This window comes from Akebia trifoliata, chromosome 8 (genome assembly GCF_017979445.1).
Source record: "Akebia trifoliata isolate Shusen 1 chromosome 8, ASM1797944v1, whole genome shotgun sequence".
Classification (NCBI taxonomy): domain Eukaryota; kingdom Viridiplantae; phylum Streptophyta; class Magnoliopsida; order Ranunculales; family Lardizabalaceae; genus Akebia; species Akebia trifoliata.
Window position 1 is genome coordinate 5,963,533 of NC_141382.1, and position 143,451 is coordinate 6,106,983.

Consider the following 143,451-nt stretch of genomic DNA (forward strand, 5'->3'; position numbering starts at 1 on the left):
TTCATTATATTCATAATGAATGGACCCATTTGATTAAACATTGTATCCCCTATTTTTCAAAATGATATTATTTTTTCCATTAATTACATTCTCTCCATTGTTTCGTTTTTTGGTTTTGCCTACTTACACCAACATCTTGAGATATAGAGCACTCTGAAGTTCTAAAACAAGACTAAAACATTATCAAATTCTTTGATTTCTCTTTACTTTTGCAATTTCTTTTGGGTTTGTTACTTTATCATTGAACGCTATATGAAATTGAGATTTGTAGAGGTTCATCATTAGCTCCTTATCGCTAGAAGTTAATGTTAATGAGATAACTAGATGATTATGTCGGACCTTGATTTTTCACCATGTCTATTTCAGAATTTACGACCAGAAATCCCAAGATGTTGTCCAAACTCGTTGGCAAACATCATGCGAAAATGTTGGGATGCAAATGTAGAAAAACGACCAGACATGGAGGAGGTGGTGAGGTTGTTAGAGGCAATTGATACAAGCAAGGGAGGAGGCATGATACCTGATGACCAAGCTTATGGGTGCTTTTGTTTCAGCAAGGCCCGTGGTCCATGATTTTTCATTTCGTATCTTCCTTTTTCTGTGTGTTGGTGAAATGGATTTATTAAGCCATAAGGTTTGTAGATTTCGGGGTGGGGGGTAGTCTTTCTTTGTATACTGCACGTTTCTTCTGTAGCACATAGTAAACGAGTGATGATGATGAAAAGAAGTTTTGAACAAATCTGTAATGACATTCAAAAGCTTGTTCATTTTGATAATAAGATTGTTAGTGTGTTTGTTACTAAATAATGTTTCCATTCTTATGTTTAACGTTTTTGCGATTTACTGATTTAGTGTCAAATCGTATAATCCCCCTCCCCATATAGAAGGATCTCAGTTATATTTTTTTCCCCTAAAACCCTCCCTATTCCGAACTCTACCTCTCCATCTACCGTCTTCTTTATCATTTTAAGGTTTATAGGTTTTCTTTGCAAAGTTAATTTTTCCCTGAAAATTCTGTCTTCAATGTTCAATGTTCATAAAATAAGATTCTTGAATATATATATATATTTTCCTTTCTAAAGGTCAAACTTTTTCCCCTTCATACTCAAGCTTCTATCTTCTTCTACCTTCAAATCTCAAGAGGAAGATTGGGTTTTTAGGGAAGTTGAAGATCAGTTTTTGGAAGAAATCCAAAAACATCATTTATATAGTCCCTGGAATTTTCTTGAATTATTTTTCAAATGTTTTCTAGATTTATCTGAAATAAATCCGACTGAACCCCAACGAATATTTGCTGAAACCGAACTTGATTTCTATAGGATGAACAAAAGCTATAATAGGACATCAAGAACTGACCACAGCTGACGCTGTAGGGAATTATGGAAAGAATAAAGCTTCGAGAGAGTGGAAAAAGAAAAGAGAGGATGAGAATGGATATTAGGTGGAATGATTTTGTTTTCTAGGTTTAGTGGAAGGATCTTACCACTTTAAGAAGGAATAACAGTTAAAAAAGAATTTAAAAAAAAATAAATTGTATTCAACCTGAACAAGTAAATGAGAAATCAGTATTTGTCGAGGTAATTTAATAGAAAATTTTCTCAATAGTGCTAAAAGGCAAATTCTATGTTGTGGTTGAAGATCAAATTTGTTGGAATCCACTATTTACAAATTCCTTTTGAATCCAATTTAGGTATTAGATTTGATTCTTTTGACACTAAAGCATCAAATGTGGAGGGTGGGATGCACATACATGGAAATATGTTCTGTTCTAAAAAGAGTATCAAACAAAGTGGGTTTCTGACTACCTTCCCTATTGTTGGGTGGATCAGATCAAATATAGATAAAGAGGTGAGAATCTACTTAGACTCCCATTACACCTAAAGCATATCCTCAACAGGAAGCTTATGTGCTTAGCAATCAAGTGACACTGATATCATCAACATGTGGCCATGGAATATCCAATAAAACCACACCTCGAATATGCCTGAATATGCCACGCTGTTGTTGTTGTTTTTTTTCTTATCAAGGGTGAGACTATTCCCACTGTCACACACACTGCCCTCTCAGAAAGTCCTATGTGCAACTGGTTGAGTTGGGGTCAACCAAACCCTAGAGGGTGGCCCCAAGGAATTCATGGCTTCGTGGGATTTCGAAAACTTGACCTACCCTTCTTGAGGAGCTTATCAAGGCTCGACTTTCCATATGCCACATGGAATGGGAAGACTTATTTACGAGTTGGTCAGGTGACGTACTTATTTTGACAACCATTCTCTAACCCCATCAAAATCAGTTTACAAGTTATTGATAAATATTGATGGTTCATGATTCTTCAACTTGTAAATCACTTTTACTTATATATCCAGAGGTTTCTGAATCCAAAACTATCTTTTCTTTTTGATCATCCAATAACCAACTCATTTTCTCATATTAATCTTGATTAGACCTGCGGCCCTGGATCTTGATGAAGAATGACTAAAATCACCCATCAAGCTAGTTGTAGATACTTTTACGTATCCTTCTTATATATAACTAGAAGGTGGCATGTGTTATAACTTATAAGGTTTCTTGTTAGGAGTTTTTGAAGATAACACAAAAACGGAAATAATTTTGTAATTTAAAAATTAGAGCCGTTCTCGACTAACATTGAAATTGACATTGTTTCATACATTGGTATGCACATAACCATATATACTTCTCACTCATATCTCGATGAAAAGCATCTATGGTTCTATACACACATTCACATCAATAATGTGTGAAACCATGTCAAATTCAATGTTAATTCAACAATTTCCTAAAAATTATTGTGATTATATGATTAAGGATTGTAATTTTATTGATTTTTGACGAAAATGACCTTAATTATATTAAACTAAAATGAAAAAAATAAAGGCATCTGTGGGATCCCCAATTTTGTTGTCGAACCACTTCTACAAGGTTAGTTTACTATAAGTAACATTTAAGATTTAATAAATTTAAAATTTTAAAATTTATTTGTGGGAATGAACATGGATGTTATGAAGGTCCGATTCCCACGGAACAATTAAAACTAGGAGAAAGATTAGGATTTTCTGTTTAGGTGAGTGGACCCCACTGAACACAGACCATTTCCACGACCAGGTTCAATCCCAAAAAAATTCTTTCCAAAACGTTTACACGTGCAAGTTAATGAGAAAATTATTGAGAGGTCCTTGGGGTCCTAAATTTTTTGAAGTACCCCTCCTAAGTATCCCTTGCCCCTCTAGTTTTGGTGGACAAATATGATAACCGCATACCCTTGACCTCGATCTCTACTTATAAATGAATGAAAATGAGATAAATACCCTAACTTCAACCTTTAGACAAACACCTTTGCTTCTTTTTCTTAAAATTTTATATGTTTCAACCTCCAAATCTCAAAAACAAGACTTAATTTTTATTTTAATATATATATATATATATATATATATATGACAAATTTTAAACGAAAAAAAATTAAGAATTTTTGAAAAGGGATTTAAGTGAGATTGAAATAATAAATTAAAGACAAAGTTACATATATGAAAAATAAGAGACGAGCTGAAGTAACATTGAAATTGACATCGTTTCATACATTGGTGTGGACAGAATAATAAATGCTTCTCACTCATATCTTGATGAAAACATTTATGGTTTTATACACACATCCCCGTCAGGCATCAGTAATGTATGAAATGATGTCAAAATTTTCAATGTTAATTGAGCATTTTTCTAAAAATAACTTACCATTGAAGTTGAAGAGTTTGAAGATCATATATTGTTTAGAGAAAATCAGGGATGCAATGAAAATGAGGGCATTTAGATAAATGTAATATACGGGTCTCTCAAATATTCACCAAAATATGGAGGGGTAGATCAAAATTATCCATATATAAATAAACTAATTATTTAGGGAGCATTCCACAAATTTCATAAAACTTGGAGGGTTAACTTATTATTAAAACTCTTCTCTCGCACTATAAGTAGTTTATCGAGCGTTTCAGCTTCTCGTTCTTCCTTTGTTCCAGAGATTGTGACAGAGAGAGCGACTCATTACGATTTGTGGACTTTTCTCATAAAAAACCTCCAAACTCACTGGAATCGCTCAAAACTTACCAACTTGACTCGTTTAATGGGGTTCGGAACCGTTGAAACGTCTTCGTTAATCTCAGATTTCCTCCAACAGTCCGGCGGATACGCCGTGATCGATGGTGGACTCGCGACGGAGCTCGAACGATATGGAGCGGATCTCCATGATTCTCTCTGGAGCGCCAAATGTCTCATCAGTTCTCCTCATCTCATCAGAAGGGTAATCTAATTGTTTTTCTTAATTATTCGTATTTTATTTTTAATTTTCAATTCTTTTACACTTAATTTGATCCTAAATCAATATATTTCTCTGGTTTTGTTCTCTTTGATCTACCAATGATCTTTGATTTGGATGAGTTCTAGGGTTTTTTTTTTTTGTTCGCATTTTGAAAGATTTTAAATTTCTGGATTCATTGTGATTTAAAGGTGGGATTTTTACTAGACATGGAAATGACCAAAATAGTAAATAAAAACTGTGATATTTCCGTTTCAGCGATCTTTTACTGTTTTAAAATACTAAAATACCCCTTAGTATTTCTAATTAAAGTATTAAACTACACTTTTCAAAAGGGTATTTTTGTAATATTACTTAGATTATCTTATTTGTTAAATCTGATGGGATATTGTAAATAAATGCTGATGAAAATGATTCCACCTGTCCCAGATCTCACTTTTAATAGATCCACGTGGCATACTCCCTTTGGTCAATCTGGACACTAAGCCTGATGTCGTGGCTTGGATCTCGTGGGCCTGTCCATGAAGTCCATGGTGAAATAAGCCAAACCCAGTTCACCTAACTTTCATGAGTAGGCAGGCCCATTGAGTCTATATTGTGGAAGTCTTTGGCCGATCAACAAGTCCTCTGGGTTTTGGTGAATTTAGAGATACCCCTTGGCTTTTCAAACTATACCCTCAGACTTTAGTCTTCCATGTGTGATTGACATAAAATTACCAAAATATCCTCATTCGTCCTCTTACCAAGATACCCCCACCATGTAACAAGGACAGACAAGTGTGTCGGTGTCCAACATGGGTGTGAGTGTATGAAGTATGAACCCATGCCTTTGGGAAGTCCGAAATGCTGACAACTCTGTAATAAATATATTGTAGTATAATAGTTCAACAGAACAATATTTAACTTAAATATTATTTTAAATAAAAATAATGAGACAAATAAATTTATGAAAGTAAATAAAGAGAGACTCTATTGGTACACCAACTTTTACTTACAGCACATCAATCCTTTTGAAACTTTGGTGTGTTAATAGATATTGAAGCTCTTTAAATAAAACACTTCTAAACGCCATTACCTAATAATAGAAGTAGGTATCTGATATCAATCCGATTGTGTTTAACAACTTAATAAATTACTGTATGGCTGATAATTACATCACCCTATTTTAGAAATCATTAAAATAAGTGAAATGATTTTCCGACGCCCCCTTTGACAACACGCCCCATCACAGAATCGTAGATTATTTGCCTTAGGGATACGCATAATCATAAATCTTTTTATTGTGTATCCCGAGGCAACTGATCTACGGTTCTGTGATGGGGCGTGTGTTAGAGGGGGGCGTCATATTATCACGACTCTTAAAATAAAGGGTCACACTTCCTTACGTGTTAATTGAGTTTGGGATATATTTTAATGTTTCGATAAGTGTCCAACATGGGCAAGAATCTTTAATTTCCTTGTCCTTGTTACATGGATAGTTGTAATAAATCAAGTTATTAAAGGAATTAGGGTCTTGTTGACATGTGTCCTAAGGGCACGCGTTAAAATGCATTAAATACACCTTGGGAACAAGCACCTGTGGGTAATTTTTGGTCAAAAATAATATTTTGATGGCAGTTTCGGTACAAAAATCAGATCTCAAGGTGTATTTAATGCACTTTAACGTGTGCCCTTAGAACACAAGTTAACAAAATCCAAGGAATTATAATAGTAAATTCACAACTAGAAATAATAACAACAGAGCTCAGTTGAATGACTACAAAGAGAGTTTTATTATGGATCTATTTTTTTTACAAACAAACTGAATTATGAACTTATAAAACATTTTTTGTTTGAAAAATCTGATCGATTTTTTTTTTTTTTAAAAGGAGAAAATATAAGAAACTTCCTTTAGTAATCTTTTTGGAGAGAGGAGGTTAACTTAGTTTTGTTTTAGAGTGCATTGCCAAAAAAAAAACATAAATATCCTTTAATCCCTAAGGAGAAGGGTGCTTATAATATTACAGTATTATTGTCTTTTTCTGTGTGGAAAAAATGCTCCTATGTCCCTAAGCATGCCACTTCCTTTTTGAGTACTAAATATTGTTCTAATTATATAATTTGATATTTATTTTAGTTTAAAATTCGTATGTTACCATCTAAGAGTTAATGGATCAGGTACACCTTGATTACCTTGAAGCAGGTGCAGATATTCTAATCACAGCATCCTATCAGGTACTTGGGCTATCTTTCCTTTTTATCAGTATTTAACTGATAGACATCTAAAGAGAATTTTTGAATTTGAATCAACGTTTTTTTGTTGTTGTGGTATGAGTTAGGCTACAATTCAAGGTTTTGAGGCTGAGGGATGGTCTAGAGAAGAAAGTGAAGCATTGCTGCAGAGAAGTGTTGAAATTGCACGTGAGGCACGTGATCTATATTATGAGCAATGTGCAGAATATTTGTGTGATGACATTGGAAATGAAAAGATTCTCAAACAACGGCCAATCTTAGTTGCAGCCTCTGTAGGAAGCTACGGAGCGTATTTGGCAGATGGGTCAGAATATAAGTGGGTTCACTTGGTCATCTTTTAGAGTAGTTGCCAAGTTTCAGTTTTCTTTGGTTTTCGTACAAGTTTAAATTTATTATTTATTAGTTCAAAGCACGACCAAGTGAAACATTTGCTTGATGTGTTGATTTAGTTGGTTATTTTCTTACAGTGGGAACTATGGTGACTCTGTAACACTAGAAACCTTGAAAGACTTCCACAGGAGAAGAGTTCAGGTTCTAGCAGAATCAGGTGCTGACCTGATTGCCTTTGAAACAATTCCAAATAAACTAGAAGCTCAGGTATCTGTTAAACAAGTTGAAAATATTTTGTAGCTTTTAATTTTTTTCATCCTGTTTTACTCTTCAAGTTAAAAGCAAATATATCAAGGGGATGTTGTTCATTATCATCATCAATGAACTTCTATTTCTATACCGACATGGCCTACAAATTTCTCTATTTGAACTTTTGGACTAAGGCCTAACTCTTGTATGAGGCAGAGCCAATGATAAGTGGGCCACTTACATGGCAAGATAGTTGAGTTGTCTAAATTATGTACCGGCCTTATGCCATGAATTTTGTTGGTGCATATGCAGGCCTATGCCGAGCTTCTTGAAGAAGATGACATAAACATTCCTGCATGGTTTTCTTTTAATTCCAAGGATGGTGTCAACGTGGTTAGTGGAGATTCTTTACTCGAGTGTGCCTCAATTGCTAATTCATGCAAGAAGGTTCTTGCTGTTGGAATCAATTGCACCCCACCTAGATTTATTAGTGGATTAATTCTATCCATTAAGAAGGTGAGTATGGTATACCTATATGTCATTTTGCTAGTTAGTTGGTTGTTGAATCACTTAAAGTTTCTCTGATAATTTTTTGAATATAAATGTTTCTTGGGCTAATCGATTGTGCAGGTGACAACCAAGCCAATACTTATATATCCAAACAGTGGTGAGACATATGACCCTGTTCGGAAGGAATGGGTAATGAGTTCATGCCCTAATTCTTTTTTATTACATTCAATATATGAGTTGCTTTCTTCTGCCTGACTTCAGAATTCACATATTAGGGTTCTTTTCTAAGTTACATGAAGATATTGGTATCATATTTAGGATGATTTTGGAAACCTTGCAAGTTGACGTCTGATTTGACTAGCAAGTCAAGTCAATTTTTATAAGATTTCAAGTCAAAATTTCTGCCAACTCTATAAGGTTATGTAGACTACTTTTGTCAAAGTTTTATTGGTCTGATAACTTGACTGGGTAACCCCAAGGGGTTGGCCTAGTGGCAAGCCGAGCCTTGACAAGCTCCTCAGGAAGGGTAGGTCAAGTGTTTGAAACCCCATGAAGCAATGAATTCCTTGGGGCCACCCTCCAGGGTCTGTTGACCCTTGACTCAACCAGTTGCACGTAGGACTTTTTGAGGGAGCGGTGCATATGACCGTGGGATTTCTCACCCGAAGGGTGGGGATACCCACGATAAGCACACACACACACACAGAAAAAGATAACTAGCCCGGGTCACTAGTAACTTGACCAAGACATTCTATTTTTATAGAAGGAAATAATGGTTGGTGCTTCATCCTGAACTATGTAACAGTGTCACTGACACGTGTCAGTCCAACACAGGTACAAGGTTTCTGACACGGAACTCAAGGAGCAGGTCATATATTATTGTACGAATCTCGAGGAGTGGGAGATCCGAAAGATCTCCTACATCATTTATTTTAATTAGATGAGCTATTCCATGCTGTCTCAATTTCTCTGTCATTAGCATTGGTCATGACTTAAGAAAACTAATCTAACGAAAATCATTTATAGTTTAAGCCAAGTCCTGATCTTCGTATTGTACTCATACCATGCGAGAGTGATTCATTATTTTATCTTGGTTCTGCTACCTTTCTTATTCTCAAGCTTAGCTAACACACTGCCTTGTCTTTTCCCTCTTATATGTTGCAGAAGTCCACTGGGACCTCTGGTGAAGATTTTGTTTCACACGTAAACAAATGGCGTGAGGTTGGGGCTTCATTCATTGGAGGCTGCTGCAGGACGACTCCTAATACCATCAGAGCTATATTTAAGGCCCTCTCTAAGGGATCTTCTGCTGCTCTATCAGAGTCGTAGCTGCCCATTCGGATCAAGAGGAGAGTAGACTAAATTGTAAACGTCAACCCAGATTATGTAGAGTCAGAATTCGGAAATTTTCTTTAGTATGTATTTTGTCCCAATAATTATGAACTCCTCAGTTGCTTTTGTATGTCACAAATGAAGGGATCCAACAACACTGCTTATGTGCTCTCTGTGTATCATGCATATTGCACACATCTGTATTACTAGTTTGTCACTGTGGTTTGGGTTTTCTGACCATAATTTTGGGAATGTTTGTTAACTATGTTCGAGCTATGCAGGCCAAGACTATACACCTGTATGGGTGCAGCACCTAGCAAAGATAAGACTATATCTCTGGGTGTATCAGCTAGAAAAGATCGGAGGATGTAATTATCTGCAGTATGGTTATCAGAAGGTTGTCTGATAATCCGGACAGACTCTGCTCTCTAGTCCATCATTGAGGACCATGGTTTTAAAACTTGGTTTCACGTCTTGTCTCATCCGTGCCAGATACCGAGTCGTCTCAGATGATTTTTCCAATACGTTTGAGACATTCGTCCGATAAATTGACTTGTCCATTAGTCTCGTCCATGCCTGATACTGAGATGACTTGGTGATACGTCTCAGTCTCAGACAAGTTTTGAAACCATGTTGAGGACCCAATTAAATATTAGCACATTGTGCAGATCATGTACTCCTGGGAGTCGGGTAGCTACCTGGCACGAGCTTTGCTTTCTGTGCCACGTATTCAGATCCAGTGGCACATCAAAGTTTAGGTGATTTCTAGCTATGGGTTTGCCTAGCTTTCATTGTTTGGTGAACCTTAAAGAGTGCCCCGTACGGTGCACAAGATATGTCAAGTTGGTTACATAGTCTCAATTCATGATTGTATTCATAGTAAGGAAAAAAAATTTATATAGTAATACTGCCTCTCTAGTTTGGAATTTGGATCCAAAATATATGAACTCGATTAAGAATTTGAATAAAAATGAAGAACAAAAGTACAATATTGGGAATAGTCCAAGTACAATCTGATTCACATTAAAACTATATATTTGAACAAGAAAAAAAATGGAAAATCAAATTCAAGATAGAACACCATAGCATCTCAAACTCTTCTACCAAATGAATGCTGGAAAATCAAATTTGGTTAAGAATCAAGCTAAAAAAATCAACCTCGGAATAATAATTCTTTAAACACCATGAACAATTCTCCCTTTACGTTTCATCTCAAATGAAACTTCGTTTTTTTGGAGAAAGCTATATAGGCTGATTGATACATAACTTTGAAGGATTGATACATGGTTCATCACCACCATTCTCAATTGATGATGGATGATGAACCCACAATACATGGATCTACAACCATGTCTGGAACATAGAAATCACCCTAAATTATCGCAAACTTAATTCTCTGAAAGAAAAAACAATAGAAGCAAGAAAATAACCATTTATTCCTTCCAAAACCTACAATACATGGATCTACAACCATGTCTGGAAATGTTACAGATCACCTTGAAAACCAAGTGCAAGCATGTTTTGTACAATGGGTTTCATATCTGCGGGAAAATGGGATCAACAAAAGCATGATGCATAGGGTCCACAAGCCAGAGTTTAGCTAGATAGTCATGAGACGACGTAATTCTGTGGACTTCTTCCATGAACCAGATAGTGGCCTCAGCTTTACAAGGGTGGATGATGGTATCCAATGGTTGATGTTCATCATCAGTGCCGATCCTTGATTGATCCCACTGTTTTAGGAGGACATTTGTGAGGTAATGTAGGGGTTGCCCATATAACTGTTTGATGGATTTGGCTAGTCCCTGCCATGTAGTGAATGGAATCACAGACCCATGAAGAGAAGGGATCGGAATCTGTTTCATGTATTCCTGATACATTTCAGCTCGTCTGATGACTGTACCTGCACAATAGAGCACGATTATACTTGAGGAGAATTTTATAATATAGAAACTAAGTAGAAATATATATATAAATATATATATATAGGGTGGCGTTCGGCTCACAACCTTATTCTCACAAAAGTCTCACAGCATGTTTTGTCCTATGTGGCTTAAAAGTTTCGGATTTTTTTTTTTTTTTGAAAGTATAATATATTAAAAAGAGGGAAAAGTACAAGGAGGCCGAGAAAGCCTCACAAAAAGCAAAAGTTTCGGATTGTGCTGATATTTTGTGAGGATGATCTCTATCTCCTCACCAAAAATCAACCGAATCTGAAACTTCTAAGTCCATCAAAAGTGGTTTACCAATTTTTGGTAAACAATTGACAGTTCCCAATTCTAAAACCACTTTTGACGTACTTAGAAGTTTCATTCAGCTGATTTTTGGTGAGGATGGTCTCCTCACCATAGAGACCAACCTCACAAAAAATCAGCCCAATCCGAAACTTTTAAGCCACATAGGACAAACGTGCTGTGAGACTTTTGTGAGAACAAGATTGTGAGCCGAACGCCCCCCATATATACATATATATGCAGCTTTGAGCATACTTAAGGGAGCTGAGGGTCAACCAACATGACATGTTCCTATGTATGATATAAGCTTAAAATCAAATCTGAAAATTATAGGGAATTTAGTGGGAGATACAATTTTTACACATAAGTGGCAACAATCTAAGAAGCCATACTTTTTGGTAATTGTTATAACAAAAGTATCAATCGGCAAAGAAATCATTCACAGAGCACTAGCAACATTAGCAAAAATTTCTACTAAGTTGGAGATATCTTCTAAGCTTGCCAATAATCACTATTAAGAAAGTGGTATCTTGTATCTATGTCAAGAATCAGGAATGCATGTTTTCCCCTTCATTCAAGCCTTCAAGGTGCTTTTTTTTCTTCTTTCAAATTTTAACCTCTAGAGATCAAATGCATTATTCTTCTTCTTTACCTCTCCCTCACTAGGTTCTACACCTTTCTCTCTTATAAGTGACCTTTTTAAGGACTTATATCTAACTAAATTTCTTGATTTTTCCAAACTTAATCCTGGGATTTCTCCAAGTCAAACTTCCCAGATCTTTCTCTTATTTTTCTAATCTTTTAATTAGTTCATCATACAAGTACTCTCAGATTTACAAGAAAAAACCTCTTTATTTAGTCTTCTCAATCCTTAGCCAAATAAGTACACTATTTACCTTCACAATTCCGAAATATGAACTGCTCCATTTGAAATGGATATAAACAAAAATATAGACCAAAGATTTTGTGAACGATGCTAACGGGGTCAATGTGAAGCTATGCACGTTTTTACAGTTAAAAACAAAATATTGAAGAAACTCGACGTATTACAGTATTACACAAATAAATAAATGGGGGGCGAGAAAGATGCAAGGTCAGTGAGAATGGTGAGATGGTCTCATGCACATTAGCCAGTCACAGAATTTGATGTCGTGGAGTCTGAGAGACGGCACGGTTTGGACCCATTGCTCAATTAGTTGACATACTAGAATGCAACTTTGAGGTTGTGGGTTCAACCCCATGAAGCAATGAATTCCTTGGTGCCACCCTCCAGAGCCCGGTTGACCCTCAACTCAAACAGTTGCACGTAGAACTTTCCAAAGGGGTTTTTTTTTTTTTTTTTTTTTTTGGGGGGGGGGGGGGGGGGGGGGGGTGAGGGTGTGTGTGACCGCAGGATTAGTCTCATTGGAAGAGTGTGGTTACCCACAATAAGAAAAAAAGAGGTCTCAACTGAGGAAACAAGTATTGGGAGAGGCCTCCCATGCATCAAGTACACTCATATCATGAAATCTATTAATTTTCTCTTCAGACACGACAACACATTGTATCGAATCTAAATGGGTACCTATTTCCCAACCTTTGAAATGGTTTGCTTTACGATAACGTCAATTCAGAACAAAAAATTCAACAACTAGTACAAGAAGAGAGCACCAACACATTTACCTTCAATAGTAATTTCTTTGGCTGGCGTAGTTACCAGAGTTTTATTACTTGGCTCTGTTCCACCCATCTTATCTTTATTTTCACAATCTGATTCCGATGACGAAGATTCATCGGATGATAAAACTACCTCATTACTCCATGGCATTGTCCTCTTCATGGTATATGGGAAAAACAAAACCTTGATGCAAAATTATAACAAATTGGTGATTCAGAATTCAGACAACCAAATTGCATTAAAAAAAAATTCTTCTTTTTTTGGTTGGGAAGCAATAGGGCTGTCATTGGATTGGGTTCGGCTCGGATCAGGGTCAATATGGTACCAATCCAATAAGGATTGGATCCGACCCGGAGCTGATCTGATAAGCAAACTCCTACCAGATCTCCATATTAGGATCCAAACCCAATCCAATAATAATTAGATCGGATCCGTATTGGACCACAACCGATTTGATATACAACACTTAATCCTTCATATATTTGAAAAATATACAATATAATTGTTTACTTTGGCGACATTTTATTGGATTAAGACATGGTTTACCAGAACCAATCCGACAATACATCGGATTGGATCCTTTTTGAAATCCAAATGCTCGATCCAGACCCAACTTATCATTTGGAATGGATTTGATATCGGGTCTTATAGATCCATTGATAGCCCTAGGTTAGGAAGCTTTCAACTTTAGAAGACTCATTTCCCAAAATCAGAGTAATGTACAGTTCTCCCATTAGGGTTTCTGAATGTGCACATAACCCATATGAAATTGGGGGAAAAAAAAAGATTTATTTATTTATTATTAATCTACTCTCTTAGATCTTTAGCAGTAAAATCAACAACGAAACAAAATTCTTATATATAATTTGGGGAAAAAAACAACAATTGCATGAGTTTGATTTCCACCAAAAGAGATGGAATCAAAGAACTAGGGTTTCTCAAGGGATTCCACAAAGTAGAGATTAAGAGATAATCATCAAACAAGAAAGAAAGGAGAAGACTTACTTGACGGAGAGAGAAAGAGAAAGAGAGATCTCTTTGACCAACAAAGAATGGTTCTACATACTTTAGAGCTTAAAGCCTTAACAGAGTTTGCATTTATTCTCCAACTGCAAATCATTAACCGTGTTAGGGTGTCAGTTGGTTTGTTACTTTAATTGGACTAGAATTTTTTTTTTACTAAAACAGTCATCTATGAGGCCATAATTACCGGTCCAGCCATATTGTCTAGACTCGTGCTGGGGTGGCATTGGATGTACTGCGGTTTTTTACATTTCTGACGTGGAGGTGCGCACGTAACCGTAGATTCTGTTTCCTCGCATCCCAAAACTGCATATATTTATGGGGATGTGCAATTTTGTATCTTGAGGAAAATTATCAGTGATTCGAGTATATGTCAACGGGATGTAAGTAAATCATGACTCTCATCAAAAAAGTGGAATACCCGTTTTGGTATTTATTTATTGAATAATGATGAATGCGCACGATTTTGTTTTTTGTGCACAGTTAAGTAGACGCCTGACGTGGTAAGGACACAAAACCACACACCTTTTTTTGGAGTATCCCAACGAAAAAGATCTATGATTCTGTGCCCTTATCACATACAAAACCGCGTGCATTCATCATGGTTGTTATTTATTTGTTATCAAAATGAGATGGGACTTGGGAGTGGGGCTGAGGTGGATAAGGGCATGTGGATCATTTTCTATCAGTCTCCCATAAGATATGGGTCGATGTGAATGCCATCAATTTGAATGCAGGGCTAGGGAATGCCTATAACTTAAGATTCAATCGATGATTAAGAATTTGATGAGGATCTAATTCGATTTTCAACATTTTTTCAATGATATAGATACCCAAACCAAATGTTGATATCCAACCCCAAATGATTGGCGAGATGCTTGCTCTGAAAATTACCGTCTTGGGAAGTGTAGGTTTTGAGTTTGAATCACCCCTTAAAGGCCATCCTCAAAGATTTATCTCATAAATTATCTGGTGTGTATGATAGAAGAGGCGTACACATGCCCAAAGATTAGATGAGTGCTCTAAGAAGTCTAAACACGTCGGTTAAAACAAAATGTTGAGATCCAATAATGATCCAGTTCAATAGGATTAAGAGTCGTGATATTCTAAATCAAATTTTTTTCACTCGGTGATCCTTTTCTTCGAGTAAACCGAGTATGGTCTGAGTGAAAATTTTCAAGTCAGAAAACCATTAGTCTAGGATTAAATGTGATTCTATTTATATGAAATCATTCCAAATCGATCGTGATCAAATATGTTTTCTATTAATATATAGCACTAGAAATATGAACTTGAAAAGATTCCCAAAAGAAGAATTAGAGATCGATCTATGAATTCTAACATGTAGAAGAAAAACAAGATGTTGTTAAATAATTGGGACCAAGACCAAGAACTTGATTGATGGTAACCAATAATAATAATAATAAATTAAATATAAAAATAAATTTTACTTTCCAAAAAAAAGGTGGATATGGTTGTACTATAATATCTTTATGTTTGTGTGTTTCGATATCTATGACAGGGGAGAGGTGGCTTTGAATAAATGAGAATTATCTATCAGTCGATATAAATGGGTGAAGATGAACCATTCATGAATCAACTATGATTAACAATGACATGATAGCAACACTTGGGCAATGTTTGATTGCACATAGAAAATGAATTTTCTTGGAAAATACAATTTTTTGGTGTATGTAGTTTTTTTTTTTTTTTAAATTCATTTTTTTTGTATGCCTAAAGTGATTTTCCACCCTTGGAAGGAAAATCGATCCCCATCCCACTCCTGGTAATGATTTTATAATCTTTGATGATTACCCTCACCACCAAAATTAAACCATAGTTTTAAAAGTCAAAAACTCGACTCCAATGTCCATCAAGTCGAACCAAATTGATAACTTGTGAGTTGATTTGGCCAAGTTTAAACATTTTTCTAAGTGCAATCAAATAGTGGTATTCATTTACTCAAAGAACTTGTATTCCTCTGAAAAAGAAATTTTCTGAAATATAATCAATAGAGTCCCTAAGTTTACTTGGGAGTCACATCACTTGAATTCTTGATAATTTTCCAATGTTCTGAATCTAATAAGCTGATAAGTTTGGATGCCCAAAAAAATTTGGGATACAAAACTTAAATATGGTTTTTATTTAAAAAGATGTTTAAAATTTTGTGAAAAATAAAGATAAAAAACGAACAATTAGTCATATTTTTATTTATTTTTCTGATAACGTGAGTGTCTGGACTTATGTTCAATTAGCAGGATCGAATGAGCCAGGACCCAGAACCAAGGCATATGGGACCCTCCCCTAGGACAGTGCGACGCCCGCACATCACACACACCAAGTAAGTGAGGCAACGCCTTTGCGGGTGACCCCGAAGAAATATTGCTCATATTGGGTATCGAACACAAACTTATGGACTTTCATCACTTATTGGATTTGAAATTGCTATTGAGCTACTCCTCGGGTTTAAAAAATTGCACATTATCATCGAAGTCTTATTCTAAAATTTTAGGTGTTCGGTGACCAAATTGTGTTCATACATTCAGCTCTATATAAAATTATTTTGTGTTGATTCTAATATGTTGCTATCGTCAAGTTTGTCGGTGGTCCTATAATTCTTATTATAAGAAAATTTCTATTGGTACACCGTACACCTAAAATTTATAACAAATCAATTGATATTATTCTAGAATAGACATTAAATAAGATTAACAGACTCTAAAGTCATCTTCAGATGTTAATGAATTTAATTTTAAAAACTCTATCTGAAATTCTATATCTCGAAAAACTATTTTTTCCAAAAAAAAGGGAAAAGAAAAAAAATAGATGGTCCCGTAAAAAATTATGGATTTTAAAATTTCTCTTTAGCTGAAACGCTCCAAAAAAAATAAAAATAAAAATGATCATTCATTTATTTCTTTTTCTCTCTTTGAAGAGAGCTTTTGCATGATAAGAAATGGGTTCGGTGTCTCTCTCCCTCTCTCTCTTCTTAGATTAAAAAATAGAGCTCCTATTACCACACCAATTCCTATATAAATCACGAAAGAATTGTGCATGATTGATAGTTGGTATGGCGTTACTAAAAATTAGTGTGGCAATAAAAAGTATCTTAAAAAGATTCTTTGAATTATTATCAATCTCTCTCCTTGAAGGGAGTATTTGGAAGAGAAGCTCTCTCTCTCTCTCTCTCACACACACACACACAATGGAAGAAAAGAAAAAAAAAATGGGTTGGCAAGGTGATGTGCTATAAGTGAAAGTTGGTGTGTTAATAGAAGTCTCCATATTAATTATTAGCATTTTATTGTTGTGGTTGACAGGTGGACTATAACTATAAGGAAGTTGACATATTAAAATAATTAATCTAAACATGTAATCAAAGGCCCAAAATGAAAGAAGACTCTCAAAAATAGTTAGAAAGGACACTAAGATGTTGAAACACAGATAAAGCCATTATGATTTGATAGGCAACATGAAAGGCGATGAATGCAAGAAAAATGGACCATAGACAAGCCCTTTAGCAAGTTTAATCAAAGTGGGCTGATCTCTCTTTGGGGCCCACTCACTTACCCATGAATGTTTCACCTCACAAAAAATCATTCTGATCGGTGATTTTCAACTATTCAATTTTACCATTTTTTCTTCATTATCATCTAAATACTCAAAATAAAAAAATTGTTAGAGGAAAATCTTAGGTTTCTATGATAACATGAGAAAATGTGGTGCGAAAATGGTTTTCGTAGTAAAACGTAATTTATGGGTATCTGATTATGCATTTTCTTAGGAAAATATTTTCTTTATGTTGTTGAAATTTTTTTGTTTCCACCGAATTCACAAAGAAAATGAATTTTTTATTGTCGAATGTTGTTCACTCATGAATCATGATTAACCCCACCCTCAGAACAAAAAACAAACTCCCTTCTTGAAAATTTTCTTAGTACAATCAAATCTTGGAATTCATTTTTCTGAGGAATTCATTTTCCCACCTCCTAATGTCATTCTCTCATAATTACTCACTCCCAAAATTAAAAAAGCAACTCTTTTTGACATTTTCCTAAGTGCAATCAAATAGTGAAATTCATTTTTCCATGAAATTCATCTTCCATTGAAAATATTTTTCTTAAAATCATATAAGACCAATAGAAATTTAAATTAAGAAAAAAACAAGAATAGTGAAAAAGCAAAGCAAGATGGTTTAACAAGAGGTTTCAAAGCTAGAAAAAGCAAAAGAGAGAGAACCCCAAGATAGATACTTTTTCCAAGAGAAAATCAAAGATTGTTCTTTGACTGCCTCGTGATTTGATGAGGAAGGTAGTTTTAAGAGCATAACTTATTATTTATTAATTAATAAAGTAAAAGATCTTCTTCTATTTCTTCTATGAATATTTCTCCTTCTTTTTGTCTTTTGTTTGTTAATTCTACAATTGGTCTGGTCTTCAAGTCTTAAATGGGTCCCATCTAGAGAATCAAATTTGTCAAAAATCAACTTGATCATCCAATCTTATAGACTTCTTTTGGAACCCAATCAAGAAAATCTGTTTGATAAATGAAATTCATTGGATTCAATGGTTGTGATTTCATCATGATTTCAAAACTCGGTTTGACGTCATCTCATGCCAAACAATCCATATATATATATATTAGAAAATGTTTAGTGATTAAATCATATTTTACTTATATAATAGATATTTAAATTCTAAAATAAAAATAAAATTATTTTAATCAAAATCTATAAAATTCCGGTTGACTCGGCCAAGTTTTATTGACTTAGTCTAGATTTTCAAAATATTGTTCAAGACATCTCGTTTATCTTACGAGATGATGTGAATGTTGAGATACTGTGTAAATCCATATTTTTATAAAACGAGACCGAGATGACTCAGGGCAAGTCATCTCAGTCTCGGACGAGATTTAAAACCATGGATTTCATTTAAATAATCAAATGACTTTAACATGATCTACATGTCATCTTGTACATGATAAGGTAGAAATTTTGTGAGATATGTTAGAATCATAAACTCATGATGTTTTTATTGAATCCAAGACTGTGGTATCTCTTTAGATCCAATTTCTTTGGTTCAAAAACCTCTCAAGAGAAGGATTGGAAGTGTAGGGCCTCCACTTCTTTCCCTTGAATACAACATTTCACTTTTACATACTTGTGGTGTATTATTTCAAGAAAGTTTTATTGATGGGAAAGTACTTAGGAAGTCGGTTATGTTTCCTCCATGTATTCTATTGGAATGATTTTATATGTATGATTTTGTTACTTTTGTCCCAAGGGCAATTTTGCCTACATATAAGTTAGTTAATTTATGATTTCAATTTAGGATTTCCATAGGGAAGATTTTCAGTTTTCTGGAAAGGAAATGAACGATTGCAACCTTATTTCTATGAAAATTTTAAAAGGGTCTCATCATTTTCAAGGGTCGTAAGCAATTTTTATTATTATTTGATATTTCTGTTTTAAATGAGTTAAGTAACTCTGTGTTGGCAGGATTCGAACATAGGTCTATAGTATCATTACCCATAGATTTTACCAACTAAGCTAACTAGCACCTATGGGTTGTAAGCAATCTTGCCAAATCAAGTAAATTATGTTAAATATTCTTTTTATTTTCAGTTCATTTTTTTATTGTTATCGTTATTAGGGGTGGAGCCAGGATTTTGCCCATGTGGGGGCAATTAAAAGTAGAAAAAAAAAATAATTGGGCAAATAAGAGTGGAATTTTTTTTTTTTTTTGTGAGGGCAACAACAATAGATTTTTTTATCCGCCACTAATGTATGTTGCAATAGCTCAATAGACTTAGAAAATTATTGTGGGGCAAGTGCCCCCATAGCCTCCACTGTAAATCCAACCCTGATCATTATATCTCGTGTCGATTTTTTATAAAATCAATTTCTTGATAAAATGTGATTTGCCAATTATTTCACATTATTTGCTTTTGGGTTTCAAACCATTTTTCACTTTATTCCAATTTCCCATTTGGAGATCAAATGTCCAAAAGCTATTTTATAAGAAAATTATTGACTCGACAGAATGATTTCCAGAGATAAAAAAAAAAGCTTCCCAACAATCAAACACATCCAAGGTTCACTTTTTTATAAAACTTTGAAACAATTCCTAAGACCCACACACTAAGAAACACCCAAGGACATATCTTCTTCTCGATTTCATACATAAAGCACATCACCTAACCACACCATAAGGCTTGTTAGGACAATATTATTTTGGTTGGACAATTAGGATGACCAAAGACAAGTCTTAATCACCTCTAATTGGGACCCATTTGACTATAAATATAGTGGAAGGTTCACTAATGAAGTGGGGGGATTTTTGGGGTTCTTAAGGGATTGCCATTTGGGGGGATGGGATAAGGTTTATGGGGACCACCTATCGAATTTCTCCGCCGTCAACCGAATAAAATAGGGGATTAATGCTTGATGGGAAAGCTTAAATAGAATACTTAAGCTTATAAACTAATACACTACTTGATTGAAATTTGAAACTTAAGATTGAACAAAGGGAGCCAGACACAGTCTTCCATGTGAGACATATGGGTTAAGATCAGCACACCAAGAATTTTTAAACATGAAGAGCTTAATCCAAGACCTTACTTTGTTATAGGTAGGTAAGGGAAACAAGTTTGATGTGAACCATTCATATAAAATGATTATGAAGCATAAATTTGATGTTTCCTTAACATAAAATGTTTGATGTCACCCCCCTTGAAAATGCCCTTGGGGATAGTAGTTTTGGCCCACCAACCGTACGAATATTCAGATTATTTCTTGGTGGACCTATACACAAAGTTATAAATAACAAAAATGATCAAACTGGTGGCTAGAAATTAGTAATAAAAAAATGCTCAAATCTAATTACTAGAAGTCATTGATCAAGCTGATTGTTTGAGCATTGATCTATTGAAAGATCTTTTAAAGGATCAGTGGGTCAAAAAGAAAACATTCTATTACACATTGAAGACGGTGACATTATTTTAATGTTGGAAAAAAGGAGAGGTCTATAGAGAAATCGATCACAAAACAATGAAAAAAAAAGTAAAGTAAGATGCAATCACATACAAAATATAGAGATTTTACGTGATTCCCTTAAGATTGAGGTACGTCTATGGATATACTGATTCCTATATGTTAAATGATGAACAATATTCCTTCATCGGGCTTCACAAATCATAACCTAGTCTTGAGTTCAAGCCTTGTCTCTAGCCATCTACAATGATTTATCCCGCCTTACTTGGTATATATATAGTTGGTGGGGTATTGCATGTACTTAGTAGATTTAGACAAGATATGGTGCTTTTAAGAGGTCAGTACCACCCTAGTTAGTAAGGCTTATGGGTATGAACACCCCCTTCATAGAAAAAAAAAGGGAAAAGAAAGATAGAGAAATATATTATTTAATAGAGTCGTGATAATTTGACTTACTCACGTGGCATACTCAATCGACACCTCTAACGTGACATGTTCGAGAACTATAGATCTGCACTCTTTGGAATGCAGAACTACGCTTCCCCATAAAGTACAATTCTATATCCCAAGGAATACAAATCTATGGTTCCTGAACATGCCACATTAGAGTGTGGATTGTGCATGTCACGTGGGTAAGTCAGATTATCACGATTCTATTCAATAATCAAGGAACAAAAATTCCATGGTTTAGAGATGTCGTGGAGGTGGAGAATTTACACATCCTGTGGGAATGAGCATTGCTCATGGGTGGGTCAGAGACAACTACCCCCCAAAACAAGTCTAAATAACTGCCTTATTGAGCCAATCAAAATTGCTTAGAAATTCTTTGAATCCGTGCAATCCCACCTCTAGCATGGATAGGCAATAATTAACAAACCCATTGTTCAAAAAAAAAAAAAGTTGCACCTGAGGCATCTAAGGAGATACACCACCAAAGTTGTGTCAAAGAAATCATAAATATCCTCAAAATCTTCTAAAACCCACGTTGGGGAATCCTAAAATAGCTTGAAATGACAAAAATTCTCTTGAAATTCCCTATAAACACTTCCAAATACCCTAAGCAAGTAAGCAGTCCAATTGGGAAAAAAATTCAAGATTTTTGGTGGACTAAAAATCAAATAGACACTTGAACACACAAGCAGAAACTATTGTTTGTATGTGTTTCATTTAAAATGAAAAGAAGCAAAAAAAAAAAAAAAAAGAAACAAAGAACAAACAGAGGACACACTCACTTTATCTTTTTTTTGGGGTTCTTTAACTGCTTTTTCTTTGTCTTAGGGAAGACCAAACGGGAGTAAGAGTACAGAATGTTGGGTATTGGAGGAAACTTTGCTGCCCGCGGTCAGGGGTGGTGCAGAGAAGTATAGCCGTGCAGCTGCCCGGGAACAGCCATTGCTGCCCCAATATTGGGTTGGCCTTGATTTGGGGTTAAAGCTTCCCAATAACAGGACCTCTCCCTCTCTTCACTTTATTCTCTTCAAATTCCACTATACTTTGTTTTTCTAAGAAGAAGGTTTTTGAGGAGAGAAACCTCTCTCTCTCTCTCTCTTTGTGTGCCACATTGTTTTGTTACACCTTCAAAATCTCATCTTCTCACTTACATACAGTAGAGTTCTCTCTCTCTCTCTCTCTCCATAATTGAAGAGGAGGAGAGAAGAAAAAAGTAGAATTCCAAGTTCCAACAACCCATTTTTGTTAGAGATTTGAAGTGGATGTCTTTAGTTAGAAAAATCCAGAAACCGTAACACTTGAAAGCTTGACTTTTCTTCATTAATTCGTTGTTTTTCAGTGTTAAACTTCGAAAACAGAGGAACAGTAGAATACCCATTTGTTACTCAAGTCTCTTTTGAGCTCTATTTTCGAAATCAGAATCGAAGTAACAGAGAACTAAAGTTTCCTCTTTTTGTCCATCTGATCTTCCAGAGAAAACAAAACCATTAATTAAGGAAGAAGAATCCCTCTTTTTTTTTTCTCTTCCTTCTTGTTGTTTATCTTTATTTATCCTCTTATAAGTAAAACTTTGAAACCCAGACAACCTGGAGAGCTTTATGAAGAAATACTGAAACAATGAGAGATGGGAACACAAAGAAATCCAAGGTTTTGAAACTAAAGTAGTTTTTTTTTCCTTTAATAATTTCTTTTGTTTATTTTTTGAAATTGCTGATCCCCTCTCGTCTCTGTCTGTCTGTCTGTGAGAGAAGCTCTCATGGTCCAAGAACCTGGTAAGGAAATGGTTCAATATCAAGAGCAAAACAGAGGACTTTCATGCAGATGAAGTTGTTTATGGAGGTGGGTATGGCTTTTTTTGTGGGGGGCGTTCTTGTTTTCTAAGATTTGGTTTATTTCTTTATTTGTTTATTTTTAAATAAATTTGGGTTTTGGGGAAAAATGGGTTTTGGCTCTTCATTTGATTCCACTTTCCTGCAGATGAAGTTGTCTATGGAGGTGGGTTTTTTTTTTTTTTTTTTGTGGTTTGGTTTATTTCTTTATTTGTTTCTTTTTATATAAATTTGGGTTTTGGGGAAAAATGGGTTTTGGCTCTTCATTTGATTCCTTGCTGTATTTCTTCAAGTCAGGGCACTTGTCCTTGTTTCTTTTCCTTAATCCTAATGAAAGTTCAAATTTTTTTTCTTCTTTTTTATTGTTTCTGATTTGAAGATGTATGTTGATGCATTAGTAGTGATCAATCACAGCTTTTTAAAACTTTACATATTTGCTTTTTCAGGTGGTGATGGAGAATGGAGGAACAGCTTCTCCGAGAGGGATGCTTGCACCATCAAGAAAAGCAAAACAGGTTCAGAATCATACTCTAATACCATTATAGCTTTGAAGTTTGGACCACACCTCTCTCTATCCCACCAAAAAATGTTTCAGAGATTCTTTATATTTTACTCTCTTTTGATTGTTTTTTTACCTCCCTTTTTCCCCCTCTTGGGTGCACAGAGAGATTGGACAAGAGGTATTCTGATCGGGCCCACCGAGGAAAGATCGATCTTGAACCCGATCAAGTTATAGATGTGCAGAATTGCAGGTATGTTTGTCTCTCATAGAGTTTCTTTGATCTTGTTTGGTTAATTTTGTTGAGTGTATATTTTCCTCCTCTCCAAAAGTTCGGTCTTTTGGAGTAGTTGGTTGGTTAACATGGTATGAGAGCACTAGATTTGTACAGGTCGTGGGTTCGATTCTTTTCACCCTTATGGGTGGGAGGGAGTGTTGAGTGTATATTTTCATAGTTCTCTCCCTCCCCAATAGATCGGTCTTTTGGAGTAGTTGGTTAGTTAATAAATTTATATGTGAGTTTTTAATTTCTTTTTCATTGATTTCTCATTGTTTCCCCTTCTTTGATGGAGAGTAGGATCTTTGTAGCTACATGGAATGTGGGAGGAAAATCTCCACCAAGTAATTTGAGTCTTGAAGATTGGCTCCACACCTCTCCTCCTGCTGATATTTATGTTCTTGGGTACATTCACCTTCTAATAATTTTAATTTTTTTCTTCTTATTATGCAATTTTGTTAGTCTTTCATGATTGGCTAATCGTATACGATCCCTTATTGACCAGGTTTCAAGAAATCGTTCCTTTGAACGCTGGAAATGTATTGGGTGCAGAAGACAATGGCCCCGCAAAGAAATGGTTGGCACTCATCCGAAGGACACTAAACAACATCCCCGGCACAAGTGGGAGTGGGGGTTGCCACACGCCTTCCCCTATCCCAAACCCAATCGCAGAATTGGACGCTGATTTTGAGGGATCAACGCGGCAGAAGACCTCATCGTTCTTCCACCGCCGATCATTTCAGTCCTTAAATCATAGCATGAGAATGGACAATGACATGTCAATTCCACAACCAAGACTTGATCGTCGATTTAGTGTCTGTGATCGGGTTATTTACGGTCACAGGCCGAGCGATTATGACCCAAATTTCAGATGGGGTTTCGGTCATAGGCCAAGTGATTATGACCCAAACTTCAAATGGGGTTCTTCTGATGATGAGAATCAGAACTGGGATTCGCCTAGTACATTCTCACCAATGTCTTATAGTGGGTCGGCCCCTGTAGAAGATAGAGAGAGACCCATGGTGCACTCGAGGTACTGCTTAGTAGCTAGTAAGCAAATGGTTGGGATATTTCTCACAGTTTGGGTGCGGAGTGAGCTAAGGGACGATGTTCGGAACATGAAAGTCTCTTGTGTTGGCAGAGGATTGATGGGTTATCTCGGAAATAAGGTACAATGTTTAGGTGATTCAAGGTAATTTTGTTTGAATATTTTTTTTATATAAATTATTGAGAACCAACTGTGAAGTTCTTAGCAACGGAGGCACTATTACAATTGTGTTTTTCAGGGCTCGATCTCAATCAGCATGTCTTTGTACCAAACTAGCTTTTGCTTCGTCTGTAGTCATTTAACCTCCGGTCAAAAGGAGGGAGACGAGCTAAGAAGAAACTCTGACGTGATGGAGATTCTTAGAAAGACGAGATTTCCACGGGTTCATGGGATTGGGGAAGAGAAGTCTCCCGGAACGATCCTTGAGCATGAGTATGAACCTTGTGTGTTTGTGTGTGTGTTTGTGATAATCTAATTTGTTTTTAGCTCTGATAATCTAATTTGTGTTCCTCTTCATCTAGTCGAATTATATGGCTTGGAGATTTAAATTACCGGATTGCCCTCTCTTATCGTTCCGCAAAGGCACTTGTCGAGATGCACAATTGGAGGGCATTGCTAGAAAATGATCAGGCAAGATACCCTATGCAATGCATTACTTTTTATTTTTTATTTTTACAAGAAGTGTTTTTGTGTCCAATTCAAGTTTTTCTTAAGATTTTAGAGAATTTGTGATTCCTCATGGATTCTTATTCATCTTCTATAGTGAAAACTTGTTAATATGAGTCTTTGGCTTTTTTTTTTTAAATCTTTATCAGCTTCGTATAGAACAGAACCGTGGTCGTGTCTTTGAGGGATGGAATGAAGGGACGATATATTTCCCACCCACATACAAATACTCTAATAATTCAGATCGATACACAGGCGATCTGCATCCCAAAGAGAAGCGACGAACCCCCGCATGGTAAAAATCTTGCTCTATAACTTATCATAGATTCTATTTTTCCACACCAACTTTTGCTAATGCCACCCCAATTCATATGTAAATCACCAAAGAATTCGCAGAAATCTTGGGGTGGCATTAGTAAAAGTTGGTGTGGCAATAGAAGCTCTCTAATTTATTTATTTTTTAAAGGAGATTATTTGGACATCTTATCCTCTTTTATGGTTGACTATACCATATGGAAATCATTAGCTATTTGTTTACGTGAAGGTGTGATCGTATATTATGGTACGGAAGAGGCCTCCATCAATTATCTTATGTTCGTGGCGAATCTAGGTTGTCAGATCATAGACCGGTTTATTGCATTTTTTCGGCCGAAGTTGAATCGATTAACCATAGCCGAATTAAGAGAAGCATGAGTTACACCAGTTCTCAAATCGAAGTGGAAGGACTATTTCCTGACCCATATGGATACACTGAGCTTAATTTCTTTTGAAGGGTGAGGGAGAACCTACGTAGATCCCAAACTTCGATGAATTAAAGGAGAGTAACGTCAATGTTGGCTTTAAGCGAACTTCGGGTTTACAAACTCGGACAAACTTCGATGAATTAAAGCCGCCAATCCTACACTTGTTCATAAGGTGAAGTACCAAAATAAGAATAAAGATTTGAATGAAAGTTTTCCTCCCTATTACATTAAGTTGTGGTTTCCCTTATAATTGATGTGGTTCTTATGGATTTTGTATAACCAGGCATTCCTTCAATTCTCATTCTCAAAGCCCATATATCTCAAACAGGTGATCACCTTATTAACTTATTTTTGTTAAATCTATCAAATTGGGTCTCTACCAGAATTTTTGCTTGGAATATTATCTTAAAGTAATGTTGTAAATCATATTTGCTTTCTATAAAAATTCTCCCGAATGTCTTTCTTCGCTCGTCCCCTATTCTTATCGATTAATTGTACCTCATTACAGGAAAAACTTATCTCAAAGGGTGACAAAGGATCGTACTAATGCTGCACGTCTTTGATTTGCAATATTTTCAACAGCAAGTCCTCCTTAAGCAGCTTGTTATGTTGATACCACACTTGCCTAACACACTTACTTCTCTCTTAAAAGAAAGTTCTAATAAGCTTATAATTAGTCTGTCTAATTTCCTATTTTGATTTCCCACATAGCAAATTCTGAGTTCTTGGAGCCTTTCTAAAGTCAAAACGATCGGTGCCCTCGACCCTTATGATCAGGTAAGAGAAGTTGGTGAATTACCCGTTGTTTAATATTCCACAATAGTCACTTTACAAATAATTTTTTTTATCTCTTTTTTCAGGATGAACTAAGGCCAATTCGAATTTGCCAATTGGGTATTTTGTTGTCTATTATATTCTTTTTTTTTTGGATTATTTTTTGTAGAAAAACAAATTCTTAGAGGAATTGTTGTTTCAAATTGAAGAAAGATTATCAAAATGATAATTTGAATATTTTTGTTTTGTTTTGATTATTACAAAGAAGATTGGTGATGTGATGCATACCTGACACTAAAGTGGTCAAAAAAGAAATGGAAGTTATGATTGATCGGATCCTCTTGGCTCTCATTCTCTCTATCTTCTTATAGCTTTTACTCAAAATAGATAGTTTTGATTGATTCTCTCCAGAGCCAAAGTGGAAGAATAACAAAATAGCACCATACATCATATATATCATAAATCATTGGGAAAGTCAATTATGAAGGGCTTCAAAACAAAAAAAAGAAGGGTAATTTAGACATTCCGGTCCAATGTTAGGTGAAATATTTGAGATACCCATGTCTTCAAACTGATAACATATCCCTTGACCGTAGTCTTTTGTGATAGACTAACAAAATTACGGGAAGTGTAGCAGATTTTATTCTCTCATGCTCGAAGATCAGACAATATGCTATGACACAAATGCCAGAGGAGGGGCACTTGGGTTGAGCTAAGTCTAGCACTTGATCAGTTGAACTTCCATGTTGAGTCTAAAGCTATGTTTGGATTGAGAGAAGTGGAGAAAAGAGAAACTCAATTTCTCTCCACCATCTTCGGATTGTCCGGAGAGAACTTGGTACAACTTTGGAATTTTACAATATCTTAAAAGAAATTTAGGGGTAGAGTTGGAATTACAAAATACTTTAAAGGGTTTTTTTCTCGAATTCTTTTCTATTCTCTCCCTACTTAATAATCCAAACAACAGGTATGGAGAGAAACTCATTTATTTTCTCTTCTCTCCATTTCTCTCAATCCAAATACAGTGTAAATCCCTTTCATCAAGAGGGGGTCGACAGATCAATTGAAAATGTTGAATCCATTCCCCTTTTGATATAAATAGAAACTTCTCTATCAATGTAACCAACCACAAACCAAGATCCTTCTCTTCAGTGCTCTCCCCTGTCACTCGAATTTGTTGGGAGGGAAGGAATCCTTTCTTTGAAAAAAAAAACAATTTAAAATATCAAAATATATCAGTCGATATTTATTGTTATCAGTCAAGATCGATATGACATTGACTTCGAAACATTGAATATTTCGAGAATGTATTAGTGTGTATAGAATGTATCAGAGATTTTTTCATTAATCGAAATACTCAATTAATATAATATTTAAAACCTTGCCCTTATTTTTCATTATTAGTCAAAACATTTTTTTTTTCTTAGAAACTCTTCAATCTTCACCCTTTGGTTTAGTGATGGGATCTCTCCACTCATGGTTCAAATATCAGTATGAATCGGTCAACAACTATCGTATCAGTTGAGGTCTATATACGAAACATTAACTTCGTGTCCGAAATATTGAATATTTCGGGCATGTATCGGATAATATACATCTCAGTCATCCAGAGAAATTTGTAGTTGTCATCATTTAGCGGTTGTGGATGAAGTACAGTAAAAATTCCACTTATTAAGATTAAATTCCACTAATAGAAAGGACAAAAGTGAGATTCAATTCTTTTTGACTTCTTTTGAACGGTTATTTGGAGTCAAACATTTCATGTCGAATCAATCAATCTTCAAAATCCAAATACCTCGCTTTCGCCAAAAACATAATAGAGGAGGTAAAAAGACAAAATTGCCCATCTTGATTCTTTAAAGCTCCCATCGTTCTTCACTCACTGAGCCGTGACCACTAATTTACAAGGAAAAATGCTGGACTGCCTTAGTTGGACACTGTTAAAAATCATTGATTTTTTTAACTTGTATCTCAAGAAAATAAATCTATGATTATCCGTGCACTGCCACATCAGCACAAGGCAGGCAGTGTAAAACAACTCAAATTACAGAAAATTATTTTGATAAGTATTTCAGAAAATTAAATTCCCATTAAATATTGTAATCAAGTATAGTTTTTTATCAGTCAAAAAATGTTCTCTCAATTTTTCCATTCTTAGAATTTTCGGAACGAATTAAATCGATAAATCAACAAACTAATCAATGATATATCAATTAATAATTTGTAACAATTTTGCCCATCAACCTCAAAATTTTATCCCCTTAACCTTCAAATCTCAAGAATAAGAAGAGGGTTTTCAGGGAAGTTGAAGATGATAAATTTTGATTTTGAAAAGAAACCCAAAATCATCTTTTTATATAATTCCCAACAAATTTCCATTTTTTTTACAAAACCGTCCCAAATTTAACCCAATAATTGGCAAATTTAACTTGGTTATTATTGTTTTTACCATGTGTAAAATTACCAAGAAGGGTAAAGGTATAACCATAAAAGTAAGAAATTGAAGTGTCCTTGTGTGTTGGGATATGGGAAGGTGTTTGTGAACGTAAAAGCTGTGTGGGCTGTACGTCTCAGGAGGAAGTCTTCTTTATGTCCAGAACTTGAGTAGTCCTTTTTGAGATTCTCTTCTCACAAAGCTATGCATGGTTTGATGGACTCTGCCTATCAACCACAACCACAACACTTAGTTTTGTGCATTGTTGGAAGATGGGGAGTGAGAAATGAATTTTCGAGCTCAGTAGCATAAGTCACCATCGATGATTCTATCAAAGACCGAGAGCAATCCCAATGCTTCGGAGAGATCGCTAGAGCAATGGGTTTTGAATGGATGAACAGGATTCGTTAAACCAAACCATTTCAGCACTAGTTCTTACATTAGACCGGGACAGATAAATTCCTGCAGCCAAACACCCACTTCGGCATCTTTTTTAATAATAAGCATACGCTCAACCCAACCATGGCTGACTAAACGACTTTTACAACTAGAATGGACTATAACTCCGTCTAGATTCCAGATTCTTTCCAAATTTTAGCGATAAATACAATAACATTTAATAGAGAAACAAAGATGGAAACAAGTGATTGGGAAGATAAGGGAGTCTTACCTATCAACATGACAAAGTTAGCTGAAAAATTCCCTTCCATCTACAACCTTGCGAACCTCTCAGAATATGGAAGAATTCTAGAGCTTCTTGAAGGCTCAACATATGGACTCAACTCTCCACGCCTTACTCTTGTCAACAACACAAGACAGACCTTGAACCCAAAATTAAGTAACATTGAGACACAAAGCAATACTCAGTAATAAGTGTCCCAATTCTCTCCAACTTGATAAAGAATCACTTTACAAATTGGCCTTGATCCCACATCAAACCACCAATCCAAAACAACATTGAGAGAGTCGTACAGTGCTCACCAATGAGAGATTCATTCTATGTGCCCGTCATCTTTTCAATCCTATAAAGCATGAAATTCATGAATTTAGTTGGTATAGCTAGATTAGAAGATGACATATTTAACAGTCCAACTCATTAATCTGGACCATTTAATAAGTGGCCAACTCTTGGTTGGGCATGGTTAACCTTCCAAAGATTTGGGGTGGGCTGAATCTTATTCCTCCATTAAATTCCAAACCTTTCCTCTACCCCAATTCAATCCTTCTTAAATACAAGTCTTGATTCAAATGGCCAATGAATCTATGTAGAAGACATACCATTTCTGCGAATGTTGCAGCTTCGAATCCCATTCGAATTTAGTGCACCAGGAACTCCATCAAAGTAAACCAACCCATTTCTTAAAAGTCAAAGCCGCTTCTCTCCTCTTGATCTGGGCTTCTGTTTGGAACTTGGGAGACTTTTTCTTATAAAGAGTTTTGTGGTATTTCAAGAAGAGGTTCCTGTACTTGTACTTGTCGATAAACATGTCCCCAGCTTCCATCATCTCCACCACCTCATTAGCTCTCAAGAAAAACCCGCCTCTCACAAAGGTGTACAGTAAGGAGTCCAATAGCTCTTGGTCAAACTTCATGGACCTAGAAAATGCAAGCCCCTTCATCTCCCCCCAAAGCTCCGTTACCTCCGTATACTTTCCCCCAATAGCGGCGTACCCTGTGACCAAAGAATGAAAAGTCTGTGCATTCGGGTTGTGCCCCAAAGCCCTCATCTTCTTCAAAGCCTTCTCTGCATCTTGCATCAATCTTTTCTTGCTAAAAAAATGTATCACATTGTTCCAATCATGGACCCCACAATCGTCCCTCTGCCCTTGCTTGATTTCCTCCAAAAGCTTTGCCATCAAACCCGCTTCTCCACTCTCCGCACATCCCTTCAATAACATCTCAAATTCCTGATTCTTGGCTTTTGGAATCTTGGTCTCTTTCATCTCTTTGAATAGATGGAGAGCACCTTGAGTGTCCTTCTGAAGTACCCGAGATTGGATCAATGCCTCATAGCAACTTGAATCGAGTTGGATACCAGCTTTACGAGCATCTCTCAGAAGAGAAGAGATCTCGACCGATCGCTTTGCTTCACAATATGCTTTGAGGAGAGAGGAGTAGACAGTGGAACCCGTTCTCACCGCCGCAAACCGCATCTCGTCAATTAGATCGTGTGCTTGGTCTAACCACCCAAGTGAGATGCAAGCATTGATCACATGGACCACAGCAGAATTGTCAATAGATACCGGAGTATCTTCTCTAGACGCTTTGATCAGAAACTCAGCCAAATCCTTGACCTTGCCCGCTTCAAGGTAGGCTTTAACCATTTTGGCGTAAATTCTCTCAGTTGGTTGGAGAATACCACGTTCCGATGTAACCAATTCGACACGCATCTCCAACTTACCCAACAACACATTAAGCATTTCTTTTGCCTCAGCCTCTAGTCTTACAAAATGCCGATCTCTACTAAACTCTTCATAAGATAGTCCTAGAGTTCCAACCGATCTACGATTGTCGAGGCTTGAAGTTTGTTCAGAATTCTGAGTGGAAGAGGAGAATTTACCCGTCCCAACATCTTCAAGTACAACTGTTGCTGCAGCAAGAGAGTTGCGTGCTTCGTTCGCCTTCCGGAGCATTTCTAAGATCATCTGTGATGCAGAATCCAAGTCCCCAAAGTTCAAATGGCATGTGAGCAAACAATTGTAGAATTGCTGAAACTGTTTATCGCCTAGGGTACAAGCTTCATCTATGTGTCTCTTAAGCTTCTTGAGTTCTTCTCTATGTCCATTTCTTTCATATATATGCGCCATTATGATCAATAAAGTCGAGTCAGCTTTGACACCAACTCGAGGCATCATTTCAAGAAGCTGTTCAGCTTTCCTGGTAGTCCCGAAAAACAGACACCCAGCCAAAGCAATATTGAAGACAGTAGTGTTAGGCTTCATAGAAAGTAGAGGTCTGTTACTCTTCTTCCGTGGGTCTACCCTATTATCCTGGAATAAGTATCCGATCTCGAGAATCAACTCGGCGGCAAGATATGCCCCGGGGGCTGTCTGTGACATGTGGGCCACGACTGCTGACCATGCCGTTACCGGGATATATTCCTCCATTTCTACCAATTTTCTCAGAATAGTCGATGAAGGAATGGGCAACGCACACTTAGCAAGAATTAAAGAGAGGAATATCAAAGTCTCCTTCTCTAACAGCAAATGTTTACCCTCCTTAAAAACCAATTCAACCAAACTGTGAGCTTTCTCAAGCAAGTGAAGGTCATGGGTTTCTGCAAAACTGGCTAGAAGTTTATTAAAAATGGATTTTCTAGGAAACCCTTCCATCTGCTTGTATTGTTCGTAAAATTTCCATGCATCATCAAATCTGTGTTGGTCGATGGCATTTTCTATTTCCATGCTTAGTCGAGATGGATCCCGAGCCCGGACCAAGATTGTTTCCGCCATAGTTGAGATCGAGAGGTGGGATGCTTTGATAAACCCAATGTGGAAATCTGTGACAACATTTTGTGTGTCTAAGCTGTGGCTTAAATATGCCAAGAATCGGCAACCAGATACCATGGTGCTTCTGTGGTGTCTACCATTTAATAAGTAAAATAAAGCAGAAGATGAAATTGGAGCGAACCGATGTCCAAGCTTCCTAATAAATATCATTTTTTCCATCACAGTTTAAATACCCAAATATTGGTGTGGTAGTGAAATGGATTGATCTTAGAGAAATGAACAGCAACGTTTAGATTGATCATGAACACCGTGACTGCAGCACAAGAAACATGAAATAAGATTACCAGAAGCCAAACATTTCAGCACAGAAAAAACCTATATAGAAAAATCCTGTCAACAAATCTGCTCAAATGTTACAGAATTTGGGTTCATCTGATCAGTGTTTCAAGCCATCACAAAAGAATCTGTGCAGCTAAACAACAAAATCTCATAAATGGTTGGAGTATTTTCTATGGTTTTGCATGCAAAGAATTTTAATTTTCTTATGATGGGTAAGCTGAGAAGAAACCCAAAACTTCAAGGTAGTGGAAAGAAGTGCTGCTTTTCCATCAGTGGTACCAGGGGGTTGAGACAGGGCGATCCGTTATCTCTGTTTTTATTTCTTATTGTGACTGAGGCCTTGGGTAAAATGTTTAGAAGGGGGGTCGAGATAGGGAGGTTATCTGGTTTTAGAGTGTCTACTGAAGGTCCGTTGATTTCGCATTTGCAATTCGCAGATGACACCTTAGTGTTTTTAGATCCGTCTAGAGATCAAGTGAGAACTCTTCGGGTGTTATTAGGTTGTTTTGAAGCTATTTCAGGTTTACACGTTAATCTGCAGAAAAGCAAGTTGTTTGGTGTGGGTGAGGTGCCGAATCTTTCAGTTTTAGCAACTACTATGGGGTGCAGGAGTGATACGCTTCCCTCGTCCTACTTAGGTTTACCTTTAGGGGCTCCGTATTGCAGCAAAAACATTTGGGAGGGTGTCATCGAGAAAATGGAAAAGAAATTGAGTACTTGGAAGGCTAAATACCTCTCAAAGGGGGGTAAGGTTACATTGATTAAAAGTACTTTAACGAGTATTCCGATTTACTTCTTATCCTTGTTTACGCTGCCCCAATCAGTGGAAGTTAAGATTGAAAGACTTATGAAGAATTTTTTGTGGAATAATAATATTGGTGGTAGAAAGTATCATTTGGTGAATTGGAAGTTGGTTTGCACTCCAAAGAAGAAGGGAGGTTTGGGGATCCGAGGGTTGAGAATTTCTAATAAAGCCCTCTTGGGGAAGTGGCTGTGGAGATTCGGGGAAGAGAGAGATAACTTATGGAGGAAAGTAGTTAAGGCAAAATACGGAGAGAAGAGATTTGGCTGGTATAGTGGAGAGGCTATTGGGACCTACGGGTGTAGTGTGTGGAGAGGTATTCTGAAGGGTGTTGATAAGTTCGATAAGGAGATTAGATTCAAAGTGGGTAAGGGGGACAAGGTTAGATTTTGGGAGGACCTATGGTGTGGAAATTTATCTCTGTCTACTCAATTTCCATCCTTGTACACTTGCTCTTTGAAAAAAAATAACTCTGTTAGGCAATGTTTGATTCGGTACGAGAATACAGACTCTTGGGATCTGGGATTTAGGAGGAATTTCAATGATTGGGAATTGACAGAAGTTACATCTCTTCTAGATCTCCTGAATTCGATCCAAATCAGAGAAAATGAGCAGGACAGAAGGGAGTGGGTCAAGGCTAAGGATAAGAAGTTCTCTGTTAAGTCTTTCTATAATTGTTTGTTGCCGTCGGGTGTAGTCTCGTCCTTATCATCTGTCGTTTGGTCCGTTCATGTTCCTTCTAAGGTTTCGTTCTTTATGTGGCTTGCCTCGTTGGGCAGAATCCTTACTTTGGATAATTTGATAAAACGAGGGTGGATTACTCCAAACTTTTGCTTTCTTTGTTATAGGGATGGGGAGTCTGTTAATCATATTCTAAGTCATTGTCCTTTTTCCCGAGTTATTTGGATGTTCTTCTTAGCTCGCTTCCATGTGGATTGGGTTTTTCCCTTATCTTTTTCTGAACTTCTGGAGGGGTGGAGTTTCAATATCTTCTATTCAAGAAAGAGGTTTCTCTGGGCTATCCTGCCTTTTGCCATTGCTTGGGGTCTTTGGAGAGAGCGCAATAACAGGGTCTTCCATTGCAAAGAGAACTCGTCTCATACAGTGATCTTAGAGATTTTGGGGTTTCTATTCATGTGGTCAAAGATGAGCAAAGACTTTGAGGGAGTGCGGTTCCAAGATTTTGTTTTTAACTGGGGTATCTTTGGTGTTAGTTAGCTCCTCGCGGGGCGTGTATTTTTTATTTCTTTTTGCTTTTCCCTTGTTGCTTTTCTATTCTTGTTGTTTGGGGGCTACCTCAGCCTCCCCTTCCTTTTATTTATACAATTTATATTTATCAAAAAAAAGACTCAAGTTTCAAGCATCCCATGTGTATTGGTAATAAGAAATGCAGCTTCTCACAGACTGAGTACAAAGCATAGACATGAACTTTTGAAACACTATTTAAGCATTACTTAAAACTTCCAACACTACTCCCTTGCATTATACAATTGTAAGAAATGTAATCTCCCAAAGATGGATCACAGAGCATCGAACAGGTCTGGTTGCATGATTTTGTATTCGGTCGAAGCACATATGATACAACAAGCTGTTGCCATTGAAACGTTCCATCTTTTATGGTCTCTAAAACAATGACTCATTCAAAGGTTCCTTCATCCCAATTGGACCTTTTTTTGTCATTATTGTTGATAGTTAACCGAGTGAAGGCAGGGTTTTGACAGATATTATCAACTCATCAAGTTAACATCTTCCCAATTGGATGATCAACATGTAGGACAAACAAAAACAATAATGGGAGTATGATAGAAAAATATCGATTTATCGCATTGTTAAAATCATTCAAGCCTCACTTAATCAGATGGCCTTGATTAGTTAAAATTTTCATCAAGTGAACCATAGAGAGTCCCATCTCATTAAAATTAAGAACACGTATATCAAAATCACCCGCTCGTCAAAATACTATCTATCTACTTTAAATGAGAAAAAAACAAAAGACAAATTGCAATAAAAGAACTCTAGGTGATTTGTATATGAGGGTTCTTCATTTCTACCTTAGGAGGGGAAACTAAGAAAAGGGTTTCGAGCTAGGATCGAAGATATCTATCATGGCGTCTGCAACCAAAACAAGCTTGAGATATTCTAAATTCTTTATATAAAAAAATATAAAAAATAAAAAGACAACCCATAGTTTCATTTAGTCAAAATTTCAAGCTAAGAGAGATAATTTATTTAATTTACAGATAAACAGAGAAAATTCCAATATATGAGGAAAACCCAAGATCAAAGAGGGGAAATTTCAAGCTCTTCTACAACCATGTACAATCAAAATTTTCATTAAAATGAGAAATATGGGTTCTGTTCTTCTAATAGACATTTTATCAAACATGGAGACAGCACGAAATTTCATTTCGACATAATATTAAAGAAGCTAGACAAATTACTTCTTTCCATCTCATAAGTAACACTTACTACAGTTATAGATGAAACCAGAGAAAGCTCTAAGAAAAATTACAATAAAAAAAAAAAAAAAATACAAAAACAAAAACTAGTTATATATGTGAGAGAGAGAGAGAGAGAGAGAGAGAGACCTGATGAAGGAGACGGGAAGCGTAACGATCCAACACTTTCTTCTCTGATTAAAGAGTCACTCCGAATTCAGAAAAAGTTTCGAGGGACCGAAGGAAAACTGAAAAGAGACGAAGCATTTGTACGGTCGTAAACGAAAAAGGATTTTGTCAAGAAAATTGATTTGCTTGTCATGCAATTTTGTGGGAAGTTATTTTCTAGCCCAAAACAATTTCTCACATTGGGCATCAAGATGCTTTTCTAAGAGAAATTTGTATGCGACAATTACTCGACAGGATTTCAATTTCAATTGATTTGGAAAAGCTGGGAAATTTCTTCGAAAAAGGAAAATTGGAAAATTTTCAGGGATTATACAAACGATGTTATTGGATTATTTTCCCCAAACCCTATCACCTATAACCTCCCTAAAAATCCTATCTTGTATTTGAGATTTTGAAGGTTGATGAATATAGAATTTTGCCGTTAAAGGATAGTAATTTTACCCTATTTTGTGATAAATTGATAAAATATTGATCAATTCCTCGATTTAATTGATTGATCTTTTTATCAATCAATGATTAAAATTTTCCAAATTTTCTAAGAATTTTATGATTATGCCCCCACATCACTGTGAAAATGATTTCCCACTAATGATATTTTAGGATGATTGCTCCACTCAGAAGTAAAATCCAGCTCTCTTTTTGACATTTTTCCGAATTGTTATGAAAAAAAATTCAATTTTTCATGAATATTTTCTTGAGATATGCAAATTCTTGAAAATGTGTGTTGAAGATAATTGACATTCATATTACTTAGGAGTACACACTAGATCGAGTAAATTCGACAACCGAACCAATCCGAAGCCTTTTGGATTGGATTGGCTCGGATTGAGTATGGTTTGGTTTGGGATTAGGGGTATAATAGAATCAAACCAATTTATATATATATATATATATATATATATTAAAAGACAAAAGGTAAAAACATTCAAACAATCATCAAAGTCTCAAATCCCTTTCTTAGTTTCTTTCATCTATTCTCTCTTCTTCAAGTTCTTTGAAGAAAATCTAGTCGTTCGTCTCCCTCACCTCACCACCTCATCGAAAAACGAAGGGGTAACCCATCTCTCTCTCTCTCAACTCTTTAATGTGTTGTGGCGTCCCGTCGAACACTAACACAAATCCCCATGTCAGATCTCGAGGTACTAGGTGGCACCTCGAAATTTCGGCATGGTCTCCTCTGTTTATGTTAGCATTCCAAGGCGTTCAACCTGCACCTGATAAACGACATACAATCCTGCATATAACAAACAAAATATAATACTAGCAGAAGCCTATATACGTTTAATAACGTACAAAAGATCAGAGCGTGGAAGAAGAAATTATAATACAGGATTATACGAAAATTTCTCACTCTAACATAAGTCCTATCGCTCAGAACAAAATCTATAATACTTTTTGGATAAATCTACACCACTAGGGGTAATAACCCCAATACTTACCAAGTGACGAACTCTGACTGTCTATCTGACCCACCAGATGATTCTCACTCGTGTTCTATACCTACCTCGCCAAGCTTCGAATCTGAAACTAAAAAATGGAGAAGGAAAGGGTGAGTAACAATGGTTACCCAGTAAGGAATAACACAATTTCTGCCAATAACCTCTTCTAACATGAACGAATAAGCATACTAAATCATTTTAAAATATACAAAATTTTACAGAAGAAACTACGATTAACTGGTACATATAGCCAGGGATGAACAACTAAATATTTTAAAACTCACATTACATCGATCAGTAGTACTCACTATAACATTATCTTTTTATACAAATCTAATTGATCAAATGGAAACAATAAACATGGATTTCATTTTATATATCAAAATAAGCAACATATACATAATACACAATGGTGGAGTATTAGAATTAGAGAGTTGGGATTCACGACTGGATCGCTCCCAGTCGGGACATGATGTTACAATTTTTCTCTGGCTTTTAGTTCCTGATTTTGTGGCCAGTCGTTGCACTTATCACGTTTGGTTGACCATTTATCCGGCTCAGGCTGGCCGTTTGACGTGACCGTAAGCAATGGGTCTCTTTTCGATGTGTCAGAACGTTCGACTACTATAGATTGTTAGTGATCACTAACCAATCATCTTCGTCTATGCCTATCAGGCGTGCATGTGATTCCCAAATATACAAACCATTTGTATACGACCACCTTTACATTACAAGTTCACTAGTAAAGATAGAGAGGAATATCTCGGATTCCAGTTGTGACTCCACTCTCATACGTGTCCCATACCACGTATGAGCTTGGTGGTCCCTACCGTACATCCCAGGATAGTACACCACTCCGGATGATATGATGTACTATCCCTTCAGGCATTCACAGACTCTTTAACAGCTCACAAAATAGTTACATATATATATATATATATATATATATATATATATATATATATATATATATATATATATATATATATATATTATTTTCATTTGAAAATAAAAGAGAAATTAACAATACAAGGTTGAGAATAGATATCCAGTTTCCTACCATGCAAGTGTGGCCACCTGGCCTAAAATAAATAACATAACGGAAACGTAAACAGCGCCTCGCGCTAACAAAAAGTAAATAAACATGCAACCAGTAATATTATCCTTGAATATCTGTTTACCAACCTACACACAACACAACAATGTAAAATGCTGACATCACCCCTCGGGTCTGACTCTGACATTTTACCGTTTCATACCCTTTTTCCCTTTTTTTCAATTTTTACAATTTTCAATCTCTTCAATAAAATATCCATTTTATGATATTCATCAACTCAATATGAGTTTATTGAATATTAAATCACATTTTCCCAACTATAGAATTTATTTTTATCAATAATATTGAAAAAAAATACAAATTTTATATCAAAACGGGGTCCGAGCAGTGCACAAGACCCAATTTCTGGAAATAACCCGTTAAAATACCCTACCCACGTATAATTTATTAAAAACACAATTAAACATATCAAACATGCAATTTCTGGCGTGAATTTTTGAAATAACAAAAGAATTCTATATTTTAGAAATACATCCAAATTTTTTTCGATAAAATTATAAGTGCAATTTTAACAATCTACGATTATTAATAGAAATTGAGAGTTCCTTACTATCTCTAGGCGAAAGGATCGAAGCACGTGCGCGAAAATTGAGGCGATCGACACGGAAATCGAGGCGGAGAACTTCGAAGTGGCTGATTTTTGAATATGGCCTGGTGATTTTGAAGATTTCGACGTCGTCGTCTTTTCTCCCTTCTACGACGGAGGACGGTTTGACCCCAAAACCGATGAAATTCGAGGTCGAAGTTTTCAAAATTCACGTATATACGTACGGTTGATTTTTGACGATACGGGTTGAAAAAGACGAGAAAACGGAAGGAATTTGGTTGGGTTATGTAGAGAATGAGGCTGTAGACGTTTCTCCCTTCTGTGTCGAAAGACGATTTGACCCCGAAACAGACGAAATCCGAGGTTAGAGTTTCGAAATTCCCGTATATAAATACGATTGATTTTTGACGATATTGGATGAAAAAGAAAGTGAAATGGAAAGAGGTTGGGTAGATGTCGAGGCTGCAGATCTTTTTCTCTTCTGCGACGATCATCGAAAGTACACCGTTTGTCGTAGATCTACGATTGAAATTCGAAGAAAAATGAATTTTTTCGTTTTTATTTTCGTTGGCTGTTGGACGGGTTGGAGAAGACGAGTTTAAAAAAAAAAATTAAAATTTTATTTATAAAAAATTTGGGACGAATTCGATATTTTTTCAATTGTTTTGATCGACGATAACTTGACCATTCGGACTCCAAAAATGATGAATGAATACTCTATTTCACCTAATTTTTTGTTCCGGATCTAATGGTACAGTCAATTTCTACAAATTATGTCTCTATCAAAAATTTACATTTTTTGTCTGAGGTGACCCCTAAACTTGATGTCGTTTTCGTTTCTAACGATAATTCGACTTTCTGGTCTCCAAAAATGACAAATAAATAGTCCATGTTGAATAATTTTTCGTTATGAACCCAATGGTATAATCGAATTTTAAAAATTATTGCTCTAACAAAAAGTCACTGTTTTAGTCGGGTCCTATCCGGTAATCGAGGATTTTTGCAACTTTAATATTCGGACTCGCATTTGAGCGTGCTTACAGGCTAAAGTATATTTTTCGATCATTTTGAATCTAATGGTGAGGTCAGATTCCATTAAAAGTGATCAGAAACATTCTAAAATTTTACTCCTAAGTCCCACTTTCAAGATTTTCTTAAAATTCCACTACTTATTTTTTTCCCTCGAGATATGAATTAAAAATTCAGGATTTTACATGTGTTATGCGTGATGTTTTATTTATGTTGAAATAATAAGCATGTTGATGCTTTGTTTATGTGTGTTATGTGTTATGCGTTATGCGTGATCCTTTGTTTAATATTTATTTTGCTTAGTTTTAAGTTTTAACTATTTTAATTTTATTATCGAAAATAATAAGTTTGAGAATCAAGAATCGATCTGAATCAAGGTTAGTTTTGATTGGTTCGGTTCTATAGGGTAATTAGATTGGTTCGGTTCGAAATTTGTAAAATCAATCATGTTTGGTTTGATTATGATTTTGCCACCAATTCGAACCATGTGCACCCTTAATTTTTCTTAATATTGCAGGGGTCCCCCCCCCCCCCCCCCCCCACACACACACACACTTTTTTTTATATAGACTAATCCTTATGATACACACCCCAACTTCACGGAAGTTTTTTAAAAAGTAACTCACGAGAGGTCACCAAACTTTGAGCAAACGGTAAAGAGAACAAACTCACGTCACTAGTTTAACTATTGAACCAACCCCTTGGAGATCATTAGTTAATTTATGCTCCAATCTATGATTTGGGTTTCAAAAGAAACATAAACGATTGGGAGATTGACCTAATTGCTTGATTATTTGCATTCATCAATGATTTTTCACGAACATTTTTGAATGATGACAAGTTTTATAATTTGATCGAAAATTAAATTATTGGTGAATGGAACAAAGCTTTTTTATTGTGTGGTTGAACCATATGCACCCATGGACTTATCCATGAAGTTCGTGATCATAAGCTTAAATCATAAGGATAGAAATCATCAATGAAGTTGATTTCAAAATTTTGATGTTGCCCCATCCCAAAACAAGCAAAACTCGTCACAAATTTTGACTTCAAAACGTATAAAGCATTAGGGCAGCCTCTTTCACGTTGGTGGGGAAATTTTTAGTTATTAAAAGGAGAAATATTATTGCCACGCCTACTTTTACTAATGCCACGCCAATTTCCTATACAAAGCAGAGTTCTACATATTGATGTGGTGTAAGCAAAAGTTGGTGTGGCAATAGTAACACTGTAAGGAGTTGGCGTGGTGTTAGTAGAAGTTAGTGTGGCAATAGTAACTCTAAAAAGGAAAGAGAAACGTCGCCTGAGAGATTCGAACTCTCGCGGGGAAACCCCATGTACTTAGCAGGCACACGCCTTAACCACTCGGCCAAAGCGACGCTCATTGCACATTAAGTTATTTAACTAATATAAAATAACATTATGCATTTCACTACAGAAAATAGAGAGGCAGCTGAGAAAAATCAATCAATAACTCTTAATTAACTGAACGAAAACCAAAACAATAGGACTCAATCTCCCCAAAATAAAAAAACAAAAAAAAACAAGGTACATGGACAAATCACGAAATAATTAGATTACAAGAGAAAATATATGAAAATAACAAAAGAATACTTAATTAAAGACCATGATCCCTAAACTAAATAGTAGGATAGAAGGTAAAGAAATGTGGGAAATCTTAGCAGCTGAATTTGGTGTTTCAACTGGTCGAAGCCCTGGAGTTGAGGTCGGATTTTCTGAGTTCACCGGTGGTGATGAAGTTGGAGTTGATGTTGACGTTTTGTCTGGTACTGGTGCTGGAACAGGTTCAGGGACGGACGAAGCTGCTCAAAAAATTAAACGATTAACACATTTAAGCATTGTTTCAATACATAGTGCATAAAATTATTAAACATTATTGGGGTATAAGGATCATAAGTTGCCAGATGGAGGATTATGATTCGTTTAGTAGACTCCAAATCTTTAAGATAAAATTTTTGTTGTCATGGAGAAGAATAAGTTAAGTGTAGAAAGAGTTTTATTTATCTTCATGGAAGAATCTATAATTGATACGTCTATGTGAAGTCGGATCATGTAGAACTTTACATCAAAATATGGAGTGGGTTTGTTATAGGGAATTTGACTCGACAAAGGATTAAGGTCGTCTTCATCTAATCCGCCTCATTGGATTTATCAGATTCGTATCATTTTAGGATTTCGTAATACATGATCCATACCAATAAATAAATAAAAACGAAAAATTGAAAATTAAAAACTAAAAGAAGATTACTTGTTGGAGAAGGAGTTGACCCAAATGAGGCGGGACCTGCCAATGATCACATAGTCTATGTTATTAAATATACAACTTAGAGAAAAATCAATCGTAATCAATTATTTAAACAAAATAGAAAGATGAATTTAATAAATAAATATAATTTTTTTGTTCATGGTGATATGGGGAATAAGCATCGACTAACTCTATATGTTACCTGGAGCTGGAAGTGGAGCGACAGACGCTGCAAATAAAGAAAACTCACGATCAATAATTTAATATAATACGGCCGAACTTTTCTTAATGTGAAGTGTAAGAGAATATATCACATATCTCTAAGACAAAACTCATGACCCCAATCATGTAAACACGAAATCCAACGATTGAGATTTATCCTTGAAATAAGTATCCTCGAGATATATGATATAAAAAATTGCATAAATCTCAATTGTTGGATTTCGTGTTTACTTGTCTGGGATCATGATAATAAAGAATCTAGTGTGACAATATGCGATCTCTTAAAACATATTAATGCCCAAATAAAGGTACCTTTGCATTGGAGGGGCACACCACCCATCTTACAAGCGCGAGGAAGCGAGATGGCTAAGGTTCGATTAATGGGTATTTGAAAGGGCACCTTTCCAGTAATTAAAAGACAAGCACAGTCCATACTAGAGCTTGTAAGGGACTTAAGAGAACTACAACAATCTGAAGTTGGTGATGAACCATTTCCACTACTTTGAGCTATAAAATTCAAACATGGGGTGAAGCTAGTGATCATTGAGGCTGTGCAAGGTGTTCTTATCTGCCCATAAACAGAAACAGACACCACAAACACCCATACAACAATTATGTGCCCAAAATACTTGAATCCCTCCATCTTGACTTTTATTTTTGGGGGTCTTTAGTCTCTTTTAAGAATTTTTAAAAGTGTGAGTTGGAAATGGAGAATGTGAGAGGACATTTATAGATAGATGTGTTGTTGTTGTTTGGGGTGGAGAGGAGGAAAAAGTGGTAGATTTGTAGTGGGTTTTGAAGTTCAACAACTTTAACTAACTTTTGTTTTCTAGGACTATTTTATTTCATTTGTTGAGAGGAGAACTTGTGCTCCTAGATTTCACAATCAGATTCTTAGGACACGAACCCATGAATGTTGGACCCACTTTTGCAAATCTAGATCATAGTTTTGATATTGGATGAGTCAAGTCGGTTCGATTGGATTTTGAGGTGACTCATCTCGAAACTTGATGGAATCAACTTGAGCATTATTAAAGAAGCAACTTCCAATGATCATCACTAATAATAAGATCAATGTGATGATGCATCCCACTATGTTGCTTCTGAGGTACATTTGGATGACTGACCAACCAATAATTTATCATAGAGTCAGTGATTTTTTGACGCCCCCTTTGACATACGCTCCCTGATGTGGTATGGATTAAAATCATAAATCTTTTTCCCCGGGATACACAACTGTACATCCTCATAAATATGTGAAGTTGTGTATCCCAAGAAAAAAGATCTATAATTCTAATCCATGCTACGTCAAAGGCGCAAGGCCCATGTCAGAAGGGGGGCATAGAAAATCATTATTCTTTATCATATGAGCCCAAATATCCGACCTTAGATCATTGTGTGCACTTTTTTCCAATCCACAAATTAAGGTGTCCCCACCCATCAAACTAGGTTCACTGATAATCACCAAATAAGACACGTGTACAATACAGAGAATAGGGAGCACCATATCACTTAACGCACCCTAAATAATCTTTTATTTTCCTAAAGAAGAGCCTTCTTTTCCTTACCAAGGAAGACATGTAGCAGAATCTTTAAAGAGAACAACATTCAAAGATCTAAAAATTCAACCAAAAAAAAACGTTGTTCATTTCTTAGGTGACACGTTATGCAGATAACACATCTTGAATATTTTTTCAAAGTCTTATATTTGAACTTCGTGTACTTGGGTGGTTAACCAAGAAGAACCTGTTAAAGAGTAGGAGAAGTTGGTCACCCACATAATTAACATATATCTCTCTTCTTCACTGATCCTCCCCTTTATAAACCAAACCACTTCTCTGCTCTCTCCATCCCAAAATCGATCAAAAGTTCATAAATCTCACTATCTGTTCATCTCTTGACCCTTCGAACATCTCCCTCAACTTCGTGAATCTAAAATATCAAATGGCTTTTAAAGGAATGGAGATAGGTCTGGTCGTAATCATCATGTCGATACTATGGGCAGGAGTTTCTGCTCAATCTAGTTGCACAAATGTGATCATTAGTATGTCTCCATGCCTTAACTACATTACGGGGAATTCGTCAACTCCGTCTTCTTCGTGTTGCTCACAACTTGCAAATGTGGTTAAATCTCAACCAAAATGCCTATGTGAGGTCCTTAATGGCGGTGGTTCGTCTACGGGGCTCAACATCAATCGGACTCAAGCCTTGGCACTCCCAGATGCTTGTAGTGTCCAGACTCCACCTATTAGCAAGTGCAATGGTAAGATCAATGTTGCCCCAAAGGTGTGTCACTTGGCATTTCTTGGTAAAATTTCTAATCTCGATGTATATTTGTAATTGAGCAGCCGCTTCTCCACCGGCCTCTCCTGCGGGAACACCGAATTCTCCTACTACATCAGTGCCAGGTAGACGATGTTTCATGATTTACTCACATTTTCCTTAAATTCAGAAGTTTATAAAAACAGCTGATCAGTTAGTCGAAAGTGTAATATTTCTTGACACCAAATTTTTTATGGCAGACACAATCCTTGCTAGTTGAAAATAGAATCCCGACCAAAACTTAAAGAAAACATAGTTGAACATAAAGACCAACTATCTCAACTTTAACATAGATTTGAACAGAGATATGTAACTTGGAGATGTACACTGGCATTCTTCTATGAAATCTATTAGACATTTAGCAATGCAGAGAGATATCTTATATTTCGTAACTTAATTCTGTGTCAAACAAAAAACACCTCAACAAACACGAATAAATTGAAACCATATGATTGGTAAACAACATTTTCGTACATAGTTTTGCTCCACTAGTCATGTTCAATGAGTGCTTTACAGACAAGTCAAGTGGAACAATTTCGACTGTTCTCGTAAAATAAAGTTTTTATCCCAAAATTCAACCCATATTGTACTAATTAACTATTAAAAGTGTGATTTTGTTTCTAAAATTCTCATGTCAATAATTTGGATAAATGCAGGAAATGGATCTAAGACAACCCCATCAACAGATGGAGATGCATCGGCCGGAACTTCTACTAAATTGCCATTTTCTCTGCTCTTCGTCCTTCTCTTTGTTGCATCGTATACTTCAAACTTAAGCAGCTTCTGAGTTGCTTTTTCCAGATGGATTTCTCTTCGTTGTATCTTTTTATTTTTTATTTTTTTAGTTGAGTGCCTTTGTATTTGTATCATTTATTTATTGGGGGACCTCTTGTGGGGTTGTTAGTAGTTTGTTATATAGATGAGTGAAGGGACTTGTCATCCTCTCTCCTTTTAATAAATACAGTAATACCAAAATGAACTTAATTTGTTCCCTACCAAGTTTTTTACCCTAATGATGGTGATCATTGAAGTTGGAAACCACTATTTAGAACCGAAGGTCATGGATACGTAAAACCGAGTGTACACAACGACAGATAGAATAAAGAGAGTGATTTCGTTAGTTTGCTTCAGTAGGCAATTGGTTGATGTCTTAGAACACCAATCTACATTATATCACTAAACAACGAATGAGAACAGCTTATAATAAGCTGGCACCCCTTCTGAGGACAAGGAAGCTGGACACTCGGTGATGGGCAATGCTATCAAATAGCATATGCGACCAGCATATGATGTGCGCATATTGCACAAAATATTTTTTATTTCTTATAACGTCATATCGAACCCTGGGTACAACAAGCCACTATTATTCAACGACAGAGAAGGTGAACACTTAGTTCGACCCTCCAACCCTATAGAGAATGATAAATAATGAATAAATTCCCTTTGAACTATATTTACCCTTACCTGCTTGACTCACTCCTCTTAGAATCAATTAAATTGGGTATATCAATGGTCATCTGTTAGAAATCCTCTTTACCACCATGACCATTTCACCTTGATCATGATTCCAATTATATAAATGTCCTTCCAAGCCCAAACAAAATCGCAATGGTATACATCACTAAACCAAAGCCAACTTCTCTACCTTAAACAAACTTGATGTAAATGAGTTTCTTATACGTTAAAATAACTTTTATTGGTAGCAAAGGTTAGTGCTCATTAGAAGAATATTGGACTTGAACCCATGCATAAGATATGATCAACACCTAACCCCAAGGGGTTGGCCTAGTGGCAAGCCGAGCCTTAATAAGCTCCTCAGGAAGGGTAGGTCAAGTGTTCAAAATCCCGCGAAGCAATGAATTCCTTGGGGCCACCCTCCTGGGTCCGGTCGACCCTCGACTCAGCCAATTGTACTTAGGACTTTCCAAGGGGGTGGTGCGTGTGACCGTGGGAGTAGTCTCACAGAAGAGTGAGAATACCCACGATAAGCGAAAAAAAAGAAAAAAAATGATCAACACGCATGAACTGGCATCTTCAAATGTTTAAATAAATAACTTTGAAGCTATTGGGGTTTCACCAGCGTGCTTACTTGTCTAGTTTAATAAAGTTTAGAAGCCTATAGTAGGTCCCCATTAAATTAAACAGTGATTGGTCAAGTCCAACAAATAAAAAATGAATACTAATAAGAACAATGAGCATTTGCACCTAACTTCATATAATATCTGCAAATTGATTAAAACTAGAAGAAATACAACATGCAATGTTATATTGCTCTGAAGTTGGCTATTCAAACAATGTTCTTAAATTATCAAAAAGTTGTACAAATCCGAAAGCTGAGAAACCACAACTGTTTGAGATTAAAAAAAATTACTTTATGGATTATTATTAAAGGTTTGATTTAGATTCATGATTTTAAAATCGTCTGAGATCAAGATTACTCGGGTGAATCATCTTGCTATGTCAATGTGAATTATCCTTCACATTGACTCATCCAAGATCCGATATGACTTGTCTGATATTTTAAAAATATAATAGGCCGAGTCAACTATTTTTTTTTTATATGGAAAATTACCAAAACAACGTTGATTTTGTCATTTATTACCTTTTTTTCCCCATAAAATTACCAAAAGCAATTTAAAGCCCAATATTTTCTGAAATTGCGGGACCATCCAATGTTTTAAATTGCTTTTGATAATTTTTGAAAAATTACAATTCTTTAGGTAATAAACAATATTATCAAACTTTTATTTTGTTGCAATTTCCCGTTTTGATAAAAAAAAAAATAATTAATGATTTAAATCTTTATTTTATCTAAATAAAATATGATCTTGTGAGTTGTGATTGAGCATCTACTAAATACCAATGTAATTAAGGGCAAAAGGCATAAGGCCTCCTAGTGCCTGAGGCGCACGCCCAAGTAAAGTAAGGCACAATCAAATTATAAAATTATAAAATTAAATAGTGAAAGGTGAGTTCTAGATATTTTACAATTATAACATATATAAATGCGAGTTTTTACAAACGAGTTAAAGTATTCAACACTTCAAGAAGAAGAACGATCAATAGTAAAAGAAAAAAGTTGAGAGGAATAAGGAGAAGAAAAATAAGAGAAAAAAGAAATAAAAGTAGAAATAGAAGTAAAAATAAGCCAACAACATGTTCATGCTACTACAGCAGAACAACAACTATGGCTATCAATGGGTGGGCACTAACCAGGCCCTAAAAAAGGCAGGCTCAACCTTAGACTAGCCCGATACCTTTATCGGGCCTAAGTCAACCAAGTCCTAATGGGTTTGGGCTCAGTAAAAAATCACCAAATGTAAAATTAAATATTTTTAATCGCAAAAAATTAAACTTTCCAAATAAATTTTATTTTATATGTAAATAGCATATAATCAAATATGAAACTAGTGATTTAAGTGAGGTGCACCCTGGTGCGCCTTGTGCCTTGATTGAGGCATAGTCAAGGTGTGTGCCTTGGTGCATCTCACTTAAATTGCCTTGCCTCACATGTATTAAGGTGCCTTTGGTCCGCCTGCCTTGAGGCACGCCTAAGGCTCACTAAGGCGCTCGCCTTGACTACATTGTTAAATACTAATTTTTTTGAATATAAATATATATTAATAACTAATTATAATCTGAATTAAACAATTTATCCCGTACGAGACAAAATGACTAAGCGAGCCAACCCGGCATGTAGATTACTAGGTTTTAAAACCATGTTTAGATTAAATTTGGATTTTGATGAATTTGATTTTAAATTAGGATTATTAAAATTCTCTTCAAATATCCATTGCAATAACAATTTTTTTATTAAAAAAAAAAAACAATGAAAAATCAAAACAAATTGCATGAAAATTCTTCATTTTTTATTAATGTTTCATGTGATTTTCATTCGTTAAGAATGTAGGGTTACAGATAGGATCTTTTGTGTGAGCATTCTGTAGATACTCTGTGTGCTTGGTGTGGTGGTTCTTTTCGTAATAAACTAGAATTTCAAGGGTATAAAAGTTACCTTGCTTGGATCGGTTCACAGGCTTTGTCATCTATAACTCGTCACTGACTCGGACGATTTTGTCTAACTCGCTTCGCACAGTGAAGTCTCGGAGAGTTAAGAGAGGGAAAAAAGATGGGAATTTTAAGCAGGAGGCCTACCCTTCAAGACTAAAATTACTAAACCACCATTAGATTTTCTTTAAAAAGAAAAAAAATTAAAATACTTTCGTTTAATTCATCCTTTAAGGTATGTTATTACTTATTAATTACTAGAAGGTGGCATTTGCTAACGCACATGTTTCTGAAGGGCTTATTTGTAATTTAAAATATTAATTGATGAGTAATTTTAAACATAACATAGTACAAAGGATATTTTTATAATTTTGAAAACTAATCAAAGCGATTGCAATTTTTCTGATTTTTTTTAATACCAAAATGACCTTAATTATAGTAAAATGGGAGCATTTTTGAATCCAAATTTTGGTGTTGAATCATTTTGGGAAATTTACTTAAAAGACCTTGGTGGAGGGATTTCTTTGTAAGTAATCTTTATGTTTTGGCCGATAACTTGATATAGTCCATTTAGTAATCTTTTTATTTTTTAATGATCACTAATTTTTGGTGAACTCACCATTTTGTATTTATCATCAAACTCACCACTCAATATAAAAAGTGGTGAACTCAACACTTGTAAAACTCATTAATTTTTTATTTTCAAATTTTTCCAACTAAAATACATGGAAATACCGACTAAAAACTTGAGGTAACGACTTGTTTAAATGATTTCAAATCAAAAGAACCATTCTTGATCGATTTTCGTCTTCAAAATATTTAAAAAAACCATTGAAAATGATTTTTTCTTCCTTCTTAAATATTTCCAACGGAATGAAGTCTCCGAAACTCAATTGAGATGACAAAAATTTAACTTTTTTGGATGAAACCAATGAGTTCGAACGGTTAAGGCATTCAGTCGTGAGAAATATGGGAAATGGTATTAAGGGACTAACGAGAAATAAATTTTTTACCAAATAAACTATTAAGAAAAATCCTAAAACCTAGGGACTAATTAGAAAGATTCCCTCAATCAGGGTCCTTTTAAGTAATTTTCCCTAATAGTAAAGATGATCCTTCACTTTATCAAATTATAATTTAGGGTTTTCATTAAATAATGTTCATCTTTCATTCGTCTTCTTGGATGAGTTGAGTCAATCCAATTGGATTTTAAGGTGACTCATCCCAAAACTCAGATGGAATCAACTTGTCAGTTGTCAAGTCAACTGCTCACAAAATCGTTGATTCAACTCTCCAACTAGTTGACTCAACTAGATTTGTGGAGAATAGGAACTAAATATTTATATATATATATATATATATATATATATATTTTTTTTTTATCTTATTCATCCAAGTTGACTAGTGAGTTTGGAAAGATGTTTGAGAAATAGTTTTTTATTTTTTATCTTAAAAATATTTTTCGAAGTAAAAAAATATGTTTAATGGATACTCTACTCTTTGAATTCTCACAAAAGCCAAAACATCAATAGTAGACTATATAGAAACCATAATTGTTCTACCCACACTTTTGACTTCTACTTTCGTGAAAAATCAGATAGAACAAAAGTTATGGAGTTTTTTTTAGTTTAAAACATAAATACCTTGAATTATTTCTCTGATCTCATCTTCATTCTTCATCTAAAAGCTGTTTTTATTTGGTTTCGTCAAATGTTCACAGCTTTTGGAAGCACTTTTAGATCTTAAAAAGCAATTCTTGAGCGTTTTTATCAATTATCGAAGAATAAACTTCACAATGATCATCTTTAATAATAAGGTCAATGTGATGATGCATCAACCATCATTCCTCTGAGGTCCCTTTTTTTCCAAGGGTATTTTAGAAACACCCCTTTTATAAAATTGGTGATATTAGGTTTACCCACTTATCGAATGTCAAAGTTGCTTTTTCTTGATGATTTAATGGTGAAATTTTGATTTTTTTTTTTTTTTCAAAATTCTCTTTAAATACTTAAATTAGTAATCAAAATTTGGAAAATATCATAATTTCACAATTAAACAATCAAGAAAAAATGGTGTTGACTTTATTGCAAGGGAGTAAATCTAATATCACCAATTGTACAGAGGGTGCTTCTAAAATGTCCTTTTTCCAACCCACAAGTTGACCCCACCCATCAAAGTAGATTCACTGATAATCACCACATTGAATACATGTACAATACAGAGTAGGGAGCATTACCTCTCAATGCACCCTAAATACTATTTTATTTTTCTTAAAGTGAAAGAGGTTTCTATTCCTCACCATGAAGACATGTAGCAGATTCTTAAAGAGAACCACATTCAAAAGAAATGAAAATTTCAACAACAACAAAAAAAAAGTGTTCAATTCTTAGGTGACACGTCAGGCAGACTTCACTTTTTGAATATTTTTCTTAAAAGTCTAATATAATTTTATTTGTCTAAGTCTTATACTTAGGTTGTTAACCAAGAAGAAGCTGTTAGAGAGTGGGAGAAGTTGGTCACCCACATAACACATCTTTCTCTCTTCTTCACTGATCCTCCCCTTTATAAACCAAACCATTTCTCTTCTCTCTCCATCTCAAAATCAATCAAAAGTTCATAAATCTCACAATCTGTTCATCTCTCGATTCTTTGAACATCTTCCTCGACTTCGTGAATCCAAAATATCAAATGGGTCTTAAAGGAATGGAGATGGGTCTGTTTGCAATCATCGTGTTGATGCTATGGGCAGGTGCTTCTGCTCAATCGAGTTGCACAAATGTGATCGTTAGTATGTCTCCGTGCCTTAACTACATTACAGGGAACTCGTCAACTCCGTCTTCTTCATGTTGCTCACAACTTGCAACTGTCGTTAGATCGCAACCAAAATGCCTATGTGAGGTCCTCAATGGTGGTGGTTCGTCGATGGGGCTCAACATCAATCGGACTCAAGCTATGGCACTCCCCGATGCTTGTAGTGTCCAGACTCCACCTATTAGCAAGTGCAATGGTAAGATCAATGTTGCCTCATAATTTGAAAGTATGTGTCAGTTGGCAATAATTGGTAATTTTCTAATCTTCGACCATGTTGTATGTTTGTTATTGAACAGCCGCTTCTCCATCGGCCTCTCCTTCGGCAACACCGGATTCTCCTACTACATCAGGGCCAGGTAGACGAAGTTTCACGATTTGCTCACAATTTTCCTTAATTTCAGCAGTTAATAAAAAGAGCTGGTCGGTTAGTTGAAAGTGTAATATTTCTTGAGACCAAATTTTTCGTGCAGCACAAACTTAATGGCAGACACAATCCTTACTAGTTTAGTTGAAGATCAAGACCAACCATCTCCACTTTAACATAGATAAGTAACTTGGAGATTCACACTGGCATTCTTCCATGCAAAGTATTAGACATTTAGCAATGCAGAGAGATATCTTACAGTTCATAACTTAACTTTGTGTAGAAAAAAATTCAACAAACACAAATAAATTGAAACCATATGAATGGTACACTAACATTTTCCTTCATAGTTTTGCTCCACTAGTCATGTTCATCGATGAGAGCTTTACAGACAAGTTTGGTCTCGACTGTTCTCGTGAAATAAAATTTCCCCCAAAATTCAACCTATGGTTGTAATAATTAACTGTTTGAAGTTTGTTTTCAATTTCTAGAATTTAATGTCAATAACTTGCATTGATGCAGGAAATGGATCTAAGACAACCCCATCAACAGATGGAGATGCATCAGCTGGAACTTCTACTAAATTGCCATTTTCTCTTCTCTTCGTCCTTCTCTTCGTTGCATCGTACACTTCAAACTTAAGTAGCTTCTGAGCTACTTTTTCCTGATGGATTTCTCTTACATTGCCCATGTCCTACCTATGAATCTTTTTGTATCTTTTTTATTTTTTTATTGTTGGGTGCTATTGTATTTTGTTTCATTTATTTATTGGGGGCTTGTTTTATAGATTAGTGAAGGACATGTTATTCTCTCTCCTTTTAATAAATACAGTTATACCAAAATGAGCTTAATTGTTTGGCTACCAAGTTTTTTGCTCTAGTGATGGTGATCATTGAAGTTGGCAACCACTGTTTAGAACCAAAGGTCATTGAGACGTACAAGCGAGCTTTCACAACAACATATAGAATAAAGAGAGTGGTTGTGTTAGTGTGCTTGAGTAAGCAATTGGTTGTTGTCTTTGAACAACAATCTACGTTACATTACAAAGTTAGACTACCCCATTTGTTAGAGCACACCCTTTGACACCAACAAACAAAAAAATACCCCAAAACTCAGCAAACACCTTACATGAAAAGAACAAAAGAACAAGCCCCAACATATTGCAAAAGGGATCAACGTATAAAGCACCCCTTTTAGAACCTGAGAAGGCGTAGCCCATAGAGATCCAAAATTCAAACAAGTCACGAACCGATCTAGGTAGGCAAGGCAATTAAATTAGGTATGTCAATGGCCAACAACTAGACATTCCCTTTACCACCATGACCATATCATCTTGATCTCAATTCCAATTATATAAATTTCCTTCTTCAAATGTTAAAATAGCTTTAAGTATGCTACTCATTGTAGAAACTCGGGCTTGACGGAGCAGAAAATCTGGATAACTTAAACAAACCAAAAAAACTTTTCGATTGCAGTTGTGAGATAAACAACCAAAAAGTATTCATTATTTATCTATTTGAAGCTATTGGGGTTCACAAGTGTGCTTAACTTGTCTAGTTTAATAAAGTTTAGAAGCCTATAGTAAGGTCCTCATCGAATTAAAATGTGATTCTTCCAGTCCAACAAAAACAAAAATGCATACTAATAAGAATAATGAGCATTTGCACCTTACTTCAAATAAATTCAGCCAATTTATCAAAACTAGAAGAAATACAACAAAGCAATGGTGAATTGTTATGAAGTTGGATATTCAAACAATATTCTCAACATTATCAAAAAGTTGTACAATTTTTTTTTTTTTTCTTTTTTAACTTATCGTGGTATCCCACCCTTCAGGTGAGACTAATCCCACGACACACGCATGACCCCCTCAGAAAGTCCTACATGCAATTGGTTGAGTCAAGGATCAACAGACCAGGTGGCCCCAAGGAACTTACTCTATGGATTATAATTAAAGATTTGAGTTAGATTCATGGTTTTAAAAATTGTTTGAGACCAAGATGACTCGGGTGAGTCATCTTGCTATCTTCATGAGCGACCAAGACTATCAATGTGAATTATCCTTCACATTGACTCATCCAAGATATGATATGATTTATCCGATATTTTCAAAATATAACTTGACCGAGTCAACTATTTTTTTTTTATACGGACAATTACCAAAACAACCTTGATTTTGTTATTTATTACCTAATTTTTCCCCTAAAATTACCAAAAGCAATTTAAAAGCCCAATCTTTTCTTAAATCGCTAGACAGTCCAATGTTTTAATTTGCTTTTGATAATTTTTCAAAAATTATCATTCTTTAGGTAGTAAACTATAAGATCCGATTTGTTTTGCTAATTTCCCTTTTTGATAAAAAAAAAAAAAAAAGAAAAAAAAAGTAATTTTTAATGATTTAAATATTTATTTTATCCAAAAAAAAAATATCATGTTGTCAGTTATGATGGGGCATATAAAAATATATCCAATTTAATTGATTGAGCATATAAATGTATTTGAATATAAATATATATTAATAAATAATTGTAAACTGAGTTAAACGATTTAGCTTGTACATGATGAGATGGCTATGTAAGCCAACCCACTATCTAGGGGACAAGACTCGACGGATTACTAGGTTTTAAAACCGTGTTCAGATTTGAATTTTGATGAATTTGATTTTGAATTAGGATTAATATTTTAAAATTTCCTTATGAACACAAAGGGATGGCAGTTTTAGTAATACCCCTGCAAAACGGGCAATATTATATATACCCCCGTAAAATGCAAGACGTGACCTACCCCTTTAAGATTAAAATTACTAAAGTATCATTGGATTTTCTTTCTTTCTTTCTTTATTATTTTTTTTTTTTTAAGAAAAAGAAAAAAGAAGGAAAATTAAAATACTTTAGTTAGGGGTGTTCCCTTCATTCTTTAAGATTTGTTATTAATTATGATTCTTCACTCAATCAAATTATCGATGTCCATCTTTCACTCATCTTTTTTGTATTTTTGCTACAAGTATACCACCTTCATTAAAATCATGAAGTAATCTTGTAATATCAAGTATAAAAACTATCATTTCGTGCATTGAACAATGGTAAAATCTTTTAGATGAGTTTCTATTCGTCTTTCCAACTTAACAACTATAATTTTAACAAAAAAAAAAAAGAAAAATTTAGAGCTTTTAGTCCTAAATGAGGGAGTAACATTACCTTTAAACTTATACCAGAAGAGTAACATTATTATTATTATTATTTTTTTTTTTGTATTATGTTATGAGAATTTCATTGACAAGAAAATAAAATTAGTTCTACCCCTCTTGTACATTTAAAATTAGTATTACCCTTGTACGGAATTGAAAACCTATTTTTTTATATTATTTATTTATTTTTATTTAGGAAATGAAGATTTTGAGTTGAGAATATGTATAGAAACTCATCTAAAAGTTTTTTTTTATAATAGTTTTTATTAAATGGTAGCTTTTAAACTTGATTTTTAAAATTAATTCAAAGTTTTAATAGAGGTACATTAATGATAAAATTTCAAAGAAAATCCTAAAAGATAATTTGATTTAGTGAAGAAGAAAAATTTAGTGGACAAAACCTCTAACAAAGAACTAATTTAATAAAGAAAGGGTAAGTCTCATTTTGCATTTTGCCGGAAAAACCCTAAAATTTCTCAATAGAACATCAATAGGGACATCTTTCTGAATGCACCCTTAATTTTGGGACGACAACTTGACAACTCAATCAAGCTTTTCTTTCTTAATTCTCCATTGCTAAACATTAAACTCAAATTATTGAGATCAATCATCTAAATCATCTATCTCAATGTTTGAATCATTGACCTCAATGATTCATTTTCAATCATTGAAATCGAAAATTTATAATCGTCAATGATGATAGTTGAAAAAGGACAATCTCAATGATTGGATCAAAAGTTGATCTCAATGATTTGAATTATCAATCTTGATCATTTAAATCATCAATCTCACCAATAAAGGGCAGAGCTAGTAAGGAGCTGGTGGGGGCAATTGCCCCCACAAAACTTTGAGACACTCCTATATTTTCAATTAATTATATGCCCCATTTGTCCCCACATTCTCACCTCTCTCCAAGTCCCACCCTCCTTCCAAGTTCTCGTTGATGACATTGCCTCTTGATTAGACCTTCTCATATACTAATTGTAAATGACTTAAATATCATTTTCTTCACCTTCTAACCAAAAACCTTAGAACTTCTCCCTAAAACCATTCATCTTCATCTTCATAGGGTGTTTAATGGCAAGATTAGAAGCTCTCATACAAGTTTTTTAGAGATTCTAGGCTTCTTATACCTTTGGTCCAAACAAAATATAGAGTTCGTGGGAACTTCGTTTGATGATTTTATTTTTAGATGGAACTCTTTATGTAATCATTGATGTTGTTTGCTCTTCTTCTTTGTTGCTTTTTATGAGGTTTTCTCGGGCTCCTTGTATTCTGTTTTTTCTTTCTCCTTGAAATATATTATACTTTTCATAAATAAAATAAAAAAAAAAACCATTCATCTTCAAGTTCTTCAACTATACAACTAACCATAATTTACCCCCATTACAATAAAATCCTGGCTCCGCCCCCATCACCAATTAGAAGGGATCGAGGGGGTGTTAAGAAAGAAAAAAGTTTAAACGGATTTTTGTGAATTATTTGTGGAATGGCTACATGGCGTTTGTTCAATTATTTAAGACTTTTCATTATAAAACACCAAACAAGCATTAATTAACAAGAATATTCTCTCTTCTATTAGGGTAAGCGCAGGTTAAGATATATACGCCCACCGAGCAATTTAGTTGTCCTAAGCTCCATTTTTCCTTCTACATGTTAAAAGACTAGAAGAGAGAAACGCTTATACAGATGGGATATCTTCAGACGCAATCCAACGCTACTTCTCTGTTCTTCACCTCTTCAAAGGTCTCTCCTTCAACCTGAAAAATCTCAAGAACAGACCCAAGATTTCTGCTTCTTCATCGAATTTCCAAATTCAAGGTAAAGCGCCTCCCTCTCCATCTCTCTGAAACAAATTGCACAGAAATTCATCCATTTTCCCCCTTTTTCGTGCATTATTTGCTGTAGATTCTCTTTTATTTTTGTATGTCTGTTAAATTAATTAATACCCATTAATTGTTTTTAGATAATTTGAAGTGGGTTTTAGGCCGAAAGCGAAAAGATTTGGGAATTGTTATTGTTTCTGTTAGAGAAGGAGTGTTTGTGCCTTTGTGGGTGAAATGGGTGTTAGGGTTTTCATTTTGGATTTTGGGGTCTTTATCTGAATGGATGAAAGAATTTAAGATGTGGCTGTTTGGTTAAAGTTGTAGATTTTAGTTCAATTTTGCATGATTTTATGAAATTTGTTGGCTTTTGTGGAGTTTTTCGGTCTGATTTTCGGTTGATTTGCATGGTTTGGTGCTTTATATCCTTAAATGCATGTTTTTTAAGTGTGTTCTGTAACAAATGTGAGGTGCCCTTTTTCTCCAAATGTGAAGAGTTGTGTTTATGCTGGAGTATCAATGTAGGTCTTTGGTTGGGACGTGCAATTTAATTTTGATGTGCTAACTCTGTGATCTTTTGGGATTTACGCATGGATGGATCGACGAATTCAAGATTTGGGTTCTTGTCTTTTTCTTTTAGGTATTATTGAGAATTATGTTCCTCAACAGTAATGCGTTTGTTTTCATGGATTGGGTTTGGAGTTTCTGTAACTTTGTTTTCTTTGGTTAATTCTGCTCTGAAATGCATTTCTTGCAATGTAGTGTATAAAAAGAGGAGTGCCAGTGTCAGTCTTGCAGGTAGAACTAACACATCCACCCCCTTTGTGTTGGACCCATATCCATTTAAGGGGTCAAGGGTGCTTTAAATTACCAAAACACCCTTACTTGTAGATATGTATATGGAGGACAACTGGGTTCTTTTGTTCTATTTACTTAAGTAACGCTAGCATTCCTCTTTATGAAAAATATGACGTGTACCTTGCTCCAATTTCAAATGCTTTGTGATAATTCTGTTTCTGGTTGAATGTGAAGTGTGAGCACTAGCAGTCATATTCTTGGGATGTGCATAGCTTTGCATGGTCTAAATATAGCTCGTAGAGAAATCTTTTATTATTATTTATAAGTCAAAGATAGTTATTAAAGAAAAGTGGAAGGAATGGTTGAGATGACCATTCCAGAGGGTAGAAAAAGAGAACAAACAACCAACTACACAACACTACTACACGCCCACTCCCACTCCTACTTTGTTACAAGATCTTCAAAGATGACCTCTTTGATTCCCTAAAGACTTTGCTCCTGAGGAAGATGGAACCCAGAATGGAGACAATGATATCTTGCACCAAGGACTCCTTCCCCTCAAATAGCATGAGGTTCCTTTCCTTTCAAACCCCCAAGAAATCGCTAAAGGTGTAATGCTCCACAGATTCTGTTTGAAAGCCGAGAACCCCGCTCCAATGGCATCACACTATTAAATGCATCTCATTGACATTGCACACAATCATCTTGGTTTCAGAAAACAGCTTCATAGAAAGTTTATATGGGATAGAGACACATTGTTGGGTGCAACTTTGTGAGTTAGAAAGGAAGATCGGTTTTGATGCAAGGTATTAAAATCAACAACAAGGATGGGGTGTTGAATTTGTTCAAGATGTGTGTCATATGTTAAATTCAATATGCATCGATATCCACACAAAATCATATTAGTTTAAGAGATCGATTATGTAATAAAGGCCATGAGCCTACTAGAAATTATATAAGAGTGTTATTGTGAAGGTTCTTTGCATCAAATTGCTCCCTAGAACAACAATAAGCTATTTGAAGGCACTGGACTATCGTTGTAAGAATGATATCAATCATATCATATGTGTTGCATACAAGTTGCACAGGCATCAGGATAACTACTACAAAAGGTGAGTAAAAAACAGAGGAATAGAGGTGTTGATGCAATTCTAGAAAGAATCGGTGGCTTTGAGAGTTACTGAGCATGAGATGGATTGCTGAAGACCACTTGAAGATTGGGAGCTGAAGTAATAGATAAAACTTCAATATCCAATTTAGTTGCTTATCTCTACCTAAGAAAGAAATGTATTGGATTGGGGATTTTCAACATCCAATTTTTAAAGTTGAGAGAAGTAGAAATTTCCAACAAACAACCTTATTTTCTCAGAAGTAATATTCCGTAGGCCACATCATATCAATCGTTTGTTAGTGCAGCTAAGATTGGTTCCTAGCATAAGCAAACAACAATTGTTATCAATACTATGATATGGGCGTCTCAATGTTCCTTATTTATTTAAAAGTTTAGTGGAAAACTGAAAATACCCATTTGAAGTGCACTAGTTTTTTTTTTTTTAATCAGAAAAAAGTGCATTAGTCTTAATTCCTAATAGTCAACTTAAGGATTATATTTGTAGGTTGTGTGCATAATGTCATGTGATTTCTTCTTGTGAGAATGAAATATAGCTTGGGTATAATTATATTTGGTTCTCAATAAATAATTATTTTTCGAAGTCTTAATCCACTGATAAAACTAAGATGTTAAACTTAGAAAAATAAAAAATACGATGTTAAGATGATTTGGATGGCACTTATGTTGTCAAAGAAAATGAGGATCTGTGGTTTTTTTTTTTTTTTTGGGTGATTTAGAGATACACTTGCATTTTTTGGTTAGTATTTGAGGGACCTCCTTCTGTTTTCAAACTGATGGGCGATGGCATACCCACCTTGACATTAGTCTACTCTAGAAGATTAATGGAAAAGGACCTAACTGTTGTTGTTTCTAACCTTTAGCCACCCTTGAGTTTCCTCCCCAAAATCGATCTTCTTCAAGCTATTTAACTAGGGTTAATTATTTTTAACCTATTCAATCTTGCCCAATTCATATCTTCAACTCTAAGTCTCTAATAGAAAATCCTTGATTTTTTCTACCCAAAAATTCACCCCCTTATACTTCTCCAAAAATGCTATCTTGTTCTTGGTGTTTGAAGGTTAACAAAGATAGAAACTTAAGGCAGAAGACGAGGGTAATATTTTTTTTACCGTAGAAGTTATTCTTAGATTTTCTCAAGTGTACGCATTTTCAATTTTGTTTTTCCCAGTCTTACTATTGATCCATCTTGATATTCTTATATTTGCTACTACTGTTTTATGAAAATGATGTTACTTGACTCCCTACATTTAGCTACACATGCACAATTGATCTTATTGCAGCCTTATTACAACTATTCTTACACAAGTTATAACTTTTTCATATGTGTTGTTAATAATTATATTCCATTTCTTAAGGAACTCTAATACTTTCAAAAGAACTAATCAAATAATAGTTACTAGAAACTTTATATAAACCTAGACTTTCTAGTGTTAGACCGCCTTCAAAAAAGGGACTTTTGACTTAGAACTATTGATATGGGGATCAAAGGGCGAGGAATATATTGGGGGTAGAGTGTCTCCCCCCCCCCCCCCCCCCCAACAAAACCAAGATTACAGTTGTTAGGTGATGTACATGTGAAAGAACCCCCTTTTCAAAATCTTATTGGAACTCCGAAGGACATTTTGCAAATTGTTAGAAGACTTTGGTGGCTTATTATTTGATGGTGGTGTTAGAAGATGTGGCAGGCATGTGGGGCCATGTTTGGTGAGAGAGCATGAGGGAATTACTAGCAAAAGAAGTTACCAACTTGGTGAGTTGGTAAAGTCTATGAGCAGTTATACCACATACTTGAGATCAAGACCCAATTTGAACAGCTTAACTTTTTATTGTTATTAATTTATTTTAAGGAATACTTATAATACAAGGTAAGGTATTTTGATCCCTAATAATACAAGGTCCCAAAAACTCTAATTATACTAGGTAATCAAGTTTGGTGTATGAGAGGAGGTATGATTGACTAGGCCAAGTACAGCTTGCGACTAAGATGTCTTTGGAGATATTAGAGACACAATCTCGACATTCTTAACCCAATCCTTGGAAGAGTTTTTTTGTAGACACAAGTGGTCCCTTCTAATGTTGGGAGAGTTGGCCTAGGCTAATGAGGGCCTCCTCATTAGCCTGTGTTAATAGGAGACCAACTTGAAAAGGATGGAAGCGGTATGAGGAATTTTAGATGGTGTGAGCTTCCAACCATGGGAATGGTTGGTGGGGTTCTCATAATTGGATAAGAGTGTGGATGTTATTAGTGCTTTGGTCTTGAGCATTCTCAATATCTTTACCACACAATAGGATGGAGTTAGATGGTGTTTGTTGCTAATTGGGATGTTCCAATGTGTGTATGCGTGCGCGTGAGTGTGCGTGCATCTTGGATAACAAGGGAGATTGTAGGATCAACATGAGTAGTTTTGGGACTTTAGGTTGTTCGTGGATGTTAGATCTTTTACCATTTTGTGTCCCTTATGTGTGACCATGAGCGCATGATAGTATGAGTGGATTGTCTTGGAGAACAAGGGAGATTGTAGGATCAACATGAGTAGTTTTGGGACTTTAGGTTCTCCGTGGATATTAGATCTTTTACCATTTCGTGTCCCTTATGTGTGACAATCCACTTAAGTGGTAGTTTATTAATTTCATTGTAATGTAAGAGGGTGGGATATATAATGAAGCAAATCTAAGGGAGAATCAATTATTCTCCTTAAGGTTTTCCTCTCTCATCATATTCTTCTACTTGTACATTACTTTACTCAAAACTATATGACATTAGGCCAGTGGAGTGAGTTTTAGATATAAAACCCGGTTAGAATCCTTAAAAAAAATCAGATCTCAACGGTTTTCTTTTTCAAGAATTAGATGATGATGGCATAGGGTTGCAAATGGGCTAGGTCGAGCCAGGCTACAGGGGGGATACTAAAGCCCAAGCCCGGCCCTACTATATACGGGTTTCGGGCCGGGCTTGACATTCGAGCTAATGGGCGGGCCTATGGACAGGCCATTGTGTGGGTTTGGCCTAATATTTTATTATAAAAAACTTAAATATTTATAATTTACATTAACACTAAGGCAGCTCTTTAAAAAATACTAGTTGATTAGGAATAAGAAAAATATTGAGAATCAGAGGAGAGAGAACTAAATTACTAAACGAATAATTTAAAAAATATGCACCAATCTCAACCTTCTAGAAATTGAAAAGTATTTTCTAGAATTAAAATTGATGGTTGACGGTTGATGCTTGAAATTGGAAGTCAAATTGAAGGTTGATGCTTGGAATTGGAAGTTAAATCTCCACTTTAGTCTTGACATCTTCAATCTTCACTTTAGTCTTGAATCTTTGAATGTTGAGCTTTGAGAATGAAAGAGTAATTGATTTAAAGAGTGAGAGAGCTTTGAGAGTGAATTGATTGTTTGGTAATAAAATTAAAGATTGAAATGAGTATTTATAAGAAAAATAATGTAAAATGACTTAGTTTACCCTTCAACTACAATATAACAATAATAAAATAAGAATATTTAGGTCAAATTACGTAATTACCCTTATAACAATTAAAAACGGTAACAAAATAAGGTCAAATGTGTCTTTTTATTAAACAAATATTAATTTTATAAATATTTATTAAAAAAGAGGGGTTTATATTAATTTTATAAAAAAATTGAGGGGTGGTTAATTTAATTAAAATAAAATTTTAAATATAATCATTAAAGTTTGAAAAGTTGGAATTCAAACTTTAAATGGATTTCAAGTTCCAACGGTTAAAATTTCAAAATTTGATGGGCTGGCCTACGAATGGGTCTGGCCAAACAGACAAGCTTCAGACCGGGCTAGGGGAGACAAAGCCCAAGTCTGTCCAATGCTACATCGGGCCGAGTTTTAGCTCTAAAAAAATTGGGCCGGGCTTTGGGCCAGATTTGCAACTCTATGATGGCAACAACTTTCTTGATCTGATTGCTTCCTTGATCTAATTGCAATGAAATGTTATTTTTGGAGTTTCTTGTGAGTTGTACTGTTCATTGTGGATAATGTTCATTGAGGGTACTAATCACGATATCATACATGATGCTATACGTTTCAGTTTTTCGTCAATTCGTAGTTATGTGAAACTAAAGTAATGGTTTATGGTATATATTTTTGACCTACCATTCAAATGGAAGTAAATTACAAAGCTTATTAAGCAGTGGTGAACCTCTCAAGGATCTAGAAATGTACAGAAGATTGCTTGGGAAACTGATTTATCTCATCGTGACTTGACTTGATATCTCATTTTGAGTTGGTGTATAGAATCCTCAGATGCCTAAAATCATCCCTGCAAGGGGATCTTGTTTGCTAAGAACAGAAATTTAGAGATTGTGGGTTATTTTGATAATGATTGGGCTCAACCTAAATAACTACAGGTCATTGCACTATGGTTGATGGAAACCTTGTGACATGGAAAAATAAGAAGCTATGATGATATTTTGTGATAATTAAGTTGCCATACATGTTGGGAAGTACTAGGGTTGCAAATCTGGACCAAAGCCTGGCCCAAAGTTAGACCCTGCCCGACCCAAGCCCATAGTCACCAAAGTTTCCAACTTATAGAAAAAGTCACGATTAAATCATGACTTTTTCCTTCCCTGATTTAATCTCTACTTTTTTAGTAATATGCGACTTTTAGGAACTTCACGATTAAATCACGAATAATGCGAAAATAACGAGAATGCAAATAAGAATGACATTGATTTGATGTTTTTGATCTGTTAAGGAATCCTAATTTGGACTCATAATTGTCATCTTCTTTTTATATTTTGGATAGTATAAACCTTGAATATGTTGTGGAGCTGTGGTTACTTGTTTGTGGATGCATAAATGATATCAATATGGGGAATTGGTGATTTGTCATTCTAGTTTAATATGGAACTTAATGATATAACATAGGAATGTCCACTAGTAGGAACAATTACATAGCACGATTTTTTCCTGACTTTTTTCCGATTTCATCGAATTTTTCCCTTGTAGACTTATTCCCGAAACCCGACTTGGTGACTATGCTCAAGCCTGATGTAGCATTGGACGGGCTTGGGTTTTGACTCCCCTAGCCTGGCCTAACTTGAAGCCCGTCCATTTTACCCGGTTCGTTCGTAGGCCCGCCATCGAAATTTCAAAAATTGAAACTTTAACCGTTGGAACTTGGAATTCATTTAAAATTGGAATTTTACCTTTCAAGCTTTAATGATTAAATTCAAATTTTTATTTTGATTAAATTGACCCCAATTTTTTTTATAAAATTAATATAAACCCCTTTTTTTAAATAAATATTTATAAAATCCATATTTATTTAATAAAAAGACATATTTGACCCTATTTTGTTATCGGTTTTTAATTGTTATAAGGGCAAATGACCTAAATATCCTTATTTTATTACTGTTATTTTGCAATTGAAGGGTAAATTAAGTCATTTTACATTATTTTTCTTATAAATACTCATTTCAATCTTTAATTTTATTACCAACAATCAATTCACTCTCAAAGCTCTCTCACTCTCTAAATCAATTATTTTCTCATTCTCAAAGCTCAATACTCAAAGATTCAAGGCTAAAGTGAAGATTGAAGATCTCAAGACTAAAGTGGAGATTCAACTTCCAATTCCAAGCATCAACCTTTAATTCGACTTCCAATTTCAAGCATCAAGCATCAATTTTAATTCTGGAAAATTCATTTCAATTTCCACAAGGTTGAGGTTAGTACATATTTTTTAAATTATTAGTCTAGTAATTTAGTTCTCCTCTCCTCCCTAATTCTCAATTTTTTTCTTATTTCTAATTAGCTAGTATTTAATTTTAACTAGTATTTTTTAAAGTTGTGCATTGGTGTTAATGTAAATTATAAATATTTAAGCATTTTTTAAAAAAAAATTAGGTCAAGCCCACACATTGGCCAGCCTATTAGCCCGACCCAAGTCCGAAACCCATATAATAGGGTATAGGGTCGGGCTTTAGTATCCCCTCGTAGCTCAGTCCATTGCTATTTAGGCCCAGCCCGACACTGCTGAGCTTGGCTCGGAGAAAGCATGACCCATTTGCAACCCTAGGAAGTACATAGGGAATGGAGTTATAGAGCTAGCCTAGATGGGTTTGATGGTTTCTTGTTAAGTTCCTTCAATGAGTGTTGGGATATGTGGAGTGGGATTTTATGAAGGTGGGCTTAAAGATTTCTTTGACAACTTCATTTTGGATTTTTGTTCCAATATTACTCTAATTCTTGACTTAATTATTAACTAAACAAAGTAGAAACCTAGGGCCTGTGTGGATACCCAGAGCAAAAGTACTTTGTCAAAGAGTAGAAACTGGAGTTCTCTTTGAAGGAGCTGGAGAAGTACTCTGGGCTGGAATTGCTTTTGGGAATCAAACTCTGATCAGAAGCACTTATGTGCTGGAGTTGTATTTTGGAACCATCCTGACTTCTACCGACTTTTGAAAAAGATCAGAATACCCTTGTATTCAATAGGATTAGAATGCATCAAAATCCTTATCTAACTTGATAAGTTCCTATTGATTATAAAGTCATGTATTGATCACAATAAAGTTGTAGTGGATGTGCAAAGAGGCATCATGAAAGTAGACATCTACATCCGGGGGGCAATGCGTGTGACCATGGGATTAGTCTCATCCGAAGGGTGGGGATCCACGATAAGCAGAAAAAAAAAAAACAAAAAAACTTCAACATCAAAGTTTATATTATAGAAAAGCCCTTAAAATATATCATTTGATATAATATACTATAATCAGTCATGCCACCTACCAATACCTCTTAATAAATTCGTCTATCATGAAAGAAGACATTTACATCGCAAACAGAGTTGATGAAGATAATGCAAGTAAAATGTTTGAAGAAAAACTTCTAAAGGCGAGGTTGATGGTTGAAATTAATGCTATTCGGTGAGATAACCACAATCAAATCTAATCCAAATCTCTAAAGATTTAATATAATCTTAAATATGATTTGGTTTATCATAGTGCACCTTATAACATTGCTTCCTACCTAATAATATGACAAGGATTTTCTCATGACCTAACAAGTGACATAATAAAATAGAACAAATCCTTACCAATGAAATAATCACAGCCAGATTTAATCCAAATCTCTAAAAATTTGATCTAGTCTGAAATATGATTTGATGTGTCATAATACACCTTACTACATTACTTCCTATCTAACACTTCATTATATCTCAATCATACTTCCATATTATTTGATAAATATAATTTCAAACTTACAAAAATCTAATTTTTACCTTCTCTTATTTTTGCAACCAAGCAGAAAATGTATGGCCCACATCCTTCAAATATAATTATCGTTGTAAATGAGACATAACATAAAATTTCTTCTAAATCCCATTTTTTTCCTCCTTTAGTCCTCTGTTATAGGCATTTTTGGAGGGGGAGAAAGATAGAGAGGCTGAAAATCTGAAACAGAGATATACGAAGATAGAGATAGGTCAGCTCGTTTGTAGAGAGAGAGAGAGAGAGAGAGAGAGAGAGAACTAAAACCATTTAGCGCAAGAGGCAGTAGAGGTATGCTTCTGGTATCCAAACATTGCCTACCTCCCTGCAAGAGCTGGAAGGAGGTAGAAGCACTTGAGAAGCTGTATGCAAACACATACCTATTTACTAAAGACTTCTGTTTTTTATTCCCGAAAGTTCCTGATATCTATTAGAAGACACAAAATATAAACCCAAAAGTGACAACCCTTATTAGTAGCCTGTAGGGTAAACCTTCCTCGTGTGTTGTATGTGTGTATTCCAAGGCTGGATACACCTTGCTGTACCAGCACTTGCAACTAACCCTCTCATTGTCACTGAATGGTTTCCTTTGACACGGCCTTTCTACACCTGTACATGATTGACTAGTTTTGCACCAGCACAAGATAAATATAAATTGGGATTTAAACTGAAGGGTTAAGAACAAAATGTTTCTTGATATCAATCTAGATTTTTTTCTTTGGTGAATAGTGTTTTGTCTTTGTAGTGATTTACATATTGCTTGGAGTTATGTGATCTTTTGTCAATGTATTGGCTTGCACTAGTCTCCCGTATAGCCATAATTTACATAAACTCAAAATCCTTCTTCAAGTTGTTCGTTTGTAACTACTAGAGTTGTGTCAGTACCTCGTAACTAATAATCTAAAGAAAGAAAGTCCACTTTACTTCCAAATCCTATTTGAAACAGATCCTTTAATAATACTAGGGTGTTTTTGTCAATACAGTGCCTACTTAGCTAAGTTGGTAAAGGCTTGTGGAGTTTTGATCCCATGATAGGTTCAAATCCCATTGACCTCACCGTCATGTCTGTTGACCACTAACCCCTTGCTTGCCTAGCAAAAAAAAAAAGAAAAGGGCTTGTTCTGTCAGATGGCTTCATGTGCTGTGACCACTTCATCCATATTTTTTTCCACCTCTAATTAAACTGGTTCAATTCATCGGTCATCTTATCTTACAAGTAAGAAAGGTGGCTATCATGCATCTCCATAATAAAATGAGTCATGCGGGAGTGACCTCAAGATTGTACCTCATATCTCACTTTCCTGGCATGGAAGTGTGTAGGAACCATAGATACTTTTTCACTCGTATCTCAATGAAAAGTATCTATGGTTTCCACACACTTCCACGTCAGAAAAGTGAGATATGAGGTACAATCTTAAGGTCACTTCGGCATTATTCTAATAAAATTGTTTCTACTTGGAAGAGTGAAGCGTGGTGTAAGCTATACATAATCATTTTAATTTTGGATTCTATAGCAGGTTTCCACCTATATGGAAGGTTCCACTATGCTTAAAAATTTTCCTATTTATACTTTTTTTTTTTGTGGTTACACGTTCTCTTCTTAAAGATATATTAATATCTCTGGACACATTCCTAGTACCTTATCTATGTAAATGTGCAATGTGTCTATTTTCTTGAATATGAAGAGTTTCAAATCTAGAGCTTGTTTTTGGAGAAATTGCGCTGAGATGTTCAATAAGAAGAAGAAATGTCTCATTTTGTCTGTTAGCATGAAACTTCAATTTCCACACTCGAGCACGTGCTTTTAAAATTTGAACATTTAAGTATAATTTTTGAAATAATTGCACTTAGATGTTCAACAACATAAAGAAATTGCTCACTTTATGAATTAGCATGCATGTGCTTATAAAATTGAATATTTAAGTACAATTTTCTAAATGATGTTATAAGCTCCCAATAAGATGTAAAATGTTGTTTGTACTGTCCACACTTAGTTCAGTGACGAATAAAAAAAAGTTGATTCTGTCTCTACATCTTATCCATAATTGCTGTTTTTTTTTTTGTTTTTTTTTTTCCATCTGAGCTGTATAAACTTTGATTTCTCAGGCCGTACACTCTACATTGGCAGCAAAAGCAATAGACGACTGGGATGTACCAATCACCATCATGTCTGGATTAATTGATGGTCTCCCTGATGCTGTCGCTCTGCAGTGCCTTGCACGGGTGCCCTTTTATCTTCACCCAAACTTGAAGCTCGTTTGCCGCTCATGGAGAGACGCCTTTCGAAGTCCCGAGCTCTTCAAGGCCCGGCACGAGGTTGGGGCATCAGAGGAACTCTTGTGTGTTTCTGCATTCGAGCCTGAAAATTTGTGGCAGCTTTATGATCCTGTCAGAGATTTCTGGATGACTCTACCTGTTTTGCCCTCAGAGATCAGGCATCTGGCACACTTTGGTGTTGTCTCCATCACGGGGAAGCTTTTTGTGCTAGGTGGTGGGAGTGATGCTGTCGACCCATTAACGGGTGACCATGGTGGCACTTTTGCTACTGATGAAGTCTGGTCATACGACCCTGTCTTCCATCTCTGGACTCGCCGAGCGTCGATGCTTGTCCCTCGTGCAATGTTCGCATGTTGTGTGTTGGATGGAAAGATTATTGTTGCTGGTGGTTTCACCAATTGTCGAAAATCAATATCAAAGGCTGAAATATATGATCCCGAGAAGGATAAATGGGTTGCCATAGCAGATCTACACCTCACACATAATTCGGCTTGCTCGGGCGTGGTGATTGGTGGGAAGTTGCATGTCTTGCATAAGGGGCTATCGACCGTACAAGTCCTCGAAAACAGTGTGTTTCGTTGGATTGTGGAGGACTACGGGTGGCTCCAAGGTCCAATGGCTGTGGTTCGTGGGCAGCTTTACGTGTTAAGCCATGGATTCATTTTTAAGCAAGACACGGAGAAAAGGCCAAGGAAGGTGATGGCATCAGCATCGGAATTTCAAAATCGAATTGGGTTTGCGATGATTGGGTTGAGTGACGAGCTTTACATGATTGGAGGCGTGATTGGACCTGGCCAGTGGAATTTAGACATCAAACTTCTGTCTGATATGGATGTCCTGACAGTTGCAAGTGAGAGACCAAGTTGGCGCCAAGCGACACCTATGACACTTTGCCATGGAACTATGCTTGGGTGTACAGTGCTGAGGATTTAGGTGTTAGCTAGACTGTGGTGGGGTCATGGTTTAGTTGCTTTTTTTTTTTGGTGGTTGTTGTAGTCACGAGAATTTGATGTTGATGTCGTGCTTTTGTTGGGTTTATCTCTCAATTGGAGAGGAGGTAAATCCTAGGTAGCCTTTTTTTCTTTTAATTTTCTGTAAGAGTTTTTGAGAGGAGTTGGAATTGTAGGGAGCTACAAAGATGGGTTGATTGGCACCACTAACCCCATACAATTATATCAACTATTTTAGATCCTATATTACCTTTCATTTCTTCTACTTTTTTTTTCTCATTTTATTCATGATTATGCTTGAAGTTCATGCATGAGTTATTATTATTATTACTTTTATATATTTCATGTAAATCCACCTTATTGGACCGATATCCGGATGAAAATAAATATGAAAAATAAAAAATAAAAGCAACACATTTGATATTTTATGCATGGTTATGCTTGAAGTTCATGCATGTTCTTACTGAGCTAGTTAAACTAATTGTGCTCGATATTTATGGATCCAAGAAGAATAAATTGAGCTTGGAGGCTGGATATGATGCCGAGGAAATTTTGATGTAGCACTGCACTACTAAGATGGAATATCCATAAATTTGAAGTTCTCATGGTTTCTTCGTGTGGGTCGACCTGTTGAGTATGCTCTAATTGTTCTCTTGGTCCTACCGATTGTTGGAAGGGTCATGTTGATGTGGGTTTCTTTGATGGCCCTCAAATGGTTCGGCCATCCAAAGACCTTTTCTTCGAAATCGAAATAGACATCGATTTCATCTCTTTGATGATTAGGTTCAAGCCACTTGAGGTGGTACTTGGCTCACCTTTGTTAGCAATTTGGAATACGTGAAAAATTCGAGTTCTATGCGATTTTGAGTTGTAAAATCCGGTCAAAAATTCGATAAACAAAAAATATGTGGTATATGCTTTATATGTGTATCATATGTCTCATTTCAAAAATTCGAAAATCAAATACTCTTATTCTATAACAATGATGCTAATAGTATGGTGCTGGTGAATGTGATGATATAGTGGTAATGGTAATAATGATGGTGATGATAATAAGGGGATTGCCGTTACTATACCATTGGTTTATAAAAGAAGATTAAACTCAAAGGATGAATCATTAATTTAAAAAATTAAAGGGGTGTCTTAAATAATTTTAAAGGCATGTCATTATTTTTTAAATGATAAAAGAGACATTTTTCACGTAAAAAAATGGATTCCTTCAAAATGTTGAAGCATGACCACTTGAAGGCCAAAATTGTGTTACACATTACATCTTATAAGTTTATACTTTACAACATACAACAAGTTATTTTAAAAAGAAAATTTTAATTGAGATTTATTAAAATTCGTAAAAATCACAAAATTCGTAAAAAGAATGTGTTTTAATCTTTCTTTTTCTTTTTTTTTAAACTTAAAATATGTGAATTATTCAAAATAATTAAATAAACCGGAGAATAATACTTTCATTTTATAATAAAAAAATTGAAAATTTCGAAATTTTTTTGAGAATTAACGAGGTGGCTCACTACTATCTGGCCTTTTTAATTATCTAGATTTAGATATAAATTAATAAATAATTGTCAACCGAGTTAAATACCTTGTCTCATGCAAAGTGTCAACTCAATTTTGATGGGAGTTGAGACGAGCTACCACTGATCGAATGAACCTTCTTAATCATCCACTTGAATCTTTGTCCAGTGACTCGAGTCAACTCAATGACTCGAGCGAGTAGCTTCCATGTGTAATATTTTTTTTATGCAACAGTAGTTTGCTAATAGTCCCACATCGGTCAGTTAACAAAAGAAAGAATTTCTGCAGGCTATAAAAAAAGAAAGGAGACACGTACCAATTCATACCTTTCTCGGCCTTTTGGCTAAGATCAAGTGTAGTATCTGTTCTTATCAGTTTAATATCTGATACGTGGGCCATCGGCCCACATGATATTAAATTAATTTTTTTCTGGTGTAGAGTCCACCACAATAGCTTGCTATTGGGGCTCTTAAGCGTCGCCTTTGCGTTGCACTATTGCATGGGCCTGGCGCACGCCAACCAAATCTAATCACAACATTTTTCTTATGGGCCTCAAACAAGGCCTTGGTTTTTGACTCCCAACGTATGGGATTATAAATAGACAAGATAAGGAAATTAATGTTCGATTGGCTCTGATTATCAGATCAATGGAGAAAAAATATATATATATATATATCAGTTTTGGTTTGGTTCCGATTAAATTGGGACCCATTGACACCTCTAACATGTATTGGATGTAGAATCCTTTAGAATATGTACTTTTAATACTGTAGTAGTAACCTATCATTCTTGGAAGATTAGCTTTCTTTGTGCACAATTTGAGATAATTTTTTTATACCATGAAATTATTTCTTAGGGTGGTAGACCAGCTCTTTGGCATGATTTTGATTGTTGGTAGTTCTTTATTTTGATTGATAGACTATAAATTATCTTTGAAGGGTTATTTTCTTAGTTGATACTTTGCTTATTTGTTAATGAGGTAACTTATTTAAATAAAAAAACAACAAAGTCTTATCCAAAGTAAGATAAGTCTTTTGTTATTGTGAGTGACTTCATATTTATTTCTATCATCTCAATCAAAGTTCTTAAGGTTCTCTCTCTTCTATGATATTCAACTGAATCAAACATTTCTTCTAATTAGACCTATAATTGGCCTTCGTTGACATGCCCAAACTATCTCAATTAAATTTCTTAGTGTTGGCTTTGTGGAGCCTAGTTATGTTTGATCAGATTGATGACCCAACCCGATCCAACCCGAATAATGTTTGCGTGATATTTTGATTTGATATTTTCTGAGGCTTAGTCTATGGAGTGGATCGGTTCAAGTCGGATCGCTTATGGACAAGCCTCCTGGGGGCCCAAGGGGCATTGCCCCCAAGAAAAAATTTTGGGCCCGTTTTGTAACCAATTGTGAATCCTGTGCGTAGTATATAGAAATCGTTTTTGGTGATTAAGATTTTTTTTAAGGTTTTGGTTGTCGTCTTTGGGACTTGAGCCACACTTTGCAATTTTTCTTGAAAATAGTGAAATCTCTGCAACTCCATGGACATAGGCAAGTTGTCGAACCACGTAAATACAGTTTTGTGCGTGTGATTGCTTTCTTTTTTGATGTGTGTTTTTTTTTCTATTTTTGTTTCTCACAAGTTGGGAATTTCGTGTTGAATTCCTTACACTTAGTTTATTACCTATTCGAGTTATTATATTTTTTCTAGTGTATTCATTTCTAATATTATCTTTCATAATCTTTTCACTCATTCATCTCAACATCCTCATCTTTACTGGACTCAAATTATTGGCATCAAACTTATTTATTGTCCAATATTCGATTTCATAAAGCATAATTGGTCTTACTATCATCTAATAAAATTATCCTTTTAGTTTAATTGGTATGCGTATGTCACATAATACTTCGGAAACATACCTCTGTTTTAGCAATCCAGATCTGGTGAGTTTATGGGCAACATGTTCCTTAATCTCTCTCTAATTAGAATAATATGAGAGAAACCATAAGGGGTTGGCTCAATGGTAATTTTGGACCGATAAGTTGTTAATGCTTGTAGGTCATGAGTTTGATATTTAGTATGAGCATTAATTCTTTAGGGACCACTTGCGAGGACGCACCTCACTTACCGGGTAGGTATTGCATGTGCCCCGAGACTAGTCCTTAGACAAGGCTATGGTCTATGGATTGGGAAAAGTCCAGATACAGACCCAGTCCGCTATTTACAGGAATATCGGTTATCAAAATAAATAAATAAATAAAATTTGAGAGAGATTATGATCTTTAGATTTTATGTCATAACACGAGAGGGTGAGACACATCTTTTGAGAGATTTTCTAAATTTCCATACTTGTGTAGACTACATTTAAGGAAAGGTGACGAATAAAAGATTGTAAGTTACTAGTTATGTGAGTGTATATACTCATGCATCACAAATCAGCGGCATTATGTGTTCAAACGCACCAAGTAAAAGTTGAGAACCTAATAGACAAGAAAATCATGTTAATTTAGCGAGAACCGCATATAGTTCTTGAAAAAAGCCCATATTCAATGGATCAAGGTGTCATTTTTTTTTTTTTTCTTTGACAGGTCAAAATCATCAAATTAATGGCGGATGGGAGAAATTACACGGCTCTAAGCCATCAAATTTGGAGAACATAAAAAAATTCAACAGTCCTAAAACGTTGAAATTTGGTTTCTAAAATTCATGGGCCCTGGTCCGTCAAATTTTCAAATTTTCACGTAGTGACTAAGGGTGGGAATGATCCATTTTTTTGCCATCACAAACCGTAAATATATGATTAGTGTGTTATAGATAAAGAATGATTATCCACAGCCTCAAACCTTGATTTAAATTTAATTATATGATTAGTGTGTTATAGATAAAAGTTGTGTGGCTATAGAAGTTATTTTAATTTAAAATATATTATATATATAGTCAGTAATCAGTAGTAGGTATGTCCACTCTTTAATATAATGCATAAAAAATCAAGCCTTACCTTAATTCAATATTATAGTTATCATAATTTTCATAGTTGTCTTCATTGATCATCGTCTTCGTGGTGGTTGTCGAGGAAATGGAGCTGAGTTTGTCAAGAATCTCTTTCCGTCCATTCAAACTCTCCGATGTCGAAGACTTCTTGGTGTGGGCAGGTGATGATAAGGTAGTCTACTACACAATATTGAACACTTTAACTTCTAGGGAAGATGCTTTGACTTACCTTAAGGAGGTTGCTATTCCCCACCCTTGGTGTCGATCTGTATGCTTCGATAACCGTTCGATTGGATTACTTTGCGTCAATCTTGGATCCGATGAATATGTGTGTAGGGGAAGCATTGGGTATGCCTTAGCTGCAAAGTATTGGGGCCAAGGGATAGGGACAATGGCTGTGAAAATGGCCATATCTTGTGTGTTTAGAGAATTCCCATATATGGAGAGGTTGCAAGGTTTGGTTGATGTAGAAAACAAGGCTTCTCAAAGGGTGTTAGAGAAGGCTGGGTTCCTTAGAGAAGGTGTCTTGAGGAAGTATATGGTTCTTAAAGGGAAGACTAGGGATCTTGTTGTCTATAGTTTTTTATCTACAGATCCAATACCCTTTTGATAATAATAATAATTAAGGTCTCTTAAATGGTTTCTTATGGATTTGCTTAAGTTCTACATTTACATGTTTTTGCTTAAGTTACTTATTTATTGAATTGAGTGCTTGTCAAAGTTCAATATTTGGATCTAATTTATGCATAAATCCACAAAGCCTAGTCGCAATCCTAAATCTTAAGGTCCAAACTTTATGCTTAAGAAGAGAACCACAAAAACAAAAAGGCTTATGGTTATTGTTTGGCCCAAAGCATTATTGATCAAGTTCTTTTCGGCATTGTTGGTCTGAAAATCTCTTAATCCTAGTGATCAAGCTTTTTATGTCTCAACATCTTGTTTTATGTATTTTTTTAGCCTCTGAATCCATTATGATCAAGCTCATATTGGCCTATAAAGGACCTATCTCATTATTGGATTAAAATCCGATAAGTTTCGATCTAAGCCTAAATCGATCATGGCCCATTAAAGGTCTACTTGAGTTGAACTATTTTTCTCTTCTTCTACACATATAGGCATGTGGGTTATCTATCATTGAAGAAATATTTAGCAACAACAATTCTTCATTGATCACTTAGGTTTTCTTTGACAAGGCAAATTTGGCAGGCAAAGGCAATTCTTATCTTACAAGATGAAGAAGCAGATTCAAAGATTCATATTTAGTCAGATTCACATCGATCTTCAATCGCCATGAGTTTGAAAGATGGTGTTAGAGTATGATGATATGGTGCATTGTAATAAGGTGTATTGTGATACACAGTATCATCTCACGAATATTAGGATATTACATTCCAAAATAGGAGTGATTAGTTCTTATCCTTTGATATCTTTCTCCTATTTAAACCCTATTAGGGTTATGTAATCTGCAGCTGAAAAATAAATAAATAAATAAATAAATCAGTTTTCCAGTCTTCTTTACTATCAACGAAGAAGACAAGTCTTAGATCAAAATGATTCGATAAGTAACATTTATTGACTTATTAAAATCTACGTGAGTGAAAAATAGAAACATGAATCACAATGCAAAATATTAAACATTAGAACCTTCGATGAATTTTATGATTGAGTTTGTTGTTTGCGTCGATCCAACTCTATTGATTGATGGCATAATCAAATGCAATGTTGAGAAAGTGGAGGATTTAAAGAGACAGAATAAGGGTTTAATGTGTGTGTGTGTGTGTGTGTGAGAGAGAGAGAGAGAGATTAAAAAAACCTAAATGAGAGTAAAATAGGGCTTTTATATCACTTGTTTTAAAAGGCCATCGATTTAATATTGGGTGTTACGTTAAGATGTAAGATAATTATAATTAAAATGACTGTTTGTTAGCTTAGAATATAGAAGTAAGATGGTAGAGCACTTTTAAATAGAATTTGGTAAGTAATACCTACTCTTCTCTAATTATAATATAAATGTACATTATATACTTTAATAAAGCATACCAATATCATATAATTTACTTATTTCTTACCAAATTATCTGATCGGGTCCCTATCAAATCGGAAAAATAATTGGTTCATAACTGATCTGTTAAGATATTGGATTCTCGAACCAAATCTGATTTTGATCCAACTCATTAAGTCTTATTTACCACACAATTTTATTGAGATGTACTTATTTTTTGTGCACTTCTCCCTTATTTTATCCCACAATAGTCAACTAAAGTGAGGACATAAACAATAAAAGATCTAACCAACATGCTTAGTAGATTTAAAAGGTATTTAAAAAGAGAAGTTGACCTCAAACATTTTGTCTCAAAAAATGATGTCGTAGTCGCATAACTTTGTAGTTTTTCTGTTTTTCAGCATTTTATATCATCTATATGTATAGGGAAGCTTTCAGAGACTCTAAAGAGAGTTAAATATTGTGTCAAACATTCTTCAATATATGGGTTACAAATTTCGAAATGGACTGATTTTTGACGTCGAAAATATCCTCATAAAAAACAATCAACTCATTCTGAAACTTCTAACCCATTAATTAAAAATATTTGACCCAATGTTTGGCTCTCTTTAGGGCCTCTGATAGCCCCCGATATATGTGTAAAAGAGTAAAAACTGTCAAAAATCTTTATTTTTTATCAAACAACAAAGGTACATAACAAGTATATTGTTGTCAATGGATCGGATTGGACCTTTGTTGGATTGGGTTTGTAATGGATATGAATATTAGGATCAAAATCCAACCCAATAATACTTTAATAAGATCCAAATCAGATTAAATAGGATTTGTACACAAAGTCGAAATACTTTCATACAAGCTTACAATTTAAGAATGAGACTTGGACCATATTTTGGTGGGTAGAATGGGCCTTAAAAGCCCATACTCCATGGATCTCCACAATGTTTAATTTCACCATTGAGGACCCACTCAAAATTAAGGGTAAAGTAAACAATCCAAAAACATGGGTTGAAAAGGACAGTTGGGCTTACCATGCACTTTTATATAATGGAGAGGCTTTGTTTTATATAATTAAGGTACTTTACCTATATTTGGTTCCATAGATTATTGCTTTGTCAATAATGCCACTTATCCTAGTAAGTTTTAGGGATCCACTAGACTAAAAGCATTGAAGAGGATCTTAAGTCGATTTTATATCTCTATTAAGAGGGGTCACAAAGTAAAGTGGTTCTAAATCATGATCAATTCCTTTTATCTTATTGTAGTTGCACAAAGCTTTTTCTTTATTAATGTGGAAAACTTTTAAAAGAATTCTCTCTTCATCTTAATCGGATCTTTTTACGATCTGTGATTCTATTTTTCTCAGACGAGATGATCATGGATAGAATTGCAAAAATGATGAAATAAAGTCAATCAAAATTATTAGTTAGACTCATGGTTTTAAATCTCATCTGAGAGTGAGATGACTCGCCTGAGTCGTCTCAGTCTCGTTAAGCAACGATACAGATTTACATGGTATCTCAGCATTCACATCATCTCGCAAGATAAACGAGATGTCTAGGACGATATTTTGAAAATCTTGGATGAGATTGATTGAGTCAACTGGGATTTTGTAGAGTTTGATTAAAATAATTATTTTTTTTCAAATTTAAATATTTATTGTATTAATGAAACATGATTTATCACTAAACATTTTCTAATCTATCTTATTTTATTAAAAAAATTATGTTTATTTTAATTTAAAAATATATAAATTGATCAATGTAAACCGAGTAAAATGGATTGTTTCGTCCGAGACGAGACGTCAAACCGAGTTTTGAAACCATGGTTAGACTTAAAAAAACATGGATTCATAGGAAAAAAAAAAAAAAAAAAGATTGATTAGGTCATTTGTTAGAAATCATTATTTGATCCATTAGCAGGAACATGAAGAAATCAAAATTCAATTTAAAGTTAGTAAAAATTTGATACTCAATCTCATAGATACATATAAAACTTGTGGAACGTAGTAGTTTACAAAAGTCGTATATGTGATTTAAAGAGAGATTTATATGTTTGTTTGCTTTTCTATGAATTATTTTAAATTTTTGTTCATGCTTGATTTGCACTATATCAATCATAAATTAATTGTAAATTTTTGTCACCAAACATCTTCTTTTCTCATGTAAAACTTTCTCAAGTTAAAAATTGTACAAAAACTGTGAAATTCAATCACAAAAAATTCTTAACATGATCAAAATTATTGCTTTCTGGAGTGTTTTCGATTGATAATAAAAATAAATAAATAAATAAAAGGGGCCTTGATTATTGTACTTTGAAGGTTTACTATTAATCCTCATTTTATAGCTGTGTTTAAGCCAAATTTATATATATATATATATATATATATATATATATATATATATATAAAGAATATTTATCATTAGGATATGATTCTTAAAAGGCTTAGCAATTAAAAAGATTTGATTATAGTAAATTATCCTATTGCATTTGACTATAGTAAACCGCTCTGCACGATCTTCGGGCTCGTGGCGCCACAAGAATTAAGAGTCAATTCTCCCCGAGAAAATCCGATGTCATCGAATAAAAAGTCAAAAAGGAGAATCCAAATTATCCAAACGAAGGTGATTGTCTTAATTTCTTACATCCCATTGAACAATAAGGGATCCTTTTTTTTTTTTTTTTAGGGTTTTCCTCTTTTTCGAGCATCCTCACCAAGCGCTTCCCTCCTTGGTCCGGAGGGAAGCACCTTGGCCCGGTGACTATATCTCTTCCTTGACCACCAAACCGTTAGCATGACTTGCACGAATCCCGATGCATCAGATGTCACACGATGCCTTCCTAAACCATTTTGCCTAGACAAATAATGACACCAACATCAGCATCTATGGTAATTTTTCAATGCCAATATCACCATCCACAATAGTTTTGTGTCTCCAATTTCTATCAAACTTTAGTTATGGTGGGCACCTTGTTTTACTTCTTTAGCTGCTCTTTTGTTTTTTTTTTTTTTCCTTTTCTTTTTTTCCCCTCTTTTTACCTCTTTCTACTAAACAAAATGAGGCATCTTCCCATACTATTATGTCACTTTTTTAATGGTCAAAAACATAATTAAAGAGGTCTTGGAATCTTTGAAAGTTATAAAAAAAAAAATCTACTCCTTTTTCTTTATTAATTAGAGCTGTATAAACAACTGTGGCCATCGATCTCGACATGTGTAGGACTTGGAGCACAACAAGAGGACAGAAATAAAGCAATGTGGGTTTTAAATGATTATTCCATGCCATGGTTACCATCACAGCATTATAATGGCGAGAGCGAGACTAGTAATTTTTTTTCCAAACTTGAGTTTGAGACCATGTTTGGTATTTGATCATATATGAATATTAAAAATAAAACTTGTGTACATCACATTTTTTTCAACAACACCTTAACAACGACAAGAATAAAACGAAGCCTCACTCGAAAGATTTGGGATTGACTTATAAGAAAATCTTGTTCTTCAATCCATTCCACTTTTTTCAAAGATTCACGTCTTCTGTCGAGATTGAGTTCATATATGCTTTTCCAATCTCTTTTCCATCTTTTTCAAAGACACGTGCCTTCTGTAGATATTGAGTTCATATATGTTCTCCCTATCTCCATTAACGTTCATTTGAGTCTTCTTCTTGTTTTTTTTTTTTTTCAAGATCTTTAATCTTAATGTTATTTTTATTTTGTAATAGGGGTTTGTAATCAATCTTCATTGAATATGTCCAAACCGTCTCAATCAACTTTCTCTTTTAAGATTTATTCCTCCATTTTTTTTTAATATTTTTCTATTTAATTTTATCTTTTATAGTCTTTTCACTCATCAATCTCAATAGTTTTATGTCGATTTTATGCTTTATTTAATTTATTAACACAATACATCTTGATTGACTAGTCTTCCAAATTACATTTAAAACTGTTATTTCTTTTTCGAAACATTGTCATTAAACGAAGATATAAAAATACTTTATAATGACCATTGTTTTAGAAAAAAAATAAAAATAAAATTACAATTAACATTATTGTTTCATAAGCAATTTAATTACTTTCGACCATGATCCAAAAATGATGAACACCACATTAGGGTCAATGAGTACCAATTAGTTGACATAATTATTTCACATTTGGAATAACTTAAATACAATATCTTTTGCTTCTGAATAATTTGATTCTTGAGTCAAATCAGAACCCACTAATAAGACGTCGAACCAACCGATTATGTACATAATTTAGAAGTCTCTCTCTCTCTCTTATAATTTTAATAGAATAGATTAAGTGTCCCAATCCCCCATTTTTGTACTAGAATTCGAGACGAAGATGACACACCCAAATCATCGTGGTATCACTCACGAATGAGATGAGACATCAAAATCAAGATTTAATAATTTATTTTGGATCAATTTATGATTCAGATATCTGAAATAAAAATTGTCCTAGATCGAGATGACTTCAATGGCCCCTACAACTTCCCTTCTTAGCCATATAGTAGGGTTAAGTCCATGTTGGGGGGGAGAATATGGCTAAGTGGTCAAGGAATCAAATAATAATGCCACTTAGGTCCAGATATTCTGCCAACATAAGCATTTGACAATAATTTTTATAATCAATCACACAATGACACCTGGCTCAATAGAAAGAGACATCCACCTGTTTGATGGAGAAGTGGAGCCATTATCAATTATACCTAAGGAAGCTGACATATATGAAGAGGTCCCCAATGTTATTTCCCAATTGGGTTTTGACATGTGGCACTAAGAAACAATGACAAGCTATGAAACTATCTTCATTTACATATTAGATTTAATTAGGTGAAGTGTATTTATCTATATGTGTGCATGTAAAGAGATTGATTGAGTAGATAAGAACTACTCCATGATTGGACCTAGTGAGATTAACAAACCTATTGAATTTGAGGGGAAGAAAATCCATTTAATTGGTTTGGGAATTAAAGGACCCATGTCCTTAGGTAACTTTTTAAGGTAATTGATGCTCATGATAGGGACAAGAGATGGAGGTATCTATCCATTAAACAAGAGTAACATGTATGTAAGACTTGGGATAAAGTTCAATGTTCCAAAAGTAATAATAGAGATAAGAGTTAGGAGTGAGTTTTTTTTTTATTTATTTATAAAGTTGGGTAAGAATTTGTTTCATTTATGGATTAATAATGGATGGATGGAGTGACGTGTTTGGAGTATTATGTGATAGATACATTATAATTAATTTTAAAAGAAAATTATATAAGATAACAATAAAATTGATTATACTTTACAAAAATGAATCTTGGGTGATAAAAAAGTTACATTTTTTTTTTATAACGGGGGTGTCCGGACATACGTCTGACTCTCACCACCGCTTATTGAATCTAAAATTGCCATTGAACCACCCCTCGGGGTTAAGTTACATGATATTAGATTGAGTACAATGAAGATGAGTGTGTTGAGATGTAAGAAAGATTAAATTAAAAGTGGATGTATTTGTAAAAATCATAATAGTCCCAATAGATTAAACTAAAGAAAAATTGATGGGCATAATTTGGTCAAGTGCAACAAAGGTTGATTGTAATTTCAATTAGGAAAGAAAACACAAATTAAAGATTCCAAAAAAGAAAGAACCTGAAAAAATATGGACTTAGGTACTAAGATCAAACATAAACACACTTGAATATAACATTGACAAGAATTATTTGGAAGAACATGATTCGTTCAATTGATCCTAAATACTACGGATAGAAATTCAATATTCAATGATGATGATGTGTTATATCGAAAAAGGATATATATACGTACTAAAAGTAATTGAAGAGAGGACTTTAGATGAAACTAGAATAATAATAATTAAAAAGAACAATATTCTTTAAAAGATCAACCTGTGATGATAAAAGCACCATATCTCACCTTAAAAGGAGTTTGGGAGAAAATAGTAATAAGAGTTAGATAAAAATAAAGGTTGGTAATGATGATAAGTGGGTTTATGAGAAAAGGATAAGGACTATACCCTACCTTAAAAGGGGTTTTAGAAGAAGAGTCGTGATAAATCAACATACTAAAGATACGCAGTCTGTACATAGATGATGTCGTAAGGGCACAGAACCATAGATCTTTTTCTTTGTGATAAGCGAGGAAAAAGAGAAGAAAAAGATCCTCGATTCTGTGCCCTTGCCATGTCATCCACTTAGAGATCACATATTTTTTAGCAAGTTGATTTATCATTAGTCTTAGACAAAAAGGATAAGAATTGGTTTTTGTTGATTTTGAATAAAAAAATCAAGGAATTACATGCAATGATGGGAATTGATATAGTGCTTCACTAAAAGAGAGAGAGAGAATTGAGTTTATAAAAGAAAGACCATCATTAATGGTGCAATTATATAGTCCCCCATAGATTTGAGAGTTTTAACTAAAGGTAAGAGAGTTACATTAAATGAAAAATGTCTTGGAACCTTTAAATGGACCCCATTGGGAAGGTGTTCCATTCTATCATCCAAACATTGTGATTGGTGAGGGCATGATGTAAGCTATCATCCACCAGGACCCAATGGTGGGCCATACCATTGAATCATCATAAGTTGGCTGTTTGTGATTAATAACCTTCAATCATTTTCTCAGTTCCTCCTTAGAGGAAAAGATGCAATAGGACAAGGAACCCTAACTAAAAGTACCCCCAACTTGCCTATCTATCTATATGTAAAGATAAAATAAATACTAAGTGTACCCCACTTCCCCAAATAAAATAGGTTTTAATTTGTGCATTTTTGTATTACCCCTGAGAAAATATGTTAATTAAATAAGACCCCCAATTAGTTTTTGAAATTTAAATTGCCAGCCTCCAATTCTTGACTTTCTTATGATGGGCTTCAAAAGAAATTTTTTTAATATGTTATTGTAGAAATTTGGTGTTGAGAAAAAAAAAATCATAGTAAAGAGAATGCAACACAAAATTATAGTTTTTTGATAAATCGGTCTTCTATTATTTTCTTTCATGAAAAATAGGATTATAACATCTCATCACACTTCCTTCGATAAAATTGAAAATCGCTCGTAAAATCTTAAAACAAGTTTACTATAATTTTATAGTTTATAAAAAAATGGAATTATCCCTACAAATAAAATTACAAAATTGAAAATAAAGTTGTTCTCTATAATAATCTCACATCCAAGCGAGGTCACTCCTACCATCGATAGAATACATGACACAAATATAACAATCGAGTCCAAACTTTTCATCCAAGGTGAAGTTTTATTTTTACGTCAAACATAAAATAAGTTGAAATCTTACTCTTTTCGTATTATTCTCTAATCACCTTCTAACATCTTGTATTATTTAAAGGTTGTATGGGTTCCAAACAATTCGATTCCTCAAGATCATTATAGTATGTTCTCAAGTTAGATATGATGGTGCCCTTTATCAAGTAGAACAAGTTAGTGATGGGCATTGTTAAAATACTTGACTGTCTTTATATGAGATAAAATAAAGGAAAGTTGAATGAAGTGGTTGGATATATATAACTAAGGCTAGTTACATTATTAAAAAAGAGTGGATCCACCAAGGACTCTTGCAAGTGGACCTTATGCCTTATGGAGTTAGTAAGTTTCTAATTAAGAGACCAAACCTGATTTGAAAACGAAAACCAGTGATCGATATAGAGATGGTACAAGTATACAAGCTAATTCGAGAGAAAGAGTCACAAGGCTTAAGATGGACGAGTGCCTCTTTGATGCATGTTGTGAACTCTAAAAATAGGAGAGAAATATTAAATTAATTGAGATTGAAAGAAAAAGTAGTGATAAACAAAATGATATAACTCTAGATAGTGTTAAGTAGCATAATAGTGTCCCACATAATATTTTTTTGTTAGTTTTTTTTTTTTTTTTTTTTTTTTTGCGCCGGGGGGGGGGGGGGGGGGGAGGGAACTTTAAGTATATCGAATTTCTTAAAGCACTCAACTAATCTCCGGGGCACGTGCAGTCCCCTCCTCCCACATGCACCAAGTAATTTCTGAGATAAATTCCTGAGGGAGAGGGGGGGGGGGGGATTTGAACTCAAAACCTCCACTTCGTAAGTTGTAGTCTTTGTGTTATTTTTTTGTTTTAAGATGTTTTACGGACAATCTACTCTTCCATACACTTAAAATTTGTTTCATACTTTTCAAATTTAAGATATTTTAGGGATGAATTTGAAGAGTACCAAAAAAAAAAAAAAAAATTCCAATGTATGGAAGAGTGGATTGTCCCTTAGGTTAGCAGGACACTAGGTCTTAAAGTGGTAGAAGCATATTTTAAAATTGATCGAGTTGACTCGACTCAACATTTTATCTAATCAGTATAGGGTTGATCTAGAACCGATCAGATAGGTTGTCAAGTCAGATCCTTATCGGAACCCAAATCATTGATCAAGATCTGAAATACTCGCATTAGAACGAATCGGATTTAGGGTATAATTCAATCCATTAAGAGTCTTAATGGCTAATGATGGTTATAAGCATCTTAATAAGCCAAATGAACCGGTCAAACTTGGTTTTCTAGGAAAGAAATTCGATATATCTTGTACCCAAATCAAGAATGATTCAATTTAATTTTAATAAATACTTAGTGGAATAATATATTATGTTCTATTATTGCACATTGAATTAACACTAAATTATATATAATAAGTTTGCAAAACCGAAACAATCTGTCTAAACCTAACCCATCACACTGTCCTTCATTCGATGATTATCGGAATCCCAACATCACATACACATATCAACAATTTATTCAAGTTATTATGTATGTTGATGATGATTTGTTAATAGAATAGCATAGAAGAAAGTACACTAAATAAAATACATGCACGAATGGGTCATCGACACTTAGATTACACAACTATCGTTGTTTGGATTTTCGAGTTACAATGCCAAATGCAATTTAAATTCAAGCTTATTCAAGGACTAAATAAAATTAAACCTTGGGTTAGTTTGTGAGAATCGACACTTAACTAGGGTTTAACTTATGTGATTTTATATAATATGTCACCATATCCAGTTATTGAACCATTACTCTAACTAGGGTTTGTATCAAATTAAGAAACCCTAGATATAAATCTTGAGATGTGATTATGTAATCTGTATTAACTAATTTATTGTCTTGAACATAGATGGACCCCAATCTCTATTATCAAATTTATAGGGTGGCATCATCACCCATTATTCCTTTAGCACCAATTATTGAAGAAAAAGAGATGTATGAAAGCGAGAGATATTGACAGGTATTTTTTGTTTATTTTTTATTTAGACATAATATTCCTTCGGATTTTAGTAAGAGTTGTGATAAGCTGACGTCCCGTGGAATATACGCCCTCATCTCAAAATCGTAGATCATTAACCTCAGGATATACAAGAAAGATTTATGATTCTATATATCCCGAGGCAAATGATCTACGGTTCTATGATGGGGTTGTATGTCAAAGGGAGGCATCAAAATATCATTATTCTTTTGATAAATATTTGAGATCATCCCTACATTTATAAACTGATGACATACTTTCTTTGATAACAATCATCATTTAGAAATGAATAAAATAATCCATTTATCTCATTTTTAGTCTCTTGTTAAAATTTCTTGATTTTTTTTTCATAAATTTCATTACCTTTGACTTCTAAAGCCCCCCCCCCCCCCCCCCTCCCCCTCCTATTTTAAAGAATTGAAGGTCGAATAGGATAAAATGTTGAACTAAATAACAGAAGTAAAAAATATTTATCTCAAACGTTAAAGGAAACTAATTTCATTGAAAAAAAAATCAAGAGTTTTCAGATGAAAATTGAATAAGGCATTCAGATCATTCATAATATATCTCAAAGTAGACCATGGCCAAAGGGGTAAGTCAACAATTCAAAAGCCCTGGATATCTCAAATATTTACTAATACATAATGATCAGATATGCTACTAATCCTCAAATGTGCTACTATCCAACCAAGATGGAAAATTGATTCACAAGGGATTCTAGTAGAAATAATAGTTCTTAAAGGATCAATTTTCCTAACAAATCCCAATCCATCCATGATTTAAAAATTGGTTTTGAGATAACTTATCTAAGTCATCTCAACCAAGGGATTATAAGTAGAAACGATGATTCTTAAGGGATCATTTTTCTTAACAATTCCCCATCCAGCAATGATTTTAAAAAAGAATCATGCTAGAGTGACCGCAAGATTGTCCTCATATACACATCCTGACGTGAAAGTGTGTAAGAACCATAGATGCTTTTTAACTTGTATCTTGATGAAAAACATCTATGGTTCCTATGCACTTTCATATCAAGGTGTGCGATACAAGGTACAATCTTGAGGCCACTTCAACATTATTCTTTTAAAAATTGGTTTCGAGATAACTTGTCCGTGTCATCTTAGTATATTGTTTGTGAATTAGACGAGACTAGGGGTGTTAATGGGTTAGTTCCGATTCGATTCCTAAGAAACTTAGAATCATAACCATTATATTAATTCGGTTTCGATTCTTATCGATTTCGGGTCCAGTTCCAAAATAAATGGAACTAAAATTGGATCTGCCAAAAATCACGGGTACCCATCAGTTCCGATTCTCAAGAATCGAATGAAAAAAATATATTTCAAATCATTATAAATAAAAAAAATTCCTTTCAAAAAATTAACATATTATCAACAAAATTGTGAACTTAGTTATAATTTGTTATACTTAAGATACAAATTAATTATTTTTTTCAAAAATAAAAATTTTCTTTTTTAGAAGAATAACTCATTTTAGGTTTCAATTGATAATTTATATGAAAAATTGAAGAATTTTATATAACATGCATTTATTTTTTAAATAAAAAATACCTTAAATCATCTATAACATGGAAAGAAATGACAAAATAAATCAATTTCAAGTACCTACGGGTACCCATTAGATGGAACCTAATGATTTTGATTTCTATCAGTTTGATTCCATTTTAGAACCGGCTCTAATTGGTTTCAGTAAAAAGGGATCCGGAACTAAGGTATTTGATTCTGATTCTGATTCTAATTCGATTTCAATGAAATGGGTACCCATTGACACCCCTAAACAAGACATTAACATCAAGATCTATAATTGTCTTATTTATTTATTTTTTTCATTTTGGAGATCTAGGGAAAACTTCTATCTTTTTTAAATAAATCAAGACGATTTGCAAATCATCTCACCATTGTTCTTGAATAAAATTTGACAAAAGAAAATAGAGATTCAAAATCATAATTCCCATTTAAGTCGTTCGACACCAAAAGATAATGAGTCGTGTTGGGGTGACACAGAATTTATTGTGATTCTCACAATTCTGATGTGAAGATGTATACATAATCGTAGATGATTTTTACTCGTATCGTGAAGAAACACATCTATGGTTATGTGCGCATCCCCCGTTAGACTCGTGAGAATCACAATAAATACCCTATCTCATTCCAACATTTTCCGAAGATAATTTCTTGGAGGTAGGCATTTAACTCTAATAAATTAAATGTACTTGTCAATATCACATGTGAGCCTGGCAATGTGATTACTCTGATCGAGTAAATAAACTACTAATGCCTGTCTAGGAGATGGGGAGCAGTTCTCTTCTTTTGTATACAGTTATTATTTTATTATTATTATTTTTTTAACATTTTAGAACTTCGATGGACATAATTCATGCGTGTGGGACCGTTGATTTGACAGGATCAGAGAAGAATTTAATAGTTTCAGAGTGTCTTACGTGTACGGTGATGATAGGTCCACTGGATGTATTGAGTTCAAGAATCTTTAACCATGACCGCTGATATTGTGACACGTGTGAGTGTTGGTGAATAGGTATCACGCGCGTGCAGAAAGTTGGAAAAAGCAAAAGTCGTATCGGGATCGGTAAAAAGGGTCCCACAAAACGTAAAGCGTTGGGGGGAAGAAATAGACAAAGAGAAAAGAGTTTCGGTGAAGGTGGAGCCCACCAAAATCTTTATTTTATTTTTCATTTTTATTTCAGAACCCTATTTTAAACTCTTGAATCACAGACCTAGACTTTTATTTAATTACAAAAATGCCACTCTCTAATATACCAATCAAAATGAAATTATATATTTTTACATCAAATATGATCATTTTTTACAATTGACCGTGATAATCCGATGTCCCCTTGTTACATGCACCCCCATCACAGAATCATAGATCATTTGCCTCAGGATACATAAAATCATAAATCTTTTTTCTTATGATGAAGGTGTTCGTATGTTAGAGAGAGCGTCAGAAAATCATTATTGAATAAGAGATTGGAAAAGTGGATTGTTGGACAGAACAAAATGACTACTTATAACATTCATTTTGTTGTCTGAAGAATGTTGAAGCTCATCTTTAATAGAATCGATCTGATTATTTGAACAATTGAAATTTTGTGCTTTTGTTAAATCCTCTCTATCTCCTCACGAATCTATATTTCAATTATATTTTATATCAAATATGATTAAAGAGACCAAAATCATCTTCTAAAATTCCTTGGAAGAAAAGATAAGAAGGAAAAGGAGAGAAAACAAAAAAAAACAAAAGTAGACTAGTATGATCAATATAGTCAGACTCCTAATTGTACTGAGGCTTTTGGGCATTCCATAGAGTCGATTTTTCATTAACACGATACACCTAAAAGCTTTATTCAGACTTCTAATCTGATAAACATACTTAGGGAGAAGAAAGGTTTAATGAATTTGATTTCAAAAATCTTATAAGAGGTCTTAGATTTTTTAAGAAATTAAAAAAAAAATTATATAAAATCTAAGAATTAAAAATACACTATGAATTTCTTCTAATTTTTTTTTTTTTAATTTCTCTCTAAAGTAACATTTAAAGAAAAATAAAGAGTGGGTCCTACATTGATTTTTTTCTTCTTCTTTTAATTAAAGACATGCATGTGCAATTGTATGACATCATGTATAAATATACTACATGTTCTACAGATTCCTCCTATACGCCAGTTTGTTAAGGGTATTGTGGGAAAAAAAAGTAGCGAATAGTAACAGTAAAGTAAAGATAAAGAAGGAAAAAAAAAAAAAAAGAATAGGTTTGAATGGCTAAACTGACTACACCTTGGGATGGGTCCCACCACTGGTTACTTCGGAATCCTCTTACTGTACTTAAGCGGGTCCTTTCTTTTACGTGGCCAAGGAGTTAAAAGTTTTAATGATGCGGTGGGGCCCACAAACTAACTAAAGCCTCAAGTTGGCTTAACTACACTAATCTCACAGCTGAGTCAACTTTTTTTTTTCAGTTTACACATAACGTGAGTAAAAGACGAAAATAGCCTTGTAGATGACTTATGAGCTTAGTTAAGCAAACTTGGCAGATTATTAAGTTCAATTATTTCCATTGGACGACATTATTTGGTAATAAGTTTTCAGTTGTGATCACAGTCACTATGGTTGAATTCAGTACTTATTTGAGGGAGATTATTTAATAAAAATTAACCATTTGTGTGTGTGTGTGTGATTTGAACGACGAAAAATAAAATTTTAGAGAATGAAGTTTAAATTTTTTATTATATGGATCGATAAATTATTGATTTGTTGATTTAAACGATTAGTCCCTTAAATCAAAGAATTTTACAACTTTTTTTAGAGAACAATCAAAGAAATTTTTGACAATGATTGTAAAACACAAGTTTTGCGCGTTTCAAAGTTTTGAAGGAACCCTCTCCATTGGATTACCTATAGCATTTTCAAGGAGGTATTCTAAAATTTGACAGAAATATAAGGATGAAAAATAAATTCAAAATGCCATGCGTGTTATAACTAGGAGGGTTCCTTCAGAATTTTGAAGAGGCATGCCTGCTCTAAAGTCGAACTTTATATACAAAAACATCAACCTCTAACTTGAGAGTCTCCAGCAATCGAATCAATTAGTCACCTATTTAAAGAAATTTATGGAAAAAAAAATTCGGATAATTTTGTGTTTACGATTGTGAGATAAGATCTTCGTATGATTTTCATGAATGATGGATCCACAAAAAAAAAAAAAAAAAATTATACTAATCCCAAGAAAAAAAAAAAGGTTGATCTCTAGGAGATTCGAGTTGTCGATTACATGGTAAGGAAACGAGAACATGAGAAGCCACACGGAAGGGCTAAGCCAAATTGTTTTGTAACGTCTTTACAGTTTACACACGGGTGTTATAATACCCCTTGGGATTTTGTGAATATTTGATACACCCCTATATTTTCAAATTGACAACATACCCTTTGACCAAGTCTTCTCAAGGATAACAATAAAATGCAAAGATGTGTCCCACTTATTTTATCCTTATCCAAAAATCTTACATTTTTCTTTCCAAAATTTATTGACTTCAAACTCTTCATTTCCCAAATGTAATTGTTTTTTTTTTTTTTTTTTTTTTTTTTAACTTTCTTTTTCAAAACTTCAACCTCATAAATACAATAAGTTGTTGGAGAGAACAAGTTGAAAATATGAAAATAAATTTAGCAAATTTTGACAAGAAATTAACAACGATGTGGAGGCTGATGATATTATCCTAGATTGTATTAATTGAAATAAAACGGAAGCTTATCTATTAAAGAATACGAAGAAAGTGAATTTTAAAAGAAAATCAAGGATTTTTTGCTTGAAGTTCAATACGAGAAAACTTAGATCGATGGTTTTGAAGCTCAATTTATCATGTAATCATGAAACTCACTATGATTTTGTTGATTTGTTCAAGTCATCTTGTAATGGATGAGATTAAATCGATTGAAAAAAAAAAAGTGAATTTAATTATTAAATTAAATTTTCAAGTATCTTGATTTGGAAAGAACCATGATTAAAATTGAAACTTCTAATAAGATGATAGAAATGGATTCAATAAGAATTTCAAATGAATAAGAGGGAAAATCTATAAATAGAAATTTATGAAAAGCAAAGATTCTACGATTACCTTAAGAAACTTGTGTCTAACTTGATCGTCAGAAAGATTAAAGGTGACCTCCTATCGAAGTGATAGACAAATTAAAAGAACATTTCCACATGAATCAGAAAGAAAGATTGTAACAACAAAGGGTGACGAACCAAAGTTTACCTTGAACATGTTTTATTTTAGTGGACATCAAAATTAGTTGATTTGATCAAGTATTGTTCAAAATATCAAACGACGCATCATGGATTTAGGATAAGTCCATATGTCTGGTGATTCACAAGTTTTGAAATCATATTTAGATCATTTTCTATTTGTCTTTTAGAGAAGACTGTGGTCAAGGGTTATGCCATCAATTTAACAACATGGTAAGGGTATCTCAAACATTCAACAAAACTTGGGGGTTGTGTCAAAGTTACCATTGATACATTTGTACAAAGTACGGACAGCGTTGTTAAGAATAGGTGTACGAGTAGCGAAATCGACGTAGCGTGTCGTCAGCCTTCGAGTGTGTGTGTGTGTGTGTGTTTATATTTGTATTTACTGAGATAGAGAGGACCAGAAGAAGAAAACTTTCAGAGAGAAAAACCAGTAGAGAGAGAGAGAGAGGGCACTTTCAGTCTCTTTCTGTAAAAGAAAATTTGCCATTTTCGAGTAATGGCGGTTTTATAAAAACCACTGATTCTCATGCCCGAGCGTCTTTAAATCCACCCAACAACCTTTAAATCTCTCTCTCTTTCTCTCTTGCTCTGCAAAACCATGGCGATTTTGCAGGTCTGAATCTGAAAGAGAGGAGGAGAAATAAAGGAGAAAAGACAGGAAAAAAATAGTTACTAAGAGGAAAAAAATCAAATCTTTTTAATTTTTTTTGGTTTAATGGCGTTATCTGTATCTGGGTTTTGAATATTTTTATGGGTAGTGGTTGAAATACCAGAGAAGGACAATAACAAAATTACAAGTTTTTCTTGTTTTTTTCTTTATGTCTGGTTTTGATCATGAGGTTTGTTTGATTTGAAGAGCCTTCTTGTTGAAAAAGTGTACCAATTAAGGAAAAGGTGAGAAAAAATTGAATTTTTTTTTCTTTCGTGTTGGGGAAGATGGAGATGACAGAGGTTTTAGAGGGATTCCATGGAGTTTTTCCTGCTGTATTCTAATAAAAGATCATAAAAATCCCATTTTTGAAGTTTTAAAAAGGTGATTCTAGTGGATTTTGCCATACCATCTTCTGTAAATCCATGGGGGATTCTTTGGTTCAATCTGTTCTGGTTTCTTGATAAAAATCCCAAATCATCTCAGGTGAGTCTTTCTCACCATTTAATTTATAAATCTCTGTTTCCCTTATTTTAATTATTAAAAAAAATCTGATTTTTCTTTGTTGGGTGTTCTTGATTTGTAGTGAAGATATGCTGAGGAAGAGATCAAGAGCAGTAACAAGTAACAAAAGTACTCTCATGGCTGACAAACACATAAGACCCATTTCATCTTTCTTTAATTCTCCAAGATTCTTCTCAGGTTTCTCTGCGATCGGTTCCCCTGAAACTGAATCTATGATGAGCCCAACTTCAATACTAGACACTAAACCATTCTCTGTTCTTGGTAATGTGAAGCCATCTTTGGATTTCAGACCCAACCACCCATTTGAGAAAAAACTAGATTCAAGAGGTGTTGGTGTTGGTCTTGGTATTGTTGATGCTCTCAATGATCAAGAAACCAACAAAAAGTTCTCCAAATCTGATAGCAGAATGGTTCTGTTTGGATCACAATTGAAGATTCAAATCCCTCTTCTCCCACCCTCAGCTCTTCTTTCTCCTTCAGAATCTCCAAAATCTCCTGATTTCGGCATCAAAACCAGAAATTCTCAATTGGGATTATTCTCACCATGTTCAACAAAGAAATCTCCATTTGGTTCTTCAAATTCTGGCCTTGAAACACCAAACTCTCCTCAAGTTTTCACTGGGTGTCTCTCTGCAAGTGAAATGGAGCTTTCTGAGGATTATACTTGTGTGATTGCCCGTGGACCAAACCCGAGAACAACACATATCTATGGTGACTGCATTGTGGAAAATTGTTGTGGTGGTTCTGGATTTTCTCTGCCAAAGAAGGATAATTGTTTCTCTGTGGATCAGTCAAGTTATTTGAATGAGAATTTCTTAAGCTTTTGTTACAATTGCAAGAAGAAGCTTGAACAAGGGAAGGATATTTATATGTACAGGTTTGTTCTAATTCCTTCTTTCTTAATCTGTTACTGTTATTTTTATTCTAGAAATTTGAAAACTTGGTTCAATCAGATATAAAACATTTCCAACGCACAAGTAAGTTTTGCTTATATTGTTATATATTTAGATCTCAATTTGTGTCACTTATGTATGAAACATTTGAACTAAGAGCATTACAGATAGGTCCTTCAAGAAAATCTACTTATTTGATAGAGAATTCCTCAAAATCGACGCTTGTAAATCTTTATTGAACCATTTTAGGTGTTTGGGTTTTCCATATTTTGTCTAGATCTTCCTGTTTTATTTTGTGGAGCCCGTTGGTACTGCTTCACAGTGATGTTCGTGGGTCAAGCGCCACCTTGAGCCCTGTAGGGGTTGCAGAGGGGCAGTATGCCCCCAGCCCTCGAAGGGCAAGTATGTACTTTCATGATGGTAGTATGTTAATTTATTATCGTTTAAGGCGGGATGAAGTATTATAATTTTCTTTTGGCCTTAAGAACATAGTGAAATCGGTGTGTCTCCATAGTTTTTCGGTAAGGTTTTCCACGTAAATCCGTGTGTTGTGGTTGATTTCTTGATTATCCTTTTGTGTTTGTTCTCTTTGATTAATTTCATATCCCAAGACTTCAGGTTGGAGAAATTCGAATACTTCATTTACCCAAATATTCTCTTTGAGATTTCTCAATGGTTCCCTATTTAATTAATTATTATTATTTTTTTTTTCCATTTCTTTCCAGAGGCGAGAAAGCATTTTGCAGCCATGAATGCCGCTACCAAGAGATTATGTTCGACGAGGGAATGGAGAAACCCGAGATGGACAATTCGTTTAGGACTCGTTCTTGATTCTCCCCATTTTCTTCTACTTAAAAGAGCTGCAAAATTTTCAGCAGTTTCATGAAGGTAATCTGTAAAAAAAAATTTCAATTTTCCATGTATGGGTATCGATCAATGAACAAGGACTCCATTAAGACAACATTGTTTGAAAGACGAGGCACAAAACTATGGTACTTTGATACTTCTATGTGGTGATTGATGAGGTTGTCTCTGTTGATTTCAAAGCTTTAACTAAGTAAATTGCTGTTGGGTTTGTCCACAGTTTTTGGCTTCAAATATTTGCATTATTATAACTGTTTCCTTTATGAGCAAACCATCATATATTTACACACATATGGGAACAATGGCTTCATTCATATAAATTCTCTTGATTTCTATTTGTGTCTTATCCTTTCTGCTCATACCCATTTTGTTTGGTTTTGTTGATTAAAAAACCTAAAAAGGTTAAAACAATTACTTTATAGCATATATTTGATGTAAAATTGATTATTTTATGTGAATGAATCCAAATTTAAGTCAAACCGATTCAGATACGAGTTCATCCCAACTCGTTTGAATCATTCATTGAAATTCAACTCGACCAAATTTTACGGGGAATTTGGTTGCAAGGTTAGGTCTTTTCTAGTAAGAACTAAACCCAATGCCGGGCTTTAGAGCCTGTTTGGTTGCAAGTGTTCTGCTCTGCATGTTTTATTTTACTGCTTTTGTATTTGAACTTCAATTCCCATAAACCAGTTGAAACCTATCCTCGACGAGGGTAGCTAGGGCTGGAAAAACCCTAAATCCAACCACCCTCAAACTCTATTAAACTTTGTGTGATGTCTTTTGGTTTTTTAAATTATAATATTTGTTTTATAAAAGAGGGAATCAATCAGAGTGGTTGGTGTGATTTTTGAACCTTAGTTCAATATATTTAAAAAAAAAAAAAAAAATGGGTTCTTGATTAAATGCTTGCTTGTATCCATGAGAGTTGGCAGCCAAGATTAAAATGTTTTCTTTTTATAAGACTTGAACAAGGATTATACCTTGGAGTGTTTTCAAATAATAATTGATTGAGGTAGTGAGATTGGATATAAATATATTAGAATTAAAATAAATAAATAAAAAAACATGATTCTTTAGCTCTAAGGATCCAAAGAGTTAAGGCTTTGAGGGGTTGTAATCATCGGTAAATCCGAACCCTTGATGGTGCTTTAAGATTTTCTATGATGCAAATCTCGAAGGCCATCCAAAGGTTTGGACTTTGTGATCATCCCTATCAATGCAGATTCCAATTTGGCGAATCAATGTCTCCCTTAGTTGACCATTGGATCATGAGCGTTTGGCTCAAAGATTTAGGGTTGGTTAAACGAATATTTCTTCTTGGGTTATAATTGATCTTTTTTTAACATGCCCGAACCATCTATCAACTTTTACTTCATTTATCACTCATTGGATTTACTCCTACATTTTCACTATTGCACTCATTTCTAATTTCATCAACCTTCCTAGTTTTTCTCACTCATCCATTTCAACATCTTCATCTCTACTACGCTCATTTATTAACATGATGTTTCTTGACGGTCCAACATTCAGCTCCATGAAGTATAGTTGATTTTACTATCTTATAAAATTTTATTTTTAAATTGATTAGTATTCGATTGTCACATAGTATCTCATAAATGCACCTCCATTTTAATCATCCATCTCTGATTTTATGAATTGTGTCTTACTTAATCTCTCCATCACTGTGTAAAATAGATCTGAAGTAAGGAAAATAGTTAATTAGAGGTATTTTAAACCATCATTTGTTACTAGACATTCCTCTTCTTGGGTGTTCTCTCTCTCTCTCTCTCTCTCTCTCTCTCTCTCTCCCCATTTGGAGTAATTAAGTACGGATTCAAGGTAACCCCTAGGGCAAGCCGAGCCTTGAAAAGCTTCCCCAGAAAGGGTAGATCAATGTCTAAAACCCCACGAAGTAATAAATTCCTTAAGGTCACCCTCCAGGTTCGATTGATCTTCGACTGAAGCAATTGCACGTAGGACTTTCCGAGGGAACAATGCGTGTGACCATGGGATTAGTCTCACCCGAAGGGTGGGACACCCACGATAAGCCAAAAAAATTCAAATTATGAATTTAAGGCTGATCCTTGGGTAGTGTGCTCTTTACATTATATCGTGTGTCCGAAGACTCCTCATTGGCACTCAGTGTATAAATTGTCCACCTCCTTGACATGAAACCTTATGACCTATCTCATCTAAAGAAAATGCTCTTATTAATGACTACAAAACGCCAATTGGATCATTTTTTAGGTCCATCAAAGAGTGGGCCCAACAAAAGTAGGCCTAGAGTGATTGAGGCTTTTTTTATTTCTTTTATAATAAGGCTGGGCTTTGTGGGCCTTATACACTATGAAACTGAAAAGAGGTATAAGTGTTAGTTGGCTCTCCTAATATAGAAATAACGTACTTTAAGAAAATAGAACTTATATTGGCACAACATCTATTCCCACGCCAACTTTTACTTATAACACACCAAATTTTGTGTAACTTAGATGGTTGTTCTTTGTTTTTGACAATCGCAACCCATGTATTATTCTTCTCTCAAAGACAATTATCAAATCCTCATTTTGATCCAAAAATCTTTGAGGTTAAGACTTCAATCACGATGATTTAGATTATTTTGCCAATAGCATTATCTTTGTGTTGTAAAGTATTAATTTGAATATTATGGATGGGGTTTTCAGATCCAAAGAGATTGCCATAGATAATCCATAACATGTTAATTTATCGAACGGTAGAGATAGTTCGACCATTTTCACCATGTGCATTGGCCATGATCACATTGATCAATCAATGTTTGATTTCTAATAAATGATCTCATATTGTGATTGATTTAAATTACGAAAATAACCCACCAAGAGCTACTTGAGATGGTAAGAAAGTGACTGGATTTGCTCCCTAGGTCATGACTTCAAATCTCTATATGTCCATTCACAGAAATGTGACTACTTAAATGTCGTAAGATATGACAGGGTGGGATGGTGTGTGCGGCCCAGGTAGACTAGTCTCACCTAAGGTGGGGATACTCCTTGAGCTACCAAAAAAACATTTACAAAAATATCTCTGGGTAGATTTATTAATGCATTTAAAATAATCTTTATAAAATAATTTAATATGAAATTGTATTTTTATCTTTTAAATTCTCTCAGCATATAATATGAGATTTTGTCGTAAAATATGATTGTGGATGATGTGTTGTTGATGAGATGAAGAATTGCAGAATAATTATTTTCCTTTCAAGGAACAAAAACCAAAACCCAAAAAAAAAAAAAACCCTAATGAATAATAATATAAAAATGAGCAGATGATCAAATCTTGCCTCCAATGTACCAATATATAAGTAGATTAAATGTTTGTTCTAACATGGATTGGCAATGAGACTGAACCCATAGGTTTGATCATGGAGTCTGGGCACTATAGATTATGGATAATGAGTCGGATTCACTACGTGAAAACTGGAAAATTTGACAAGAAAAATTGGCGGGCCAAGGCCCACGAATTTTAGAAATCGAATTTCAATGGTCCATGCCATCAAAATTCTTAATGTTCCCAGATTCAACAGTGTAGAGCTGTTGAATTTCTCCCATCCTTCATTATTTTGATAGTTTCGACCAGTCAAAAAAAGAAATTCAACGATGAAAAATTCAAACCTTCGGTCCATCAAATTTTATGAAATTTGATGGCCTTAGACCGTTGAATATGGGCTTTTCCACGTTGTGATTGTACTAGATATGATGCTTTGTAATATGAGTCGTACTGGAGTGTCGAGTGAAAACCATCTATGGTTCCTATACACTTTCACATCAAGATGAGAGATGTGAGGTACAATCTTGAAGTCACTTATGCATTATTCTTGTAATATTGCTCTGTAGTTAATATGATAGTTTTAAAACTCGACTCGTGTAGAATGTCCATCAAAGTCAAGTCAAGTTGGCAACTCTTGAGTCAACTTGGACAAGTCAAATAAAAAATATTAAATCTCTAATTAAGGATCGAAAATAATTTTAGTATTTTAAATAAACAACAAAAATTATATACAGTCAAATAACTTGGTTGAGTTTCCAATCCAAATCAATGGACTTTCAAGCTGACTTGATTGAGTTGACGAGCCCAAAGATTCATTGAGTTGACTCAACAAATCGGTTTCACCAAATCTTGCCCGAGTCTCCTTGAAAGCAACAAGTCGAGTTGACTCCTCAGATTTGATGGACTCAATGAGTTCTAAAACTAAGTTTTATATCTGTCTCATGTCTCATTACCGAGAGCTTATACTTCCACACCAACTTTTACTTATAGCGCCCCAACTCATATAAAATCCGCAAAGGATAAGAGCACATCATAGGGTGCTTTAAGTAAAAGATGGTGTGGCAATGGAATCTTTCTTTATATTTTATTTTCTTATAATTAACGAAGAGCTCAGTTAGGGTTTGAGCTGACTGACTAAGCCGAGTCGAGACCAAACAAGAAATGGACAGTGGTCTTTAGCAACCTGTCACGTGGCTTGCTGACTGTGCAATCCACGTGGTGGGTCCCTCACGTGTTGTTGTCATGTTCTCTGCTCCAATCCAATCCAATAATAGGGGTTGAGAGTGGGTCCCACTAAGCATTTGAGTTGCTGGGGCACCACAAGTCCACAAGACTAGCATAAGATAGCCCCCACGAATCTAAGGTGGGAAAGGAATCCTTTTAACATCTTAATTCATAAAATTAATTATAATATATATTAATTAAAATAAAGATATAGAAACTATTTAGTGAAAAACAAAAATGTTGAATAAGAATAAGATTTATATTTCTTGATATAAAAAAAATGGATAAAATTTTAAAAATACATTTTCTTATAACACCAATGATAAAAAGTAATTTTAATAAACTATCTCAAAAAAGAAAAAATATAAAATGTTTGATTTGTTAACGCTAATGATTTTCTGACTCGAAATTTTTTACCCAGTTTGTACTTGGTTGACGTGGCAAGTGCACAAAACCATTGATCTTTTCCTTGTTTATCCTGAAGAAAAAGATCTATGATGCCCTTACCATATCAATCACGTATAGATCGAGTGAAAATTTTTGAGTCAAAAAATCACGAATCTTTTGTTAAACTTCAAAAAATATCTTCTGACATTTCTGTGCTATGTGTACCTATGGGAAAGAAGAAAACGAGAGGTACAGGCATGCGAGAAGCATTAAGACCTCTTTTCCTTATATTCGTATACTTGAAGAAATATGAACATATAATTTACTATAGAAGATGGGGTAAAAACAAATAAAAATAAGATGGGGGAATTTGTTCCACCCTATCCCAATGAATTTCATTAGCTTGATTGTTATAAAGGAATATTTGTGTGGAAATATCAACTCTCTTCAATTTAAGTATATTTTATTTATAAATTATTTTATATAAAATAATTGAAATGATTTGACTTGTGCAATCAAGAATAAGGATCCTACCAATGAGAAGAAGAGCTTTGGGGTTGAAGATTTGAAAATTGAAAGTAGATATAAATAATAAATAATTGTAGGTTGTGGGTATCAGTTAGTTTAGTTGATAAAGTCTTTGGGTGATAATACCTGAGATTTAGGTTCAAATCCCATTAACACTGAATTACTAAACTCATTAAAAACAAGTTTACTGATTAAAAAAAAGCTATACCTTAACAAAAGATATGATAGTTAGTATATTATATGGTGAAAAAAAGTACTATTGTGAGATATTCAATTTAATATTTCTAGGGGGAAGGACCACTTATCTATATGGAGAAAACGTCCATGTGGCACCCAAAAACACGATTGGTTGCCATGTGTACGTAAATCACAAAATTTTAAAAATCTTAAAAAATTTTAAAAAATATTTTTTTTTCATTTTCGATCAACCATTTTAAATTTGGGAGCTTAGTGGCCGTCCATTTCAAAGCCTTTGATAAGCTAAAAATAGTTACTTAAAAAAAAAAAATTGATAACGAGGATTTCATGTAGACAGGGAACCAAGCCCGTATCTGGGCTTTGCCAAGTTTATGGACCATGGTCTTGTCCGAGGATAAGTCCTAGGGGATGTGCAAGTGTGCAACGCCTGCACATCACACACACCAAGTAAGTGAGGGTGCACCTTTACGGGTGGCCCCTAATGAATTAATACTCACACTAAGTATCGAATTCACGACTTATGGGCATTAACCACTTATCGGTTCAAAATTTTCATTGACAATAAAAATAAAAATAAAGTAAATGTAAAGTTCTAGACCATGAGGTCATGATTCATGAGCTCTAGAGGGTTAGGCTGAAGTGTCATTTAAGCCATGTGATAGTCCATTGGCTCAAAATGAGGTCCCACTGTTGGCAAACACTAGTTGAGATTGAAAAGTTCAATTGAAAAGTGATTGATTGAAGTGGGAATTGAGGAGTTGGTCGGATGGGAGGGAGAGAATCCACAATTGGAAGGTAAGGGCAAGAGAAAGGCATGTGGGTTGCCATGTGAAGGGCTTTAAATACAAAAACCCACCCATTAAATTTAACATACTTCATTAGATAATGAAGAGGTACCTAACAACACCCATTCCATATATCATTGAATATACTTGAAACAATGGATAAAGAGCTAAAACCATGGACACATAATGATACAAAGGAGAACCTAAATCAAAGATTATTAAATTCTAGCTAACTACTAAGATCAACATGAATTCATTCGTGAGGCTTTGTTCACTCTTTTGTTTTGAGCCAATCTTGAAGTCGATGAGCTTGACTTCAAAATTGAGTTAGTTATTCTCCACATTTATTTGCCTTGGACCCATTACGCATATTAAGGTATGCGTACTCTAACTATATTAACTGGGAGTTAGGTAGATGAAGTAGATAATAAGGTCTACATGACAATAATTTAAAATATCCTGGTTGGCTTATATCTAAAAAAATTAGAGTCATGATAATCTGACACCCCCTCTGACATATGCCCCCATCACAAAACCGAAGATCATTTGCCTCGGGATACACAAGAAAAAGATTTATGATTCTATGTATCCCAAGGCAAATGTTCTACGATTCTATGATGGAGGCGTGTATCAGAGGGGAGTGTCAGAAAATCATTATTCAAAAATTTATGACCGTTTGATCGTTGTGGTCCAAAAATTAGTCACATTGGATTTTCTTTTGAGAAGAAATATCTTCCTTCAATGACTCAAGGTCCAAGTATTTACTTGGAAAGGGTGATGGATAAATATCAAGAATAATACTCTTGGTTGTTGTCATCGTCTTTACTAGAGCACTCATTTGTTAGGATTTTCTGCAAGTTTTATATTTCAAATGAAATTTAAGTGAGGCCCATATAGTTTTTAAGTGGACTACTTTTGTGCTTCAGATTTTTATAGAATAATTTAATATCATTTTTTGGTTTAATGGGGACACCGATTCACTTGTATTTTAAAATTGTCCATGATTGACTCCGAATTCTCCATATGAGCCCACATAACTGTTAAAATAGTGTCTCTTCCAATTCTCCATGAATTTTATATGAGAGAATCAAGTGGTGGTACTAATTATGTCTTGTCTTCTGTTGGAGGTAGCTTTGTATTGGCATAACGAAATGGGGTAATTTTGTGGGTTAAGGGGGGCAAATATGATTTTTTAAAAGAAGGATTATAAGTTGTTATAGTTTACATAATTAAGAGGAGGGAGAGTTGATTTTGGACTGGGAATCCCACAATTTTTTAAAGGTTATAGTCATTGTCCAATATAATTAAAATATAATTTTTTAAAGATGTTTCATCCATGAACCTAGGCATAGTTGAACCACTTAAATTTTGCGTTTCTTGGTCGTTCTTTTATTTTTATGATATACATCACTAGGTCTAGGGATTCATGATCGCAATCTCAATGATATTTATAATCGTGCAAAATTATGGCTTATCATGCTTTTCAAAGACATAACAAACTAAATATCTCCGTCTTCTTTCCTTTTTTTTATTCTCTTTCGTTATGGTTCTTTGCTTTTTTGTATCTATGTTTTGTGGGGTACATCACCATTAAAAGTTCATCAGACTCCTTAGTATTGGTTCTGATTATTTGACGTGAATCGTTGAATCCTGAGAAGTAATCGACTACGTCTTAACGACATAATATCAATAAAAACAAAAGAAAATCTCATGTTTTATGACAAGAAATCAAATTCATAACTCAATCTTAGTCACAAGTTGCATGATATCTCACGGATGGGTCACACTGACCCACTCGACTCACAATCATGTTTGGCCCTTTGCCGATTTGAGGGAATCATCAACAACTATAGACACTAACTCCAAACTTTAAAACCATCAAGAATACGGACTGTTTGGCCTTAACTTAGGTAGGGGTAGGAAGCAATGACAGTTCAATTGGTACAATGTCATTGAAACAGGACTATGTCCTTTATTCCACAACATGCCAGGATAAGAGTCGAGGCCTATGTCTATGGGCCGATGCTCTTCATGGCCACAAAGTCGCCCGACACCTTTGAACAAGAATCCACATGTTGGGTCGTGCAGATGAAGAAATCTTACATGCTAGGCCAATGTCTGTGGTCCTAAGAGTAGAACATAATCATTATCAGGATAACAATCTATAATCAGATGGTTAAGATCTTTCAATTGGGTATGAATTGGATATTTGATGGAATTTTTTGTCGATGGACTTGTTTGGGAATGCGGTGCATTTCACAGAAGAGCTTTTAGACATACTTCTAGTGGATGTGCTTTTGTACAATTGATTGTTTGGTAACAGCACTTTAAGAAGTGCATTTAAGAAATAAGTATTTTGATCATTTTGATAATTATTATATTACAAGTTTTAGATTTTTGGGTCGTTAATTGTGTATCGTAGAAATACATTAAGGGGTATTTTAGTTATTAAATTTAATGCTTTTGAGCACTAAATGCCCAAGGAGGGCTTTCCATTTGCATCTACTGATGGTAATTTTTTTTTTTATTAAAAAAAATAGAAATTCTATTAACACACCATTATGTTATGAATAAACATCACAAGTGATTTTGTTATAAGTAAAAGTTGGTGTATTAAGAGTAGCTCATTAAAAAAGGGTTGTGTTATTACCACACCATTATGTTATGAATACACATCATAAGTAATTTTATCACCCCATATGATAAAATTATTGTGGTGTTTATTATTAATAGAGTCGTGCTGAAATGACATTGAAATTGACATCGTTTCACACATTGGTGTGCACAAAGCCGTAGATGCTTCTCACTCATATCTCGATGAAAAGCATCTATGGTTCTGTACACACATCCACGTGAACAAAATATGTGAAACGATGTCAATTTCAATGTTATTTCAACATTTACCTTATATGCATAACATAATGTTGTAATATCATCGTCCTAAAAATATTTTAAATTTTAAGAAGAATTGAAGAATTAAGGTCTTTTATTTCCCGACTCCTATAGATCATGATTATCATCCATAAACAGTATAAATCATACATGAAGCTATAAAATGTAGTGGGGCCCACCTATATCCCCCATATGTCAAAAACAAGTCAATTATGATATCAATGATAATCATCTTGATAATGACAATTAACCATACCAACTACCATTACTCTTATTTTAATGTTTTTATGCAATTTGTTGTTTCATCTAATCTTGTGAGCCATAACCTGCAAATGGGATATGGCCCACCATGATGACTTCTAGGTCCAACATCAACCTAATCGGATTGACTATGGCCATTTGATCTAAAATCAAATTCTAAAGAATAATGATTTTCTATCACCCCCCTCTGACATACACCCCTTGACATGGCATGTGTTAGAACCATAGATCTTTTTTCTCGGGGTTGTGCAATTGTGTACCCTAAGAAAAGATATGTGGTTCTAGCCCATGCCATGTCAGGGAGCATTGGGGGCATATGTCAGAAAATCAAGACTCGTTTTTAAATGCAATTTCTCCGTATCATTTTCTATGATGAAGGCATCGACTTAGTTATCAAATAATGTTAAATAAATAAGGGAAAATCTCAAGATCACAAATAATAAATGTGAAATTACAAAAAGGGACCTCATAACAAGTTGGTGAAGGCATCGAACTTTAGCCCAGCAAATAATAGAAGTTGAAAAGTCATAGCGTACCAAAAACAACGTTCAACCCCCCAGTTGGAGGCTTGGAAGTCCGAGGACCTTTAGTATAGTATTATACCCTGAAACAACAGCTTTCACGTCAAATAAGCTCTTGTCATTGCATATTTTGTTACTTATCAAGAAAATTTTAAAATAAAAAATTAAATTATAGATTGATTAGTTCAAATGCACTAAATTAATTTATCCAATGAAACATTTTGTAACTTAAAAAGATTATTTAATATGGATTTTAATGTAGAGTGAAATTTAACGAATTCTAGAAAAAGAAAAAACACCTAATAATTCATCTAATACCCATCAATCAATATTAATTAATTGGGATTGACACAATAAAACTTATTTCACCCTTCCAATTTTTCTAAAAAATACAGTGTCAAAGTACCTATGGTTCTAACATGTCTAGTGTTTAAGATCCATGGGCAATCATATAACCTTGTGTCCATGTACGTATGCGTCCTTATACATGTATATGTAAATGGGATTTTTTGTCCGCCTGACCCATCATTTAGGCCCAATATGATTGGCCTCCAATCTTCGAGAAAAATCTTCGACAATTACACTCAATCTTCCCTTCTAGTCATTCGGGCCTTCCTTTAAAGTTTTCAGTCTCCATCAAATTCATATTCTAAGCTAATGAGAGCGAATTATAGAAGATCAAGGTTTGTTGATAAACCATTTACCCCAAAAGATTTATCTGAAGGGAAAGACACAATTATGAATATAAGAGGGAAACATATTGAATTGGGGCACAATACGTGGACATGTGACACTTAGGAGTAGAGGCAGATAACAAAACACTCAACACTCCCCCTCACTTATAAGGGTGAAAAATTCCTTCAAGAAAACTCAAACCTATGGTATATACGAATCTAGCGTCCTGATACCATGTTGACAAACCATTTACCCCAAAAAACTGATCTAATGGGGAATGTGTAATTATAAATATAAGAGGATCACAAGTCAAGTTGGGACACGATATGTGAGCACGTAACACCTAGGAGCGGAGGCGGATAACACAACACCCAACATGTCAAGGGGTATGTCATCAATTTTGCCTCTCATTTATACATTAGCATATGGAAACCTACATAACATGTTTCCATTTATCTCTTCCAAAATTTTGGGCAGGTCTTGTTGGCTATACAATAGACTTGGGACACTTCATAGGGTTAATCTTCACATCAAGAGTCTAGACTCTCTAGTTGGAGTTAATCTCTCTCTATTTCAATTAGTAAGAAATCCATCTTCACTCAACAATTATAGATTCATTTTATGTTAATTAAGAAAGATCCTTCTTGGACATGAGATCTTTGAGGAAATCCTTGCAAATTAGTTCAATAAGTCCTATACGACCCTTGAACTACCCTTATGAAACATACATATCTCAAAGTAACATGTGTCATGAATAAAAAAAAAAGATTTCATCTTTAAAGACCGATATTGATATCGTAAAAGATTTTTTATTTTATTTTTATGATTGATTCAAGTTATAAAATTTCCCCTCTTCAACAACCCAACACATGCATAAAGTCCAAACCAATGTGTGAAGCCAACTCCAAACCACTTTAGCAAAAGCCAAGCCAGGCCATACCATGCAGCCATGTCAACTAAAAGTAACTGTCAATCAACAAAAGCTACCCAAAGAAAACAACAAAACAATAGAAAATTAATAAAGGAATTGGATTCACCCTTCACTTGACTTTTAAATGCAAGAAAAGGCCAACTATGAGACTCACCCAACCACATTGTCTCCTCTTCCCCTCACCATAAAAGCTCACACAACATCCCAACATAACTTCTTATAGAAACAACAGAACCATCAAATTCCAAGTGAGAAAAAAAAATCAAAAGAAGAAATCCAATTCCTTTCAATGTGATTTCAATCAAATCTTCTACAAGAATAGAAAGAAAGCAAAATGGATATCGAATTGGCCAAGTGTGAGTGTTGTGGATTGAAAGAGGATTGTACCCAAGACTACATAAATGAAGTTAAGGCGAAATTCGATGGGAAATGGCTTTGTGGATTATGCGCCGAGGCAGTAAGAGATGAAGTGAACAGAGGGAAAAGACCATTCGAAGTGGAAGACGCGGTGAAGGCTCACATGTCGTTTTGTCGAAAATTCAAGTCGAACCCAGCGATCAGAGTGGCTGATGGGATGAGGCAGATGCTGAGGAGGAGATCAGGAGACTTGTCATCTCCACAATCGAGTAATCGTCGTTCGAGCTTTACTAGTTAGAGAGATAAGAAGACTCTCTTCTTGGCCTTTCATGACTAATTCTCTTCTCTTTGTGCTGTACAAAGGAAGGTGTTCAATGGGTTTAGATCTTTTCTTAATGTGGGTATGGTCTTACATCATCTCTAGGGGGAGAATCAGTGTATCATCGAGATTTGCAACGCATGAATTTCGATGACTTACCAAAAGGAGCACACTTCTTTCTTTTATAATAAAAATGACATTTAAGAATGAAACCATTTTGAATTTTCTATTTTTTGAGTTGTTTTATTTTGCCTTACCATCAAAATTTTTATTTTCTTTGTCTTGTTTTTTAATTATTTTTAACAACATTTTTTGTGTATATTTAGCTTTCGGTTAATGTGAAATTACCAAAAAAGAATTTTTTCAAATGGGGTTTTCTAATTCCATTTTAGTGAAAATGAATTTTGTTCTTGTATTTTCAGTTGCTTCATACATAATATCAGAATTTATTATTTGAGGAACAAAAAAAGTTTAAATTGGTATTAATCTAATCTAAGAATGGGTTTGCTTGTTATGTTTTACTAAAACATGCAGTTTGAAATCTCTCTCTCCTTTTCTTCTTCTTTTTTTTTTTCTTTTTTCCTTATTTTTTGCCAATTTATTGCAAAAAAAAAAAAATCTAAAATAGAAGTTTTTTTTAAAAAGAAAAAGAAAAAAGTCAGTTGCCCACTCCATTAGAGAGGACTCATCAAGCATTATAGCATGATACTTCAATTATCTTAAGGTTAAATATGATTTTGTCTACCATAAGCATTAAAATAATTTAGTTCATATCTAAGTTGGAGTTATAATCAAGTGCGAGTCGACCACACTAGACTTCAATACGAATCTTGATCACGACGGTTGTATCTTACAAATGATCATCAATCAGAAGACCCAATCATATAGCAGAACCCAAAAGGTCTTCTTTTCTTCTGCTACACTATAAAACTACAATCTATTTAACACTAATTTACACATTTTGTGAACTTTGTATTTAGGTTGACAAAATCTCATTTTATTCAATAATTTTGAAAATTTTAAATTTGTTGCTTGGTGGTGTCACATGTTGCTTCCCTAACGCTTTCAACATCTATAAAGGCTACACATTTGGAATTGGATTCAATTGTGTTTTTCGACAAATATGCAATCAACAAGTCGATAAGATTGGTTCAAAACATTAGATTCCTATCTATTAAGGGAATTATAATATTAGTAAATTTTGCAGTCTATTATTCTATAGAAATATTTTTATGAGAAAATTGTTCATGGAGGTATAAGCTTTTGCAATCTTACAATCTTTTGGACCGTACACATATCACGTCGAGAAATTAATAACCAACTTCTAAGTTAGGTTGTCTAAAATTACTCTTAAAAATATAATTCAAACCAATGAAGCCCATATAAGGCGTCTCTACTCCAAATGTGGATTATTTCTAATAGGGTTCACGACAGTTGGGAATATGATATAAGTTTCACACCATATCTATTACTTTTGTTTCTATTTACTAAGGTGATATTTGAAAGAAAAAAATAGAGAGGTTAATTATTGGAGGAGATGAGATCACAAATGTACGCCAATAGAGCATAAATGCTCAAGGCTGAAAAAATATTGCAGTGGCAAGAGACACGTATGGTGGAGAAGATCAATCAATTATTGGGTTTATTCTCGTGTGTTTTCTTCTAAAACATGTTACGCATCTTAATGCAAGCGAAAGTGCAAATATAGCCTATTCTTAATCTCGTTGATTTGTAATGTTCATACCATGGTTTCAAAACTCGTCCGAGATCGAGACGTATCGCCCAGCAACGAGACGGACGGACAAGTCAATGTGTCGAACGAGATTTAAAACCCACGTTCATTTTTCTCATTGTTGAACGAGATGTCTCAAAAATATCGAAAATTTTGTCTGCGACCAGACGTCAAAACGAGTTTTAAAACCATGGTTCGTACGTACATTACATTAAGAGATTTTTATCCCCTCCAACTACAAGTAATTTGGATCCTACCAACTACAATCATATCCAAACCCAACTCAATAAACCTTGAGGGATTGGCTTAATGACAATTGCAGACAGATAAACAATTAATGGTCATAGATCACAAGTTCAATACCCAATACGAGCATTAATTCATCAGGGGCCACCCATGAGGACACACCCTCACTTACCTGGTGCGGGAGTTGCATGTGCCTCGGGACTAGTCCTTGGACAAGACCATGGTCTATGGATTGGACCAAAATTAGATATGGATCTGATCCAATGTCTACAGGGATACCTAATTATCGAGGAAAAAAAATCAACTCAACAAGGTCAGGTCAGGTTAGATAATTTTAGAATTTGTATTGTTTTAACACATTTTACATCTTTGGAAGCTTATAATAGTATTTTATTTTATCATTATACTCTTCATCTCATACGAATCCATGTTGTGGAAAAGGTATCTTGAAAAACTTTAAAATATAATTTTCAAAGCAATATATATTTGGATTTAAGCGGATATAGGCATGGATCTAAATTTAACCCCAATCTGAGTCAGATATATGGATATTGTACCATATTCGACCCATTTTTTATTCGAATCCATATACTCAAAGGATCCAAACCCGTCAAATTCGACTTTCGGATCTCTCAGATTTCGGCTCCCACTCTCTCCCAGTGAGTCCACTCTAATAAGTCACCTTGGGCTTCCCCTTCTCTATGAAACGCTGTCACTGCTATCTTCCAGCAAGAACGAAATGGGAAAATCGGTATACGAACTAGAACAAATTCTCAGATCCAGCAAGGTTTCTCTCTCTCTCTCTCTCTCAACCTAGTTTCAAATTCTTAATAGATATCTCACACAACGTCCGCCATTGATGCAATATTCACCAACAAACCCTAGATTTTGCTATTTGTCTGTTCAGATTTTCAGCTAAAACAACCACAAAACCTAATTTTGTTTGTGTTTTTCCTGCTAAAACGCCATCAAATGCTCACTTTATTAATGAAAATGTGTAAATTGTGTATATTTGCAGTATAAATTGACTCGTGAGGAAGAGAATGTTCTTCGAACTTACAAGGATAATGCCCTAAGGGATTTTAGTATTGCCGCTCTTGTTGCGTCCGGTGTTGTTTGGACTGGTAAATTTCTTTTTTTTTTTTTCTCACATTGCGAATCTATCACACAAATACGTGTATAATACATACATACATACTCACACACATAAATACATACATTGAGACATTAGATGTCGTATTCTGATGTTGGTACTCGTATCCATGGTGGCAAATTCGGGGTTCGAGAATAATTGGACAACAACAAATTTGGAAAAAAATGGGCAAAAGTCAGGAGAAAAATATCGAAAATTAAAAACATAACATAATATATTATTACCTATGGGTGATATAGAAATTTTTATTTTATATATTAAACATAATGTTAAAGGAATTACAAAATTTTATATAATGAATATGTATTAAACATTCTATAAAAATATTTTTTATTATTAGAATTTTGCCATCATATCCATGCTACATAGCTGTATAGTAAAATTATTCTAATTCTGCAAATGAAGAGTGAATCATGGTCTGGTAAATTTTACTGTGAGATACCTTATGCATTGGCGTGAATTTAGCTAGTATTTGAAAATTGTAAAGGTTTTGCCATGTTAGAAGTAATTGGTTACAAAGAACAAAAACAGAAATATTTTACGGTTAGAAACACCTAGATACTATAAGACTCCAGAGGTGGATTTTCCATCAAGTTTGAACCCTTTCACCTTTGTAGTTGTGTGGGCAAACACTTGAGCAATGTTCTATTTTAGTAGTTATTTTAATGTATATTTTTGGGCTCTTCTTTAATATATATATTTTGTATTATTATCTAATAAACTCCATTTCCCTTTTGGCAGCTTCAAGGATGCTTGGTTATGGTTATAGAATCAGTCTTTCTGGAGGTATGTAGCAAGAATTGTTTCTCTTATAATTTTATGAACTTTTTAACTAGTGTTAAGTGGTGCACTTATTGATTTTGAGCACATTTCTTTTCTCTCGAGTTTTTGACTGGGTGTCAAGTTCTAACTAGCTCTAATTAAATATTTCTTTCAGAAACATTTCTTGTTTAAAGGGGAAGGAATAATAGAGCTTACTGATATGGCGACGTGACAGAATTTAGGTTTAGTTCGGTGGGAAACCCAACCCAAACGTAAAACTTATATGAGAAAGTGGAGTTTCCATTATAATATGCTGTATTGGAATTATCTTGGAAGAGATCTTTATTTAATATATTGATTTCATGGTTCCAATTTTATTTCCACCTCAGAATGTCATGACAAGATGAGGGATCTTGTGGTAGGAAATGACATGTTGATATAATTAATCATTATTTAATTAAAAGGATCATCCCTTTTCAGTTGAAAACACAAATATCTTTTCAGAAGAAATCTAGTTCTGCTGCCGTTTTAGAAGAACTTATTTTCTTAAGCACTTTGAAGAACTTGGTGGTTGGCTTTTTGTCATATTAATATTCTTTATCTTTAATAAGTTTAAAAATGCGTCACTGCAGAAAGCGTCCATTCATTCTATCCTGTTGACACGAAAACCTCTCTCTCTCAAGAATTTTATGCTTCATACTTATCTTTTAAAAAAAAAAAAAGGAATGAAAGAAAGAAGGAAGAATTTTGTTCATCACATTTGTTTCTGGAAAGTTTATTACTTGTTCTGTTGATATGTAGATTTTGAATTTGAATTAATGAATAATTCAATCTGTTTTCAGGAGCTGGGTTTTTTTCTGGGATATGGGGATTTGATAGGTCTCTAAAGTCATGTCAAGATCGTATCCTTGCTATGGAGGGAAGTCGGATGCAGAATGAGTTGGCAAACTTGTGGGTTTTTGACCTTTTCTACTGATTTATTGTGAACGTATTTTGTTTTGTTTGTATGGTTGAAGTGAATGTTGTCCTGAGTTAGTTCTAGGTTTCACATACTAGGAATATTTTCCTCCATTTGTATGAGAAGAGGATCTTCCTATTTATAAATCTCTACCATACAAGTGGCGTTTTGGATCTTTAAATCGATGGGCCACTATATTAAACTTACCCTTAAAACTCCTTGGAACCTAACCCAGGTAACAAACACGTGGGTATAGGTACTGAATCCATAGCGACACCTTGTAACCTATCCCAAGTAACTAGATATCTCATAGAAAGGGTCATAACGTAATTAAGAGTCTGCATCTGAATTCTGAAGGTAAGAAAGGTCATTGATCTACGATTAATGGCATACTACATTCGTTCGGAACCCGACACCAGCCTCATAAGTTCTATATTTGACTATGGTACATCATTTGATAGTATCGATCAATCACCATTTACACTAGACAACAATGTCTATTTAAGCCTTATCCCAAAGATTTGGGGGTGGCCACTCCACTCTGTCCAGAGCCACTTCTTCTGTTATTAGAAGTGAATTCATATGTGTTCACCATTAACATTTGCTTGGGTATTCCTCTCACTCTTTTAGGACCTTCAACTTCATTATTTCTTCTAAGGTTGTAAGTGGCCTTCGTTGAACATGCTTAAACCAACTCAATCAATTTTCTCTTAGTTTATCACCTATTGGATCTACTCCTACATTTTCTCGAATGTTTTCATTTCTAATTTTATCTTTCCTAGCCTTTGTATTTATCCATCTCAACACCCTCAACATTTAGCTTCATAAAAATATAGCTGATCCTATTGCCGGTTTACATAATTTTCCTTTTAATTTGATTGGTATGCATCAGTCACATAGCACTCCAAAAGAGAACCTCTGCTTTAAACAGCCAGCTGTGATTCTATGGGCAACATCTTCCTCAATCTCTACATCCTTACATATAATAGACCCAAGATAATGAGTGTGGTCACTTCGAGATATTTCTAGATCATCCATTTTTACTGGACATTCCTCCTCTTGGGTGTCAATTTACATTTACACTCTGATACTTCTTCTTGTTGTCCTTTTTTTAAAGTCCTTGAACTCCAACACCTCTCTCCATCATTCTAGTTTTGTGTTAACTCTTTCTCTAATCTCATCAACTAATATTACATCATATGCAAATAACATATACCAAAGTACATGTTCTTGATATGAGCAATTACTTAATCTATAATTAGGGTAAACAAATACAGTCTCAAAGTTGATGCCTGTTATAAACCTATTGTAACCAGGAACTCATTCATTTCTTCTCCATTTGCTCTTGCACTAGTCATAGTTCTCTTGTATATATCCTTAATTATGTCATATGTATTTTTAGGGACTCATTTCTTTCCCAATACCCATCAAATTATCTTTTTAGGTATTTGTCATATATTTTTTCCAAGTCAATAAAAATTGTATGGAGATTTAACTCTTTTTTCTATATATTGTTAAGTAGAAAGATGGCCTCAATAGTTGATCTACCTAGGATTTATGTTATTCGGCTACTTCAAAATGAGTGTTGTATCTGGTATTAGATACCTCAATCAATGTTATCAAATAGCATATGCGACCAGCATATGCTGTGCACATAAGTGAAATCGCATATCGCATATGCCGTCGCATATTGCACAAAATATTTTTTTATTTCAAAAATAAAAAACAGTAAAAAATAAGAAAAGGGGGGGGGGGGGGGAATGTTTAAAAAACTAGAAAAATATAAGAAAATAAAAACAAACCTATAACAATATTTTGTGGATTTTGGATAGCACTCATTTTTTAAATTGAATAAAATTGATTACATTTAGTCATTTAGTAAAATGAATAAAAGAACTCAAGAAGTTAAATAGTCAATAATATATAAACTATACATGATACGATGGTGGCCAACTTTAATTATCAAGTTCTAGTTCTAGTTCTAGATAATTAAAGTGGATTCTACTTTAATAGTTTAATCATTGGATACTATGATCTTATGTTAGAATGCATAAACTCAATATTTTGAAAAATAAAGTAAAAAAAATAAGATTTAAAGAGAATATGTGCGATTGAAAGAATAAAAGGAATAGCTTAGAATAATGCATGAATAGGGGGTGGAAATAGGGTAGTTGTTGGAGAAGATAGATTAAAAAAACTTGAATTTAATACTCCAATAATCAAATCATTGCCCATTGGAGTAATTTGTCATCACCTACTTTTGTATGCCATGGTATAATGAACCAGAAACCCTAAATCGCATATGCGATTCACTCATAGATAATAGCATATGCGATCACATTTGACAACACTGACCTCAATTCAATGTGTAAAACACTGTGTTGTCCCCATGTCCTTGCCGTTTGTAATCTAGGAAACATTGCATGTGCTTAATGCTAAAAAGATGATATGTATTCTTCTTCCCTTCACCTTATGTTGGGCTATTTGGGAAGATGCAATGGGCGGGTGTTCAAAGGAAAGGAGTTCCCTATCAAAGAAATGGTTCTTTAAATTATAAGTTTTCTGGTTTTTTGGTATAACACTTTCAAGGAATTCAGGGTTTTCTTCTTTGAGAATTTTCTAATTCATTGGTAGCAGGTATGTGGCATTGTAATGATGTATGTTGTTTGCAATTGGGGTTTTGGTTTCGTTTTTCTTTCTATAATCTTGTTGGTCACCTCTACCTGGTTGAATCATTTGTACCTCTTTTCTTTTCTTTCCTTTTTTTTTTTTTTTAAAAAAAAAAGGGAAACATTGCATAGAATCCCACAATATATTGGTGAGTTGGAAAGATTGCCTTTGTCTTGATTTTTCTCTTCATTTCTTAGTCTTTGTTCTTGTTGGTTGAGTGGCACTGAATTTAGTTCATAAGTTATAGTTCATTGAAAAATGCATATGCCTATTATCACCATTTGTTAATGAAGATACCCTGTCACCTTATTTTATAGCTGGTCTTGAAATTAAGCAATACAAAATCTTCATTACTAGTGTTGGGTACAAATACAGTAAGATAAAACACTTGTATTAGTGACCAAACAACTCAATTTTCTTCTTTTATTGTAAAATAGCCACCTCACTCTTATGTTCGTGTGTGTATCTAACAGTTAATGCACGTGTTTTGTTTAAAGTTTTGAACTCATGACAGTACATTTTTTTTACAAGTTCAATTCATATGACAGAATATTGACAAGGTATCGAGATGATCCTTGGAGAATGCAACTTATCAACAAGCACTTTTACTCGGAAAATGTTTTAAATGATTCAACTTTGGATCGGCCGATATCAAGGTGGCGTCATCGGAATATCTTTGTTGAGAATGCTGCCGAGAGTCAGAGAATACATTACGGTGATTCCTACAATGACAATACTGATTTGGAACCCACACAAATTACAGAGCCCAGGCAATTTCCGGTAAGTATATTAAGGTTTCAAACTTATAAAAGTTTGGAAAATTAGCTAAATTAACCCATTTATCTTGTTGCGATTTCTCACAATTATTCATCTTACCATAAGTCTAGTTAGGCGTACATCTTATGGTCAAAAAAAAAAAAAAAGTATCGTTGAATTTGTTTTCTATACCTCAAGCATTTGGATGTTAGCCACCTCCAATAACTAATTTTTTTTTTTCCTGTAAAAGCCCCTAAATAGGTAATCCTTTTTCTTTTTTTTTTTTTTTTTTATAATGGCCAAAAAATATGGGATTTATTGTCATTGTGTGATAGCATTTCTGTAAATATTACAGTCTGAAAAAGGTATTTACGAAAATGCCATCATACAATGATAATAAAGTCCTTGCCTTTTTTACTCTCATAAGACAAAAAAGGATTGCTTTTAGGGAATCTTATGGGAAAAACACGGTGATGGAGGTTACTAACAACCAGTTTTTCATTGGAGGTTAGCATTTCCCTACATATATATATATATATATATGGGTCCCGTTCAGCAACAAACATTTTGGCAAAACATTTTTCAAAACATGGGTTAGAGGTTTTGGAATGGGCTGATTTTTGGTGAGGATGATCTCTACGATGAGGAGATCATCCTCACCAAAAATCAGCCCATTCCAAAACTTCTTGCCCCAGTTTACAAGTTGAAAAATTGTGGACCGTCCATTTTTTGTAAACCATTTTTGATGGGGTTAGAAGTTTTGGAATGGGCTGATTTTTGGTGATGATGATCTCCTCACTGTAGAGATCATCCTCACAAAAAATCAGCTCATTCCAAAACCTCTAACCCATGTTTTGAAAAATGTTTTGCCAAAATGTTTGTTGCTGAACATTTCCCATATATATATATATATATGGGAACGGATCAAGGGACATATGTAAAAACAATGTAACATTAATAAATTTTCAAAATATGGGTTAGAAGTTTCGGATTGAGCTGATTTTTTGTGAGGATGATCTCTATGATGGGAAGATCATCGGGAAAAAAATCAGTCCAATCTGAAACTTCTAACCCCATTAAAAGTGATTTAGAATGTGGACCGTCGATTTTTTGCCAATAATTTGTAAATCACTTTTGATGGATTTAGAAGTTTCAGATTGAGCTGATTTTTTGTGAGGATGATCTTCTCATTATAATGACCATCCTCGCAAAAAATCAGCTCAATCCAAAATCTCTAACCCATATTTTGAAAAACCATTGTTTTTACCTATGTCCTATGAACCGCCCCATATATATAGGGTCAGGATCCCTTGACTCCTAAGAATGACTCATGAAAATAACACATGATCCCAACCCTTTAAACACAAAATCCAATGGTTGAATTTATCCTTGGGATAAGTATCTCCGAGATTTGTGTTATCAAGATACTCATAAATCTCAACCATTGGATTTTGTGTTTAAAGGGTTGGGATCATGTGTAATTTTCGTGAGTCATTCTTAGGAGTCAACGGATCCCAACCCATATATATATATATATATATATATATATATATATATATATATACACTTTAGCTATACAACGACATTTCTAATTGCAACATCGTCCTTATAGTTAGTAGAAATGAGTTAACAGTCATGATCACTTCAAGGTATTTCCTGCCATTAACTTTAACTAGCACCTCATCTCTCCATTTCTCCTTACAATGTAGGTTTCCCAAATCTATCTTGGTTTAACTTGTCTTAAAACCCTTGGATTCCAAAGGATCCTTTCAAATTTGTACTTGCCTCGTTAGTTCTTTTTGGTAATGTAAGTGCTATTGAAACAAAAAACGTTAAGTATCGCCCTATAGGTTGAGATGACCAATGGAGATAGCTTCTAAGAAGAACGAGGAATCAAACCCCGTTAGTTTAAAAGAACTAGGTCCATCTAATCTCCATCCTTTGACCCTCTTAAGTCTATTTCCTTTTTTTTCTTTACCTTTTGAAGCCCCAGGTAGCATGCCATAGGGATGCAACCCGGGCAGGTTAGAGGGTAAATCCAGGCTCAGCTCATATGGCAGATCCCTCAACCCGAGCGTTGAGCTTGAGCTTCTAAACTTGGTTAGTCTGAGTTTAGGTAGTTTTGGGTGGGTTAAACAGGTTCTGCCGTTGAACAAGCCTAATTTTGTTTTCATTAGCAAAGAAATTTTATATCTTAAAGCAAGAAAATACAATTAATAGAAATAGAAATTTATATTGTAAGCAAGAAATAATTAAAAAATACTTCAAAAATATATAATTAATATAAAATATTTATATATTATTATATAACCTAGGATTCTGGTTGGGTTGGGTTGCCCGGACCCTCAACCTGAATTAAGGTTGGGTTGAGTTATTCTAACCCAAGCTCAACTCATGTTCTACATAACTTGGCCCAGGCTCACTCATCAATCAGGTTGAGCTGTGCCAGCCTGCCCAAGTTGCAACCCTAGTATGCCAGAACCAAAAAAACAAACAAACCATCGAAACTGCAATGATACATCATCTTCATCTGGCAGTATGATCCAAAAACAAAATTCTCTGAAATCATCTCTCGAAATTATCTGAATATCGAAGTAAACCGAGACAAAAGACTATAACCCAATATTTCTTCCTCGCTTAAAAAGCCCTCGTGATTTTTCCTTCCAAATGCTCCAAATAATTGAGAAAGGAAGGAAGCTACGAAGAATACACCATCTTGAAGGAAAAGAAAAAAATAAATAAAAATTGGAGTGAATCAGTTGGAGGAGTTTCACGTAAACTTAGTGTGAGCCTTCAACATAATAGAATTCCAACAACAATGTATTTGTTTACTTATCTGATTCTGAACTTTTTTTTGTTATTACAGATGGGCCATGTTGAAGTGATTGCAGACCCTCTTGAATGTGTTTTTGGATATTCAGGAACACAAGAGGAGATCCATCACCTTGATACCACTGGTGTTTCGCCTAAAAGACATATTCGGAGCCACAAAAGAACTCATCGGCGGCATCGGACCCACCATGCCGAAGCTTCTTCAAGTGATAAAAGCTTTCAACAATCAAAAGTACAAGTTGAATGACTAGAAATGAAAAGAATTAATGAATTTTTCTTCAGATATTTATTTGGGTTGTATGTCTCTCAGAAGTTTAGTAGCATCTAATTGCCCTTGTGGACATGTTTTTTAGATGCAGGTATGTGGAAATAAAATAATGAACCCCAATGTAGCAGGTTTTCGTGCTGGAGGACACATCAAACCTTTTTCCATTATAGTCAGTTTTCAAATGTTTCTACAGCAGATTTCTGGTTTCAGTTCAAAAGATACGTGCCAACCCTCAATTAACTAATGGAGTTAGGCAGTGAAGTATGAACAATTGGTTTCAACCAAGGCACTCTGGCTCTAAATGAGGCATTGAGAGAAGGGATTGCAAAGAAATGATTTGAATTGGATCCAAGTTGGTTTCCGTCAAGGTGACCATAGCATTTTTCCAAATCTCAGCCATTTATTAAATGGAAGGCCGACTTTATTGGTGAGGGGATAGACTACTAAAGAAAATGTTTCACAAAAATACATTTAAACCAAAAACAAGTTTCATAGCTGTACTTAGCAGAACTCACCATTGCCGGTTTTAAAAACTTTTTTGGAGTCACCATGCCACATTATGGTAAGTCATCTCTTTTGTCAAGATACTCTTGTGGGTTGGGATCGGCTGACTCATGGAAAACTGTTTGATCTCTGCTGATTTCCCCTATTTTATTCCTATATTTTTCACTTATTTTATTGCTTATTTGAATTATTCCTGCATTTTTCACTCATCGTTCCATTTCTCCAGTATAGCGAGCTTTAGCCTTCATATAACTTTCACTCATTTAACCTGTTTTTGTTAAGCCCCATTATTCAATTCGCCAAATTAATCGGCTTACCCTTTAATTCAGAGAATTTTGTGACTATGGATAAAACAAGTTCATCTAAATGGTACCACAAGAGTTCATATTTCTTGGAAATCTTCAATGGTAACACACCCCAATCCTTTTCTTCAAATTTACAATCAGAATTTGTATTAAAAGTATGCAAAACACTCACACTTTACAAAGCATAGAACCCTACCAACAGTTTTATTTTGTATAATAGGACCATAGACATTCATCACTGTACAAAACCAAAATCGCCAATTTCGCACACTCTACTGCAACACTATAATGATATATTTACCCAACAAAAAAACCCCCATAAACACTCACCCTATTATAAATAAAAAAAAGCAACAGCATCTCTCTTTATATTCACAGTTTTAAAGCTGAAACTCTTTTAAGGTGTAGAACTCACGGAAATCTCTTGGGGAAAATGTGAGCTTTGCTGCTCTGCATGCGAAGGGATGCCAAGCCGCTGCAAGGGCTTGAGAGCTGTCGTGAGCTGTGCAAACGACGGGCGCAAGTTTGGCTCTCTGGAAAAGAATAATGACCAAAGAGTGTTAAAACGGAAAGGAAAATATACAGTTAAAAAGGTCAATTCAATCAAAGAAGCAACATGTAAAGTGCATTTCGGATTTTCAACTTACGTCTGCCAACATTCCCAAATTATCCTTGCTACCAAGGGATCAACTTCTTTTGGGATGTCAAGTCGGCGATTCTGGAAACCCACAGCACCCACTACCTGCATTGGATTCATCCCAGTCCAAGGCATTCTCAATGTTGCAAGCTCCCACAGAATTACTCCAAAGCTATAAACATCGCACCTGTGCATGAATCCAGATAAAAAAGTTCAATCAATGATTTCTAAGTCCTTGATTCTGTGAAATTAATTTAAGTAGTTCAAGGGTAACAGTCTGGTTACAAAATTAAAGAGGCATCAAGAAGGTCTAAAATTAATGAGATTCTATTGCCACACCAACTTTTGCTAACGCCGCACCAATTCATATGTAAATCACCAAAGAATTAGCACACATCTTGGGTAGCATTAGCAAAAATTGGTGTCTGGCAATAGAAGCTCTCTAAAAATAATAGCAGCATAAAATGTTGCTTAAGCCTGCAGACCCCATTATTTGGTATAAATGGTAGATGATACTGAGATAAGGATGCCGAAGAAAAACCAGATAGACCATTGGCAAAGTCAAGCAACCAACATAGACAGCCAAAAACATAGAACAGAGCAAAGTTGATCGATTCAGATTATTTAACTCACTTCTCATTGGATGGTTCATTCCGAAGAACTTCTGGTGCCATCCACTCCGGCTGACACGTTTAAAGAAAATTAATCAGAAAAGGAAAGCAAGAGTTGAGAACTTGAAAGAGATCCATATGTGCAAACAGTAAAAGAGATCTTTGTGAGTTTGAAGTTTTTACCGTTCCAGCAGTGGACTTGGACGACAAAAATGTATTATGCTTCAAGCGTGACAGCCCAAAATCACCGACCTGGATATTTTAGAATGAGTCAGTAGAAGTTGCAAATACAAGGTACAGCAGAGGATCAGACAGCAAAATAATCATTATTTTGTTTACAGTCCAAAGTAACAGTATTATAAACTGAGTTACTTTTTGCAGCCAAAATATCATCACATAAATATGTGACCAAACAAAACTTGAACTGGTCAGTGATATGAAAAGCATCTAGAACTCATTAAATAATAAAAGACCCAACAAGTAATTCATATAACTGAAGACTTCAACAATAATTATTTATTAACACTTCCCACCTTGACATTCCAATTATTATCAACCAACAGATTTGGTGATTTCAGATCACGGTGAACAACTGTCGGTATGCTAGTATGCAAGCAATTCATACCTTTAGCCTGCAAACGAGAAAAAAAACAAAAAAACAAAAAAAAGAGAGAGAGAGATTTAAATTGGCTAATAAAGATGGATATAAATGTAAATCGTTGATTAAAGGATATATAAATGGTTGACTGATCCATACCACATCAAGAGCCATTTTTATCCGACGCTTTTCATCAATTTGACAATTAGCGCGATGAAGAATTCGATATAAGCTCCCTCTGGAAAGCCATAATGGAATGTAAATTAAGCATTTAAGGAAACTATTTAGAAAATGGAAATGGCAAAAGACTATCATGCTAAATCTTATCAGTTGCAAATTTTTATTGCCCATGTGTAATAATAAGTACATAGATAGTGATAACTAGTTTGTACAAAGAGCAAAAAGAAATAAATTTAGTTTCTTAACCTACTTTAAAGGGTCTAGGTTTAATTTTTGCCCTGGTGGACATTTCTTTAACACATCTCGTTAGCAAAAAAAGCGCCAGTTATGTACAATAACGAAATACCAAGATCTTGGATTGGTCAGCTGACCCCAGATATTTTGGGATGAGGCCACTTGTTTCCCAAGTTCTCAATCTTCTTCAGAGCATCTCAGATATTTTGATATTGATTGGATGGATTCAGATAGGCTAGACATATTAGAAAGGCTTCTTGTTTCCCAAGTTCTCAATCTTCTTCAGAGCATCTCATATCATATTTGCATGTCAGAGAGCTAATCAGAGAGAATGGAGCTCCTAGAAATTTATTAAGGAAACATGGAATGGTGTTCATATAATAATATTAGGAAACTGATTAGTGTAACATGCTCTCTCATGTATGCACAACATTGAAAACTTGTGCAAGGGTTGAATCTGTAGTTCGACTCAAATTTACTTCTTGTTCTAGCCATAAACTTCTGGTTTCAATCCCAGTTTTCATACCAAAAGAGAATAAGCATTTTTTTTTTATAATTGTTTTAGTTTGTAATACCACTCATTCTATTATCATGCTGCTCAAGAATTCAAGGCCACCTGCCATTGAAATTTTCCCTCTACATTCCAAATTCTGAAGCAGTTCACTACATTGTCCTTCCCTATCCAAACAGAGAAGTAGATCGACTAAAAATATCACATGCAAGCTCAAATCTATTCCAATGTTATAGCCAAAAAACGACCCACATACAATAATTCCCTTATATTTCAGCCATAAAATTCAAAATGTGTTGATCTGTGTGGGAGCAATGTTTACAATGGTGTTTATAACATAAAGAAATTTCACAAACATAAGCAGGAATTTTAGAGCCATAACAAATTCATAATGACATCTAAACATCCAGAAATTATTCTCAACATGAACCTCCTCAGCTTGTAAATGAAAGGAGTATATCTAAAATGGAAAATGAAAGGAGTATATCTAATATGGAAACTGCTAAGTTTCAGCTGAACATGCAACTATTCATAGTAGACACATTGACATAAAACTTAGCACCTAATTATACCTTGGAAGGATCTCGGTGATGATAGAGAGGTTAGGTGGGCGAGTTACAGCACCCATGAAAAGAACAACATTTGGATGCCGCAACCTGCGCATTATTCGAACCTGGTATTTGGAAATGAAACACAGATATGCTTAGTCATTAATGTTGATCAGGAAAAAAATTTATAGGCATCTACCATTAAAATAAATAAATAAATACCATCCAAAAATATATATAAATGCCCAAGGATAATTTGTCACTTACTTCACTTCTGAACTCCTCCAATGCATCCCCTGAGAAATCCTGGTCTAAGAATTTCTTCACAGCTACCTCCTGTGGTTCAACAACATAAGGAATGAACTGAGTTGAAGTGTCTCTTAACATCAGTGGGACTTCTGTCAGTTATGGAAACATTTACCAACAAAAGTGTTTTTATTTGATGACTAAAGAAGGTATTATATTTTGAATAAACAAATATCAGCTCAATGAACAGCCTAAACTACGTATCAATTAAGAGCATGACAAATGCTGTCAAGAGGGTTATAAATTTGCAAAAGTTGTGCACTTGTGTAGGATGCCAAGCCAAAATGTTAACAATGTAACTGAAAAGCAGTTTGCTAATAGCATGCTTTAGCACATACAGGGGCACATTTGTTGCAGGAAGTGCTTGCATTAATCAAAACCACTCTTTCCTACCACTGACATTGACAACACATCACAAATACATCAAACAATTCAAAGCCCTCTTTCTTTTCTTTTCTTTTCTTTTCTTTTCTTTTCTTTTCTTTTTTCCTCTTTTTTTTTTTTTTTGGATGGTAAGGTGGGGTTTTGATTTTCTTTAGGATACCAGATATTGTTGGAGTTCAGAATTTATATTCATGTAGTTAATAAGTGCGGGTAAAGTATCATTATTTTGCTAAATGATGATATTTTTTTGACCCTACCAAAAAGAAGAACCATTTTTATAATTTCACATAGAAATATCAAACAAACATGAACTAAATACTCCCAGTTCCTGATTTTCAGAGAAACAATGACTTTTTTGAAAAACACAGGTGTAGCTCTCTACAATCTACATTCTTCACTTCACGCAACTAAGGCAGCCAATACTCTTATTGTCAACGTACCATGTAACTTGAGTCTGTACCCTGACCTACATTCACTTCTACATTTGTAAAGAACATGAAGCTGACAGTAAAGTCATTTGGTATTTCTTCTTTGTCAGAAAAAACTACGTCAAAAGATCAATACTGACTTGGACCGGAAAAAGTATCAACCTCAAATGAGTAATCCAAACACGAAAGTCAAAGCCATTTTTATTGGAAGGGCTCTTTTCGCTCCACATTATTCATGTGGTACCCCAACATCTATTAAAAGCATCTACCTTAAGATGGCAAAACTCTAAAGGAAACTAAATGACAATTGCACTAGTCATGGAATAAGTACTCCCTTTTTATGCATTTGGGCTGTCTTCTTGTATTTTTCTCCTTTCAAACTTCCCAATACATTTTATCACACTTCACAAGGAATCAGCTTTCTAAGAGAACATACAATCAACAACATGAGGAGTGAGAAATATGAAGGCATCTCCTAGCTGAACAATGAAGAAGATAAAGATAAGTGATCCTTTTCTCATTCTCCCTAACCATGAAACACCTACCTGAGATGCAAAGCTTCCAATTGTTGAGGCATTCAACTGTGAGTAACCTTCCAGATAAATGCTTCACAACTCTAGGAGGAATCTAATTACCCAAATCCATGGAAACTGTAAATAGGGAAGAAAGGGGCATCTAGTTGACATCGTAGAAAAAAATTGAACCAATAACTGAATTTGGCCACAAGTTCAAAATGGGGGAGTTACCCATTAGTTGAGATAAGTCAAGATAAAAGTGTGTTCCAACTTGCTGAAGAGGTTAAGGTCATCCTCTATTTCACAATCAGCCAGCTCTCAACAAAAAATTGAGTCATTAGCTAACCTACTGCTAACCCTTTACTAGAAGTTGCTAATGAAAGCCTCTCTTTCCTTGAAATTTTGTAGGACCTGGGATAGAACACCACCAGCTAGACCTCCTGATAAGAAAAGGTCTTCCCGACATCTGACCTTTTGTAGGGCCTGTTATGTTTATGTTGTTGTTGTTGATGATGATGATGTCATTGTTGTGTTTCATGCCCCAAAAAAGTTTTCCCAGTGCTTCTTCACGATAATCGTGATGGATGGAATACCAATTCAAATTGAATGGATTCGGAATTATGTTACTGCATGAATCGGGGTTATAAATTATCCCATTTTCGTCCATTTGTCTTCAATTGTCAAGTATAGGGCTTAAAATGGGATGGATTTTATCTGAAATCCAAGTGCACCAAATCCAAACTTAGCGGGTTTGGTCTCATCAAGTATATCCGAATTAAAATATGGCTCGAATATGGGTTGATGTCCCTTGATACGAGTCGGGTCCGAGTCAAATACAGATCCATTCTTATATCCGCCAAGATCCAAATGATATATTACTTTGTAAGTTGTATTTTTATATTTTTTAAGTTATCTTTCATCAACCAACAATAGTTGGGTGTAATGGTCAAAGACCACTCTTCAAAATGAAGAGGTCTTGAGTTCAAGTCACCATTGGACCACATTTTAGCAATTTTATTTGAAATAAGCTTGAATGGTTTGACATTATCCGACCCAACCAACCCGAATCAATTAATTCGAACGGATCCAATCCGGATATGGATTTGATGGAAGTAAAATGGTTCGGATATGGTTTTAGCTATTAGGATCCGAGTCCGATCCAGATATGGACATACTCTTATCCAGACCATATCCAACCCATTTTAAGCCCTACTCAGCAAGTATTTTTTTACCAAGATCTGATCATGAGTTATTAAATGGTTTTATGAAGTCTGAACTCAGACAATATGAATTGAATCAACTTCAATACTATCCCAACCTCTCATGCACCCAATACAATAACAAGGAAACATTATGCTCTATATAACTAAGATATGCCAAGGATACAGCCTACAAAAAGTATTGATAAGGTATCTACACCTGTTACACATTGGGTACAGTTATGCTTGAACCATCAAGACTTACAGCAAGCTGATGTGTTGGATTCATCCCAAATCTAAATTTATAAATCTTTACCATGATAGCTAAAGGGATGAATAGATGCTCAATCATCAAGAAATTGCATCCATTCCAATAAAAAATTAGAAATCTTTGAACAAAATTTACAGAGGATCAGAGGCCATTTGAATTATTTGGCGATTTATTCTTCTGTCTAATGAAAAAGTATACAGAAGTTGCATTTAAAATGACCAATACAAATGCAAAACTGAACATCTGTAGAATGAAACGTTATGAAGGCAACAAAGAAAAAGGATGGTATCATGCAGTGTGATGGCAGGTTTCTTAGCAAAGAATGGTGTAAATTGAACCTTTTATACCATTGAAACTCTATTTCCTAGTTGTTTGAGCATTCTCTCATTAATACACTAATCATTCATCAAAAGAAAATGGGAAAGATTACTTAATGCACCCTTATATAGGGCTTTTTTTCTAAATGAATCTCACCACCCTCACCTTAAGAAAAGATATTAAATACCCCTTTGTACATATAAAACATTCTTGTTCACAACCGTCTCTCTAACCTTACCTAAGATTTTCAATGGATTTTACGATCACATTCCAACGATTTGTAATGGTGAAGGGCAAATGACAATTAACATACACATCATTTTTTAAGATTCGAGTTATTTATCATTTTTTCAAAAAAATTCTCATTTCCACAAAATCTACATTGTGTACCAGCTCAACCATGATCAAGCAACAATTCATTGCTTAATCTCAATTGGCTAAATCGTTGTTTTTTTTCTTTTGTTTTTGAATTTTAGAAGCAACGCACGTAACATTTCTAAAAAAGTGATAACTTTTGATCCTGACATTCATTTGGCTATTATTATATATGCTTATCGAGTAAATCTTTGCGAGCTACGCACAAGGCATTTACAATAATAGTCAAATGGATGCCTAAATCAAAAGATATCACCATATTGCTAAAAAATATCATAACTTTTGATCCAGGCAAATGTTTGCTATTATTATATACGTTTTTGTGCAACTTCCTATAATCTACCCCAAAAACATACATAACAATAACCAAACACATGCCTAGATAAAAGTTGTAGCATTTTTAGAACAAAAAGCTTGTTGCTTCTTTAACAACAACGAGCTCATCACTTTTAAAAATGCCATAACTTTTGATCTTATCATCTATTTAACTATTATTATATATGTTTTTTGGGTAGATTATTTCAAGCTACCCAAAAAACATATATAATAATAGTCAAATGTATGCCAAGATTAAAAGTTATGGCATCTTTAGAAACGGATATCTTGTTGCTTTTAAGCAGCGGCAAACTTACCACTTCTAAAACTCTGGAAAAAAAACATTGAATTCACAACTTTAAAATATAAAAATAGAAAAAAACAGTGAATTCACCCTTTGAGGTTACCAAGCAACGAAATCATTGCTGGGCTACAATTCAACTAGTTCATAATGTAGATTTTTGTGGAAATGAATCAATAAATTGAAACTTAAAAATGAGAAGAATGTTAATCATCGTTCACCATTACAAACCATTGGAACACCCCCCCCCCCCCCCCCAAAAGAAAAGATCATGAAAATCACTTGATCAAAATAACCTAATTTTTCTTTTGATATCTTGCTTGACTAGAGCAATACAAATCAAGTAAAAAACCAAATTTACCTCATCAAATGTAACATTTCAAAATAAGCCCCAAAATATAGGAAAAAGAAAAATATTGGAAGTCACTACCATACAAGTAAAGAAGACACATTAGCAAGAGAAGTACCTAAGAAAAATAACGTTCACAGTTTTGCCATTTTGTCTCCCCATTATCTAGGTTTTACCCCCATGACAATATAAAATAAACCTTTTTAATAAGAAATACACCACATATTATAATTGGAAGAAGAAAAAAAACTTACAGTGCCATTCCAATCAGCATGGTACACCTCTCCGTATGAGCCTGTTTATAGAAACAAGAATAATGTTAAATTGATACCCAAGGACGACAAATTTTGAAACAAGACTGAAAACAAACACAACTCGCAACGCTACCCCTACCAAAAGATAATAAAACCACAATCACCAAATTTTCTTAGTATTAAGAAATACTTATTATGAAACACAAAAGAAGGAATGAGAAATTGACATTCCAGTGTTTCTGAAAGCCTGTGCCAAGAGATGAGTGAAAAAACTTCTAAAAGGCTCATATATTCTAGAGGTTTATGCCTCATTCAGATAAGTGTGCACCTTTAGCCCCATTTCCGCAATATTTATATTAAGCTACCTTTTTTTCGGTTCTTACTAACTTTAGAAGACTTAAACATAGGCAAATATTTCATTAGGTTGCGTTGGGTTGTTTAAAGTTTAAAACTTTAAAATCCCCATTGAGGGAACAAGCCTCTCCTCCTTCGTTTGAAGATATCTCCGAATTCTAGCACAAAAACCCTGCTCCTTGTTGTTTGAGATTTCTCCGTAGGCATAGGCATGTAACCAAATTCAATTCTGCAACTTAAAGAAGCTTATTAACATAAGATGGATGATGTGAGAAACAGATGCTGAAAATGATGCAAGGATTGAGTACAGGAATGTTTAGGCTGGTAATGCTATAGGTGATGAGAAGCAAGCAGTCAATCAAATATTGTGATCTTAAGAATTTGAAATTGACTTTGAGCATTTGGACTTATATGTTTCCTAGATATTTCGTCTTTTGAACTTTGAATGGGAGAACGTGATAAGTCAATTGGGAAAGCATAAGAATCAAATAGGCACTTTTGGGGTCAAACTAAGTTGTTTGGCACTTAATTTGGTGAGTATTACTTTGGATGATAGTGGACCATGCTACATTTATACGCTTTAAATGTTCCAAGTAGTTCCCATGCACAATTCAATTTCAAATCCTATTTCTATATTTATATGCTTTAATTTTACCTATTTCTCAATTATCATTCTAGCGTTTTTAACTTTCAAGGCTTTTTCATTTTATTTAATGATTATTTTAATTAAAATTTTAAAGATTATACATTCTACCATCTAGAGGCTTACCACCTCATCTCATCAGACCAAAACGCCCCAAATAAGATTTTTGCCTTTAAAACCACTACTCAAGGAGCATACAGTTCTCAGTTAAAAATGACAATAAAGACCAAAACAGATCACCCTAGCAATAGTAAACCAGTTGAAAGCAACTAAACATTCTTTCGCAGTCAAATTGTTAAAAAAAAAAAAATCATTGTAAGAATCACATAAAACTTACAAAAAGATGGAAATTGGGTGTGTGGGGGTGGTTGGGGGTAAACAGATCACGATAAAAATTAGTCACAGAAAGACCCCAGAAGAGACTAAGTATATTAAATTTTAGCCAAGCTGAACAGCATTACCTAGTCCAATCCTTTCACCAATAACAAGGTCTTCCCATGGGATCTCTTCGGCTACATCTTCTAACATTGGATCAAGCCTACTTGAATCAGCATCAACTGGTGAGTTTGAAGTTTCCGGATGCTTTGAAATCGCCTTGGGGCCCATAAATCTGTCATGAGTGCACCTTCTGCGGTCATGTTTACCAAAAACATTATTTCCATGATTCTCTGTATTGTCCACTTTGTCATTTTGCAAAATCTCCCCAACATTATCATGTTCTTCCTGATGATTTGTAACCGGAGATTGATCCGATATGTGTGGTCTAACTGTTTGATCAGCATCTTCTTCAGAAGGCAGTCTATTATATTGGTTTATGCTCATTGTCAACAGACCACCACCAGAGGAATCCCCATTACCATTACTTGTGCTGGCAGGATAAGAACTACTTGAGACATTGACATTAGGGCCTACAGGATAAACCTTTTCCGAAGTGACTGAGCTTGATGATGCTAGAGATGATGCATTATAATGCTTAGATTCTTGGTTGTTCAGTCCCTCCACAAATTCATATTTCTTTGTGTTAGGGACCTCATTGAATGAAGGACGTTTCTTCCACATCAGCGGTAAAGGGGGTCTTCCTGGACCCGAAGCAAGATTCTCTCTCCGCCTCTGAACATCATTAATTTTGCTATCTGAGAGTTTCTTTTGCATAGAAGTCGTTCCAGTTCCTGTCATCAGAAATGGATTAAGATCTCCAAAAAGGTTAGTAGAGTCCTCCTTGGTTTCTTGCAAGTATGGCACTACATTAACATTCTTCTTTAAACCATCACCAACAACAGGGACCCCATGTTTCCCTTTGTACTGGGAAGAGGTTCCAACTACTGAAGATGAAATATAATGTGATTTGTTAGCAGGAACCACACCCTTCGCCTTCCCAGTAGAGCTATCTCCAATGCTAATAGGCAGCACTGCACTACTTGAATTTCTATCTGAGGGTATGTTATTCTCAACAATAGATATTCCATTAACAGATTGATATTCATCGTGTGGCGAGTCTGGTATCGATATACCAACCCCCAAATTGTTAGCTGTCCCGAGACTTGGGGTTTTACTTAATATTGAATCGTAGGAGTTGAAGGAATTATCCTTTATGCTCAGAATGTCAGCTGGTATAAGCGTTCCAGGGGCTGCCATGAGATCAACCAAAAACTCCCTGAAGGCAGAAAGCAAAAGCTTAGTTTCACAAAAGATAAAAAAAGCATAACCACCAGAAACATAACAAAGTAAGAGCTGAAGGACATAAAATTTACAGTAAAGCATGGAAAAAATAATTATAGGGGTTATTTCCCCAAACAAGGGGGAGAAAGCACTAGAATTACCTTCAAATGAAGACTTGGTGTCATTTTTTAAAAATGGATTTTTTCTAAGCAACGATGGAAAACAATACTGGGGTATGCAACAATATTCTAGCTGTATGTAAATTTAATAACCTCTTTCTCTTAGCGTAGATTATTTTCATCAGCTAATAAACAATGGAGTTCTGAAAAAATAGAAAGGGACTGAGATAACCCAACAAGGAACTGAAAAGGATCTGGAGAAGTCAAGGTTTATGTTTCGCTACATGGTCTCAAGCATGCATGTTACTCCACGAGAACAAAGTAAAGCCAAAAGATTTTTCATTTAGTTATTTAATATTTTTTTTTTTTGAAAGGAAAAAAAAAAAAATCTGAATGCCAGTCAATGACAAGCTCCATGCAACTTGACTTCAAAAATGGAGTTTGTACAAAACAAAATATATTTAATGAGCCTACACCCAAAATAAGCTTCCATGGTTTTAGACAAAAAGGACCAAAGATTTTTAAGATAAGGCTTTGATGACGTTGACGATGACACAAAATAAAGAATAAAAATGATTACTAGCCAGCAAAATGCTCGTTCACAGCAGAGAGAGAGAGAGAGAACCACAAACAACAACTCATAACCTTTCATTCTCCAACTTTATTATGTTGATTGCATCATCATCATTGCCAGTGTAATAACTTCCCTTAACCAATCTACAAGGTATTCTGACATTATCTGCTAATACCTGCACTCAAGATTAGAAGAATAAAAGATAGTAATTTTTATGCAACCAAATTTTGAAAGGATACAGCTACAGTCAAAAGACCAAGAAACCCTATACAATTAAGAAATGATAAACTTAAAACTTTATCATAATGACCAGAGGAAACATTTAGTCAAGTGCAAAAACAATTTAGCACCCAACAACTAACTACTTTCCTCAGTGTCATTTGATACAAAACATACCTTCTGTATCAAAGGCATCGCACCCACAATGTTATTTTACAAGAACAGGTGAATACAAATACACAATACCAACTAATCAACCATATGATTTGATTAAACATTGTTGGAGCTAGTGGAAAGAGAGGAATAGCCGGGTATTTGAGAATAGGGAGCAGTCTTCTCTTGACATCATCCTTTCTGTGTTGGGGCTTCTTTATTTTTTGGCAAAACTCATTAGTGAGTTTAAGGGGCTGTTCTTCGAGAATTTTCTTGTTAGAAGGGATGTAATTTGTAATTTGGAGCCGGGATAGTTGGTGCCAGTTGTCTGTCTTCCTTTGTATTTCCTTGGGGTGGTCACTTTGACCTCCCTTTTTTGGGTAATAGAATTTATTTTACTTATCCAAAAAAAATTACTGTGTAAGGTTACATGTGTGTATCTAAAGACATATTTATATATGTCAAACTTTATGATATAGCATATTGATTGTTACCGTACTATATTTATAATTTTCTGTTTTTTTTTATAAGCCCTTTCTATATCTATAATTTTCATGCACTTTTTTCTAATTAAGAAAAAAAAACTTCACACTGGATCACTTGATCCATACCTTTCAATCCTTATTGAAAGTAATATGTTAGCTTCTTAATCAGAAAACTTTCAAAGAAACTTTTCAAGCCTGCCATATTTCAAACCACCACAGAATAAGCTTTTCTGCTGGAAGTAACAGCATGAATTTTTTTTGTTTTTTCTCGATAAATTGACAATAATGTCCATGTTCTCGTTAATGACAGATTGTTAGTCCCTCACAGGACAGTACCCAATTACTTTCTATGTTTTGAGCAAAGTCCCAAAAGTTCAAGGAGAGTAACCAACTTGCTCTAGAAATACCATATAGGTTAAGGACACTCTCCAGAGCAATGAGAATGTTTGAACCATATCTTCTTGAGAAGCAATCTTGTGTCGAGCTACTCATAATTTCCTTATTTAAGTGCATTTGCTATTGAATTATAGCCCACGGATAATTCAACACAATGGATCCAACAATCCTCAGTATTTGCCAAATGTCAACACACTTGCCTCATGGATTGGAAATAGCTGTCGGTTTTCGAACTTGAGAACTATATTATATTGTAACTTCTATGCCACCAAATTGAACCGCAAAAGTTTGAGCGAATTATGTTTAGACACTAATTCAAGTAAAATAATCACCTTGAAATGAGACTGCATGCACCTTGAGGATTAGTCGGGTGCTTTTAGAGGCCCGGATAACTCGGTTTCAAAATAATAATAATAATAATAATAATAATAATCACCTTGAATAGAAGAGCTCGGTGACGTGATAGACCTATATTTAAGGACCCAATAGGCAATATACTTGTGTGAAGAGAAGCCCGTAACTCGGCAGTTCTTTCCATCCACCTCGCCATCATGATATTAGCATCCCTAACTGGCCCACCCATATGCTCTGTAACAAGGTCGGCAAGCCTTTGGACCAAAAGACCGACCTCAGTGGCAGGGCAGTCAAATGTGAGACAACGTGCAATTTGCTCCAACTCTTCAAGAGCATGGTCAATGGCTCGATTGACAACAACAACTTCAAAGCCCAGGTCCCCGAGGTTTCTTTGGAGATCTGCAAGTGACGGCATTTTTCCTTGGTTTGCAGAATCCATGGAGAGCTTATATATGTCATAGAAACCATCGGCCACTTTTTCCTCGTAATCAAGAACACTGTAATCCTGGCAAACCAATGAACCAACCATAAGCAAAATCACTCATGAAAAAGCTAATCACAAAGCATAATAACATTTTTCCCATTAGTGAAAGGAAATGCAAGTGCTAACAAACTAGCATAAATTCATAACTTAAGGGGCATTTTAACAGAACCACAATGAAATAGGGACTAGTTTCAAAGTGCGCCAACTGCATTTCTGCTCAGACTAGACCCATTTTTATGCTCAACCTTTAGCTCATTTGAGAAACAACAACAAAAAATACAGCGGTTCAATAGTAAATATGATTTTTCTTTCACCTTCCAAATCTTCCAAGGGAATTCTTAATCACTTAATACAGCCTAAAAATAAGACAAAACCTCCAGAGAATGTAAATTATCCTATTGAAGGAAGTGAAGCCAATAAAGAGAAGTTAGCAGCATGAGGAGATCAAGGAACAAAATCAAAAAAGAACAAAAAGATAATAATAATTAAACCAAAAAAAGCAAACACTGGTTACTTGGTAAGAGAATGACACAACAAATGTTGAACATTATCAGTATAGAACTTCTTAAAAGCTAAGAAACTCTACCTAAACTTGTTAGAAGCTAAGAAACCCTACGCAACCCATTCAGTTGCATCCACTATTCATTGAACAAGGAGGCATAAAAATAAAATCACTACTCTCACAAAATTTAAGGGAATCCAAACCATCTAAACCAAAAAATAAATATATAATAATATCATAGAGAAGTCAATGCCCTGATGGAAATTAAGCATGCAAGAGAATGGACGTAAAATAAACATCATTTACAAATATGTGTTTTTTTCTAATTAATTATAGTTATTATGAATTTTCCATAATTGTTACTGTTATAATGGATAACTGCGAGAGGAAGTTCAAGGAAGAAATTGGTTCCCACACTCAGCGTCACTTATCATTCAAGGCTTAGGTAGATAGGAAAAGGCAGGCCAACATCCCACCTCAGCTTTTTCCACAAAAGATATTGGTTTCCACAGTGTACCAGTGAAGCTCCAACGTGAAATGAACTACAACAAATGCTGAACTCTATGCAGACATAAAAGAAAGAAGAACAATTCTTTTTCTACAGGGATGGTAAAACAACAGGCAAAATCCCAGATTTGTAGGTTATCTGTGTTTTAGTTGGCCAAAAGCCTAAAATTTCTCCTTGAACATAAAATAAGAGCAATGAGAAACACCAAAATTTTCAAAACTTGAGGGCAAATTATAGTTGGTCCAAGCATAAAACAAACTAGTCCCTGCACTTCAATTCTCAGTTTTTTGGGACTAAAGAAAGAAGAATGGGCCACAATTTGACCACCCAAATTTCAATTTCGACTATAAGTTTCAACTTCAAACTTTTTTCCAGTCTTCAATTTGAAAATCAATCTGAACTATTTATGTCTACCACAACATCATCACTACAGTAAATTATGAACATTTCTAACTTTTTTCCCTGATCTCCACTACCATATATCTATAAATTCCCCAATTCAAAACCAAATTAAATAAATAACTCCGTATCTGCCCCTAAAACCAAGTAAAAGTCTCGACTTCCTAATGGAGCAGCAAAATTCAAGACATGCAAGATTCAAAATCGCTAAATTACACGAGAAAACACCAAAAAAATTAAAACCTAATTCAACAAACTCACCCAATACCGACGCGTCATCGATTCAGCAACTCCATCACCTTCTCTTCCTGTATCGATACGATGACCTCCCAAGCTCAACAACGTCGCTTCACGGATCTGATCTTTATCTCGATCTTCTCTAAACTCTGAATTCGAAGCACTGATCGCTAGGGCTAATTGAACTTGAAATTCCTCCTCAGAAGAGTAGTAGTCAGACCGATCAGCACCAGAGACAGCTGTGGTGGTGGTGACGGCACTTGAAGCATCGATGATCGAGGTGACCGGATTAGGTGAAGAAGATGACGGACTAGTCGGAGAGTGACCGGAAGTTGTACGGTGATCTGACACACCAGAAGGAGAGAGAGAAAGAGGAGGAGGAACCTCGTTGGATCGATCGGGATCGTGACTGCTACCGAAATGAAGTTTCTTGAACATCTGTTTCATACTCTCTCGTTTGCTCCTCGTCGTTCTTACTTTCTCTTCTTTTTTTTCCATTTTTTTTTTTTTTTTTCTTCAAAGAGAGAGAATCTGCATTTTAAGGGAGGGAAATGGACTTCTGTGGGCTTTAGCTTGGCTTCGTAGAAATTTCTAAAAAAAAAATTTCTTTTTTTTTGAAGTTATCCTCCGGATTTTGGTGAATTTTTTAGAAACCCTGGTGTTTTTAAATTGATGAGACGCCCCTTGATGACGGTCTTGCAAGAAGGCTAATGAAAATGACACTAATGCCCTCATCTTCAATTGTAAATTTAGAGAACTGCTATTGGCACTCCAACTTTTACCTATACACTCCAATTAAAAATAAAATTAGTAAATGATTGAAAATAAGTAAAAGTTGGGATGCCAATAGCATCTCTCTTCGTTTTTTAGATTACTATTTTGAGGTTTAGGACTTTATATGAGCCTAATCCTAATTGTAAACAATTACAAAAATTGTTTGAATCAATGTTATACTATTTTATAATTTTGATTAATAACTTGAATCAAATATTAGTGATATTTGGGTAATGTGTTTTAATCTTGAGTTGTGTTGGGGTGATATTGGGATTTACTGTGATTCTCAAATTTCTAGTGTGGGGTGCACACATAACCATAGATGTGTTTCATTGGGATACGAAGAAAAAGCATATACGGTTATGTGTGCACCTCCATGTCAAAAATGTGAGAATCGCAATAAATCTAATGTCACACCAGCATTATTGTTTAATCTTTAACTAGGATGTGATAAATAATGGCGTAATAAGTAAAAATTGGGGTGCCAATAACGGCTATATTTATTTATTCTACCATGTGTGATGTGATCACCAAAAATCACACTTTACTAAGCCAAAAAAACAATTATCTTCTATGATTTTGAAATTGAGTCATTCGTGAATGAGACATCACAACCAAGATCATCCTCCTCCTTTTTCTTCTTTTTTTATGATTCAAAGGCTTGCAAAACAATCTCTAGTCTGAGTCATCTATGCATTGTTCATGAACGAAATGAGTTGAAAAATCAATATTAAAAAACATGCAATGTCTCAAAGATCATCAAAAATCATATTTTATTCCTGAGCTTTGAAGGTTGAGAGAGAAAAGATGTTGAAGTTGAAGATGAGTATTAAAGATTTAACTTTACTAAAAATCACGAATTTTCGAAAGAAAAAATTAAGGATTTGAGGTCGAAGACAAGGGTTTTTACGTTATTTTTCATAAATCTTTCTCACCAGATTCTATTGGTACGAGAATTTGTCACAATATCGTGGATATCTGGAGGGTCATGTCTAAAATCTATTTAGGTCGATTTAGACATGCCCTCATGTTTTAAATATCAGGGATACCCCTCTTTTTTCAAACCGATGGCATGCCCCTTGACCTCAATCTACTGTGTAGAATGGTTATTGAAATTATCTTCCACTCCTAGCCAAAGCCTCTTTGATCATATTCTCCCCAAATCCACCATTTAGGTATAATTTTCACCTTACAATTCCATCTCCTCCAAGCCTCAATAGTAAGATGTGATTATTGGAAAGTAAAATATGATGAATTTTTACCTTGAATTTTCTACTCCGAATCTATTATTGTACATTTTTTTCATAATAAGATTTTAACTCTTTCAATCTTCAAAGCTCAAGAATAATATATGACTCTCGAGAAGTAAAAAACAACAATAGATTTTCAGATAGAATTTTTTTTTTTTTTTTTTAAACTGCTAGAGATAAAGTGCAAATAAAGTTGGTGAGACTTAATAGGTTAAAATCATTTACATAAAAGATTTTAGAATTTTAAGGTTATTAATGCTTTTGAAGAACTTGAAGATGAGTAGTTTTGTGGAGAAATTTATCTAAGAGGTTTTGATTTGAGGTTGCAGACGAGATTGATATTAAGATTATTATAGAAAATTATTCCAAAAGGTAAACAAGGGCAAAGGGATATGCCATCAATTTAAAAATATTGAGTATTTATATAATTTATAAAAATATAGAGGGGCATGTCTAAATTACGCTTTTGCCACCAATCGTTGTGAATCCATAGTTTAAAATAACAGTTGAGCTAGTAAGGAGTTGGTGGGGGAAATTATCCCCACAGAACTTTGAGACACCCTATATTTTCAACTAATTACATACCCAATTTGTCCTCACTCCTTCATATTTCTCTCTATTTACTCCCATACCCTCACCTCCCTCCAATTCGCCCCCATCCTGCTTAAATTTTTTATTAATGACATTGCCTCTTGACTGGGCCTTCTCACATACTAATTAGAAATTACCTAAATATCATTTTCTTCAATTTTCTAACCAAAAACTTCTGAATTTCTCTTTAAAATCATTCATCTTCAAATTCTTCAACTATACAACTAATCATATAATTTGCCCCCGCTACAAGAAAATCCTAACTCCACCCCTGGTTTTAAAACTCGATCCACATTTGGTTAGACTCGAGCAAAAGACAAAATGTTCGAGTTGGCACCGAGGGAATTTGCTAATTTTAATTGGACCTTATAATTCTTTGTAATTTTGAGGTAATAAGTTAAACAAAAATTGTTAATGTTCAAATGGTGTCATTTAATTTTTAATAAGGGGTGGTAAATAGTTTAAGAAATTGGGGTGCCAATAGCAGCTCCCTTATAATATATCGATTTGAACCGACTGAAGAGCGTTTGACTCGTAAAACATGGCCCGGGTCAAAGAAGACTCGTCTAACAATCCAATAAATCTTTCCTAAAACCATTGGTAAGCAGTATCAATCATAATCTAATTATATTTTGGGTGACTTAGAGATCCTCCACAACGTTTTCATGAATATTGGAGACATCCCCATGTTTTCAAACTAATGGCATAACCCCTTGACCTCGGTCTTCTTGTACAGATAAATGTAAAATGACCTAAATGCTCCCATCTTTAACCTCTAGCAAAAAACTTACAATAAATCAGTTTCTAAAGCCAATGGTAAGCAACATCAATCATGAGATAATTATAATTGATTGAGATATTCTCGACCACGTTTTCGTGAATATCTTTCCAACTAATGACATGATCCCATTGACCTTGAATTTTGCAAATAACCTAAATGTTTTTATCTCTTTAGCCAAAAACTTCATTATTCTTCCAAAGGTAAGTCATCTTCAACCTTTACAATAATTTTTTTTTTTTAATTTATTCAATCCTCCATTTTCAACCTCACCATAACGTCTTGTGGAAAACACTTGATTTTTTTGTTGTCAAATTTCATCTTCTATTTTTTTTTTTTTAAATCATATTTTGTTATTGAAGCTTGAAGGTTGAAATAGATAAAATCTTAATTGTGAAGGAAAAGAAAAAATATATATTCACCCAAGACATTGAAGATACAAATTTTAGAAAGAAAAATTAAGGATTTGAAACTAAAGGATTAAAATAGGGACATGTGAGTCATTTTTAATTAGTCTACTAAGCAAGACTCAGGTACAAGGATCTGCAATTAACTTTTAAAAGATAGGGTATTTCAAACATTTACAAATGTGGAGGGCCATGTCTAAAGCACCATATAGTTTTATTGGTCCATTTATTAAGGGTGATTTAGATATAGCCCTCCATGATTTGATAAATGACTTATGCCTTGACCTTGGCCTACTATAGAATATTGATAAAAATGATTTTAATACCCTTATTTTCAATATCTAACCAAATCCCCTAGATCTTCTATGTCCCAAAATTCATATCTTCAACTCAAGGTAGAACCTTTTTACCCTCATTTCCAACCTTGAGATTCTATCTCCTTCAACTTTTGTAACTCAAGAACAATATATGATTCTAGAGAAGTAAAGTTTGATGGATTTTTGGGTAAATAAACAAGGATTTTTTTTTTTTAAAATGTTGAAAGCCAAATTGAAAGCAAAGTGAAAAATGATGAGTTCATGAAGAGATTGAATAGGTTAAAGTAATTTACCCAAGAGGTTGGAAGGCTTAAAGATCATTTCTGACTTGAGGTTGAAGAGAAGGGCATATGGGTCATTGTATAGAAGTCTTCAAGAAGAGATTGAGGTCAAGGGGCATGTCATCAATTTGAGAACACAAGGGCATTTCAAATATTCACTAAACATGGAGGGGGGCATGTCTATATAACTCATCTTAAAAGGTTTATACAGACAGGTTGCTCTACTTGACTTAGGTTTGAATTATATTTTATCTTTTTCCTGAAAAAGATTACTTAAGCGCGTTAAGTTTAGAAAGTCTGACGATTTCATTGAAGGTGACAGCTTTTCTGTGGTACGTTCTTCAATTTTTCTTAGAGAATACGTCAAATCAAGAAAACTTATTTTTTCACTCCAATTCTCATTTTTAGCACTTCAACTAAAAATATTTGAAAATTATGCACCAAATTTGGAGTCAGATAATGAAGGTAAGTGCTGGAAGCATAAATTCAATAGGCTTCTTTCCAAATCTCTCTACTTTTGGAGAGACAAGAAAATTAAGGTAGTGTTTGTTTTCACTTCAAAATGCAACGTTTCGTATTTTTGCATTAATAATCTACATTTTTTATCGTGATTATCGTTTGATACAAACAATTACAAACAATTGTGTAACGTTTTTGTGTTTTTAAATGCAAATATTAAAAGCAGATATCAGCCACTTTTCCAAACTGTGTTTGCAAGAGATTTTTTTACCGAAAAACAACTCGTGAGAAATTATTGAAATGTCCCTCATACTTCGATGAATTTACAAGTCATATCCTCATCGATTTTTTACACATTTTTTCTCAACAGAGGCTCACACACCTTAACCCTAACCCTCACAACAGTCATAATCGTTTCGTTGGTAGATTCGATCGACGATGACATGCAGTTATGATTTCTGATCGACGACAAACACACGATCAACAATAAACATTGATGATTTCGTTGGTAGCTCCGATGACAAACTCAGACAACCCTTTGACAGCAGTCATTACCATTTTCGTTGGTAGCTCCAATCAATGATAAACATTGACGATTTGTGATCGACGGCAAGGCGAACCAGCTTTTCGTTGTCGAACATTCGCTCCAAATCGTTGATGAAGGTATGATTTTTTTCCAGATATTTGAAGGTTTTAAAGCTTTGATCTTCGAAGATTTTCGAGCTTTGATCATTGAATATTTACCCCTTCGAGATCTTTGAAGGCTTTTAAGTTCCATTCTTTGTTTGATTCTTTTTTTTTTTTTTTAGAATATGTGGGTTGTGGAGTTCTTGTAGAGTTGATTGTTTGATGCTTAGGAATTTTTTTTCAAAATTTCTTAAATTTTTTTAACAGAACTTGGAGATTTTTTAGAAATCGAATCGAATATTATCGAGTATTCGATAATTTAATTTACAATTTTATAAAATTTATAAATCAAATCGAATGTTATTGTGTATTCGATAATCTAATTTATAAATTTATAAAAAAAAAATAATAATAAATTGAATCGAATATTATCGAGTATTCGATAATCTAATTTATAAATTTATAATCGAATATTATTGGATATTCCATAATCTAATCGAACATCTGATAACATTTGATGTAGTTTGTAACATCCGTTGGATTTCAAATTCAAATTGGGAAAAATAAAATCAAAATCCTAACATAGTTTGAATTGAATCAAATATTATCGGGTATTCTAGATTCTTGGTGGTGTTGATGTTTTAAGTCACAATTGTTCTAACACAATGTTGTTGTAGTTGTAGTTGCTTTATTAAAAATAAAAATAAATATATCAATCAGGTTCTTTGTTTGGGAATAATTTTGTTCATAGTGAAGGTTTTGTTAAATTTGTGTTGAATTTTACTTGATGGAGTAAAATTTGGGTTTGGGTTCAATCCAAACCCAAGACCCTTATAGTTGTGCAATTGCCTAAATAAAAGTTTGATCAGTGGGCCTAGAATCTGCATAATTAGGGTTTAATTAGGACTTTCTTTGAGTTTAATTAGGTGTTATTAATAAGTCAGGCATGTAGGTTAATTTTTGTAGGAGTTTTTAATTTTATTTTAGAGGAATGGATAAGTTTATAAATTGGGATGTACTCATTATATTTTGTAGTTGAATGGGAATTTTTTTTTAGTTCAAAACCTTGTATGCCAAGAGAGATTCTTCATTGAGTGGTGTGAGAATCTTTAGTTTCTATAGTTGCAAACTTGCAGGGCATGTAGATGTACATAAAAATTTGCCTGATTTTTTTAGTCAATGTGTTTCTAACTTGCAATAGTGTTTAAAGTTCAATGGTTGATCTGAAAAGCATAATAAAATTTTTAAGTTTTGATTTAACTGAAGTGACTTTAACATGTGATTCTCAATACAATCTTGAAGGTGTTTGGGATTTGAGTTTATTAAAGAAGGACAATCTGCATTTGCTTGTGAATATGTCTCACGTAAGTATTTGCTTCCATGTGTTGTTTCTTCATCTTTACTTGATTGACAACTTAAGATGTTTTTCGTCTTATGAATCTAGTAAACTTTCTTGTTTGACAATGTCATTAGGGTCCTAGTTATGATACATGCTTTGTACGATTCTACTATTAGATGGGCTATAATTTGGACATTTTAAGAAGTTGTTTCATGCAATTATGAATAAGGGTATCCTGGTAATTTTTTATGCATTCTAGGTGCATTATATTGGATTGCGCATTATGCAAGTATTTTGTTTATCAAGAAAATTTCATATGTCCATTTTTAAGAAGAGATGCTGCCGAAATTTCTATAGAATTATAAATTTTTTATAATTTTTTAAAGAATTATAAATTTTTTAAAATTAAAATAATTATTTTTATAAATTTTTAATATAAATTTATTATATTTATATATATTTAATGTAATTATATATTTATAAGGATATTCTGATAATTTTTTATGCATTTTGACTGCATTATCAACCTTAAGGGTATTCTGGTCATTTTACTCTAATACAACAGATTCCAGATGCTGTATCAAACAATAATTATCAAATTCTGGTAAACAACACAACACTTTTATAAAGTTCTATTAAACAAGCTTTTCAGTATTTTAGCTTCTGATAACAGATTCTGACAGCAAAAACTGACAGCATATTCAGGCAACTGAATCAAACGGGGCCTAACAAATTTTCTCTTTTATTATCTCTAATTCTTTTATCTCCTCTCCCACTTAACAATCTAAGCAAAAGAAATGGAGAGAAACTTATTTATTTTCTCTTCTCTTATCTCCATTTCTCTCAGTCCAAACACAACATAAAGGATTAGAAATAAGCATCGCGTATTTTTCATGCTTGATTGTACATTCGGTTACTTTTCTTTTTTGTACAAAAAAAATGTTAAATATTTAAATCATTTCTATACTAATAAGAGAAAATCTGACTCTGAACTACATTAAACGGAAGAACACAAGGTGACTTCAAAAAAAATTCACTACATGTTCTCTTGTTGATGTTGAAATGGTTTGAATATCACTACATTGTTCAAACCCATAAAAGATATGTAAAATGTAGCCTAAGCACTCATATAAAATTGCATATCACTACATTGTTCAAACCCAAAAAAGTTAGGGGTGCAACTTGGTATGGTTCAAACTGAGAATTGAATCAAACCAATAGCTTTGGGGTGGTTTGGTTTGGAATAAGTTGCGGTTCGGTTTGGGGTTATGAAAATAGAGAATCGACCAATTTGGTTCGATTCTCAAATCAAGCTTGTATAGAACCAAACCAAACCAAGAACTGAACCCTTATGCAATAAATAAATATATATGTATATAACAATTATTATGAATTATTTTAGGAGTTAAAACATAGATTAATGATCTTTTATAGATAAACTAATGAATTTTTATGGATAGATTAGTGATTTCTTTTATGAAAATTTATGTTTATTATATATTTATTTTTTCATTAAAAATGTTACTTACAATTTATATAATATTGGCAACCCATAGAATCAAACCGAACCAAACGGACTTTAGTTCAATTTGGGTTGGTTCAGTTCCAATGGAATTTGGTTTGGTTTTGGTTCTTATTAAATAGAACCGATCTATGTCGGTTAGATTTCAATTTGACTTCAAACTGAATCAAGCTGAACCAAGTTGTACACCTAATAAAAGTATATCAATTTTATCGGT

The 143,451-nt window shown here is 34.4% G+C and overlaps 13 protein-coding genes and 2 non-coding genes across 21 annotated transcripts in view; 10 read left to right on the forward strand and 5 right to left on the reverse strand.

Moving 5' to 3' along the window:
- LOC147395718 (Protein kinase superfamily protein) overlaps positions 1–807 on the forward strand; it is a 7,014-nt gene extending 6,207 nt beyond the window's left edge. For all 4 annotated transcript variants that reach the window (XM_086450484.1, XM_086450485.1, XM_086450486.1 and 1 more), the window contains one exon: positions 367–807. In XM_086450484.1, coding sequence (XP_086306610.1) covers positions 367–573 — 207 coding nt within the window. In that variant the 3' untranslated portion in view covers positions 574–807. The remainder of the gene's footprint in view (positions 1–366) is intronic.
- A 3,194-nt stretch (positions 808–4,001) lies between these two features.
- LOC147395719 (homocysteine S-methyltransferase 2-like) lies at positions 4,002–9,199 on the forward strand. Its single transcript, XM_086450639.1, has 7 exons — positions 4,002–4,306; positions 6,479–6,535; positions 6,640–6,869; positions 7,021–7,150; positions 7,445–7,648; positions 7,763–7,831; positions 8,807–9,199. The coding sequence occupies exons 1-7, from the start codon at positions 4,130–4,132 to the stop codon at positions 8,969–8,971; spliced, it is 1,032 nt and encodes a 343-aa protein (XP_086306765.1). The 5' UTR covers positions 4,002–4,129; the 3' UTR covers positions 8,972–9,199.
- A 1,189-nt stretch (positions 9,200–10,388) lies between these two features.
- RDM1 (RNA-DIRECTED DNA METHYLATION 1) lies at positions 10,389–14,012 on the reverse strand. 2 transcript variants are annotated; one of them, XM_086450641.1, is made up of 3 exons: positions 13,871–14,012; positions 12,871–13,048; positions 10,389–10,871 (listed from the first exon to the last, which is right to left on the reverse strand). In XM_086450641.1, exons 2-3 carry the CDS (start codon positions 13,025–13,027, stop codon positions 10,510–10,512), a joined length of 519 nt encoding a protein of 172 aa, XP_086306767.1. In that variant the 5' UTR covers positions 13,028–13,048; positions 13,871–14,012; the 3' UTR covers positions 10,389–10,509. The 2 variants fall into 2 exon arrangements, with proteins under 2 accessions (XP_086306767.1, XP_086306766.1); XM_086450640.1 differs by having other exon boundaries at positions 10,389–10,877; positions 13,871–14,011.
- An 8,068-nt stretch (positions 14,013–22,080) lies between these two features.
- LOC147395721 (type IV inositol polyphosphate 5-phosphatase 7-like) lies at positions 22,081–27,400 on the forward strand. The gene is made up of 13 exons (XM_086450999.1): positions 22,081–22,976; positions 23,081–23,168; positions 23,605–23,673; positions 23,823–23,910; positions 24,235–24,339; positions 24,440–25,103; positions 25,221–25,414; positions 25,504–25,612; positions 25,798–25,943; positions 26,193–26,563; positions 26,675–26,719; positions 26,900–27,168; positions 27,252–27,400. Exons 1-10 carry the CDS (start codon positions 22,947–22,949, stop codon positions 26,416–26,418), a joined length of 1,719 nt encoding a protein of 572 aa, XP_086307125.1. The 5' UTR covers positions 22,081–22,946; the 3' UTR covers positions 26,419–26,563; positions 26,675–26,719; positions 26,900–27,168; positions 27,252–27,400.
- A 2,228-nt stretch (positions 27,401–29,628) lies between these two features.
- On the reverse strand, positions 29,629–37,407 carry LOC147395722 (Pentatricopeptide repeat (PPR) superfamily protein). The gene is made up of 2 exons (XM_086450431.1): positions 36,778–37,407; positions 29,629–33,361 (listed from the first exon to the last, which is right to left on the reverse strand). The coding sequence occupies exon 2, from the start codon at positions 33,265–33,267 to the stop codon at positions 30,937–30,939; it is 2,331 nt and encodes a 776-aa protein (XP_086306557.1). The 5' UTR covers positions 33,268–33,361; positions 36,778–37,407; the 3' UTR covers positions 29,629–30,936.
- A 4,838-nt stretch (positions 37,408–42,245) lies between these two features.
- Positions 42,246–42,327, reverse strand: TRNAS-GCU (transfer RNA serine (anticodon GCU)). The gene has a single exon. It is a non-coding gene; the product is annotated as a tRNA-Ser (tRNA).
- A 145-nt stretch (positions 42,328–42,472) lies between these two features.
- Positions 42,473–44,119, reverse strand: LOC147395724 (Bifunctional inhibitor/lipid-transfer protein/seed storage 2S albumin superfamily protein). The gene is made up of 4 exons (XM_086451151.1): positions 43,749–44,119; positions 43,417–43,443; positions 43,218–43,253; positions 42,473–42,771 (listed from the first exon to the last, which is right to left on the reverse strand). Exons 1-4 carry the CDS (start codon positions 44,077–44,079, stop codon positions 42,563–42,565), a joined length of 603 nt encoding a protein of 200 aa, XP_086307277.1. The 5' UTR covers positions 44,080–44,119; the 3' UTR covers positions 42,473–42,562.
- Positions 44,120–45,153: 1,034 nt separating this feature from the next.
- Positions 45,154–46,742, forward strand: LOC147395725 (non-specific lipid transfer protein GPI-anchored 26-like). Its single transcript, XM_086450432.1, has 3 exons — positions 45,154–45,699; positions 45,785–45,844; positions 46,415–46,742. Exons 1-3 carry the CDS (start codon positions 45,381–45,383, stop codon positions 46,543–46,545), a joined length of 510 nt encoding a protein of 169 aa, XP_086306558.1. The 5' UTR covers positions 45,154–45,380; the 3' UTR covers positions 46,546–46,742.
- Positions 46,743–52,348: 5,606 nt separating this feature from the next.
- Positions 52,349–53,757, forward strand: LOC147395726 (non-specific lipid transfer protein GPI-anchored 5-like). The gene is made up of 3 exons (XM_086450950.1): positions 52,349–52,773; positions 52,874–52,933; positions 53,464–53,757. The coding sequence occupies exons 1-3, from the start codon at positions 52,455–52,457 to the stop codon at positions 53,592–53,594; spliced, it is 510 nt and encodes a 169-aa protein (XP_086307076.1). The 5' UTR covers positions 52,349–52,454; the 3' UTR covers positions 53,595–53,757.
- Positions 53,758–57,736: 3,979 nt separating this feature from the next.
- LOC147395727 (Galactose oxidase/kelch repeat superfamily protein) lies at positions 57,737–70,627 on the forward strand. Of its 2 annotated transcripts, XM_086450301.1 has the most exons (3): positions 57,737–57,949; positions 65,426–65,592; positions 69,242–70,627. In XM_086450301.1, exon 3 carries the CDS (start codon positions 69,302–69,304, stop codon positions 70,343–70,345), a length of 1,044 nt encoding a protein of 347 aa, XP_086306427.1. In that variant the 5' UTR covers positions 57,737–57,949; positions 65,426–65,592; positions 69,242–69,301; the 3' UTR covers positions 70,346–70,627. The 2 variants fall into 2 exon arrangements, with proteins under 2 accessions (XP_086306427.1, XP_086306428.1); XM_086450302.1 differs by lacking the exon at positions 65,426–65,592.
- Positions 70,628–72,214: 1,587 nt separating this feature from the next.
- Positions 72,215–72,411, forward strand: LOC147395728 (U2 spliceosomal RNA). The gene has a single exon (XR_015181239.1). It is a non-coding gene; the product is annotated as a U2 spliceosomal RNA (small nuclear RNA).
- Positions 72,412–92,357: 19,946 nt separating this feature from the next.
- On the forward strand, positions 92,358–95,133 carry LOC147395729 (FCS-Like Zinc finger 8-like). 2 transcript variants are annotated; one of them, XM_086450500.1, is made up of 3 exons: positions 92,358–93,103; positions 93,209–94,019; positions 94,761–95,133. In XM_086450500.1, exons 2-3 carry the CDS (start codon positions 93,211–93,213, stop codon positions 94,864–94,866), a joined length of 915 nt encoding a protein of 304 aa, XP_086306626.1. In that variant the 5' UTR covers positions 92,358–93,103; positions 93,209–93,210; the 3' UTR covers positions 94,867–95,133. The 2 variants fall into 2 exon arrangements, with proteins under 2 accessions (XP_086306626.1, XP_086306625.1); XM_086450499.1 differs by having other exon boundaries at positions 92,359–93,103; positions 93,204–94,019.
- An 11,631-nt stretch (positions 95,134–106,764) lies between these two features.
- LOC147395730 (uncharacterized) lies at positions 106,765–107,495 on the forward strand. The gene has a single exon (XM_086451556.1). The coding sequence runs from the start codon at positions 106,942–106,944 to the stop codon at positions 107,260–107,262; it is 321 nt and encodes a 106-aa protein (XP_086307682.1). The 5' UTR covers positions 106,765–106,941; the 3' UTR covers positions 107,263–107,495.
- Positions 107,496–109,889: 2,394 nt separating this feature from the next.
- LOC147395731 (uncharacterized) lies at positions 109,890–119,823 on the forward strand. The gene is made up of 7 exons (XM_086450519.1): positions 109,890–110,048; positions 110,280–110,385; positions 111,156–111,200; positions 112,019–112,127; positions 115,353–115,584; positions 118,427–118,624; positions 118,752–119,823. Exons 1-7 carry the CDS (start codon positions 110,001–110,003, stop codon positions 118,902–118,904), a joined length of 891 nt encoding a protein of 296 aa, XP_086306645.1. The 5' UTR covers positions 109,890–110,000; the 3' UTR covers positions 118,905–119,823.
- Positions 119,522–135,422, reverse strand: LOC147395732 (serine/threonine-protein kinase EDR1-like). The gene is made up of 13 exons (XM_086450517.1): positions 134,914–135,422; positions 132,842–133,264; positions 131,224–131,327; positions 129,262–130,454; positions 127,804–127,844; positions 123,056–123,124; positions 122,813–122,913; positions 121,475–121,553; positions 121,251–121,349; positions 120,901–120,969; positions 120,740–120,789; positions 120,117–120,293; positions 119,522–120,002 (listed from the first exon to the last, which is right to left on the reverse strand). The coding sequence occupies exons 1-13, from the start codon at positions 135,385–135,387 to the stop codon at positions 119,867–119,869; spliced, it is 3,015 nt and encodes a 1,004-aa protein (XP_086306643.1). The 5' UTR covers positions 135,388–135,422; the 3' UTR covers positions 119,522–119,866.
- Positions 135,423–143,451: the final 8,029 nt, after the last annotated feature.

Excerpts from the sequence above, each read along its gene's own strand:
- LOC147395719 (XM_086450639.1), top strand. The coding sequence starts at position 4,130 with ATGGGGTTCGGAACCGTTGAAACGTCTTCGTTAATCTCAGATTTCCTC. Across the intron at positions 4,307-6,478 it reads CTCCTCATCTCATCAGAAGG|GTACACCTTGATTACCTTGA; the intron begins GTAATCTAATTG and ends TTAATGGATCAG. Across the intron at positions 6,536-6,639 it reads TAATCACAGCATCCTATCAG|GCTACAATTCAAGGTTTTGA; the intron begins GTACTTGGGCTA and ends GGTATGAGTTAG.
- RDM1 (XM_086450640.1), bottom strand. The coding sequence starts at position 13,027 with ATGAAGAGGACAATGCCATGGAGTAATGAGGTAGTTTTATCATCCGAT. Across the intron at positions 10,878-12,870 it reads CAAAGAAATTACTATTGAAG|GTACAGTCATCAGACGAGCT; the intron begins GTAAATGTGTTG and ends TCTATTGTGCAG.
- LOC147395721 (XM_086450999.1), top strand. The coding sequence starts at position 22,947 with ATGAGAGATGGGAACACAAAGAAATCCAAG. Across the intron at positions 23,911-24,234 it reads ATAGATGTGCAGAATTGCAG|GATCTTTGTAGCTACATGGA; the intron begins GTATGTTTGTCT and ends GATGGAGAGTAG. Across the intron at positions 25,944-26,192 it reads AAGCGACGAACCCCCGCATG|GTGTGATCGTATATTATGGT; the intron begins GTAAAAATCTTG and ends GTTTACGTGAAG.
- LOC147395722 (XM_086450431.1), bottom strand. The coding sequence starts at position 33,267 with ATGGAAAAAATGATATTTATTAGGAAGCTTGGACATCGGTTCGCTCCA.
- LOC147395724 (XM_086451151.1), bottom strand. The coding sequence starts at position 44,079 with ATGGAGGGATTCAAGTATTTTGGGCACATAATTGTTGTATGGGTGTTT. Across the intron at positions 43,444-43,748 it reads TGTGCCCCTCCAATGCAAAG|CGTCTGTCGCTCCACTTCCA; the intron begins GTACCTTTATTT and ends CTTTATTTGCAG. Across the intron at positions 42,772-43,217 it reads GTCAACTCCTTCTCCAACAA|CTTCGTCCGTCCCTGAACCT; the intron begins GTAATCTTCTTT and ends TTTTTTGAGCAG.
- LOC147395725 (XM_086450432.1), top strand. The coding sequence starts at position 45,381 with ATGGCTTTTAAAGGAATGGAGATAGGTCTGGTCGTAATCATCATGTCG. Across the intron at positions 45,700-45,784 it reads ACCTATTAGCAAGTGCAATG|CCGCTTCTCCACCGGCCTCT; the intron begins GTAAGATCAATG and ends GTAATTGAGCAG. Across the intron at positions 45,845-46,414 it reads TCCTACTACATCAGTGCCAG|GAAATGGATCTAAGACAACC; the intron begins GTAGACGATGTT and ends GGATAAATGCAG.
- LOC147395726 (XM_086450950.1), top strand. The coding sequence starts at position 52,455 with ATGGGTCTTAAAGGAATGGAGATGGGTCTGTTTGCAATCATCGTGTTG. Across the intron at positions 52,774-52,873 it reads ACCTATTAGCAAGTGCAATG|CCGCTTCTCCATCGGCCTCT; the intron begins GTAAGATCAATG and ends GTTATTGAACAG. Across the intron at positions 52,934-53,463 it reads TCCTACTACATCAGGGCCAG|GAAATGGATCTAAGACAACC; the intron begins GTAGACGAAGTT and ends GCATTGATGCAG.
- LOC147395727 (XM_086450301.1), top strand. The coding sequence starts at position 69,302 with ATGTCTGGATTAATTGATGGTCTCCCTGATGCTGTCGCTCTGCAGTGC.
- LOC147395729 (XM_086450500.1), top strand. The coding sequence starts at position 93,211 with ATGCTGAGGAAGAGATCAAGAGCAGTAACAAGTAACAAAAGTACTCTC. Across the intron at positions 94,020-94,760 it reads AAGGATATTTATATGTACAG|AGGCGAGAAAGCATTTTGCA; the intron begins GTTTGTTCTAAT and ends ATTTCTTTCCAG.
- LOC147395730 (XM_086451556.1), top strand. The coding sequence starts at position 106,942 with ATGGATATCGAATTGGCCAAGTGTGAGTGTTGTGGATTGAAAGAGGAT.
- LOC147395731 (XM_086450519.1), top strand. The coding sequence starts at position 110,001 with ATGGGAAAATCGGTATACGAACTAGAACAAATTCTCAGATCCAGCAAG. Across the intron at positions 110,049-110,279 it reads AAATTCTCAGATCCAGCAAG|TATAAATTGACTCGTGAGGA; the intron begins GTTTCTCTCTCT and ends GTATATTTGCAG. Across the intron at positions 118,625-118,751 it reads AAAGCTTTCAACAATCAAAA|GTATGTGGAAATAAAATAAT; the intron begins GTACAAGTTGAA and ends TTTTAGATGCAG.
- LOC147395732 (XM_086450517.1), bottom strand. The coding sequence starts at position 135,387 with ATGGAAAAAAAAGAAGAGAAAGTAAGAACGACGAGGAGCAAACGAGAG. Across the intron at positions 121,350-121,474 it reads TAAAAATGGCTCTTGATGTG|GCTAAAGGTATGAATTGCTT; the intron begins GTATGGATCAGT and ends TCTCGTTTGCAG. Across the intron at positions 120,970-121,250 it reads ATAATAATTGGAATGTCAAG|GTCGGTGATTTTGGGCTGTC; the intron begins GTGGGAAGTGTT and ends TAAAATATCCAG.